We start from the raw sequence: 144,179 nt of genomic DNA, 5'->3' as shown, positions 1-144,179 counted from the left end.
CAAGCCGCAAGTAACATTCATACAGGAAGCCAGTTTTGCCAACCCAGTAAAGCAGGTAGTACACAATAAATAATGCAAAAATGGTTTCTGTGTGATACAAAAATCTTCGTGGCTTGCAAATTGAGATGCATTCTATACGATAGGCATTAAAACAAACAAAAGACTGAACTAGGGCTCAAAGGATTTTGCTGGCATATGGACCAGTGCATGAGTAAATAGTTAGACCAAACAAGTGCTCATTATAAATAAGACAACATATGTCAGCACGATATAAATATTAAATAATAATAATATAGGTGACAATGCAATGTTTAAATCAACAGAAACAGATGTGTAGGGGGAATTATACTTGGTGAGGAAAATCCATGCTCTACTGAAAATATGGAGCTGTGGAAGTCTATTTAATCCAACTGATTTTATCCAAAAGCAAGACTAAGTTCAGCCACAAGAAAAAGTATGGTCTTACTTCATCAACCAGGTCTCTCATAGGCAAACATCTCTCGGACGAAGTTTTATCGGCACTTTTTAACCCCAATAGATGAGGGGTTTGCCCTCTGCCTCCCGCGAACAGTTGATGACTATGTGGAGTGCTGATCTAGGTAAGCTTAATGCTGAATTTGGTGTCTTTAGTGACCAATTTCACATCATGCGCCTCTATGGCCCTAATGCCTATTGGGTGATATGGAGATTGATAGACACGTACACCAATAGAGGGCTAGCATATGGGTGGTGCAGTGGGAGGTCTGGTCACCGCCTCTCCCAAAATTCAGTGCGAGCCTTCCCTCAGTATAAAAGGACAGACCCAACAGAGAACACCTATTTGGCTGCAGTCTTGCTGCCATACCTATTGCTACTATGATGTGTATTATGTGATTTTGATAACCTTTATATTATTTTTAGCACTTTTTGGCACTCTTGCACTTTATTATTATTTACTCCTGACGAAGTTTCAAATTAAATGAAACGAAACATGTAGGGTTCTTGGTGTAGGGTTTATAATGTAAACAATGGGAGATTGATAGATTTGTCGTTTGACTAGCTACCTAGTATCTATCAACCCAATTGTAATCACGTCGTTCACTATTAGTAGTATTTGTATCCTATTAAATTTTAGCATAATGAATTAAAAGTTATATTTTATACCTATTTGCCCTCCTACAAGGTATTATCTGTGAAATATATAAATCAGGTGTGTTGTTCAATTTTGGTTCTAGTACAGGCGACCTGACGCCATTTACCTTTAAGAAGAGGAGCATAAGTGCAAACTAGGATACAGAACTATGTCAGGATTTCTTGACAGTATCCCTGATGTTTCGAATTTACTTGCTGAGGCAAGAGAGGTCTTTTCATGTGATGAAGTAAGCAACACTGTACCCACTACCACTCCTCCACCCAAATCTGATATTGATGAAGCTTTTAGACAGATTTTTAACCTATATAAGGATCATAACAGGAGTTGGTGGGAGGTCTCCAGCTTCAATAAATATATTAAAGATCAAATAACGTTCCGTGGCTTACGTAATCTAGTGGTCCCCCATGCACATACAGAGGATGAGACATTTATGAAGGGTTGGAATGCCCTTAAAACTAAACAGACTCTAGAGCTAATGACCTTCTTGCGAGACTATGAAGTCAAACACTTAGAAAAAATCAATGAGAAACTTGCGACTGAACATACCAAGGTGGTCAGTTTTAAGGAACACTCCGATTATAAAAGGCTAGAGGAGAAACTACAGAAAAAAGTAGAAAATCATAAGGAGACTATAAAAGTTAAGAAACATAAAAAATACGTTCGAGATTGTCGAGACTTTAAAAGTGGAAAGGTTTATAATTGGAAAAAGACCCCAGCAGGTGACCCTATACAGGAGAATCCAGGTTCCTCTGATTGTGAAACTGAAACTGAATCCGAGTCTGAATCTAATAAAGGTGCAAAATCAGGGGAGCAACCAGCAAAACCAAAAAGACCCCGGGGCAGAGGCAGGGGAAAACCTGGGGGACAAAATCCACAGAACCCAGGGACCCCCAGACTGTTGCGAAACCGGGACAGATGGGGATACAAAGCGTCCCATTGGAAGCGGAGGGAGGAGGAGTGGTAATCGATGTGGCTAATAAAATCGACACTATGCAGATTATCAATTTAACTGATTATGTGCTTGACCAAGCTGAGATATCTGTCCTGTCAAAAGGCCTTACGTTTGTCCCAACACCTGACTTTGATTTGTTCGAAACTGTAAAAGATGTAAATCTGTTCGCCAGAAAATTGGCGGTATATAAATTTATGAATTCCCCTACTATGCAACAGAAAAGAAGGGAAGAAACAGATGAGAATACTTTGTCCATTTTGAACGGGCTCATGGAGGAGAATAGAACTGGGGAAATACAGTTGGGGGCCCAAAGGAGTGACCTGACTACAAAAAGCAAGTTCTGTCCCAGTATTAGTGGGTATGCCACAATTCAGACTTTTGTTGACACAGTGGTGAGAGTTTTAGAAGAATTGTCAAGGGAGAAATTTAATAATAGACATAAAAATTTGAGTTTACATGAACAGACCGCCTTGAATAAATTGATGAAAAATGACAACTTGATTATCAAGAAATCTGATAAAGGGGGAAATGTTGTTATGATGTCCCGCGATGCATATATTAAGATTTGCACAACAATCTTGTCAGATGAAAAACAATACAGGAGATTGGAGAGCAATCCCACAGGTGTGTTTGTTCAGAAACTAGAAAAACTGTTAAAAGGGGCCAAAGCAAAAGGGGTCCTGGACAAAAATGACTTTGACTGTATTATCAATAAATCCCCGACTACGGCTACGTTCTATGCTCTCCCGAAAATACATAAAAATGCCTCTACACCACCGGGTCGACCTATTATATCAGGCAACAATTGCCTAACTGAACAGGCGAGCAGATATGTAGATTTTTTTCTGCGACCATTTGTTGAGAGCCTTCCTTCTTATCTCAGGGATACCATGGACCTCCTTAATAAATTACATGATGTACATACTACTGAGAACGTTTGGTTGGCCAGTCTCGATGTAGAATCTCTATATAATAACATCGGTCATGACTTGGGCCTGAGGGCCACCGAACATTTTCTTAAAACAAGAAGTGTCCATATGAAAGATCACACCTCCCTAATTCTGGAACTAATAGAATTTATTCTTACTCACAACTATTTTTTATTCCAGAATAAATATTATTTACAGGTGAGAGGATGCGCTATGGGGACGTCCTGTGCCCCCTCCTATGCAAATTTATTCCTGGGGTGGTGGGAGGATACCCTGGTATTTGGAGAGGAACTTGCTGTGTACACTTCCCATGTCATTTTTTGGGGTCGTTTCATAGACGATATCTTTATTCTGTGGGACGGCCCCAGAGATTTGTTTATTGATTTCGTTGATCAACTCAATTCTAACGAAATTGGGATGTTTTTCACATACGAGATTGATAGAAAGGTCATAAACTTTCTCGATGTGCAAGTGATCAAGAACGATCAAGGTGGACTGGATACTAAGATATATCGCAAACCAACAGCTACAAACTCACTATTAACATGGGAGAGTTATCATCCAGAACCACTCAAAAGAGGCATCCCTAAGGGGCAGTTCCTTAGAGCCCGTAGAAATTGTTCAAATCAGTCCGATTTTGAAGATGAATGTCAGACGTTGCATAAAAGATTTACAGAACGTGGGTATCCTAAAGCAGTGATATCTGATGCACATGAAAAGGCACAAAAAGTGGACAGGAAAGACCTATTGATCCCTAAGAACAGGGATCAAATTACAGGAGGGAACAAACCTAGATTGATCAGCACTTTTTCCAATCAGTCTAATAACATCAAGAGAATTATTGATAGACATTGGTCAATCTTAAAGTTGGACCCGCAATTAAACACGTACTTACCAAGGGCCCCTTTAATTACCTATAGAAGAGGAACAAACCTGAGTGATAGATTAACACACTCCTTTTTGCCAGTAAAGGGTGCTGGTGTAGAAACTAAAAAGACTTGGTTGGGTAGCCCTTTAAAAGGAATGTTTAAATGTGGCAGATGCAAAGCTTGCACGAATGTGTTGAAATGTAGGGACTTTGCTGCCCCTAAAGATGGACGTACATTCGAATTGTTTGACTTTTTTAATTGTGAGACTGAGGGCGTTGTGTATGCAATACAATGCCCCTGCCCCCTACTATATGTGGGTGAAACCACAAGAGCTGTTAAGACTAGAGTCTTGGAACATCTAGGTGATATCCACCATAAACGTAAAACATCTGTGGCTAAACATTTCACGGAAAAACATGGAGGTGATCCCAACTGTTTACGCTTCTGGGTAATACAGCAATGGAGGATGGGTCCAAGAGGTGGCAACCTGGATCAGAAATTGAGACAGTTGGAGGCCCGATGGATCTATAGATTGGGCACCCTTAGCCCAGGTGGTCTAAATGAGGGGTTTACGTTTGCCCCCTTTATTTAATAATGCCATTTAAATTGTCTTCCTCGCTTTGTTGCCCCTTGTGGTTTGGGTCATATTAATTTTGTGGTATTTTGAAACCTCTTTTGCCTCTCTGTATGGCTTGAGTTTATATGGGTAGTTCCTTGTGAGCAATTCTCTCTACCCTATTTTTTATGCACTATCCAGTCATGTGTCTAGAACTATTCTGCATAAGTGGGGGGTTAGGGGATTTTTACCATCTAGAAATGAGGATTGTAGGCCATATGGATAACATATTGGATATCTCCCTCTTCTATCAGTATACAGATGTTGTATTTTATAAAAGAATAAAAATACACGGATGGTGTTTATTATGTTTCTTAAAAATTAGGCATTATTATGTGCTTAAATCCTTCCATATTCCCCCTGTTTAGGTTATGTGGGTTATATACATATATTCATACGTTTATGGATGTGCCTACCACCTTTTAAAAATGAGATTGAGAATTGCTTGAAATAAGTTGGGCTCTTTTAAATTCCCTGTTGTATACTGGTTAATCAATCTCGCATGGGGTTTACAATATACTTACTTGTATTTATGCCGATTGAGGCTTTGTATAGGAGATGCTGCACACACGCTGTTGCCAGCGCTGTGTGTTTACATGGGCAGACCGTTACCCTAGCAACCAGGCACAGAGACGTACGCGGAAGCGTCCGCTCTGCAGGTGACGTCATTTAATTTATTCACTGCCCTGACTCGTCTGACAGGCTACGGTAGTGTTACGTACAGAGCGGCACCCCATTGGCTATTAGGGCAGGCTAATGCGCGCTGATAGGCGCACATAGCACACCCCCATGGAGCTTTTTAGCCAATCAGGACTTAGCATTTTCGGACGAAGTTTTATCGGCACTTTTTAACCCCAATAGATGAGGGGTTTGCCCTCTGCCTCCCACGAACAGTTGATGACTATGTGGAGCGCTGATCTAGGTAAGCTTAATGCTGAATTTGGTGTCTTTAGTGACCAATTTCACATCATGCGCCTCTATGGCCCTAATGCCTATTGGGTGATATGGAGATTGATAGACACGTACACCAATAGAGGGCTAGCATATGGGTGGTGCAGTGGGAGGTCTGGTCACCGCCTCTCCCAAAATTCAGTGCGAGCCTTCCCTCAGTATAAAAGGACAGACCCAACAGAGAACACCTATTTGGCTGCAGTCTTGCTGCCATACATATTGCTACTATGATGTGTATTATGTGATTTTGATAACCTTTATATTATTTTTAGCACTTTTTGGCACTCTTGCACTTTATTATTATTTACTCCTGACGAAGTTTCAAATTAAATGAAACGAAACATGTAGGGTTCTTGGTGTAGGGTTTATAATGTAAACAATGGGAGATTGATAGATTTGTCGTTTGACTAGCTACCTAGTATCTATCAACCCAATTGTAATCACGTCGTTCACTATTAGTAGTATTTGTATCCTATTAAATTTTAGCATAATGAATTAAAAGTTATATTTTATACCTATTTGCCCTCCTACAAGGTATTATCTGTGAAATAACATCTCAAAGAAGGCAGGTGTTCCAGATGTGCTGTTCATGCTTTTCTGCAGAATCACAAAGAAACAGGCAGTCCAAAGGACTGGAAACCTAGTGGTCAGCCATGGAAATGTAGTGCACATCATTGCTGATCTCCTCTTACAATCAAGTGTTCAGTGGCACAATTTGCTCAGACCTGGTAAAACCCAATGAGACACTAGCATATCCATCTACAGTCTAGAGAAACCTTGTCAGAAGTGGTTTTCATGGAAGACCAGTGTCTAAAACTCATAACTCTAATGGAACCAGGCAATTTGATTGAGCACAAAAATACAAGGACAATGAATCATGTTGGAGGTGCCTTGCTGACTTGGTGCCACATTTCTTTATATGAATATGAAGATTTGGTGAGAATTGTATGCTCATAAGTATAGGCATTAGGCAGATGCTTATCTACCAAGCAGTACCGTTAAGAGACATCTGATCAGACCCAAATCATTCTGCAGATGGACAGTGACCTCAAACTTACAGCCGAAGTCACAAAGACTTCAGATATAAAAATATGGAGCCCTGGGAGAGATATCATGGCCCCTACAGAGCACTGATGTCAATGCTGTTTGAGATTGCATGTACAGTAGTATTGGTATGCAAATTCAGGTCAACCATAGAATCAACCCTGAATTTCGGTCATTATGTTAAATTTGACTTGACCTCAGACTGGTCAGTTTGAAGCATTCTGCAAAGCTAGAACTTCTACTATGGATAAAGATAAACAAAATCCCCTCATTGGCAACGCTTTTGCTGAGTCATGTCCAATGAAAGGTTTTCTTAACCTTTCAAAGCTCACTACTAGGGTTGGGATGGATCAACAAAATCTTAACCCCTACCTGAAGGCTAACCTAATCCTCCCTTATCTAACATTAACACTTTCCTCACACTTAGCCTTAACCTTCTAATTTCAATATGAAGAAATTACCTCTCCTAGCCTACCCTATCCTACCTCTTATTGTCCCTAATCTTAACCATAATCTGTAACCTATAATTACTTTTCATCAATTTGATCCATGATTTACTCATTGCAAACTCTTGGAAGCAATTTACGATAATGTACTTGGGCACTGGCATTGGCTAGAGTACTAGCGTCCCAAACATGCATCCTCCTCTGAAAACCATCCGCTTTGGGTGTGTGATACCAAAATCATACAACCTCCACTGACTGAACCCATCCCATATGTGCCAAACTGACTGCTTTTTTGTGGATGGGTGCGAACTTTTAGTTTGCAACTCTATAAAAATCGTTTTACAAGGAATCCATGGTTAGAGACATATGGAGGCTGCCATGTTTATTTCCTTTTAAACAATACCAGTTGCCTGGCAGTCAGTAGTATCTGAATCACACACCTGAAACAAGTATGCGGTTCATCCTGTCAGATTTGTTATCAGAAACACCTGGTTTGTATGCTTGTTTGGGATTTAGAGTAGGTTCACACTTGTTTTAAAAACGTATCCGTGGCTCCTTTTTTTGGCCCGGATGAAAAACGGAGCCACAGATACCAATGTTAAAAATAGCAGCCCTCTTCACTCAATTTGAAACAGATCCGTGTGCATTCAGTGAGATCCGTGTTGAAAACCTGAATGGACGGTCCGGATTTGGAGGATTTTTATGGACCACGGGGACACGGAGGGGTAGAAAAAATCAATGGAAAAACGGATCCCCCTCTACACAGGTAGCTTTGGACACAGAAATGGATCTGTTTTCTGTGTCCTAGCCTGTGGGTGGGGAGGGGGCCGCCATGCTGGAGGGGGTAGCAGCCAGGATGGGGGCAGGGGGTAGTGGATAGGGGGGGGGGGTCGCCCCCCCCTCCCTCACCTGGGTCCCACGTCCCTGCTCCCCCTCCAGCTATTTGCACAAATGTTGTTAATGTAATGTATGCAGTGAGCGGGGAAGCTTACCTTCCTTCCTTCCTTCCTCCGCTCACCATGTGTCTTCCTGCAATGCCGCCCCCCCTCCCCCCCGAAGTATAGAGGGCGGCCTTGCAGGAAGTCAAGCGGCGAGCGGTGGAATGCAAAGAAGGAAGGTTAGCTTCCCAGCTCGCTGTCTACATTACATTATAACAACATTTGCGCAAATAGCTGGAGGGGGAGCAACCCCCCCCCCCTTCCCACCACCCACTGCCCTCCGTCCTGGCTGTTTCCCCTCTCACTTCTGGTTCCCTTTAAGACATCTGTTAGAATCAAATTCTAAAAATCCCAATTTAGAGATATTTTAAGTCCAGGTTGTGATATAAAAATAAAGTACAAAAGTTCAAGATGGCAAACTCTTATGCAAGGAACTATATTGCTAAACCTGCTGATACAAATGTGATGTCACAAGGGACAAATTATGAATTGTGGTTAACAAAAATAGTCAGTTAATAGCTGAAGATTAGAGAACATGCAACAAAAGAATTCACATAGAAATAGACTTCAAGGGCACTAAAACGTATTTCCCATGAATGCATATATAGAAGAATGTGAAGCATCCTGTCTATACAATTATAAAAGACAGATTCATTTGATTTTTCCCCCTAAAATCCCACAGACTGTAATTTTAACTAATAAATGAAAAAAAAATGTATAATGCTCTGAAACATGAGCGACACAAGAGGGTCTGACAGTAATTTTGTGATTTTTTTTTCCCCCATAAAAATATCAAATGCAGATGGCTGTATTTAAATGGCTTTTTTAAATGACTCTTAAACTTGTAATGCATATTACGAAAATGTAGACTTTATTTTATTTACATAAAACATGTTATATTCAAGCCCCTGTGTAACCAAAATTTTTACTAAAGATTACTAAAGGTGACATGGTTAGGTAAACCTGAAAATATAGTGCAACTTACTTAGCACTTCCCTCTGTACCTTTTTTTAATTACTTCCACTGTTGAGGAACAATCCAATGCTATAAACCCCAATGTGTCTGCAGTCAGATGGACTGCAGCTCATTTCTTTTTGATACCTGGTGTAATGATGGCTGTGACAAACACTCCTGATGCCAGTAAAGTGCAATAGGACATTGTTTTATTGCATGGGAGCTGACCAGAGATAAAGTGCAGCCTCAGACACTAGTGAGTTTAATTTTCAAGCCTAGATATTTGAAATGATATGGTATGCATGTTATTAATGCAAAGGTTTACATAATTACTATAATTATTTAGTATTTATATAGTGCAAACATCTTCCGCAGCACTGTACAGATATACATATATATTTCTTGTCAAATAACTGTCCCTCAAAGGGCTACTTTCATTTACCCCATATTGAAGGCGTATAGGCTCTGTTGAGTCTGTGTCCCCTTCAGAAATCTTTTCTGTACTTCCTATAGGCAGGTTTTCGGCGAGTCCATCTCCACACAGAAGATTCTTAGGATTACCTTTATTTTCAAAAGTCATCCTCAAATGCCAGTGGCACAGTCCAACTGCCCAAACAGTGTGCCATGAGAATGTTATAAAAGAATAAAGAAAATGTCAAGAAACCCCCAATAACAGATGCACTAGTCCAAAACCTAACAGTAAAAAGTTCAAGACTGTCAGGGTAATAATACCTTAAACATGGATATTATATTGGGCAGCACAGTGGCGTAGTGGTTAGCACTCTCACCTTACAGCGCTGGGTCCCTGGTTTGAATCCCAGCCAGGGCACTATCTGCACAGGGTTTGTGTGTCCTCCCCGTGTCTGCATGGGTTCCCTTTTAAGAACTCACATCCCACAACCTACATCCCAAAAAACATACAGATAAGTTAAAAGGCTTCCCCCTAAAAAATTACAACAAACATTTAGATTGTGAGATCCTTTGAGGGACAATTAGTGACAAGAATATATACTCTGTAAAGCTTTTCAGAAGATCTCAGTGCTATATACATACTAAATAATAATAATATTGCAAATTAATTGGGCATAAATATACATCTCATATGTAATTTTATTTTGTGTAATTTTATTCACCGTTTTACTTTTGTCACTGTCATTACCAATTCTGTATCTTGCATCGATTCTGTATTTTTTACCAATTCTGTATTTTATATATTTGGTGTATACCATTGTCTGCATTATTATGCACTCCATGTTTGTGTCTTACTTTGTACAGTGCCACGAAATATATTGTCGCTTTATAAATCAATAATAATAATAATATGTATGTGTATGCATACATTTTAAATTTCATGTTTTTTTACCTTTAAGTGTGCATTAAATATTTCCTGAATAACCTTAGAAGTGAACAGACAGATTTTTCTTGCAAACCGCGGCTGCTTTTTAACTTGATCATCTTTCTCACAGCTGGAAGCAGAACAAATCTCACAAAAACATCTTCATCCTTTTAAAACTCTACACATGTGGTGTACAACTGACATCCTTTTATTCATCCTGTTGAGCTCCTTCTAAAAGCAGTAACTATTAATCATATAGGAGCAGCATAGCCTGTATTGTAATGCTGTTCTTGATTATGGACGTAAACATGCATATCGCTAAACTCAATCTACTCTCTCAAGTACCATATGTCGCAAAAGATAAACTGACAATCTGATATTCTAGTCCCCATTGTCTTACATTCTTGCAAATGTTCAAACCGTGTACTCCATCAGAGTTGACCTTTCCCTTCATGCTATTTGTTTCACTAAAGAATCTTGCTGATTCCTAATGGCTGAAATACATTAGCAGTCTGTGTTTATGCAACCTGTAACTGAGTCTGAATATTCAAATCACAACCTATTATTCCCGTGCTCGGACAAATATTACTAACAGAAGATCTAAGCATCAAATTATTTAAGTATCATACCCATTTGAGCATTGCACAATTTTTTTAAAAAGATTTACATGGAAATAGATGTTTGCATATACTGGTAGATTTCAATATCACACTGGCCTTATGTAAGAAGGCAATGGTATACTAGTAGATGATAGTGAAAATGGCAGTTTCTGTTTTGTACTTATTTCAGCTATTAATTGACAGTTGCATAATAGTGTTTGTTTTTTTTTAAAGTGAAACCGCTTTTCAAAGCATATCAAATTGCATACATCTTAAACACCCCTTATATAAATGATCTTTACTCCAGCAATAGGTAATATCAATTAACAATACTGCTATTCTTATTTGATTCCTTGCACTTATATTGTAAGCTTAATGGGCCAGGAGTAATAGTGTGAGGCTAAGTTCACAGTGGGACGTTAAAGTCGCACGTTAAAACAAAAATTTAATGCAGAATAGCGCACTGCAATGAAAAATCAATGTGCCATTCACAGTGCACACATTGCGTTGGTGTCTAACGCTGCACATTAAGTGGAAGTACTGCATGCTGTTATACACATTATTAGCTGCGTTCGACTGTTTGCACATGCTCAGTAATGACTTGGAAGCATATTGTATCTGCTGTATGCAATGGGAAAGCTGCGTTGCGGCTTTTTTGGCATGTTGCATTGTAAGTTTGTGTTGCAACTTTAACATCGCATCAAAACGCACCATTCCACTGTGAATTTAGCCTCACTTTAAATTAAAGTTTGCATAGTTACCTCGTTTTTAAGCTCATGATATCCTGATAAGTGGATGGATGTTTTGTGAAACTCTTCAAAAAGATTGTCATTAGCTTATTGTACTTAGCACTGGGGAAATTTGGGCACAGGAAATATTGGCAAGTAGAATATCAGTAAAATTACCAATATTTTACTGTTTTACAATGGTAATTCTGATAGTAAAACACTGGTAAACGTTACCAATATTTTTGTATTGCTAAACCTAACCCTATTCTTATACAGAGCCCCACCTCTACCACTGCCTAACCACAACCAACCCCCTACCAATGCCTATTGCTAACCAATTTCCCCCACCAATATCTAACCCTAACTGTCCCCCTCACAATGCCCAACTATAACCACCACCCCCAACACCTAAACATACCAATTACCATACTGGAAACAAAAAATATTGGGCGCCGTGGAAATTTGAGCCCTCCATAGGTGCCCATGTTCACATCAGTAAAATAGGGAAATTTGGGCACCCACAGTGAAGTACCCGCTATTTATACCTGTGGTTTGCATAGTGGGTGTCTCAGCGCTATTTTATCTGGCGTCCCCAATTTGCCTATATTAACATGGGCCCTAGGGGCACCCAAATGTCCTGCTTCCACATTTAATCCCAATGTTGGGATACTGTTGTACAATTTATACTATTAGACACTTTTGAAGTCAGAAATGTATTATCTTGTGGATTGTCTGCCTCTGTGTTCCTTTGTTTATAATCTAATAAAATAATAATTAAAAAAAAAACAAGATAGCCTAGTGAAATGAAACCAAGCTACTTATGTTACGCACTACTTAAAATTGTATTTCAACACAGGACAAAACCAAAGTGAGTGCAGGACTGATCCATTATTTTAAATAGGCTGGTTCTCACATCCTACATTACTGTGCATGGCTGCAGTTGTGTGACTTTTTTAGCTGAAAGCTAATGAATCTCATCTGTGCAACAATGCACAGGCATAGTGTAAAGAAGCCCATTTGTATCAATCTAAAGGTTTGCAGCACAGTCAGAGTACTATCAGTACAGAGTTTTTATGTTCTCCCTGTGTCTGTATGGGTTTTCTTCGGGCACTCTGATTTCCTCCCACATCCCAAAAACCTACAGATAAATTAATTGCTTTCCCCTAAACTATGATAGACATATGAATATAATAGGGATTCAATTTGGATTCCATTGTTGCTACGTTCATTAGTATCACTATGTATTCCTGTGCTTCAGTCTAGAATAGTCCTACAATATATTCCTGGGTGTTATGTTTTTACGCCCTTAGGCAGGAATATGGAGAAAATGAGGGCAGCTCTCTGCTTTGAAGGTATAAGATTACAGAATAATTTTTTGCAAAGACTACTTCCCACCATCCCACCACCTGCCTGCCACAATTATAATGCATTTTCCACCAAAATTGAATTTTGATTGGTGGTTGGAAAATGCAGTTCTCTTTTTTATGTATTTATTTATTCACTTGGGAGAGGTAACAGTTACTTCCAAAACAATTTTGGTAACTATAGCATGTTTAAGGGCATTACAATGTGACAAAGGTGACCACCCATTGTCTTTATTGCAAATAAAAAAGCCAAGATTTCTAACCAATGTTTGGTTTTGGGGACAAAGTGTGACCAAATTAATCTACGTTTGGAAAGGACTTAACATAGTTCAGCCATTAATTTTAAAGCATATGTTTTATACATGCATAGCAGCCACAATGTTGTCAGTTTCAGGTAAAGGATAGCAACTTTATTGGATAGCATTAGTTATTTTTACCAACCTGACTTAGCTTTTAACTACTTGACTACTGAGGGTTTTTTTCCCCTTATGGACCAGAGCAATCTTCACATTTCAGCGCTCCTCCTATTCATGCGCCAATAACTTTATCACTAATTATCACAACTAAATTATCTATATCTTGGTTTTTGGCCACTAACTAGGCTTTTTTGAGTGGTACATTTTGCTAAGAAAAATTTTATTTTAAATGCAGTTTAACAGGAATATTAAGAGAAAAATGGAAAAATTCACGAGCTACTGTGGATAAAACCCACTTATTTTATTTGCCCATTTGTTCCAGTTATTAAAATATTTAAATCATGTCCTTAGTACAACATTTTATTTGGAAATAAAGGTGTATTTTTCTGTTTTGCGTCCGTCACTAATTATAAGCCCTTATTTGCAAAATAACAGTAATATACCCTCATGACATTTATATTACAAAAAAATTTGAGTGCCTAAGGAAACAATTTATGTATTTTATTTAAATGTCACCTTTTTTAATTTTTTGTACAAGTGATTTATTTTGGTAACTATGAGAGGGGAGGTAAGGGGGTGTATGCTATGTTGTATTTTATGTATTTTTATTAAATAGAATGTATGTATGTATGTATAGAATGTAAATAGAATGTATGTACAGTGTATTTTTACTATGTGGACATAGAGGTCCCCCACCTTTATCTTCTTGTGCGTACTGTTAGTACGGTAACAGGAAGTAATGTGTGTATGTTTTTACTTTCAGTTTGTCAATGACCAGGGCATCTCATTAATGCTGGTGATCATTGATCACAGGCACTTGATCAGAGAATGGGAACTGTGTTCCTCTTCACTGATCTGTGTATTAACAGGCAGCAACAAGAATGCATGCGGGAGTGTGCGCAAGCACGTGTGGCGGGTGATCGCGGCAGCAGTCGTATATCTATTGCCCCTGAGCAGGAACTGAAGTCCTGTGTGTGTAGATATACTGCTGCGAATGGCATATGTGGTTAAGTGTTGATGCTGATACTGTACCTAGCATTAGAATGCATCCTCCCCCCTCCAGACTCATATGAACAAGGAGCACTGGTTTTTCATCTTTTTTCACTTCCCTCTTTTAATGTAAGAGCCAGTTATGTGGCTGACATACTTATTTTTTCAGTAGTTTTTGCTGATTGCACCCAGTGAAATAAGTTAATTTATCTAGCCAAATACAGAAAAACTTGGCAAAAGATGAGGCATTGCCAACAACAATCTTTTTTTTTATTAGTATTATTTTAAGCAGCTGAAACCTTATTGGCCGCTCTATGACAAATGGTTCCCTTCTGTCCTAATTTTCCTTAGACTGAGCTTATAAAATTAGCCTCACTAATTTAAAGTGTTAATTCTGTCAGGCTTGCTGAAGTTTTCTTTGCAATCTCTCCAAGAAAGCCTAATATTAGCTATATTTTTAAGATTGTAATCGTACAATAAAATGATCAGTTTGATTCAATTATTGCACCTTTTGCAAATTTGAACTGTAAAGTTAAGAATGATAAAATAATCGTGATTATTTGCAATAACATACACCATTCTATTCTACTGGAGAGACAGAAAATGTTGGTCATATTGAATCTATGGTTTAAGTGAATCAAATAATTCAATAATTTAAGTGTTAAACTCTGATTATCAACAACATATGACATATAGACAATTAGCATTATTTAGAGGAAGTTGTAATGCCTCCTTTTACATTCCACTCCCCCCAAAGTGGGGTTTTTCTTTGTGTGTGTATTACTGGTATGTTTTTCCTTTGGAATTGTAGCATTTTTGTACTGTTGACTGTTACACTGTTCCCGGTTTCAAATGTCAGTTAAAAAAAAAAGTCATTAGGATTGCTACAAACATTGCCTTACAAATGGGGTATGTATACTATGTAAACACAATTTAAGTCAAGGTTGAAATAACAATTGATCAATGCATATTAAATATTCATAAACAATAAAATTGTTTTTGAAATATTGTCAGTATATGCAGGAACCAAGTCCGATGAAGGTTTATTAGCCAAAAGCTTACTTTTTATTTATCTCTAAGTAAGCCAATTAATGGTATCACCTTGATTCAAAACTTTTTTGCCAATAAATATTAGTTAAAACATCTTTTATTTTTCTTTTAATTTCTTTAATACTTTCATTAAAAACCTAATTTCAAAGAAACTGTCACTGCATATACAAATAACAATACAATAAAACAATTGACAAAATCACAAGCTTAACACTAACTAAATGACATAAGAAATGATAAAGTTTTATTTCATACCTATGTCTTATTGTGACTTGGTTTAAAAAAAAGTTTTTGTAAACGACTTTTATAACATGGGAAGCAAAAATTGGAAAATACATATTAAGAAATTTAATTATATACATACAATACATATATTTCTTGTATGGCACAACCATGATTATCATGTAAAATGATCTAGCAGATGTATTCGGCACACATTCCATGGGTTGTATTACCCAACATGCCTAGCTAGAGGATCATAATAACAGATACATAAATGGCATTCTTAAAATGAGGTCAGCAATGGCAACCTCCATATTTCTCTCAGTATAATTTTCTTTATCTGTCTGTTTATATTAAGCAGAAATGTTATTCTTAATTGACATGTCACATCTAGGATTTAACAACATAAACTGATTTGCTGAACTGCGTACATTCTTGAGTAAGAGGGAATTGATTTTTCCTATCCAAAGTCATACTCATATCACAGTTTAAAAAAATACCAGCATGACCTTACATTTCTGAAAGGCTTCCTTTTACAGTATGATAACCTTGATGTTCGTCTTTTAAGAAGAAACGAATAGATAGCATTTTGACAATCACATCTAATTCAACTTGATGTTTTCTTAATGCATGAAGTCTCACCCATGTACAAAACTGTATATTACTGTGAACTGACAAATTAATTAGAATGTTTACATTTATTTTGAAAACGACTTGTTATAATAGTACATTTACTATACAGGTTACCATCCATAGGTTTTAGACAAGAGACACAGAACATGTATATCGCACTGTTCTCCTGGTGGTCTCAAAGTGAAAGAGCTGCAGCCACTTAAGGCGTGCTCCACGGGCAACCTGGATCATTAGGGAGCCTTGCCCAAATACTCTTTACTGTTTTAAGCACTGGCTTAAGCTGGAACTCAAATCTTTTGTTAAAGGGCTCAAATCACACATCAAAGGCAACAGCCAGCATGCTATCCAGCTGACCTTAAAGACATTCTTGTCTGTTGATAAAGATACTGTTAAAAGTAATATATTATTATTATTATTATTATTATTATTATTATTGATTTATAAAGCGCCAACATATTCCGTGACGCTGTACAAAGTAAGAAACAAACATGGGGTACATAATAATACAGACAATGGTGTACACCAATATACAAGATACATAATTAGTGACAAAATACAAAGAATGATACAAAATACAAATTATAGAATTGGTAATGACAGTGATAAAATTAACATGATGAATAAAATGTATAATGGTTACCAAGACACAAAAGAGGGAGAGAGCCCTGCCCTTGCGAGCTTACAATCTAAAGGGAATGGGGGGGGGGGGGGGGGGACAGGAGAAGGGGTAGTATGCAGCAAATATATAGAGGATTTGTGTTTTAGGATACCTAGTAGGAGTGCAATTTGGTTTTAGTACAAGGGGAAGTGGCCTAAGGTAGAGCATATGCTTGTCGGAACAAGTGTGTTTTTAGAGAGCGTTTAAAGGTAACAAAGGTTGGCGACAGGGGCGTAGGGCCTGTGGTCGCAACGGTCGCCTCGGCGACCGGGCCCGGCTCCTGAAGAAGCGGGGGAGGGGCCCGGGGGGCCCATGTCCGTTTGGACTCGGAGATCCCTGCGTGCGTTATTGGGAGGGGGGAGCTGCAGCCGTGCGGAGGGCAGCCCGACCTCTCCCCGGGCCCCCCCCCCTCAGATGCAGAGTGCGCGGCGCACGGAAGCGCTGTAGGCAGAACTCACCTGCCTGCGTTCCAAGCGCCGCTGGTCTCCTCCCGCTCTGCATAGATCTGCTGTTACACACTGCTTCCGGCTAAACAGGAAGCAGTGTGTAACAACATCTATACAGAGCGGGAGGAGACCAGCGGCGCAGGGACGGAGGTGAGTTCCGCCTACAGCGCTTCCGTGCGCTGCGCACTCTGCATCTGAGGGGGAGAGGAAGGGAGGGAGAGGGCAGCTAGCGACCTACCTACCTACCTAACCTACCCTGGGGGGCCAGCTACCTACCTAACCTATCCTGGGGGGCAGCTACCTACCTAACCTACCCTGGGGGGCCAGCTACCTACCTAACCTATCCTGGGGGCCAGCTACCTACCTAACCTACCCTGGGGGGCCAGCTACCTACCTAACCTATCCTGGGGGGCCAGCTACCTACCTAACCTATCCTGGGGGGCCAGCTACCTACCTAACCTATCCTGGGGGGCCAGCTACCTACCTAACCTATCCTGGGGGGCCAGCTACCTACCTAACCTATCCTGGGGGGCCAGCTACCTACCTAACCTATCCTGGGGGGCCAGCTACCTACCTAACCTATCCTGGGGGGCCAGCTACCTACCTAACCTATCCTGGGGGGCCAGCTACCTACCTAACCTATCCTGGGGGGCCAGCTACCTACCTAACCTATCCTGGGGGGCCAGCTACCTACCTAACCTATCCTGGGGGGCCAGCTACCTACCTAACCTATCCTGGGGGCCAGCTACCTACCTAACCTATCCTGGGGGGCCAGCTACCTACCTAACCTATCCTGGGGGGCAGCTACCTACCTAACCTATCCTGGGGGGCCAGCTACCTACCTAACCTATCCTGGGGGGCCAGCTACCTACCTAACCTATCCTGGGGGGCCAGCTACCTACCTAACCTATCCTGGGGGCCAGCTACCTACCTAACCTATCCTGGGGGCCAGCTACCTACCTAACCTATCCTGGGGGGCCAGCTACCTACCTAACCTATCCTGGGGGGCCAGCTACCTACCTAACCTATCCTGGGGGGCCAGCTACCTACCTAACCTATCCTGGGGGGCCAGCTACCTACCTAACCTATCCTGGGGGGCCAGCTACCTACCTAACCTATCCTGGGGGGCCAGCTACCTACCTAACCTATCCTGGGGGGCAGCTACCTACCTAAGCTATCCTGGGGGGGCAGCTACCTAACCTATCCTGGGGGGGCAGCTACCTAACCTATCCTGGGGGGGCAGCTACCTACTTAACCTATCCTGGGGGGCCAGCTACCTACCTAACCTATCCTGGGGGGGCCAGCTACCTACCTAACCTATCCTGGGGGGCCAGCTACCTACCTAACCTATCCTGGGGGGCAGCTACCTACTCTAACCTATCCGGGGGGGCAGCTACCTACTCTAACCTATCCTGGGGGAAAGCTACCTAATCTATCCTGGGGGGCAGCTACCTAACCTATCCTGGGGGGCACCTACCTCATCTAACCTATACTGGGGGGCAGCTACCTAATCTAACCTATACTGGGGGGCACCTACCTATCTAACCTGGGGGCACTTAATTGTCTAACCTGTATTCGGGGCACCTAGCTAGCCTATACAGGTGGCAACTATACTGGCTACCTATATTGGAGGCACCTACCTAACTAACCTATACTGGGGGCACCTACCTATCTAACCTATGCTGGGGGCAACTATTCTGGCTACCTATATTAGAGGCACCCACCTAGCTAACCTGTACTGGCGGCGCCTGCCTATCTAACCTATACTGGGGGCAACTATACTGGCTACCTATGCTGGAGGCACCTACCTGGCTAACCTATACCGGGGGCAACTATAGTGGCGTACCTATGCCTGGCTACCTATACTGGGGGGACCTATAGCTGGCTATAGGGATTCGGATATGTGTGTGCGTCGGGTGTTGCCGGGGGAGGGGGGGCTGTTGTTGTCGTGGGGGGGGGGGGCCCACATCCAGATTCCGCATCGGGGCCCAGAGGTTTGTAGCTACGCCACTGGTTGGCGAGTGACGGATGTGTTGTGGGAGGGCATTCCAGAGGAGGGGTGAAGAGCGTCCGAAGTCTTGTAAACGTGAATGTGAGGAGTTGATTCTAGAGGAGGACAACAGAAGATCATGTGCCGATCTGAGATTGCGATTGGGTTTGTATCTGGAGATTAGTGAGGATATGTACCGGGGAGAGAGATTGTAGAGAGCTTTGTAGGTTAGGGTTAGGAGTTTGAACTGAATCCTCTGGTTAATTTGCAGCCAGTATTCAAACAAAACAACCAAGCAGGTAAAACAACCAAGACAACCAAAACAAAACAACCAAGCAGAATAAGAAGAAATTGCACGTGATCATGATTATGATGAGCAAGGTATATTGTTGACTAATAAATTTGTGCAGAAGGGTTATGAGAGGGGAAAGATAGAAAAGGTATGTGAGGAGTTTAGGAATAGGGTTGAGAGTGGGGTTCCTTGTGATGGAGACAGAGATGGAGGGATCAAGAAAAGGAGAAAAGAGATGGAGGTAAAGAGAGGACCGGCATTTGTTACAAAATATAGCAATAGGTTTGCCCAAATTAAGAAAATAATAATTAAAAACTGGCCCATAATCTTGCAGGACCCCTGGTTAGAAGATCTGAGAGAAAAACCTGATATAATTTTTAAAAAAGCCAGATCGATAAAGAATGTATTAGCACCGAGTAATGTCAGAGCCCCTCAGATAGAGAGAAAAAGGTTTTTTCCTGAACTTTTGGGTAATTTTAGATGTAACATCAGGAGATGTGGGTGTTGCTCATTTATGAAACATCGCACAACCACTTTTGATGATCATAGAGGTGAGAAAGTGAAGATAAAAGAGTTCATCAATTGTGGTTCATCATATGTGGTTTATTTGCTTTCTTGTGACTGTCCCATGTATTATGTGGGTAGGACCACTAGGCCTTTGAGACAAAGGTTTGGAGAGCACAAGAGGCTGATTCTGGAAGGTAGTGAAAAACACTCGGTACCAAGGCATTTCAGAGATAGCCATGAGAGCTCTATTAAGGGCCTAAAGATAATGGGACTCGAAATGATGCCTAGTAACATCAATAAAGGTTTGAGGTTTAGGAGGTTATGCGAAAGTGAGTCGTTTTGGATATTTAGATTAAACACCTTATCTCCGACAGGTTTAAATGAGGGCCTGGAGGTATCTACTTACATCTAAACATTGGTGATGGTCTTATGGATCTTTCATCACCCCCTCTTTCTTCTTGACCTTTGTTTTAGGTGGTCCTTCGTACCTGCAACTCAAAGGTGGAGGGTTACCCGCATAGATGCACACGGCTTCTCTCCTATTCGGGTAATACATGCATGTCACAGTCCTCCCTTCCACTCTTTTCCACCCACCTCTTTGTTTGGCTACCGTCAGCCAGTTTATGAAGGTTTTTTCCTTCCCCCCCCCCCTTCCCCCTCCTCTTTTTCTATGCCTTTCTCTGTTCCCTTCCACCCTTTTCCCCCCTTTCCCCCTTTTCCCCTTTTTCCCTCTTTCTTCCCCCCTCTTTTTCCTATTTTTTCCCATTTTTTCCTATTTTTTCTTATCCTTTCCTACTTTCTTTGGCTATAACATAGGTGGACTCATTTATTTAATTATTTATTAATTAATTTATTTTGCCCCATTGGGATACTAATAAGTCCCTTGAGAGGTAAAGATAATATAATGCATATATATTTTATAAATATATTTTTTATTGGTAGCACCGTACTGGCCTAAAGGTGAACAAGTGTTTAAAGTTTTAGGTACGCTATTTGGCTAAATGAGCTGTATATATGAATATATATTTATTGCCCTTTTGTGTATATAATTTAATATTGTCTATCATGTTGTATCTTTGTAACTGCATCAGGTGATGTAATAGTATAGATGTACACAAGATGGCAGTAGCGAGGGTTATCCTCGCATGTGTCAAATAAAAGTTTCCAAATTGTTATTAAATAGATATTAGGGTTTTTCCCCTTTTTATCACTAGATCTTTTATATATTTTATATGTTTTATAATTATTGTATATTTAGATCAACTTTCTTGGTGAATAGAACATTCACCTAGTTGCTTAGCAACGGCGGTGGCATAAAACAGCGCCGCTAGCACCATTACGTCATCTGACGAAGGCGCACGGCGTCAAAACGCGTAATGATGTAATTTGGCGCACCGATCGAGGAACCACCCACCCCCTGCCCAGACACCGCCGGCACACGGAGCACTAACCCTCGCTACTGGCCGCAGTGAGGTTGCAACGTGAGGTGACACTGCTATACGGAGGTTGGAGTCGGAATCCTTGGTGATCTCAGTTATATGCCTGAAAGTGATTTTATTCTGTAAGTAGATTTTATCTTGTTTGCGAAGTGATTAAAAAAGTTTAATGCACCAGAGAGCGCTCCCACTTTTTGCCTAATTTGCAGCCAGTGAAGAGCTTGACAAAGAGGGTCGGCAGAGGAAGAACGAGAAGAAAGATGAATGAGACGAGCAGCTGAGTTCAGTACTGACTGGAGCGGGGCCAGTTTGTTAGACGGTAGTCCACAAAGTAGTACGTTGCAGTAGTCCAGACGAGAAATTATGAGAGCATGTATTAACATTTTAGTTGTGTCTTGAGTGAGAAAGGGACGGATGCGAGATATGTTTTTGAGTTGGAGATGGCAGGAGCTGGTTATGGAGTGAACATGAGGAATAAAAGAGAGAGATGAGTCGAATATCACCCCCAAGCACCGAGCTTTGGGAACTGAAGTTATGGGAGTGTTATTAACATTTCTTGTTACTTCAGGCAGGGAGGTGGACAGAGACGGTGGAAAAATGATTAGTTCGGTTTTACTCATATTAAGTTTTAGGAAGCGAGAGGACATGAAGGAGGATATAGCAGACAAGCAGTCAGGAACACGTTTAAGGAGGGAGTTAAGGTCTGGGGCAGAGAGGTACAGTTGTGTATCGTCTGCATAGAGGTGGTATTGAAACCCGAATGAGTTGATTAAATCACCAAGACCATGCATGTAGATGGAAAAAAGGAGGGGACCAAGGACAGAGCCTTGGGGAACCCCGACAGACAAAGCATGAGAAGAAGAGATCTGATCTGAGTAGGAGACTGTGAAGGACCTTCCAGAGAGGTAGGAAGATAACCATGTGAGAGAATGGCCCTTTATTCCGACATTTGAAAGTATTTGTAGGAGTAAGGTGTGGTTGACAGTATCAAATACTGATGACAGGTCAAGAAGGATGAGTATGGAAAATTGACCTTTGGATTTGGCTGTAAGAAGGTCATTGGCCACTTTGGTAAGGGCTGTTTCCGTGGAGTGGTTAGAGCCAAAACCAGACTGGAACTGATCAAGTAGGGAGTTAGCAGATAAATAATGGCTTAATTCTGCATGTATATGGCGTTCAAGTAGTTTGGATGCAAATGGGAAAAGTGACACTGGGCGGTAGTTGGCAAGTGTGGTAGGATCTAGAGAAGGTTTTTTAAGTAGTGGTGTCACAACAGCTTTTTTGAGTGGGGACGGGAAGATGCCAGTAGAGAGGGAGAGGTTAAATAGCGTTGTTAGTGCAGGCAAGAGAGATGAGGATAGCTGCGGAATGAAATGGGAGGGAATAGGATCCAAAGAACAGGTGGTTAGATTAGCTTTGGCAATTATAGAGGAAAGAGAGTGTTCAGAGAGTGGAGAGAAGGCAGTTAGAGAACAGTCAATGAGAGGTGTGGAGGTGGAATTTATGTGAAGGCATTTAATGAACCAATAATTTTGCAACAGGATATTATTTATATCTGTGATGTCTTATCAGTTAGGCCTAGCTGTTTACTCATCTATACTCTTTTACAATTAAACAGGATCATGTATAGCATTAAGATATATCAGACATTTGTACAATTGTGGATATGCTCATTGTATATGTAGGATGTGGACACATCCACTGTTAGTTTAGGGATCCCTCTAGGAGATTAGCCTTGACGCCGACAGGGGGTTTAACTCACATGCCTGTTGGATATGTGGCACCAACAATCTTGTTTATTTTGGAATGTTGTGTTAGTCAATGGTGAACTGTGAGTTTTGAGCAATGTTGCTCTGTGCATTTGCCCTGCCTTGGGAGCTCCTCATACAGTATGATCGTTATCAGTCTGACTGGGCAACTAACAATTTTTTGCTTTCATTAGAGAACCTTGTCCAAAGGCTCCTTACTGTTTTACGTGCTGGCTTAAGCCAAGATTTGAACCCTTCTCAAAGGGCTTAAATCGCACATCAAAGGCAACAGCCTTATCAGAATGCTGTCCAGCTAACCCAAACACACATTCTAGTCTGCTGATAAAGATACTGTTCAAAATAATAGATTATTATTAAATCTATGCAAAGGCATTTCATGAACCATGCATTTTGCAACAGGAAGCAGTTCACAATTTGTCTACTACTCAGTAGTGCTCGGATACCCCCAATCACGGATTCGACTTATTCGATTGAAAAAAAATCCGGAAATGGCGTGATTAGTTTCCAGATTTGAGACGGACTCATGAATTCGACTTAGATTTTTTCCGTGAATGAGGCAATCACGGCTAACCACGGCCGTGATCACGGAATAGCGTTTAAAGGGAACCTTAACTGAGAGGGATATGGATGTTTCCTTTTAAACAATACCAGTTGCCTGGCAGTCCTGCTGATCCCTTTGGCTGCTGTAGTGGCTGACTCACAGACCTGAAACAAGCATGCAGCTAATCAACTCTGGCTTCAGTCAGACCACATGATCTGCATGCTTGTTCAGGGGCTGTGGCTGAAAGTATTAGAACACAGGATCAGCAGGAGAGTCAGGCAACTGGTATTAATTTAAAAGGGAAAATCCATATCCTTTTCAGTTTAGGTTCCCTCTAAGCTATTATTAAAGCCCCCATACATGCTACAATCCCCTAAATTGCATGGATTATAAAGGTGATAAGGGGCTACAACTTAAACAAAAAAATTTAACAAAAATTAGTGGACAGCGGTCTGCCTGCACTACTAGCATAGTACAATGTCACGGACTAAACTTAGTGACTGAACAGTGGCTGTGGCTGCAACTAACTAAAGTTGATCACTGGTTAATGAGCTGATTACAAGTGATATACAGTAAAATAATAAAGAGCACAAAAATTAGGGGACAGCGGTCTGCCTGCAGTGCACTAATAGAACAGTACAATGTCACTGACAAATCTTAGTGACTGACTAGTGGCAATGACTGCAACTAACTGAAGTTGATCACTGCCTGGCTTAGCTAGCTAACAAGTATACAGTAATAGAGCAGTAGATTCAGTGTGAAGTTGAACCTGCTGCACTAAGCACAACAAATCAGTACACTGTCACTGACTACTACACTGACTACAGCTAACTTAAGTTAATCACTCACTGGCTAGCTAAATACAAGTATACAGTCAGTAATAGAGCAGTAGTAAATAGAATCAGTGAACCTGCCTGCACAGCACTAAGACAGCAATCAGTACACATTCTCACTGACAACTACACTGACTACAACTAACTTTAGTAATCACTCACTACTAGCTAGCTGAATAAAAGTATCAAATACAGTATAAGAGCAATGTTAGGACTAAAAACGATATGATCTTAACACAAACGGCTTTAGCAACAAACGGCCTGGAGATGATCCTCTCAGTGCTACAGTCTAGCAAGGATGGAGCTTTTCATTATGGCCTTCGCTTTATATACAGGAGGGGAGGGCATAGCCTCCCCTCCTATGATTGGTTGCTAGGGTCTGGCTGGGGGGCCTCTGATTGGCCCAGGGACGTCATTTCCGCCCAATCACGACCTAACTAATCACGGCTTTCTACCGCGTTCACAAACGTGATCACTGAATATTTGTAATCATGGCTGCCTCATGGTTGAATACCGTGATTGAAAATCGATCACGGCTTCCAATTCGGCAGTTGAGTAGTGAAAATATGCTCGTGAATCACGGCTATTCCGTGATCACGGAAATTATCCGAGCACCACTGCTACTACTTAACAAAGTTGTACCTCATATGTTTATGAATATAAATCCCCTCTTAAATGTTTATCTCTGTGATATCTTATCAGGCATAGCTTTTTACTCATCTATACTCTTTTACATTTAAATGGGATGTAGAGTTTTTAGCTTTTGCGTTAAGATATAATTGTATAAATATTTGAAGTTGCTAATCTATGATATATTATAAATATATATCTGAATAATAATAATAATTACAGTTTTTGTATAGCGCTTTTCTCCTGTCAGACTCAAAGCACTTGTGAGGCAGCCACTAGAGTGCATTCACTAGGCAGCAGCAGTGTTGGGGAGTCTTGCCCAAAGAACTCTTTACTGAATAGGTGGCTTACTGAACAGGAAGAGCCAAGATTCAAATATTTATTGGCCAAGAGTCAAACCCTGGTCTCCTGTGTCAGAGGCAGAGCCCTTAACCTCCCCGGCGTTCAATTTTCCCAGGATTTCTTTGCAAAAAGTGATAACATTTATTTTTAAAACTTTTTTTTCCTGTAACTTGCCAAAATGTGTCAAGCAAGGGTCTAGTATACAGTACAGGAGAGTATTGATGTGTATGCACGTTTATACTGTTCACAGCATGTTTTTATGGATGGACATTTCTGTCCATACCGCTGGGGAGGTTAACTGAACAGCCTTTACTGAATTTACTAAACTTGCCCATCAAACCATCAGGTTCAGTCCTAAACAGTTCTCACAGTTTTGTTATAATGTTTAATATTTGCTACTTTAAAAACTAGTTTCAGAAATACACTTACTGGATTAAAAAAATGCCAAAATTACAATTCTTCATAAAACTGCCACATATAAAAGTAACTTTATGAAAAAATAAAAAAAGGCATTATCATTTGACAATTATCTGCAAGGGGAAAGACAAAAGCACCAAAGTGATGCAGTAAATTAGCAACTTATACAGGATCTTTACAGTTTCTCTCTTTTAGTGCACAAAACTACTGAAAGACAACACGATTTGATGAAAGGACATACTTTTTTTCTGGTAAAGCAAAATTGATATTTTTAGGCTTTAGGCGATTTCAAAATGGAGGTTACAATTACTCCAAATACCCATTTGTAACGGAGTTTATTTTTAATAGAAAAAAATAATGTAGACAAATATTTTCTACGTTTATTTTGTTATCAACAATTTAGTCTTTATGTGTTGATCACACCTGGAAATAAACCAGGAGCACAATATCAACTGACCCCCTGAATGACTTTTATAGAATATTATGATGTGTTAAAATGAGATTAATGGGTGTAAGTGTGTTGTAAATAAAGAAAATATATCCCATGGAGATAAGCTGACTGTGTGATATTTTATTGCTTGTGAACCTTGGTTAAATCTCAATGTCAGTCATTCGTCCTTGGAAAAATGAGATTAGTACTTGATTGCTGCAAAAACAAAACTGGAAAAGACAAAGGATTTTAGTGAAACTTCTATCAGCTATATAGTATCTTCCATGTGCAAAAAATGCTACATATAGTTAAAATGATCACAAATTGTGGCCTATACATATTACATACATAAAGTATATTACATCAGGTATAGTTACATCTGCATTCCTGTTTTTTTTATCTTGTTGCTATTTAGTGGGCAGAGTGATTTCCTAAAGTATATTTTCAGCTAATGAAGTGAAAGAAGGATAGCGTACATTTGTAAAGGAAGAATTAAAAGATGCTGAATATTTTTACAGGGTTGAGTGTCACTTAATCAATTGGCATTTAAAGAGACTCTGTAACAACAAAAAGATCCCCTGGGGGGTACTCACCTCGGGTGGGGGAAGCCTCAGGATCCTAATGAGGCTTCCCACGCCGTCCTCTGTCCCACGGGGGTCTCGCTGCAGCCCTCCGAACAGCCGGCGACTGTGCCGACTGTTCAATTCAATATTTACCTTTGCAGGCTCCAGCGGGGGCGCTGTGGCTGCTTTCGTTCCGAAGGAGGCGGAAATACCCGATCTCAGTCGGGTCCGCTCTACTGCGCAGGCGCCGGAGACTTGCGCCTGCGCAGTAGAGCGGACCCGACGGCGATCGGGTATTTCCGCCTCCTTCGGAGCGAAAGCAGCCAGAACGCCTGCGCAGGAGCCTGCAAAGGTAAATATTACGTCATCGCTGTACGGAGGGCTACAGCGAGACCCCCGATGGACGCAGGACGGCGTGGGAAGCCTCATTAGGATCCTGAGGCTTCCCCCACCCGAGGTGAGTACCCCCCAGGGGCCGTTTTTTCGTTACAGTTCCTCTTTAAGAGAACTACATAGGATTATACCTCTTGATTTTACACACAACATCCACCAATTTGCAGATGATTAGAACCACTTTTAAGAGAATGGTAATCTATGGCCTATATCAGTTTTTTTTTAAAGTGAATGATGCATCCTTCAGACAAGACTCTTCCTCAAAGGATTCCAATTTTTAGGTGCATGTGTCATTGTGACAATGTCTAAGAACTGTAGCTTCAGCTCCTTACGCAAGGGTTAATTATGTTCACTTTTGCTAAATAAGTAGTTTAAATTGGATCTCCATCCAAATATACAAGATCCTGCAGCATTGCTGTAAGCAAAAGTTATATTTACCTGTGGTGTTTTGTCCCTCAAAGCCGTCCCAAAGACCCCGCATTACTCCACTTCCGGCACCTGGCCCCGCCTCCCCTCTCTCTCTCCAGAGAAAAATTGCCAAGCTATTTACTTGGCTCATATTGTCTTCCTTTTACTGACTCAGCCTTTTATTTGGCTAACGTGTGCTTACCTCCCTGCTACTGGCCCATCTACTGCATGTCAACTGTGAGCCACCTGCCCAGACCCCAACTTCTCTACTGGTTAATCATTGTCAACCGTCTTGCATTACTTTCAGCTATTCTACCAGAACTTTTAACCTACAGTTCCAGTATCACACAAATAGGGCCCTTTTCCACTAGCAATCACAATCACAAATCACAAACGCCAGCGATTGCGATTTTTCATTAACTCTGTTATGCAATTGCAATTTTTTTATTTGCATTGCATTATCACTCTAAAAATCGCTGCAGAAAGTGATTGTGATTTGCGATTTACAAATCGAATCACTATAGTGGAAAATACTTCTCATGATTTCTATGATAAAGTAAAAACATTAGCAATGCTATAATCACCAGAGATTTTGCGATTTTGCGATTCAGCTGTGCAGTGGAAAAGGGTCCATACTGCAACTGTTGGCAGTTGTCCGGTCCACATCCAGGTAGATGAGGCATCTCCTTACCTGATCTGTGGAACAAGAAGATAATTTTGTCCCTTGTACTTTGCATGAGAGCCCTTATACATGTTTTTTATTATTGTAATTAGAGACTACTTGGTGTAAAATGAAAATTCTACCAATCTGCTTCTCAAAAAAAAGTTATAATGCTTGCTGTTTCTTTTCCTCTAACCCAGTCCCCGAGTTTCCATGTGCATCAGCTCCCAGCTCTGGCTCTCTATCTCGGACAGAGGGAGAGTCATGGCACTTTCCTGCAAGGAGGTGGGGTTATGCACCAGAAGCCATGAAACACTGGTCTCAAGTACTGAACTAGAGGAAAATGATTGGGCAGGTAGTAATAACTTTATCTGAGAAGAAGATCAGTAGAATGTTCATTTTACACTGAATAGTCTCTTTTAAGCTAAGTACCTACAGTAAAATCACGGTTAGATTAATCTGGGATCTCAGCTGACAAACAATCATTCCCTGATCCATCTGGCTGAACCTGCAGGTGTCGGTTGCTCCGCCATGAACAAACAATGGGCAAAACCCACAAAGTCACTGAGGATCAGAGCGATCCTCCACGATTCAATCCAACATGGTGGGCATACAAAAACTAATGAATGCTGTGGGTGGCATGCACGGTGAAACATCATTTAATACATTTTTGTTTAGCGATGTTGCGTTATATTGTGGAAACAAATGTCTGTCACAAAAAATCGTTCAGAAAAATCACATCGTGGGTATGGACATTAACCACTTAACGAGCAACGGAAAGGTTTCTGTCAGTTCATGGTGGGGGGCTCCGTGAACAGCCTGCGAGCCTTCGATCGTGGCTCGCAGGCTAAATGTAAACACCTGGGGACGTAAAGGAGATTGGCGATTCCCGGCCTCTGATTGGCCGGGGATCACCGCCATCTGATAGGCTGAAGCCTATCTGAGGCGGTACAGGACGGATCGCTGTCCTGTACCGCCTATATTACGAAGGGGAGGAAGGAAAGGAGAGGGAGGGGGGAATAGCGCTGCGGAGGGGGGCTTTGAGGTGCCCCCCCCCCTCTAGGCACAACATAGCGGTGGCAATCAGACCCCCCCAACAGGACATCCCCCTAGTGGGAAAAAAATGGGGGGAGTCTGATCGCCCTGTCTGCCACCTGATCTGTGCTGGGGGCTGAAGAGCCCACGCAGCACAGATCACAGAAAAATGGGCTGGTCCTTAAGTGGTTAAGTTGGTTAGGTAACAGTTTGTTGACTTTCTAGTCCTGTCATCACTTACGGTTGATGTTGTTTCTGGCTTTTGTTATTATATTTTAAATACAAAGATGCAATCTCTATACAGAGCACAGAAGGTCAATGTTAAAAAATAACCTCATCTATAAAATGATTATAGTGAAAGCTTGCTATCACAGAGGAGCTATATAAGTCGCATATCTATAAAGGTGATCACTGTACTCAGTCTCTGCCTGTTTTTAATGTGGCATTTATACATATTATTTCCAGACTTGGGAATTAATGTGAGGTCAGGCAACAGAGCTATAAAAAATGCAATCTACACCTTTTGCAAGGAACCAGAAAAAACAAAATAAAAAAAAAATCGAAGCGACTTTTATGTCAAGAGGCTATGAAAAGACAGGAAGGATTGAAAACTTCAAAGCAGAATTCAATATAATAACTGATAACTTTGTACCAATGTGGCTATTAAGCCAGGGAACAACATTTCACACTGTATTATTGTGATATTTGAACAAGCGCAATGTGTCAAGGAAAAGAAATAAAAATAGTGGCACTATGACTTAACAACATCTATAGAACAGGAACTAAATCCACATACCTTATCAATTTATAGAATTTTCAGTGTACAAGGGTTATGAAGAAAAACTATTTTAGGTTCATTATTAATTTTCAAATCAGAAGTCTCATACACACTAATAACCGTATCCAGTCTAGAACTAAGTCAGTCTGATTTATCTATTCAGACCCTTTAGCATAAATAAGAATTTTATGCAAGGGTTATTTCTTGTTTGGAGTGATCGGACAGCCACTTGGGGCCCCTCAAGTTCATATATGCACCTTGAAGAGTCCTGTTCCATAATAAATATAGACGGGGAAACCAGGGCAAAATACAAGACTTCCCTTTTCTCCACAGAATTAATATTTTCAGGATTATTTTGCACTAAAATGAAATCTACATCAGTTACAAGCTGGAGGTAGACAGAGGCACCCAAGGAAGAACAATAAAAAAAATTGTATAGTGTATCTAGTCAATGGTACAGTAAGACACTATTACCATGAGTAATACCAAGGATGTTCAAAAAATGATTCAAATTTATTATGCACAAATTTAAATTTGAATTATTTTTTGAACATCTTTGGGTGTACTCACCTCCTTGATGGTATGGACGAGCTCAGCTCGTCTATGACCGCCGGAGGGCGCCGCTCAGGCCCCGCTGGGCCGATTTTCATAATTTTTTTTTAAAACACGCAGCAAGCACTTTGCTTGCTGTGAGTTGGGGACGATTGCCCCCGATTACCGCCGATGCGCCGCTACCCGCCGCGTAACACACCGCCCCCCTCGAGACCCCTGCGCAGCCTGCCCAATCAGTGCCAGGCAGCGCTGAGGGGTGGATCGGGACTTCGTCTGATGTCACGACGTCGATGACGTCAATGACGTCATCGCGATCATCATCATGGTGACGCCGAAGCCCTAAAGAAAATCCCGTTCAGAACGGGATTTCCTTACGAGGGTACGCGCCGGCGGTGATCGTAAGGTACGGGCGGATGCCGCAGGGAGGGGGGCATCATGTAGCTAACGCTAGGCTAGCTACACGATTAAAAAAAAAATACAAAAAATAGTGCTGCGCATCCACCCTGGCTCAAACAATAGAACGCCAGGGTGGTTAAGGTGAGAGTGTCTTACCGTACCATTGACTAGATACACTACACAATTGTTTTGTTCTTCCTTGGGTGCCTCCAACAACCTCTAGCTTGTCTAGTGACAAGCTGGAGAGACTCACTTCATGGCCTCACCTAGAGTGAGACTGCCCCATTTTCCAGAGCAGCAACCACCGCAATTCTACCCCGAGTGGGGACGATACTTCCCCACCTGCATTCAAGACTGGTTGCTTCCTCAGCAACCCTGCCTTGTGAGTATATTTCTGCACCGTTCATCTTTATTCTTCCTTTATCATACGTTATTAGACCAGATTGGGCTCCCAGGGTCTCTGTGTTTTTTTCTTTTCTTTTTCAAGTCTGTATACATCAGTTACAGATCTGGCACCTCCATGTAGATAGTGGGCTTGATTGCCTACATACATACATCCGATTTTTTATATATAGATTTGTTCTTTTCTGTTTTAAAAGTTTTTGCAGCCCTCAGCAGGTTAATATGTGGGCATAGTGGGGTTGCTGGAAAGAAAGTATAGTGATTGCTGTCTAGTGCAGGAGCCTGCAGTGAGAACCTTATTTTAATAATCCCAGGATGTCCTGGATTTATTTGATTGTTTCACATGTAGAAATGTTTTTCAGCAGAGCAATTTAACATTTCAGTTACATTCCTACTAATTCAGCAATAACTTAATTTATGACTACTATGATTAAAGAAAATGGAATCCCAATCCAGGGTTTTTACCATAGTAGATTGAGGCAGTCCATTCCCCGCTTCCCCCCATTGACATCTTTCCCAGCATGCCTGTTGTTGAAAATGACTTAACCATGTTGTGTTGGCTTTTTGTGTCTGTGCCCATGGCTGAACAGATTCCCCATCATTTACACAGTCAGAACTGGAAGTGAGTCTGACAAAAGAAAATCGGTTGGCAATGAAAAGTACAATACGACTACGAAGTCTGTTTATTAGATTGATTTCCTAACTTACTGCTTGAAGATCCAAACACCTCCAGTGGACTTCCACTTGCCAATGACATCACTATGCATTTTGGCAAGTCCTTTGTCAACACCTGACAAAGGCACAGAGGCACTGAAATGCATAGTGATGTCACTGGAACACAGATGTCCACTGGAGGTGCTTGGATCTTCTCTTCCACCTGGACCACTAACGCTGCTGGCCAAAGCAGTTAGGACAGCTACCTCCTAAGGACCGATTGGTGGGCTTTCTGCCCTTTACAAGCAATTATACTACTGATTCTCAGTAAGTGTGGCTTTTATGCGTGTTTTCTATATTAAAGTGGTATAACACCACAGAGCGCTCCTCCTTTGCTTTTTTCCTTTAGCAATTAAATTACATAGCATTTAGCTTACCCCTCTGGGCCTTCTCCTCTATGTTCTATATGTTGTGTATATGCCTATTCTTTGTATATTCTACTGTATGTTTTACTGTACCATCACCGACTCTGTAGGTGCAAAAAATAATTTCTGATATAAGGCCTGTTGTATTTGGCCAAATAAATATGATTCAGAGGTAAAATAAAATCTGTATGGCATCGAGACTTGGGTTGTTTGAGTAGGGTTGGATTGCCACAAAATGTCAAATTAGGTTACTTTTTGGTTTTCCAGTAGGGTTTGTCTGAAGTGGTAAAGGGGGATGGATGCAAGCTCACTGGTCCTTTCTCTCATATTAAGGACGGAAGCAATTTTCACATTTCAATGGTTCTCCCATTCATTCGCCTATAACTTTATCCCTACTTACTGTATAACACTTAAATGGTCTATAATTTGTTTTTTAGCCACAAATTAGGCTTTTTGGGGTGATACTTGTTTTCCGTAATTACTTTATTTTCTATGCATTTTAAAGGGGAAAACAAGGAAACAATGAAAAAAATATTCTATTTTTCCATTACTTTTCCTGATAGTTTTAAAAGAAACAATACTACTGTAAATAAAACCCACACATTTAATTTGCCTGTTTGTCCTGCTTATTACAACATTTGAATTATGTCCCTAGTACAATGTATGATGACAATATCTTATTTGGAAATAAAGTTGTGTTTTTGTACTCAATCAATAATTACAAGCCCTTATTTGCAAAAATAACAGAAATATACACTCATGACATACACCGTAAAAATGATGCATCCCTAAGGTAACTATTTATGTATTTTTTAAATGCTGTCACTTTTTTTCACAAGTGTTTTATTTTGGTAGCTATGGGGAAGAGGGTTTACAATAGTAAATTTAGTTTTTAATGTATTTTTATTTTAATTTTACTTTTTGGTCACAAGGTGGCCGCTAAACATTATCATGGTTACCAGGAAGTGTTTGGTTAAGTTTTATGAGACAGGTACTCTAATTGGCTTAATGAACACATGTTCCCATTTGCCAATTAACAACTTTTAAGTCCCGCCATGAATAAGCACTCCTGCCACTGACAGGACACATATATACACCTTGATTGTCTTAACCACTTGAGGACCTAGGGCTTTCTACCCCTTAAGGACCGGCCACTTTTTTTCCATTCAGACCACTGCAGCTTTCACGGTTTATTGCTCGCTCATACAACCTACCACCTAAATGAATTTTGGCTCCTTTTCTTGTCACTAATAAAGCTTTCTTTTGGTGCTATTTGATTGCTCCTGCGATTTTTACTTTTTATTATATTCATCAAAAAAGACATGAATTTTGGCAAAAAAATGATTTTTTTAACTTTCTGTGCTGACATTTTTCAAATAAAGTAAAATTTCTGTATACATGCAGCGCGAAAAATGTGGACAAACATGTTTTTGATTAAAAAAAAACCCATTCAGTGTATATTTATTGGTTTGGGTAAAAGTTATAGCGTTTACAAACTATGGTGCAAAAAGTGAATTTTCCCATTTTCAAGCATCTCTGACTTTTCTGACCCCCTGTCATGTTTCATGAGGGGCTAGAATTCCAGGATAGTATAAATACCCCCCAAATGACCCCATTTTGGAAAGAAGACATCCCAAAGTATTCACTGAGAGGCATAGTGAGTTCATAGAAGATATTATTTTTTGTCACAAGTAAGCGGAAAATGACACTTTGTGAGGAAAAAAAAAAAAAAAAAAAGTTTCCATTTCTTCTAACTTGCGACAAAAAAAAAAATGAAATCTGCCACGGACTCACCATGCCCCTCTCTGAATACCTTGAAGGGTCTACTTTCCAAAATGGGGTCATTTGTGGGGTGTGTTTACTGTCCTGACATTTTGGGGGGTGCTAAATTGTAAGCACCCCTGTAAAGCCTAAAGGTGCTCATTGGACTTTGGACCCCTTAGCACAGTTAGGCTGCAAAAAAGTGCCACACATGTGGTATTGCCGTACTCAGGAGAAGTAGTATAATGTGTTTTGGGGTGTATTTTTACACATACCCATGCTGGGTGGGAGAAATATCTCTGTAAATGACAATTTGTTAATTTTTTTTACACACAATTGTCCATTTACAGAGATATTTCTCCCACTCAGCATGGGTATGTGTAAAAATACACCACAAAACACATTATACTACTTCTCCTGAGTACGGCGATACCACATGTGTGGCACTTTTTTGCACCCTAACTGCGCTAAAGGGCCCAAAGTCCAATGAGTACCTTTAGGATTTCACAGGTCATTTTGAGAAATTTCGTTTCAAGACTACTCCTCACGGTTTAGGGCCCCTAAAATGCCAGGGCAGTATAGGAACCCCACAAATGACCCCATTTTAGAAAGAAGACACCCCAAGGTATTCCGTTAGTAGTATGGCGAGTTCATAGAAGATTTTATTTTTTGTCACAAGTTAGCGGAAAATGACACTTTGTGAAAAAACACAATTAAAATCAATTTCCGCTAACTTTTGACAAAAAATAAAATCTTCTATGAACTCACCATACTCCTAACGGAATACCTTGGGGTGTCTTCTTTCTAAAATGGGGTCATTTGTGGGGTTCCTATACTGCCCTGGCATTTTAGGGGCCCTAAACCGTGAGGAGTAGTCTTGAAACGAAATTTCTCAAAATGACCTGTGAAATCCTATAGGTACTCATTGGACTTTGGGCCCTTTAGCGCAGTTAGGGTGCAAAAAAGTGCCACACATGTGGTATCGCCATACTCGGGAGAAGTAGTACAATGTGTTTTGGGGTGTATTTTTACACATACCCATGCTGGGTGGGAAAAATACCTCTGTAAATGGACAATTGTGTGTAAAAAAATCAAAAGATTGTCATTTACAGAGGTATTTCTCCCACCCAGCATGGGTATGTGTAAAAATACACCCCAAAACACATTGTACTACTTCTCCCGAGTACGGCGATACCACATGTGTGGCACTTTTTTGCACCCTAACTGCACTAAGAGGCCCAAAGTCCAATGAGTACCTTTAGGATTTCACAGGTCATTTTTGTTTCAAGACTACTCCTCACGGTTTAGGGCCCCTAAAATGCCAGGGCAGTATAGGAACCCCACTAATGACCCCATTTTAGAAAGAAGACACCCCAAGGTATTCCGTTAGGAGTATGGTGAGTTCATAGAAGTTTTTATTTTTTTGTCACAAGTTAGCGGAAATTGATTTTAATAGTTTTTTTTCACAAAGTGTCATTTTCCGCTAACTTGTGACAAAAAATAAAATCTTCTATGAACTCACCATACTCCGTACGGAATACCTTTGGGTGTCTTCTTTCTAGAATGGGGTCATTTGTGGGGTTCCTATACTGCCCTGGCATTTTAGGGGCCCTAAACCGTGAGGAGTAGTCTTGAAACCAAATGTCGCAAAATGACCTGTGAAATCCTAAAGGTACTCATTGGACTTTGGGCCCCTTAGCGTACTTAGGGTGTAAAAAAGTGCCACACATGTGGTACCGCTGTACTCAGGAGAAGTAGTATAATGCGTTTTGGGGTGTATTTTTACACATACCCATGCTAAGTGGGAGAAATATCTCTGTAAATGACAATTGTTTGATTTTTTTACACACAATTGTCCATTTACATAGAAATTTCTCCCACCCAGCATGGGTATGTGTAAAAATACACCCCAAAACACATTATACTACTTTTCCTGAGTACGGCAGTACCACATGTGTGACACTTTTTTGCAGCCTAGGTGCGCTAAGGGGCCCAACGTCCTATTCACAGGTCATTTTGAAGCATTTGTTTTCTAGACTACTCCTCGCGGTTTAGGGCCCCTAAAATGCCAGGGCAGTATAGGAACCCCACAAGTGACCCCATTTTAGAAAGAAGACACCCCAAGGTATTCCGTTAGGTGTATGGCGAGTTCATAGAAGATTTTATTTTTTGTCACAAGTTAGTGAAAAATGACACTTTGTGAAAAAAAACCAATAAAAATTAATTTCCGCTAACTTTTGACAAAAAATAAAATCTTCTATGAACTCGTCATACACCTAACATAATACCTTGGGGTGTCTTTTTTTCTAAAATGGGGTCACTTGTGGGGTTCCTATACCGCCCTGGCATTTTACAGGCCCAAAACCGTGAGTAGTCTGGAAACCAAATGTCTCAAAATGACTGTTCAGGGGTATAAGCATCTGCAAATTTTGATGACAGGTGGTCTATGAGGGGGCGAATTTTGTGGAACCGGTCATAAGCAGGGTGGCCTTTTAGATGACAGGTTGTATTGGGCCTGATCTGATGGATAGGAGTGCTAGGGGGGTGACAGGAGGTGATTGATGGGTGTCTCAGGGGGTGGTTAGAGGGGAAAATAGATGCAATCAATGCACTGGGGAGGTGATCGGAAGGGGGTCTGAGGGTTTGGCCGAGTGATCAGGAGCCCACATGGGGCAAATTGGGGCCTGATCTGATGGGTAGGTGTGCTAGGGGGTGACAGGAGGTGATTGATGGGTGTCTCAAGGTGTGATTAGAGGGGGGAATAGATGCAAGCAATGCACTGGCGAGGTGATCAGGGCTGGGGTCTGAGGGCATTCTGAGGGTGTGGGCGGGTGATTGAGTGCCCTAGGGGCAGATAGGGGTCTAATCTGATAGGTAGCAGTGACAGGGGGTGATTGATGGGTAATTAGTGGGTGTTTAGGGTAGAGAATAGATGGAAACACTGCGCTTGGGTGGTGATCTGATGTCGGATCTGCGGGCGATCTATTGGTGTGGGTGGGTGATCAGTTTGCCCGCAAGGGGCAGGTTAGGGGCTGATTGATGGGTGGCAGTGACAGCGGGTGATTGATGGGTGGCAGTGACAGGGGGTGATTGATGGGTGGCAGTGACAGGGGGTGATTGATGGGTGATTGATAGGTGATTGACAGGTAATCAGTGGGTTATTACAGGGGAGAACAGATGTAAATATTGCACTGGTGAATTGATAAGGGGGGGTCTGAGGGCAATCTGAGCGTGTAGGCGGGCGATTGGGTGCCCGCAAGGGGCAGATTAGGGTCTGATCTGATGGGTAACAGTGACAGGAGGTGATAGGGGGTGATTGATGGGTAATTAGTGGGTGTTTAGAGGAGAGAATAGATGGAAACACTGCGCTTGGGTGGTGATCTGATGTCGGATCTGCGGGCGATCTATTGGTGTGGGTGGGTGATCAGTTTGCCCGCAAGGGGCAGGTTAGGGGCTGATTGATGGGTGGCAGTGACAGCGGGTGATTGATGGGTGGCAGTGACAGGGGGTGATTGATGGGTGGCAGTGACAGGGGGTGATTGATGGGTGATTGATAGGTGATTGACAGGTAATCAGTGGGTTATTACAGGGGAGAACAGATGTAAATATTGCACTGGCGAATTGATAAGGGGGGGTCTGAGGGCAATCTGAGCGTGTAGGCGGGCGATTGGGTGCCCGCAAGGGGCAGATTAGGGTCTGATCTGATGGGTAACAGTGACAGGTGGTGATAGGGGGTGATTGATGGGTAATTAGTGGGTGTTTAGAGGAGAGAATAGATGGAAACACTGCGCTTGGGTGGTGATCTGATGTCGGATCTGCGGGCGATCTATTGGTGTGGGTGGGTGATCAGTTTGCCCGCAAGGGGCAGGTTAGGGGCTGATTGTTGGGTGGCAGTGACAGGGGGTGATTGATGGGTGATAGGTGATTGGCAGGTGATTGACAGGTGATCAGTGGGTTATTACAGGGAAGGACAGATGTAATTAATGCACTGGCGAATTGATAAGGGGGGGGGGGGGTCTGAGGGCAATCTGAGCGTGTGGGCGGGTGATTGGGTGCCCGCAAGGGGCAGATTAGGGTCTGATCTGATAGGTAACAGTGACAGGTGGTGATAGGGGGTGATTGATGGGTGATTGATGGGTAATTAGTGGGTGTTTAGAGAAGATAACAGATGTAAACGATACATTTGGGAGGTAATCTGACGGCGGGTTTGAGGGCGATCTAATGGTGTGGGTGGGTGATCAGATTGCCCGCAAGGGGCAGGTTAGGGGCTGATTGATGGGTGGCAGTGACAGGGGGTGACAGGGGGTGATTGATGGGTGATAGGTGATTGGCAGGTGATTGACAGGTGATCAGTGGGTTATTACAGGGAAGAACAGATGTAATTAATGCACTGGTGAATTGATAAGGGGGGGTCAGAGGGCAATCTGAGCGTGTGGGCGGGTGATTGGGTGCCCGCAAGGGGCAGATTAGGGTCTGATCTGATAGGTAAAAGTGACAGGTGGTGATAGGGGGTGATTGATGGGTGATTGATGGGTAATTAGTGGGTGTTTAGAGGAGAGAATAGATGTAAACAATGGATTTGGGAGGTGATCTGATGTCGGATCTGTGGGCGATCTATTGGTGTGGGGGGGTGATCAGATTGCCCGCAAGGGGCAGGTTAGGGGCTGATTGATGGGTTGCAGTGACGGGGTGATTGACGGGTGATTGACGGGTGATTGACGGGTGATTGACGGGTGATTGACGGGTGATTGACGGGTGATTGACGGGTGATTGACAGGTGATTGACAGGTGATCAGGGGGATAGATGCATACAGTAAACAGGGGGGGGGGGTGGTCTGGGGGGGGGTCTGGGGAGAATCTGAGGGGTGGGGGGTGATCAGGAGGGGGCAGGGAGCAGGGGGGGGGATAAAAAAAAAATAGCGTTGACAGATAGTGACAGGGAGTGATTGATGGGTGATTAGGGGGGTGATTGGGTGCAAACAGGGGTCTGGGGGGTGGGCAGGGGGGGGTCTGATGGGTGCTGTGGGCGATCTGGGGCAGGGGGGGGAGAAATCAGTGTGCTTGGGTGCAGACTAGGGTGGCTGCAGCCTGCCCTGGTGGTCCCTCGGACACTGGGACCACCAGGGCAGGAGGCAGCCTGTATAATACACTTTGTAAACATTACAAAGTGTATTATACACTTTGTATGCGGCGATCGCGGGGTTAACATCCCGCCGGCGCTTCCGTATAGCCGGCGGGATGTTGCGGCGAGCGGTGACAGGCGCCGGCGGAGGATCGCGTCACGGATGACGCGATCGCTCCGCCCATGCCCTTAAATGGACCGCCGCCTCTGTGGGTGAGCCGGTCCTTAAGGGCTCCATTTCCCGGCCGCCTCTGTGCATTAGGCGGTCGGGAAGTGGTTAAAGAGACTCAAACTGGATTCATATAAACATCCAGTTTGAGTTAAGAGGTGACATATTCTGTGTTTGATTTTTTTTTTCTTTGAATGGTGGAGATGGGGGGAGGAGGTTAGCAATAACTATAGTAAATGCAATCATGGGGTTGCTAAACTTATTTTCACAGCAAGTTGCATGATGGCTCAACCCAAACAGATTCAAGTATAGCATATTTGACTTTCATGTAATGCAAATATTTAAATTCTGAAAATTCCCGTAGACTGGAAATTCCAAATGTAAATCTCAATACTGATGGAAGAAGCCAACTGCAACTGATGCAATATGTATGTAGATTGAAATTTGACCAATCAAAATTGGTTAAAACTGCATTTGATTGGTCCATTTTAAATTTGCATAACATTTTTAACAGATTTGCATTAAGTAAAAAGAAATAGCAATTCATTAGTCATCCCTACTGATTAAAAAAGGATGAAGAAGGTAAATTAGTGGTACAAAAGATTCTTGGAGTATGATGATGTCAGATTAATATAACATTCTCCTAACATCCACTGATTCAGGAAGAACCAGCTATGGTAGCAACTAAAAAATAAGCCAATCAGTTAACAACCGTTAAAACAGGGGTGAAGGCACACAATGCATAAAAGATAGGTTAATAAGCTGTTAACCTTATAAACAGAGACGTAAACGTACCTCTCTTGAAGAATTTTAACCAGTTTATTGAAAAAAGTCTTTTATTCAAGCACATAAAATTGACAACGCGTTTCACGGGTGCTTGTCCGCTTCCTCGGGTTATTTAAAAAAACAGGTGCCTTTACTTATATGGGTGTGTAGCATGCATGAGTGCCTCTCTTTGAGACTGAGAGGTGCTCATGCTTGCTCTACACATGCTTGAATAAAATACCTTTTTTAATAAACAGAGAGGTGCTCATGCTTGCTACACAGCCATAGCAGTTAAGGCACCTGTTTTTTCACTGACCTAAAGAAGTGGGCAAGCACCTGCAAAACGCGTTGTCAATTTTATGTGCTTGAATAAAAGACCTTTTTCAATAAACTAGTCCAAATTCTTCAAGAGAGGTAAGATTACCTCACTGTTTATAAGGTTAACAGCTTATTAGCCTATCTTTTATGCATTGTGCGCCCCCACCGCTGTTTTAAGTGTTTTGTCATACCTCTTTTAGAGTTGATAGCTTTTTAGTTGTCCTAAGGAATTGCTGGAGTGCGACCACCCAGTTCCTGTCACAGACCTCGAAAAATGAGCGGGGACGGTTGATTTCCTGCCTGCTCTGACGGTGGTTGCAAGGATGTGCAACCCACTTTTGTGAGTACATACATCCATAGCAATTTGCTTTTCTGAATCTTACATGATTCTGCACCATTGGGCTCCTGATCTCCTTTTGTCTTTTAGATAAACCTGGGGTTGTTACAATCACAGGAACCATCGACATAAGCTAGTTAACCACTGTATCCACTATTTGCCACCTATCTGATCAAAAGCTAGTAGCCTTCATATGTAAGCATGGTGGTAATTCCTGGAGACATCCTTATTTAAGGTAAGTAGCAAAGGTGGATTTATTCTGTTCTGCTCTCTTCTGGGGCAGCATTAAACTACATACTCACCTCACAATGCAGTAAGATGGATTCAGCAACGTCTCCATGATAACAAGCACTCCCCCAAGCCATCTTTCCATCTTTTGGCCAGCGGGTATGCACGACGTCACGCGACGGGCAGGAATAAGACTTCAATCGATCATGGTTCTTTACATGGGAGATCCGATACGCCATGACAGTCATTATTGCTGCAGGACGCTAATTGACGTTTGCGTGATCATGTGCCTCTACCCATGTCGTAAGATCGTGGAGTTAACTGCTTGGCGCTCAAAAAAATCGCAAGTCAGGAAAATCATTGGAAAGATCGTGAGGTGGGTACAGGCTTTCACTAACACACACACACACACACACACACACACACACACACACACACACACACACACACACACACACACACACACACACACACACACACACACACACACACTATTAAACAGACTCTGAAGCCAATTAAAAAACGGGTTTTTACCTTTTATTTAGTTTAAGCATGTTGGTCCCTGCTAAAACGCCGCCATCCTGCAGCAGAACAAGGGGTTTATACCCCCCTAAACACAGGGCAAAATCCATGACTTTTTTGGTCGTAGATTTTGCTGCCCAGGGAGGAAGAGCTTTTAGCTGTAGCTCTGCCTTTATTTGCGTCAATCTGCTTGTGGATCTTAGCCTCTCCCCGCCCCTCTCAGTGAAGGAAGACTGAGAGGGGAGGGGAGAGGTGGTGATCAGCGGAGATTGATGTGACGAGAGGCAGAGCTACAGCCCTAAGCTCTGTCTCAATCAGGAAGCGCTCCCTGCAATTAGACCAGGGGATTTGGGGGGTATAGACCCCTAATTTTGCCATTGGATAGCAGCGTTCTAGCCGGGACCAACATGTTTAAGTTAAATAAAAGGTAAAAACCTGTTTTTAAAACGGCTTTAGTCTCTCTTTAAGCTTTGTTGGTAGGATTATTTTTCAATAACAGAATTTTCAACTGATGTAGTATTTCCATGGCTAGAGCTAAGCAGCTGACAGTCACTTAAAATCAATTTTCTTTTCTTATGCATTCCTGTATGAAATATTCACTCCAAATATATATCTTGAATATTTTGACATTCCTTTATGATGCATTTGATCAGAGGTAAAACATTGCTATGATGTGCTCGGTCAGATTTAATCATCTATTTTAGCAGCTATTTGTGCTTTTTAAATGAAGGCAAAACAACACATTTTAAATAAAAAGTGACAGTGGCTATTGCAATAGTTAAGTGGAAATTAAAAATGTTTTTTATTTTATTAATAACATTTTTTAAATATTTTATTTAGTTCTTATTTTATTTTTATTTTTATTTTATTTCGTGAGAATAATAATAATATTATTTGCCACTGATAACTTTTTAAAAGTCGCTAGTTTTCTGGCTGTCATGCTCATCTGACTTCTTTGTTATTTCACGAGTCACTGACCTAAATCTAGCTTACAGCTACAGAAATCTGAAAGAGGCAACATTATTATCATTCATATTATTGTTTATTACTAGAAAAATGTGTACCAATTGAACATGGTGTAGGTAAGGATGTAATTTACAGCAAAACAGATACCTTGGCACATTGCATGATTTACGCACAGGTGTTTGGGAAGGTTATTGTGGGGCAGAAGGCCACAATATGAATGAATGAATGGGGTAGCAGATCTTCAGCTGGGACCATTACTTCTCATTAGAAAAGTTATTATAAGAGGCCAATTGATTACATTGCAGCCACATACCGTTACTTTTAAAAAGAGCAAATGGTGCCAAGGTGGTGAAAAGATGTTTGAAACATGCCAAAAACAACAAAGACGGTCAAATGCACAGCAACAGACAACAGTAATAATTCAATAATACGCCATTTTATTAAACTATTAACCATTATAAACATTATTAACAGGGTGAAAATTCATAAGACCGCGTAAAAAATAAAGTGCCAGTGCATGTAGAATCAAAGTGCATATAGTACAAACCAGTGCAAAAGACAAGTGCATAAAAAAATATGTGCATGAAAGAAGCCTTGTGCAAAGTTTTGACAAGGCAAAGTTCTGTGCAGCAGCAAGGTAAAGTGACGGTGCAAAAAATGGTGCCTCTGTAATCTGTCATCACACCAACACTGTACAGCCTTCCAATATACCTTTGTTTCTGGCTCTATTTTTTGCACTGTCACTTTACCTTGCTGTTGCACAGTATTTTGGCTTGTCCAAACTTTGCATAAGACTTTTTACATGCACATGGTACTTTATTCCTACCTAACATGTGAATTGTTGCCCCATCGATACACGTTTTTATTGTTACCATTATGCAATCATTCTGACTATGGTTTAATAAAATGTATTATTATTGCATTATTACTGTGTGTGCAGTTCATTTGTCGTCCTTTGTTGTTTTTGGCATGTACATTCCGACCTATTCTGCACACTGTGTTATGTTTTTTGTTATGAACTAAAGGCTGTAACTGCGCTGTAACTGCATTGCATATTATTAGAGGTGATTCTCCAATCAGTGTTTTGTTCAGGTGTTTGAAAATAAACACCCCTGTTCTTCACAGAAGCCTATGGCATTTTCTACTTTCACTGTGACCAACACCATTTGGAGATCTACAAAGTGTTGGTTAGCCCTTTATAAATATGGGGACTATTATTTGTTGCTGATAATGATCAATAATAGTGGTGATTATTGGTAATTTGCAATAGTGGTACTCATGAATAAGAGCTGAATTTGATTTCCATTCATGTCAAGGACTATCAATTCCAGGTTGCATTCTGGGCTCTGGAGAGCATGTTCATTAGTCAAACAACAAAAAAGTAATGTGAAGACCCCCTCATGTGTGCAGAACTCTGTGCAAGCACCCCTCAACAGCTCTTTTGAGAGCTAATCTTGTTCTTGTGATCTATTTTTTTTGTGTGTAGCCCACTTGCATTATAATTATATACAGCCCTGTCAGTCAGTCGCAGCTGGCCTTTGGCCCCTTAATTCCACTGCCAGGCCCAGCACATTCAGTGACTACCTGTGTGTGTGACAGGCAGCTGCAAATTTGTAATCCCAATCACTGCACCTGTTCACTGTTTAGTCCACCTACCTACCTACCTACCTACCTACATGAGCGCATGCATTGTTAATACCACCAGTCATTGCCCCTGTTCACGGTATGTGTGTGTGTGTGTGTGTGTGTGTGTGTGTGTGTGTGTGTGTGTGTGTGTGTGTGTGTGTGTGACAGATGGACATTTGTACTACCCAGCAGCACTGCATATACCTACCTGTTGTTCAGTGCACCCACCTACCTACGTGAGCGCACGCAGTGTGTTATTTAATACCACCAGTCACTGTACCTGTTCACGGTACGTGTGTGTGACAGGTGCATATTTGTACTACCCAGCAGCACTGCATATACCTACCTACCTGTTGTTCAGTGCACCCACCTACCCACGTGAGCGCACACAGTGTGATATACCACTCCGTGCATACCTGTTCACTGCACCTGTGTAACCGTACATTGTATTAGTCAAGTCAATGCATACCTTTCACTTCATCTCCTCCAATATGGACAATACAAAAGGCAGGGCCAGAGGCAGGCCACCTGGCAGGTCTGTTCGAGGTCACGCTGTCGTGATTTTGTGCGGCCCTCAACCAAAGTACAGTGTTCAGTAGAAGGCATGTGCCATCAACCCCCAATATTGTCAGGACGTAGTTGACTATTTAACACTGAACACCTCATCTTTCTCAGCTTCCACACAGAAGCGTGATATATCTTCCTCCTCCTGCTTTGATTCTGGCTCCCCACTTAACACTCAGCCGGCCACCACCACTAAAGTGCCATCACCCCAGGTCTCAGCAGTGTGGAAATTTTTTGTGTGTCTGCCTCAGATGAGAGCAATGCCATCTGTACTCTCTGCCACCAAAAATTGAACCATGGAAAGACCAAGACCCGCGTAGGGACAACAACTACCTTACAAAGGCACATGATTACAGTGGGTATCGCGAAATTACGTTTGCCTTGCATGCAACCGTTTGTAAGCGTAGTTACATAATGTAATTTCGCGATAGTTCATATTACTGTAAGCGTTAATTTTTGCGTCGTTTTCGCGTTACGCATATAAAATTCGCCATGTAGTGATATTTCGCATCAAAATTCGCCATGCAGACGAAAACGCGAAAAAAAAATAAGCTAAATTTCGTGAAAATTAAGCGAACCCGAAATTACGTTATGGTTTAACGCGAAACTACGTTATGAACGAAACGTGAAATTACGCGTTGAAAATTACGCTTACGGTATTTTCAATTACGATTTTAATGGCAATTACGCTACCATAATTTCGCATCGTAATAGCAAATTTCGCATGCGTAATTATAGTAACGCTCAACACTAACTGCAGTGCAAGATACCAGGCCGCAATTTTTTCTCAAAAAAGGCGATACCTAAACTGTACCGTGATGTTGAAAGGCAAGTGGTGACATCTCTGGCATACAGCGTTGGGTCAAGGGTCCATCTGACCACGGATGCCTGGTCTGCAAAGCACGCTCAGGCCTGCCCGAAGACTAAGTCAGTCCCCACACACAGCATCTCTGCCTGAATGCCATGTGACTGCCTGCCTCGAGACTAAGTCAGTCCCCACACAGCATATCTGCCTGTAGGCCGCTTGACTGCCTCCGTCACCACCAACAGGGTCCACCAGGGCTCCAGACGAGTTCTTGAATTTATAAGGCCGCTGCTATCAGAGGCTGCTAAAATAATTTTTCTGGTGAGTCTACATGCCTGCCTAATTTTTCTGGCCGCACTGCGGCTGCAAAAACAAAAACAAAAGGCATGTACATGTGACAATTTCCCTTCGTGATCGTTACCTTGCCGCGGTGAAGGGGCTTGTGTATCACAATGAAGCAATGACCGCCGGCTATATGAGTGTCTCGAGGGGTGGCACACCAAAGATAATAAGGTCGTTGCTTCATTGTGGACAGACCAAATTCGATCAGCTGGACAATCACTGTTGTTCTGTCATTGAGCTACCTCAGCCTGGCGACCATATGGGCTTGAAACTGCTATCGCCTGCACTCTCGCCATGGTGCGCACCAGTCCAGCATGGCCGTCACTACACAAACAGCTGTTTGCAGTGCGTTACACAGTGAGTTTGGTGTGTCAGTGTGAAGCAGTACTCTAATTACACTCCCTGATTGATGTATACACATGCAAGATGTTTTAAAGCACTTTAGGCCTCCAATTTAGCTATGCAATGTGATTTCTGCCCTTAAAACGCTGCTTTGCGTCAAATCCAGATTTTTCCTCCGGGACTTTTGGCGTTTTTTGGCAATTTTTCCCCCACTCCTCCATGCAAAAACTCATATATTAGACCCCTTGAAACATCTTTTCCATCACTTTTGTGGCCAGCATAGGTGTTTCTAGTTTTTAAAGTTCGCCTCCCCATTGAAGTCTATTGCAGTTCGTGAACGTTCGCGTGAGCCGAACTTTTGCAGAAGTTCGCGATCCAGGTTCGCGAACCTAAAATTGGAGGTTTGGGCCATCTCAGAATCCACTGTGGCTCATTTATGGGATTGTCCCAGCAGCTAAATAGACATATTTAAACCCCCATGCCTCTATGTGTAGTTTTGTGAGTGGCTACTCTGCCCGAGCAGGTAATTGACAAACATTTAATTGGATTCTTGCTACCACTAATGGCCCTTACTTACATGAATGTTCCTACAATTTTTCTGCAGACCAGCAATTTTTGAAGTGATGAGCGATCGTTTCCGCATTCTCACAATGTGGGTACAGGCACGCGATTACGCAAATGACATTTGGCGATGCGCAGTGACAACAACCATCACAGTGGATTGGATATTTTAGATCACCGACGACTCCGCACAAAGTACCGTGTTCGCTTGAACTCTCGGGGAGGGCTCGTCATCAGGGGACATTGCTGGGATCCATCTTTCTGCGTCATGAGGGGTGTATTTTGCTTAAGATGGAGAAGAGATGTCCCTGCGCTTTCCTGGCCATGATTGGTGTACCAAGACAGCATGGGAGAGACAAGGTAGTATGGAGAAGGCTGCCCTACCTGCCAAACACACAAACATCAGAAACGTGCAGCCTTGTTTGGTCCAAAGGTCATTGTTCAGTTCAAAGTTGAAAACAATCTTAAAACCTAATCTTTTGTAAAAGTACTTGACTGTAACAAAATAGCTAGTCACATAAAAATGGTATTTTCATTTCTGAAATACAATGGTCAAAACCGTAAGAAAGAAAGACATGCTAAATGAATGTATGCATGTCAGATAAAAAAAATGTTATATTTATCAGATTAACAACTAAGTATATATTTTTTTACTTATATTTTTTACTGACTAAAAGATATGCATATTAATTTTATTTTGATTTTAATGTATTTTGCTATGACATCTTCAGGTTTAACTGAAACTGACATTTTACGTTTTAATACTGTGTGCCAAAGATAAACCCACAATGATCAATGTGGCTTCAAATCCACCAAGTCAAGAGACTTTTTTTTCCTGTAATATCAAACACTTGTTTATTGCAGTACTAATGATTTGTTTTTTTTGCTTACAGAACTTGCAAGTCAAGCCAACAAAAATGCACCCAAATAATTTTTAATATTTTATATAATCCTAATGAAAAAATTATAAAAAAAAAAGTATTCTGATCTGCATTTTTGGCACTACATTTAATAAATAAATTCCAAATATTTTAAAATATTGTACCTTTCATTTTAAATTGAATGCAAGGGTGGCAAGGAAACTGCATGGAGTTTTTATGCTCTCCCTGTGTTTGCATGGGTTTTTTCTGAGTACACCAGAATAAAATGGGGAAATAAATAGTAAGAAGGGAGGTGGACTGAGAGCCTATGTAGTTTGGCATGTCAAAAAAATCAGAATGATGATGACATACTCACAAACAAGGGTCACGACTGGTGACTATACCGAATTTGCTGGTACGGAGATCCAACCCGAAAAGTCACTCTCTGTCAAATTGGCAATGTGAAATTACCCTCCCCTCAGGGCAAAAAAAAATCTTGTGTGCTAACCAGAGGCATCAAAAGGACATAAGATCATTAAATACAATTTAAAAAGTAGGTAAACGTGGACTTACCTCCTCTATACCTCTCTGTGCCTCAAGTATCCCCCTCTGGGTCACTTTTTTTCCCCCATGCCTTCAGTGTCCCTCTCTGTCCCCTTGTGCCATCAGTGTAGCCTAGAAAAATGTAATTTTACTGGTTAAAAAACTTTTTTTCTTTACATTTTTTTAAATCAATTTTCTCAAGAACTACAAGGTCTTTTTGTAAAAAAAAATGTGCTTGTTCCCACAGAATCAAATTTTACAGGCCACTCATATCAGTGGATTGTTTATAAGTTGGGTGTTGGAAACTTCCTGTTGTAAATTTCCTTACTACACACCATGAATTAGTCATTGGGGGAGGTACGTCCATCTGTACCCCCTCTTTTTAGACTGTCTTTAATGATTTTATGTCCTTTTGGCACCTCTGGCTAGCACACAAGCTCTGGGTACTCCAGTTTCTCCGTACACCCTAAAATCATACTCATAATTTAACTGATTTTCCCCAAAATTGTTCTAAAACTACAACAAGCACATAACTGATTGGGTTAGGTATTAGATGCTAAGCTTCAGTGGGGGGCATTTAGGGACATGACTATGGACACTAAAGTGCTATATAAATTCATAATAACAATGCACAAAATATTCCTGGTACAGTAATCAGTTATTGTAACACTCGCATAATTAGTGAACTGTTTAGCATGTTTACACTTGAATTTCTTTTTTTAAAAATATGTTTGGAATTTAAATAATTTCTTCATTTAATCTTCTTTTATCACAGAATTAAAAGCAAGGTCAATAAGCAGATACTTTTCAAAACCCAACCACCATCGAGCGCAGAATACATTCATATACTGTAAACAATTAACTGTTCTGTATTGACTGCATCCATCTTCCAGTTTTACATGATTATTTCTAAAAGAGGGAAAGGAATCAGTTTGACACTATCTCTGCCAAAATCAGAAAGGTTAATTATTATTTTACAATACAAGTGCTGTAGTAAATGAAGAAGTGGCATCATTGCTTCCCATTCTTATTCATTACAGCTTTCTTGGAAAGCTTTGAAATGAGCATTTTCTGGCTGATAATCAGTCACTGCAGCAGAAGCAGCTTATGGCAGTAAAAAAAAAATCTCTTCTATGAGCCGCTTAGTCTAATGTTCATTGCAGTAAGGATATTGTTTAATATTTTAATGCTTATTATTTCAATTTTTGCACCACTTTCATCAACTGCTGTATTCAGAATAAGATTTCAGTTTGTGAAATAACAGGGATGAAAAAAAGCAGACATGGTCACTCTGAATAAATAAAAGATTGGTTGATGGATATAACATGTTGCATTCAACTATAAGAATTATAGGATAATTGCTGTAAAGTAAAAAAAAAAATGGCTGCAAAAACTGTTTTAGTTACATGTTTGTGAATTGGGCATTAAATCTTAAAGGGGAACTTCAGCCTAAACAAACATACTGTCATTAAGTTACATTAGTTATGTTAATTACAATAGATAGGCAATATCATTTTTTACCCACCCGGTTTTAAAAGAACAGGCACATTTTTGTGATTCATGGGGGCTGCCATCTTTGTCATGGGGGCAGCCATATTTTTGGTTGAAAGAAGGTGACAAAGAGCATAAGACACAGTTCCAACTGTCCTTTGTCCTGATAACCCCTCCCAGCTGCATGCGCTAGGCTTCAAATGTCAAATTCAAAATGTAAAAAAAAAAAAATTGCACCAAAACAGCAGAACGAGAACAACAACATCAGAAATCCCATCATGTTTTGCACAGAATCAGGGAAAAAAGCCCTGGCAGTTTTTTTCTGTGCAGCTAAAAGTGAGGCTTGTATAAGAGAAACAAAGTTCTGATGCTGTGAAACTGTTAAAGAAACACCAGGCCTTTTCAGTGCTGCTGAGTCGATTTTTAGGCTGGAGGTTCACTTTAAAGGAATACTATCGATTGAAACAACTTTTTTTTTAATACTCTATATTAGTGTACACATTACCACTAGTGCTAGGGGCACTTTTTTTATTCACCCAGGTCTCTCTCCCTCTATCCCTGCTCAAAAATTCATTTCTCACACAGCTCACAAATATATTTCACTGTGTCACTCACAGCATGCAGGAGACATGAGGAGAAATAGGTTGATCTGAGGTGGTAACAGGTAACTAAATGAGCTGTATTATTGCTCTAATATAACTAGCTATAACACTAGTCTGTGTTTACACTCAGACTGGTTGCCTGGCTGCCTGCTTGTGGTGGTTCACTCCAGGCTGCATCCACTTTACAAGCTGCTGAGAGGGACAGACCACTGTTTACAATTAGCATTATTAGTGTCTTTATCAGTCAAGAGAAGCAAAGATAATAAACACACATTGCTAGAATCTTTAACCCCTTACCACCATATCAATAAGATTCTTTCAGCAAGGTGATAATTAAACTATAAACTGAGGAGTTGATAGCAACTCCCCTGTGCAGATACATGGTCTAGCCCTCTGGGAGCCGTCAGTATTAGATACATTTTGTATCTAAAACTGACGGAGGATTTTACAGCTGAGAGGAACAGCTGTGTGAGGAATCAAATTGATCCTAGTACTTGTCCTAATGTGTGCTACAACATACAGCATTTAAAAATAAATGCATACATCGATAGTATTCCTTTAAGTCACAAAACAAACGCAACTCCTCTGGTGTAATAAAATAGGTAATGGCTGAGGTGTTGAAGCCAGAGCAAGGAGTGATGACCAACCACACCGCTTGGACAACTCCTGATTGCTTGCCGATTCAATATCCTCTCTCACAGGATGCCGACCTAGTACACCACTGTGGAAGTGCCTATGTCACAATGCATTTTGGGGGCCTCCCCGTTATCAGATCTTAAGTTCTTGTAGATCAAGAAACTTTGTTGGTGGTTTGGTCCATAAGATTAGAGGGTAATCTGTTAAAGTGGCGTAGCGAAGCCCCTCTTGCATTTTTCAAGTTATCTCTGTCCAAAATTATGAATAAAGGGCTCACCCCATCCTTTTCTAAGGCTGATGGGTGTAGGCCTGGGGCAAAGAACCTTATGGTGGAATCCTAGTAATAAATAAGGATAGACAAATATCCTCTGCCTTAGGTAGAGAGAAAATTAGACTTTTTTGACCTCCTATCTATTCATAATAACTGGTTAAGGTAAATCTCGAATTGTTTTTTCTTTGTTACAGCTGACACAAATCCTGCAATGCGTCTACTTTCTGATTTCTTTTATTTTTTATTTTTTTTACATTGAAACTTTTATTGATGGATATATACAGTGTGTATCAATAATCAAAGGTTTTTGTTTTTGGCATCAGTCATTATTAAAATACAAAAAAGATAGAATACAAAATTCAAGTCATTTTCATAACTACAGTTGCAATGGTATCCCTATAGTTCAGTGGTAGATAGCATAATAACGCATGACCTAAAAGTCCAAAAATTGTCCATGGGAGCTACAGAGGAAGAGAGACAGAGTGAGTGGGACCTTCTTAAGAAAATCTATCCGCCCAGGGTGACCAAATCTTGTTGAACTGATCCTCCTCATCATATAAAGAAGCCGTTATCATCTCCATCCAATAATATTCATTAATTTTATGTCTTAGGGCAATTCTTGACAAGGTAGGAGATTTCCATTCCTTTGCTATGATAGCTTTAGCTGCGTTACAGAAGTGTACTAACAATTTATTGCTATGTTTAGGGAGGAGAGGTTCAGAGTGACCAAACAGGGTCGACCCATGGATCAAGAACAACCTCTGTATCCAAAACTGTGGAAGCTAGACAGAAGCATGATTTCCAAAAATCTTGTACTACAGTACAGAACCACTAACAATGGGAGTGGTCAGCCTGCACCGCACAACCTCTAAAACAAAGATTTGTAGATGTGAGGCCTCTTCTGAAAAGGAGTGAGGGGGATCTATACCAATCATAAAGGATTTTGTACCCTCTTTTCCTGACTAGGCTGTTCCTGGAGGATTTAGCAAGATCCAAAAATAAGGCCTCCCAATTCTCCAGGGACCATACTTTCTAAAGTCTCTCCTGCCACTTGATCATGGCAGGGGAAATTTCTTCAAGATGTTGATACCAAATCTCATGATAAAACAGTGATATCATACCAGGAGTATGCTTATAGGAGTAGAACTCTCTAGCAATAGGGGGTGATGAGGTCTCAAAACCCTCCACTGTGCAGCCCTGAGCGAAATGCCTGACCTGAAGATATCTAAAAAAAAAAGTCTTGTGTCTGAAGATTGAATTTCCGCCCAAGGGACTATTAATTCCTCCAGGAGCAATATCTTTGGACGTAAAGGAACCCGAATTCAGCCAATTTAACAAAGGTTGGATTTCCAATCCAGGTGGGAAATCAAGGTTCAAAAGAATAGATTCATCCAGAGAGCGTCTATTGAGAAGCCCAAGTCTAGATTGTTGCGCTCTCCAGATAAATATAAAGATTCCAAGATTACAGCTATAGGTCTTGATTTGTTTAAAAAAGAGCGCTTAGTCCAAAGTAGGGATGACAAAGAGAAGGGGTGTATTAACACTGTACCCAGGGGGGCCGACCATTGTGCTAATTGAGCTAGTCAAGAGGCATAGAAATATTTGAGTAACATAGGGGCACCCAGTCCTCCCTGGGCTTTACCTCTAGCTAAATATTGATAACTTACTCTAGGGCAGCGATGGCGAACCTATGGCGCGCGTGCCAGACCCGACATGCGTAGCCGAATCTGCTTGCACGCCATCGCTGCTGCGCTATGTCCCGTCCGATTGCAGGAACTGGCAGCGGCGTCTAATAGACGCCACACCAGTTCATAGCCCGCAGCCCCACTTCAGCCTGCATAGTCTTCCGGCAGGCAGAGCACAGAGCAGGGCTACGGGAAGATGGCGTCCGAAGCCCTGTATTGGAGACTATTTGTGTCTCCAGTATAGGGTTTTGGGCGCCATCTTCCCATAGCCCTGCTCTGTGCTCTGCCTGCCGGAAGATCAATCGTGCTATTCTCCTAATATTGTCAGTGGTCTGTCGCCCCATTAGAAATCCCGTTTGATCCGGGTGGATTACTTTTGGCAATAAAGTATTTAATCTATCGGCCAATATTTTTGAGAATATTTTAATGTCCAAATGTATTTGTCCCTCCCTGGTTTAGGTATGACTGCCACTGAGGCCTGAAGAAACTCAGACAATTAATCTTCTGATCCCAATAGTAATTTGTTAAATAGGGAGGTTAACACCGGCACTACGTGAGATTTGAATGTTTTATAAAAAAGGGCTGTATAGCCGTCCAGACCGGGGGCTTTACCGTTCTTCAAAGATGAGATAGTAAGCTCAACTTCCTTGGGAGAGATGGGAGCATTTAATTTAGATTTATCCTCCTGGGAGAAGGAGGGTATCTGAATTTTATCCAAATATTGAAGAATGGACGGGGCCGTCACCAAGGACTTATCTGTAGTAGTACCATTATATAGATTCGTATAGTATTGTGAGAAAAGGTCTACTATGTGGGAGGGATCATAAGACATCTTCTCATGCTGGTCTCTAATGGGGTGTATTCTATTCCGGGCCAACCTCTGGGATTGTTTGCGTGCTAATAGGGTATCAGACTTATTAGCTTTGTCATAGAATTTTTGGTTTGTGAGTCTTAGGGAGAGTTCAGCCCTCTTAAAGAGGATAGCATGAAGCTCTTGCTGTAAAACCAGAAGTTGGTCCAGAACGTCCTGTCCCCCAGAGTGTGCATGTTGTGCTTCTAAATTTCTAATTTGTAATTGAAGTTTTTTAATTCTAAGCTCATTAGCTTTTTTCCTCTGGGAGGAAATTTTAATTAGGACACCTCTGACTGTAGCCTTCAGAGCTGCCCAATGTATATTTCTAGAAGTGTCATTCGGGGAGTTATGGGAGAGATATTGTTTAAGAGATTCAGAGACCTCTGCCTGTACTTCATGATCTTTCAGTAAATATTCATTCAGTCTCCACTGATATCGCGTAGATATTAGGGCACTGACCGAGGCATGGTCAGACCAAGAGATTTCCGACATGTCTATTGTACCAGACCTTTACAGAAGGGTCGCGTCCACGAAAATAAAATCTATTTCTGGAGTATAAGCCATGTGGATGCGAAAAGAAGGAGTGCCCTCTTTCTCCCGGGTGTGATGCCCGCCATAAATTGCCCGATATACATTGACCTCCTGTAAAAAAAAAATAAGGGTTCTACTAGGAGCTCTGCGCAAAGTCGAGTTAGCAGGAGGTGTGTCCAAAACTGTATCAAAATCTCCCGCTAAAAGGAGTTTACCTTCTCTATGCAGAGCAATTTTGGATTCTAGAGTGTCTAAAAAGCACTTTAACCCTTCCGAGGGAGCGTATACACTTACAAAGGTACATATGCATTTAGATATTGAAGTAATAACAATTAGGAATCTTCCCTCTGGATCTCTGATTACTTTAGAGACTTCTAATGTAATATTTTTCTTAAAAAGCATGGCCACACCATATTTCTTAGATGGGACTGAGGCATAAAAAGTACGGGGAAAAAGCCTTATGCCAAAATTTCGGTTCAGAGCCTTTCTTAAAATGGGTTCTACTGGAGAAAAAGTATATCTGTTTCCTGGCTTTTATAAAAATTGCTCACCATTCTTCCTTTTTGAGGTGTGTTCAGCCCTTTAACATTGTGAGTAACAATTTTAAGATCAATAGGGACCGAGTTCATAGAAGAGTTCTGAGGGTCGTCGGATATCAGGGACTGGCTCATATTAAATATGAAGTGGTCGTGCTTTCATATTTTAAGGACACCATAGGGTTAAATACTAATAAAATCACCATAAGGATAACAATAATAAAGACTGAATACCAGCAAAATAACACATTTTGGTACTTATATGCATGTATAACCTGTAACCAAGTGAGTATAACACAAATGAACAGGAACGGGTTAACCATAAGTAGTAACTCTGCTGTAAGGTACTTGGCAAGGTAGGGAATCATATTTCTGACTCCCCTAATAATCTTCAAGTCGGCTGTGTGAGTGATATATGCAGCTTCAGGGGGGGGGGGGCGTTATGCCTCAGATGCCAAATCCGAGTGATGCAGGCCTCAGGTCCAACCGAGGCCTATCGTGGTGAAGAATAGGTAGGCAGATTGTCATTTTGACCGGCAAGTGGAGCAAAATAAAAGAATATGCAAAGTTAGTGCCGAGATGACAGTCAGAACAATGCATTGCTCAGTATTCGGTGCTGACTGATTGGTCATGCTGGTTCACATTTTCTGGATCTCACCTTTGTCCATGTGACATGAGGAGAAGCCACCCAACCTTAGGGAGTAGTTGCAGGTGATGTTTGTTTCTCGGGGGTCTCAATGCCCAGCTTGTCAAGTGTGTCCTGTATCATATGTGGACCATAAACCACAAGCTGGCGGCCATTATTCAGCACAATGAGCTTGAAAGGGAACCCCCATCTATACTTGATCTTGTTGCATATTAATAAAGAGGTCAGGGGCTTCATTTCCTTTCTTCTTTTTAGGGTGATCTGGGATAAATCAGGAAAAAAAGTGATGTTATCATCTCCAAAGGTGAGGTCAGGTGAATTACGGGTTTGGGATAAAATGGCTTTTCAGGTACTGTAATAATGAAACCGCAGTATTATATCGTGCGGTGGCTCATCGTCCCGTGGCTTGGCTCTGAGTGCTCTGTGAGCTCGATCCATGCGTAGCTCTGCAGGAGGGAGATCGGGTAACAAAGAGGCAAAGAGGGATTCAAGGTAGGGAGTGAGTTCTGTAATCGACTCCGGGACCCCTCTTACTCTGAGGTTGTTCCTCCTGTCCCTATTCTCCTGGTCCTCCTGACCATCTTTGAGAGCCTGTACGTCAGTGCGGATCTCGGCTAAGTCCTGGTCTGTCTGTGTACAGAAGGCCTTAGCCTCATCCACCTCCTCCTCTAGCTCATGCAGTCTCTCGCCCTAATGCTGAAATCTCCCCTCTAATTTCCTTGATCACACTAGTATTAGATGTCTTTACCAGTTTCTCGATGTCCTGATAGAGCTGCTTCAGGTCTGCTTTGGTCGCGGTGCCTGCAGTGGGAGAGGCTTTGTTCTGAGGCTGAGTTGTATCACTGGATGGGCGGGCGCCATCTTGGATGTTCTCCGTCTTATTCTATTGGGCAAACATTTCAGGGATTCCGGGGTCAGAATCGGCTCCAGGTTTCTTAGGGCCCATCTCGGAGGTGCGGAAGAGCTGTTCTGTAGGAAGGAGGCGGTTTTAGCAAGGTAAGAGAGCTCGGTAAGGCCTGTACGATCGGAGCTAACCCTCCATGCGTCCTCTCAGCGGCGTGTCCAGGCTCCGCCCCCTCTACTTTCTGCTTTCATGGAAGCAAACATAGGGTTAACATCCTGTGTTTACAAATTAGCTGCTCTGCCGAGGCAGCCAGCTGACTCAGCTGAAAGATCAAATTACAACTTGTGATTGGTTACAGATGAGAGAGAATTAGTCAGGCTAAACTCTCTAAATACACACAAGGTGAATTTCTCTCTGTTTTCTTTCTGTCCTGTGCAAGAGTTCAGGTCCACTTTAAAATGCACAGCTGTGGGCGTTTTCCGAGCAGCTTTAAAAGTCTTCAGCTAGTCTGCATAACAACACATAATAAAAACTATAACGACAAGTTCAAAGCATACAATAATGCTGATAATTGTTTAATAAACTGCATATGATTATACATGTGCTAAGGTGTAAAATGGCAATTATAAGAGGCTGTATTAAGATGCAAAGTAACCGGTGTGATTGAACTGTCATGGAAGCTCTGAGTTCAGTCCCAGGGACTTAATGAATAATTATGTATACACTGCCCTGAAATTAATATGCAGCAAATGGCTGGAAGAATAGCAGACTTCACACGAGCTTAATAACAGAGGCATCTTGCTTCTTCACAGATTAAAGTAACCCCTTCACTATTGCTAGTATTTCATAATGAGGAGAAGGAATCTGGAATTTTGCAGTATTTGCATTCAGCTGTTAGAAGCCGTATAACTGCTTTGCGTAGTAACAAATGTTGCACTGCTTATGGGGACAGAAAAGCCTTTCTTTTGGTCACACATTTTAAAAATCTAGTGGGGAAAAAAAGTAGTTAAAACCTAATGAATATTAGGAAAAGGATTGGTGGCTCAGCAGCCACAAATCAGGCAGTGGCTACCAAGCTGGGGGTGGGCCGCTGCAATGCAAATGGGCGTGGCCAGAGCCTCCGTGCCAATTTTGGAAAAAAATTGCCATGGTCCATTCTGTGAGATAGGCGGAGCGATCACCTGCCTGGAGGGAGGATGCCAGAACAGGTAAGTAACAGGTAAGTTAACCCTGTGACCCCTCCATCCTCCACTATTAAGACAGAGCCTGTCATGACACGCTCTATCAGTTTTAGCTTAGGTACTCTTTAAATGGAATCTGAAGTGAGAGAGATATGGAAGCTGCCATATTAACTTGATTTTAAACAATGCACATTGTCTGGCTATCATGTTGATCCTCCACCTTTAATACTTTTAGCCATAGACCCAGAACAGGCATGCAGCAAATAAGGTGTTTCTGACATAAATAGTCAGATCTGGCAAGATTATCTTCATGCTTGTTTCTGGAGTGATTAAGACACTACTACAGCCATGCTGACCAGCAGGGCTGCCAGGCAGCTGGGATTGTTTAAAAGGAAATAAACATGGCAGCCTCCAGATATTTCACACTTCAGGTTCCCTTTAAGTCTTCAGCGGTCAGCAAGGGTGAGAAGTACATCATCTGGCCATCAGTAGACCTCTTACACTGCAGTGGAGTTGGTGAGTATTTTCTAATTTCTGCTGATGGAGTTTTTTTTAAATATATTTGCAAGAGTTCTGCTTAGCATTTAATGCATATGAATAGTTAATGGATTTAATTTTTTTTATTCTTATTTAAGACAACTCAATCTCACCATTACAGAAATATTTTCCGCATTACTAAATATAACACACAATAAACGCAGCTATAACCATGTTAATATGGCTTTTAATGTGGACTTTAAAAAACGATTAAGTCTTATCAAATTAATCAATACATTAGGGCATTGGAATTGATGGAACAATCTGTCACATTTGACTTTAGGGATCTATTAACAGAGTGTTCATTGACTGCAATACTTAATGATTAAAGGTCTGAATGCACAAATGTAGATCTCTATACAATGTGTAACTGCTGACCTAGATTAATTTGTCTTCTGTCAAAACAATCTAGGCCATACTATATTATCGCAAGGCAAATGTAATATGTCAGTCACATTCATTTTTACACTTAGATTGTTTTTTTTATAGCCTTTCATTGTTATCCTTCAAATATCTTAGCCATAGTAGAGCACTGCATAATGAGCCGGATATTAAATGAAGGGTATTTAAGTATTTTAAATGAAAGAACCAAAGCATAAATTAATACCTTTAGCAGCTTTTATCCCATTTCTGTCAGTTTCTGCCAGATTGCCTGAAAAGTAACAGATGGAAAGTTCTATAAAAATGGTAATATTCAGCAATCAATGCATAATATGGGTGCAATTGCTTGGTAAACACTAGTAATGGTGACTGATGAGCAAAAACTTCTCCTAATATGCTATTTATCCTTGTGCGGAGATAAGATAATAAGAAATAATCAAAACAATTCCAGCTATTACATGAGGAGAGGTACAAGAAACGCATTGCACTAATTTGGAGTATGTGAATAAAATTTTTGTTGTTGAAAAAATCAACTTTACCTTGTCTTGGCATTTTAACCTTTTTAACAAATATTTTACACTACTGGCGTCTCTGTACTACTGCATACAATTTGAGTCCACCCCTGGTGGAGGGGATTTGGCCCCTTTTTCTTCTGAACTACAGAGAGCCACTTCTTAATCCTGAGTTGGGACAGGTCTAAATCTCCCCACCTGCCTACATAGTGGTTACCTGGATGGTAACCCAGACTTGTGAGTATAATCTTACAATCATTTCTCACCTACTTAACCCAGTACATACTGCACCATATCGGGCTCTCGGTGTCTCCCTTCCTTAATTTTGTCTTACAAGAAGGTGTTGAAATACATTTTAAAAAATGTTAATTCCCCCTTCCTGATCATATTTATTTATTATTTATTATATTTATAAAGCGCCAGCATATTACGCAGCGCTGAACATTAATTTAGGTTACAGACAATATTTAGGGGTGACATACAGCAATATGACTATACAGGAATACAAGAAAGACCAGATCACACAGCACAGTATGAGTACAAGGTAATGCTTAGTCAGTCACTGGATGGAGCATGGAGATTAGGCAAGTTAGGTTCACTCAGATGCATAGTATGGGTTCACAGTAATGGAGGTGCAAGATCAGGTAGGACACAAAAGGAGGAGGACCCTGCCCAAAGGCTTACAATCTAGAGATTGTAGAGATATAATTTATGTATTTAAGTACTTATATAGCGCTGACATATTCCGCAGTGCTGTACAAAGTATATTGTCTTGTCACTAAATGTCCCTCAGAGGGGCTCACTATCTAGTCCCTACCATAGTCATATGTCTATGTATGTATTGTGTAGTGCATGTATCATAGTTTAGGGCCAATTTAGAGGGAAGCCAATTAACTTATCTGTATGTTTTTGGGATGTGGGAGGAAACCAGACTGCCCGCAGGAAACGCACACGGGAGAACATACGAACTCCTTGCAGATGTTGACCTGGCTGGGATTTGAACCGGGGACCCAGCGCTGCAAGGTGAGAGCGCTAACCCCTACGCCACCGTGCTGCCCATATAATGCCTGGTACACACCATGTGATTCCCCATCAGATATTTCCAATCTTTTTCTGATTGATCTTGTATAGATGTGATCGAAAAATCGATCAGGAAGAACGATCAGAAAACAGATCGGACCTGTCGGAAATAATTGATTTGACCCGTCTATCTAATAACAATAACAATAACAATAACAATAATATTTATATAGCGCTTTTCTCCCTGGGGACTCAAAGCGCTGTGACCCTGCATTATGCAGTCTCAAAGGCTAGGGAAAAGAGGTGAGTTTTTAGCCTTTTTTTAAAGCTGTCCAGAGAAGGAGCCTCTCGTACTGATTGTGGAAGGGAGTTCCATAGAGTAGGGGCTGCATAGGAAAAGGCCCGAGCACCAAATGTTAAGTGTATCCTGGGAAATAGGATAGGTCCTAATAGGACATTGGATGGTGTGTACCAGACATAAGTAACTTTATTTAGACACCAAGAATGTTTTTTGTTGTATATAACCCACTCAATCAAGTTTAAATACACTAAAACACAATACAGTAAAATAAACTCACAGTTTGTATGAAGATAAATAGTTAGGGAAACCTTATAGGGGCATTGAATGTCTGAAAATACTACCTTCGTTTACTGACTGTAATTATGCAACATGCATATAATATAATTAATGATTAATTAATTATATTAAACAACCTATTAAAAAAAATCTAAATCAGTAATAAGATAATTGAAAATCCACAATCTAGAAATGTATTTTAAGGAATCATGAAGAAGTGTAGACTGGCACACTTACTGTATATTCAAAAAATATAGCTTACAACCAATGATGCTGTAAATGTTTGTTTTTGAAGCTTTTTCTTTCTTGAATAGCAGATTTTCCTGTTTAGGCCTGCTGAAGAATTGCTAACTGCTAAACTCTTGTTTAAAAAAAAAAATCACGTCATGTCGATGTGAAATTTGTATCGGTGCTGATTAATTACTTAAAGGGACACTTAAGTCAAACAAAAAAAATGAGTTTTACTCACCTGGGGCTTCCAATAGCCCACTGCAGCTGTCCGGTGCCCTCGCCATCTCCCTCCGATCCTCCTGGCCCCGCCGGCAGCCACTTCCTGTTTTGGTGACAGGAGCTGACAGGCTGGGGACGCAAGTGATTCTTTGCGTTCCTGGCCACAATAGTGCCATCTATGCTGCTATAGCATATATCATATACCATATAGCAGCATAGAGGGTGCTAATGTGTCTGGGAACGCGAAGAATCACTCGCGTCCCCAGCCTGTCAGCTCCTGTCACCAAAACAGGAAGTGGCTGCCGGCGGGGCCAGGAGGATCGGAGGGAGACGGCGAGGGCACCGGACAGCTGCAGGTAGCTATTGGAAGCCCTAGGTGAGTAAAACTCATTTTTTTTGATTGACTTTAGTGTCCCTTTAAGCCTTTGGACGTAGCTGCTACCTCCAAAAGGCTGCCACTTGCTGCTGATCACGTGCACCTATGCATGTTCTCGACGCCCGCATTAGCCCGGAGACCAATGAAAGGGAACCCATTCATTGATCTAAGTCCCCATTAGAAAGATAGCTCGCTTCTATGAGAAGCCACAATCTTTCTAAGTTACACAGACACGCTTCACTTCCTGTAAGCGTAAATAGTACGCTTATAGGATGTCTAGGAAAAAAAATTAGCCCATCTTGTGGCCAAATAGTAAAATTACACCTACATACATTTTTGTAATACATAGACCCACACTTACATCTAAAATGTACTTTCTACTTCCCACACTCTCCCAAACATACACAATAACAACTTTTAATAAAAAAAAAATTACAGTAAAAAAAGACAAAAATTGTTAACTTAGAGTCTGAACTTTTTTAATATGCATGTCAAGAGGGTACATTACTACTATTTTTTAAGCTATGAGCTTGTAAATAGTGATGGACAAAAAAAACTTTATTTCCAAATGAAATATTGGTACCATACAATGTGATAGGGACATAATTTAACCATTTCACCTTATAGACGAGAGGAATTTTCACCTATCAGCACTCCTCCTATTAATTCCCCAATAACTTTATCGCTACTTATCACAACAAAATGATCTATACTTTGTTTTTTTCTGCCACCAATTAGGCTTTCTTTGGGTGAAACATTATGCTAAGAATGATTTTATTTTAAATGCAATTTTATGGGAATAATAAGAAAAAAATGGGGAAAAAATCATTTTTCAGTTTTCAGCCATTATAGTTTTAAAATAATTCATGCTACCATAATTAAAATCCACACATTTTATTTGGTCATTTGTCCCGGTTATTGCATTAAAATTATTTCCCTAGTACAATGTATTGTGGCAATATTTTATTTGGTCACATTTTTTCAGTTTTACATCCATCCCTCATTTTAAGCCCATTATTTAATAATTATATGCCCTCTTGTCATAGATATTGTTTTTTTCCCCCTTAAAGTCAGTAGGTATGTTTTACTATTTGGCCAAAAGATGTCCCCACTGAGCAAAAAACCTATTAGCACACTATGTACGCTAATAGGATACAATGTATCACTACATTGTAACTAGGGGAAGTGACATAGGCTTCCATCGGAAGCCTCCGAACACAGTGGCGGCGGGGAGTTTATGAATGGAAACATTGTTTCCATTCATAAGTTTAATGATCGGCAGCGGAAACCGGCAGAAATCAGCGGCGGGAGACTGTATGTAAAGAGTAAACACTGTTTTTGAACAAAAACAGTGTTTATTCTCGGCGGACATGCTCGGATTTGCACAGCCAATCCCCCCTGCTAGCAGCAGCAGCACGATTGCGGGAATCTGCCCACAGGATCGCCTGCAGACACCCCCCCCCCCAAACTGCAGGGACATGAATAGCGCATCCCTGCGGCTCTAGCTGCTGCGGACGTGAACCTCACGTCCGCGCCGCTGAAATGGTTAAATGGTGTAATAGCTGGGACAAATGGGCAAATAAAATACATGAGTTTTAATTATAGTAGCATGTATTATTTTAAAACTATAACTGAACTTAGAAATAATGAGTTTTTTACATTTTTTTTATTAATTTTCCAGTTAAAATGCATTTAGAATAAAATAAATCTTAGCAAAATGTACCACCCAAAGAAAGCCTAAACACAAGATATAGATCATTTCATTGTGATAAGTAGTGATAAAGTTATTGGCAAATGAATGGGAGGTGAAAGGTGCTCGGATGCATAAGGTGAAAAAACACTGAAGGCTGAAGAGATTAAATAAGCAAGAACATCCACATAAGTAATAGTATTTGCATACGTATTTTAGTAGTGTTGATGCATAAACACTCTCAGGGCCCTGGCACATCAGGGAGCGTTTAGCAGGTCATTTTCATAAAAAAAAAACACTTCCATTGACTTGCATTGAAATGGCAGTAAAATTGTGGCAAAATTGCCACAACTGCGATTTAAAAAAAAAAAATCAGGTTGTGGCAATTTTGCAGCCATTCTACTGAGATTTTAATGCACATCAATGGAAGTGGGTATTTTTAAATAAAAATGACCCGATAAAAGCTCTCCGGTTTGCCAGGGCCCTCACATGGAGTTGGAAATAAAAAAAATGATAAAAACCGTGATTTGCACAAACTTTTACAGCAACACTTCCTATGTTGACAGATGCAATCTCTACAGTGTAGGCACTGCAACACAACAGGGGGTAAAGTTGCATCCTGCATACCGCATGCAATGTGATGTGAAGCATACAGTACATAAAAAGTATGCTTCACTGCAACTGTTAATGTGTTCATTGTGTGTTACCACATAGCATGCCTCATGTTATTCTGATGGATTCCCTTGCACTGCACAGCTAACATGCCAATGTGAACATACCATTATAATGTAATTTCATTGCATCAGCAATGCAATTATATTGTGCGACCAAATGTACCACAATACTCCAGTGCGAAAGTAGTCTCAAGAGAGTCTTAACACTCAGTTTGCCATAATAAAATTATATTTGTGTGTGATTGTGCACAACCCCAACTGATAGATCTGTAGTCACAATAGGTGAGCCAGAAAACCCCATGTTAAACTTAGTAAACTGGCCATCCCCAGGAATTCCTTCCTACCTGTAAAAAATGTGGGCAAGACCAAGATAAACATGAAAGGTTCTCTTCCTGGTTGATTGGCAGTGAGCCAGCAGATCTTGTTCTGTTTAATATTTTCATAACCAAAGCTAAAGTGGATAACGTGGTGTAGAATTTGCTCCTAGACAGCTCTTCCCCATTATGCGCTAAATCGGTATTCACAAACTCACTGCTTTTATTATAATTTAGGCTGAAATGCTGCTTTCCCAGTTTGGTGAAGTTGAGAGGGGTTCCTTTGGACCTCTTACCAGTTCAAGAATGGTTTGCCCTATCCTCTTCTGTATTAAATATGCTCAACTACAAGGGTAATTTTAAGGGAGGAATCGCAGTATTGTATGACAGACTACTGGCTTGCCCATCTTCCCCTCTAATAAGATACGCCCAAAGTTGGTCTCAAGACTTACAATTAACAATTTCGGTTGAACAATTAGTTTCCTCAGGTTGCACCACTCTTAAATTTTCAAAATGCAATGCACACTGGGAAACAATGAGAAAAGTACTATATAGGTGGTATATTACCCCTAGGAGGGTTGCATACTTTGCTAAGGATACTTCCCCGCTCTGCTGGAAATGTGGCACAGCAGTAGGAACCTATTACCACATGTTTTGGGAATGCCCTATAGTCACCAAACTTTGGCAAAAAGTTGATAGACTAATTAACACTTTAATAGACCAGCAATATCAGTTAACCCCTCAACTGGCACTATTATTGCTCGACATAGATAAACTTCCAGTCCCAACGCAGCCTATAGTTTGTCATACGTTGCTAGCGGCTCTCCACTTGATAACTTCAAACTGGAAATCTAGTGAAGACTTTGACATTTCCTATCTATTGGCTCTAGTCAAGAAAAATATAAATATGGAGATCAAGATTAGGAATAGGCTTGCCATTAATAGTAAATACTTTATTCTGCCTGAAAATTGGACCTCTGCTTATGCTGCTTACACAGCTTAACAACAAATAGGAAAAAAAAAAGTGGGTCTAAACTACTATACCTCCTCATTTGGATACCTATCATAAGAGTATATCTGATGTTAACTATAACCACCTTGTTTAGTTATTGACAGTTTGTTTCCCCCTTACCCTAGAGAGTTTAAACCTTTTTCAGTGTTCATATTCAGCTACATATCTGCTCATATTAGAAGAGCTTCGTTTAGGAAGAGTTTTTCGAGAGGTTCCGAGTTACACCTCTCACCTGCCAACCTGTTATATGATACTCTCAGTCTTGATTGCAGTAACTGCTGTCCAGGGCTCCTCTCCTAGGTCCAACTGACAGGACAGCGTTGGTTAGTTTTCCTTTTCTACCAATTCTCTGTCAGCCTATAATAGGTTATGAGTGACAGTGATGGGTAGGATAATAATCCTCTGAATAGACTTAGTACGGATAAGCATTTAGACTTGGTTGGTCTGCCTTTACCTGTACAACAATCACATATTTTTTATATATTTTAATTGCAATGCTTTGTATGTTCTATACTTTCTGCTGTATCTGATGATCGGTTATTTTTGAATTGTTACCGCATTGTACTCTTTACTTTTTCAAAAATGCAATAAAATTGGATTATAATGAAAAAAGAATGGTTTGCCCTGTGCACATAACAGAGGCATCTGCAACACGGACACTAAATATAGACCCATAAAATCCATGGGGGGTGGGGAGGCGGACACTTGGATGGAAAATAGGTTCTCCTTTATGCACAGAAGGCAGGAACTATATGCAGGCCTAACAGAGACCTTATTAGTTCACTGAGCATTTCAGTTCATTGGACAGAAGATCCAGCTCTGCAGCAAAACATCTGATCTCTCCACTATCAGTATTATTTAAAGCAAATCCACGTGTTCTTCTCTATCTCTACCAAACTGCCTATGTCAGTTGCTTCAGCCACAATGGGTACATTTGATGACATGGGGAAGATCCATGATTTTCCTTCACTACTGTCTCTATCAGTTGGCACTTTGCCAACTGATAAAAAAAATGTAAGAGCTTTAAATGGAAATTCTTTGTTGCCAACACATATATTGAAACGTGCAGGCTGTTACAAGTTGAGTAGGAGCTCCTTCCCCATGATGGGGACAATTACTTTACCCAGTCCACCTATCCCACTGCTGAGAGAGATTAACTCTTTGTGGTCAGCAATGCAACTACAGTTTGGCAGTACCTTCCTGTTAATTGTGCAATAATGCATTTCACCCTTCTGCTCACCCTCCCTATTGTGTTAGTAAAAACCATATGTACCTTTCACTGCCCTACCTGCAGTAGAAAAAGTAAATTATCACCAATGTATTTATAAAGACGCTGGGGAGGGTGTAAGAAGGGCTAATTGCTTTATAAATACTGAATGGGGAGGAACTATATAGGAAGTGATGAAGAGACTCTGCAGAGCTGTAATGTCCTGGCCACAACGAGTTAAAATTCATTGCATAGGGAAGAGGTGGGCAGGGTCAGGGGATCAGTCAGGGGGAGGGTTTTAGTTGGCTGCTATTCAGTCTAAGCAGGCAGCATCTGACATTAGGATGGGAGACAGTTTTGCAAACTCAACCAGTCAGGTAATTTAAACTGGATAATACAAAAGTGGTATAAAACATTGTGTATTGCAAAAGTGTATATCACACTATAGGCACTATAAAATTAAAAAAAAAAATCACAACTGAACCCGTTCCTTAATTATAGCCTTATCAACAGTCTCGAAGCATAGACATGTGGGTGTAATATAAAAAGTGAAATGCAGACAAACTACTTGAGTTAATTTTTCAGAGATACAAACAAAGTTTTCATCATGTACAAAATATACAATACAGTTTCTTATTACATAGTTTTGTAGTTAAATATTAGATTATTGTATAAACTGTTATAGGTTAAAACTCCTTGAAAGCACATTGAAAACAACTAAAAATAATTGTCTAAACTATGGGCCTGAACCAATACACTTTTTCTCCTAAATTTTCTCCTAGATGATAATTTCCACATTTAAAATAAAGTGCCTTTTAAGCCACTAGCAGCAAGAAGATACTGAGAATAATTTTGACAGTACTTTATCACCTACTTTTTGGCACTTTTTAAATGCAGAGTGTCAAGGATCACAAGGGCAGATCCGTGATTGGGAGTCAGGAACTCGGTCTCGCTGTCACTCTGTGCATGGATTCCCCTACGTGGTTTTCACAATCTATGAACCGACTAGCCGAGATGAGCATTCTGACTCCAAAGGATTCACCACACACTTACAATTCAAATGCTTGCCACCACATGCTAATAATGGAGCACGACCGTAACTTAGCAGTATGCAGGGATCGGCGCTAGATCTTTCTATCTGTGCCCGATTCAAGCATACGGGTTGTAGATGCAAAATACTATCAAGCACAAGATAACGCTTTCGGAGGAGCAAGTACGACTGTGTATGTTCAGGAACAGGTCATAACCGTTAAAATTAGATCTTTCTATCTGTGCCCGATTCAAGCATACGGGTTGTAGATGCAAAATACTATCAAGCACAAGGTAACGCTTTCGGAGGAGCAAGTGCGATTGTGTATGTTCAGGAACAGGTCATAACCGTTAAAATTATTTTTAAATGTTTTAATAACAAAAATGCATTACACACATACACATAAACTAACATATAAACACAAAGCTTAAAATAAAAGGGAATAACTGTGAAAGGTTTACTTAGCTTAGCAGTCCTTGTGGGATTGAATTAAATAAAGTCCAGTTCAAATGCAGGCATTGGTTTCAGAGTCCTTGAAACAAACCAAATTATGGAGGTCCATGTGCTCTGATCTCCTGGAGGGCACGTGTGTGAAGATACTAGTTGATGGAATTTGGGAGAGAAAGATGGTCGCTGAGGGACCACACTTTTATAGAATCTCACATGGCGGGATGTCTGTTCCTAAAAACTGGGTGTGTATACCCCCTGGTGAGTGAGGTAGGCTAACCCTGTTGCAAGCAAAAAATGACACCATTTACCAATAACCTTCGATATTTCTGGATAGATTGGCCCACAGCAAATTTCGAGGGCAGATTTGTAACCTGCGGCCAATGCTCAATCAAATGAACCTAATTAGCAGTAGGTTAACATGTGTGGTCCGCAAATGCTGAATAACTTGGTTTCCATAGCCGCTAGAATGCTATAAGTAAACCTAGTTATTATTCTAATTTCACCAAGCATTGCTTATTAGTAGGAGGGCTTTTCAGTTGCTTTAATCCCCATATATATTCCTAGTGGTTCGGGTCACTCCGAGCTGCTTGGTTACTCTGTTGTACTGATCCAAGCCCTATCCCATACAGCCATATCAATCTCTGCCATGTACTGATAAGGACCAAAAGTCCTAAACAGGCTGCCAACATGTGGGGATGATGTGGCTGTGTAATATTTAAAGCTATAGGCTTGCTATACACCAGCAATTCTGGATGCTAGTTTGCCTTACAGGAGTGAAAATAGATAATTTGCATATTCAGTAGTGGTGTACTGTGGGTAACCACAAACGTTCACTTATAGCTGAATGATTGCAAGTTTCCTTCTGTTTTAAGAAGGCAGATTTGACCAAGCATTGCTTATTCGTAGGAGGGCTTTTTTCTATCTTTTATCCCCCTATACATGCCTAGTGGTTTGGGTCACCACGAGTTGCTTGGTTACTATATTATTCTAATGTTTAGAAACCGGAAAATATGTTTGTTTTTTGTCTGTGATAACTTCTTCTCTAGATATGAATAACTGTGATTTCCCTATTGCCTAATTCCATGTTTTGGAGGGAAGTTTTTAAACTGCAGTTGGGAACAGGCTCTTGTTACCGATGAAAAGAACATTTGGCATAACAGGTATTTGTGAAGTGGGTGAAGGAACTCTGCTCTCATTCAGAGTGGGTGATGGGGAGAAAGCAAAATAAAAAAAAAGAGACCTCTAAGTACATTTAAAAGTGAAACTGACAGTCTGCTGTGCTGGACGATACGAAATCGATTTTGCACACAATTTTTTGTATTATTCATGACACAGAGTGCAAAAGTTATTTTACACAGAAGATGAAAAATGACCTTATCATTTAGGAGAAAAAGTGAATTTGATCTGGACCTATATGTAGAAATCCAGAGTTGTCTGAAAATAAATAATTTATCAACATTTTACTATGTATAGCACATGACTCAACTTACAAACAAATTCAACTTGAAAACAAGATCTTGGAACAGAGCCTGTTTGTTTTTAGGGGACCACCTGTACAGAGATCTCAAAATGTCAGTGAGCATGGTGGCATCGTTAGCACTGGCTGAGTAGGTAACTGTCAAGTGGCGTAACAACAAGTCATGGAGCCCCCCAACAAAACTTTGATAGGGCCCCCCAATGTAACACCCCTTGCCTTGCCCCCCCCCCCCCCTTGGTGACATTCACAGTCCAGAGGCCAAGGGGCCATCAAACAAGTGTGGCCATCACTTTCTTTCACAAGTGTAGCTACAAAAAAACAATTGATATGGCGGATAGTCCCTTGTATCAGAGGAAGGGGAGGTTAGTAATAGGAGGCCCCCTGTGGTTACAGCGGCTACTCCCCTACAGTTACACCCCTGCTGCCCTGCTGATAAATGCCAACCATGACATGTGCAGTTTACGGTACTTTATCTTTTTTACCCTTTTGCGTTTCAAGATTTTTTCAAGTAAACAGAGAGTTTCAGTGGATACAAACGTAATATACATTCCATGCAGTACTATTTGAGTCTGAGACACCTACTGCCAGTAGCTGAAATTTGCTTGTCCAGTAAGTGCAGCCAATATACTTAATTGAACATGTAAACAGACCAAACAGCATTAATTAAGCTGAAAAACTGTCTAATTCACATCACAAAACTAAATTCTGCTTAGATTTATTTTGTAGGACAACAGCCATCAGCTCCTGACAGATATGCATTAATCCTCTTCAATGAACAGATCCTTGTTGGATCATCAGGGACAGTATAATGTGCTAAAATAACACTGCAATGTTTTGTGCTTTTAATTGAATTTCACCTAAGCACCAAGATAAAAAAAAAAGACTTCACAATATTGATTTTAATCTTGTTAAGTTGCAGTCCAGCATGCCTGAATTACCAGTTTATCAGCATCTTTTGTTTGCCACTTCCTTTCAGTCTTGTTGATGTTGTTTCTAATGCGTTCATGTACACACTGTTCATTTGTTGGAACAAAAACTTATTTTTCTTTTAAATGTCTCAGGAGATTTCTGCGTTTTGTTCCTCATACAGAAATCTGCTTTGTGAATCGCCATTTGTTATCAGGGAAACTACAGCTGCTCAATTTATTTCTTTTTTTTCCTTGTTGTTTTGTTATTCTGTTAGTAAAGTAGAAGAGAAAAAATAATAATTTTGTTAGGGATGGCTTGTAATTGCCTTACTAATGTTGTTATTATAACTGTACCTAGTAATAGTAAATTGGTGGCTGTACCAATCGGGGCACTGTAAAGGTGGCCATACATCTAGCGATTTTGCATCAGGCTAAGTTCACAGTGGGACGTTAAAGTCGCGTGTTAAAACAGCATTTAACGCAGAATAACTCACTGCAATGAAAAATCAATGCCCTGTTCACAGTGCACACGTTGCGTTGGTGTCTAACGCTGCACGTTAAGTAAAAGTACTGCATGCAGTGCGTTATACACGTTATTAGCTGCGTTGGACTGTTTGCACATGCTCAGTAATGACTTGGAAGCATACTTTTCATTGCCTGTATTTTTTACTGTATCTGCTGTATGCGGCGGTAACGCTGCGTTGCCACTTTTTGGGCGCGTTGCGTTGTAAGCTTGCGGTGCGACTTTAACGTGGCATCAAAACGCAACGTCCCACTGTGAATCTAGCCTGAAGCTACTAAGCGATCAGCTTTATTGGGTGATCAACTACGGTGTGGTTGATCGAAAGTTGATCGACTAGTGAACCACACAAAACAAGTGATATCATATGAGATTCATCTTCATAAATCAATCTGAACGATGTTGTGCCTCCAAGCTCTGGATCCAAAAATTATTCTTTCTTGATCAAAATCATGTGAACAGTAGCTGATTCCTGAAGGATTGACCGATATATTCCATTCTGGTCAATCAACAAATCAACATGATCCACCCAGATATCCGTCTTACTTACTGGAACACACATGATACTCTCTCGATTCAATAAAATTATTGAATTGATTGGTCGACTAGGCAGCCTAATTGGTAGATGTATGGCCACCGTAAGATTTTGGAAGGTAATAAGTCAAAGTTAAACCTGGCTGTCCGAATCTAAGGGTGCTTACATACACACAAAGATCATAACCCGCAGAGATCAGGACTCAATCCCTCTGGTATCATTTGGGGCTTGGCCTACAGCCTAGCAATGTATTCTGTTACTATTTAGAGGAGGAGGGATGAAAGTGCAGCATGCGACAAAGCAGCTTCTGTCGGGTGGGATAAGGAAGGCAACAGTGCGCTTGCCCAAAATAGTCAAACACCCACATATTTGAATGGGAAGCATGTGTGGTAAATTTGGTGTTATCTCTCTCACACTCTTTCATACTGGTCATTGGAAGTTCAACATGGCACCACATAGAGTTTTTGCTTTACATAAAGATGGTCTGGGCTAAAAGAAGCACACGCCATTAACTGAAAATGAGCTGAAGCATGGTGGCCTAGACCATAAAGCAGTTTAACAGGACAGGTGCCACACAGAACAGGCCTCGCCATGGTCAACCAAAGAGGTTGAGTGCACATGCTCAGTGTCCTATCCAGAGGTTTGATTTTGCAAGTAGATGTATGAGTGCTGGCAGCATTGCTGCAGAGGCTGAATTTGGTCGGTTCTCAGACCATACACGGCAAACTGCATCAAATTGGTCTGCAAAGCTGTCATCCCAGAATAAAGCCTCTTCTAAAGATGATGAAAGCCAGCAAACAGTTTGCTGAAGGCTAGCAGACCAAGGACATGGATTACTGGAACAGTGTCCTGTGGTCTGATGAGACCAAGATAAACATATTTTCCTCAGATGGTGTCTGGAAGCTACAGTTCATTGAGGGAACCATCAAAGTCAACATGTATTGCGACATAATGAGGCAGAGCAGGGCACTATTACACTGTAATAACGACCCCAAATACACCTCCAAGACAACCGCTGCCTTGCTAAAGAAATTGAGTAAAGGTGCTGGACTGACCAAGTATGTCCCCAGTAGGGCTGAGCTCTCGGATTCCGAATTTCGAGTTTGCCATCGGAATTTGGCAGTTCCGAGTAAGCACTCGAAACTCGAAAATTCTGCAATTCCGAGTACCGAATTCGTGTTTACATTGAAGTCAATTGTGCTAAATTCCGTGGTGAATTGTGAAGCCAGCTTACATGCTATCATCACCAAATTTGGCATGTATATTAAGCAGATGAGTAGGAACATGGTAAAAAAAAAATTTGTGAAAAGAGCTTATAGTTTTTGAAATAAACGATTTTAAAGTTTCATAGGAAAAATGATTTTTAAACTGTGTAAAATGACACTGCTGCAGAGCAGGTTACTGCATTCCGAGTTCTGTATACATATTGTATACATTTCATGAAAACAAACAGAGTGGGGTCCCCCCTCCCAAGCCTCCTTAATCCCTTGTCCCCCATGCAGGCTTGGATAGCCAGAATGCGGAGTCCCGGCCACGTGGGGCTTCACACCCTGAGCTATACCAGCCCGCATGGTCCATGGTATGGGGGGGCTCTGGAGGAGAGGGGCGGCCAACCTCCCCCTCTCCCCCAGAGCCCTTGTCCAATCCATGGACAAGGGGCTCTTCCCCACCTCCGGTGCCCCAGGAGGAGGTGGGGGCCGCCGACGTCCTGGGGGGTTCATGGTGCCATCCGGGGTTCCCCTTTAACAAGCGGACCCCGGAAGCCGCCCCCTCCCCAGGAGAAATGAGTATAGGGGTACACGGTACCCCTTACCCATTTCAGCAGAGTTAAAAAAAGAAATAAAAACACGACAACGAAAAAAGTCCTTTATTGTTCTAAATTAACCAGGGATACTTACCTTGGGATAATCTCACGCCAGTAACCTCAGGAGTGGTCCCACGCCAGTATCCTCTTAGGACATCTCACCTCCCTCCCACACTGACGAACTCCCACCACTGAATGGTCACAGTCAGCCTCTGCATCTGTATAGCAGAGGCTGAGAACACGAAAATTTTGCCTTTAAAACAAGAAATTTCGGCAAACAGTGATGCAATCAAAATGGCCACTGGGAAATCCCCGATCGCTGGAGGCCACACTAGAGTGGCGAAACCAGTGATTTTTCACATAGATGGTGGGTCCAGGTGACCAGAGCAGGAGGTGCCCTAATCCCCTGGACCCACCCATTCATGTGAAATAACGCGTATTCTGACACTCTGAAGGTGGCCTCCGGGGAACGGGGATTTCCCAGCAGCCATTTCGGTTTGCCGAAAATTCTTGTTTTAGCAAACAATTTTCGTGTTTCTAGTTTATGCAATACAGATTGCAGAGGCTGTCTACAGCCATTCATCCCCAGGAGTTCTGCAGGATCGGCAGGTGCGCGGGACCTCCTAAGAGAATAGAGGGGGGCACAGCGTAGGAAGGTGGGAAAGTGGGCACAGAGCGGCGGTGAGGGGGGGAAGCCTCCCCTCCCTCACCTAGGGCTCCCCCCCCCTTGCGCACTCCCCCCCCCACCTCCAGAATTCCAGCTAGCCAGCGGAACGGCTTACCGAGAGCGATAGCTCTGTGTGCCGCTGGTCTGGTATTCTGCACTGACACTGTCCAATCACGCTCTCGCAGTACTTCCTGTGAGAGCGTAATTGGACAATGCAATGCAGGAGACCAGACCAGCAGCGGCACACAGAGCTCTTCTCTCGGTAAGTGATTCCCGCTCGCTGCCGCTGCAATTTTGGAGGGGGAGCACGGAATGTTGACCCTAGGTGAGGGAGGGGGGAAGGCTTCCACTCCTCCCCGCCACTCTGTGCCCACTGCCCCCCTTCCAGCATGGGGGCCCCCACTAACTGGTGACCTGCCTACCTAAACTGGGGACACCTATAGACCTGGGTATATCTATATTGGGGACACGTATATACCTGCCTACCTAAACTTGGAAACTTGGCAGCGAGCGGGAATCACTTACCGAGAGAAGAGCTCTGTGTGCCGCTACTGGTCTGGTCTCCTGCATTGCATTGTCCAATTACGCTCTCACAGGAAGTACTGCGAGAGCGTGATTGGACAGTGTCAGTGCAGAATACCAGACCAGCGGCACACAGAGCTATCGCTCTCGGTAAGCCGTTCCGCTGGCTAGCTGGAATTCTGGAGGTGGGGGGGAGTGTGCAAGGGGGGGCCCTAGGTGAGGGAGGGGAGGCTTCCCCCCTCCCCGCCGCTCTGTGCCCACTTTCCCACCTTCCTGCGCTGTGCCCCCCTCTATGCTCTTAGGAGGTCCCACGCACCTGCCGATCCTGCAGAATTCCCCTGGGGATGAATGGCTGTAGACAGCCTCTGCAATCTGTATTGCATAAGCTAGAAACACGAAAATTGTTTGCTAAAACAAGAATTTTCGGCAAACAGTGTCATAAACAAAATGGCTGCTGGGGAATCCCCGTTCCCCGGAGGCCACCTCAGAGTGTCAGAATACGCGTTATTTCACATGAATGGGTGGGTCCAGGGGATTAGGGCACCTCCTGCTCTGGTCACCTGGACCCACCATCTATGTGAAAAATCACTGGTTTCGCCACTCTAGTGTGGCCTCCAGCGATCGGGGATTTCCCAGTGGCCATTTTGATTGCATCACTGTTTGCCGAAATTTCTTGTTTTAAAGGCAAAATTTTCGTGTTCTCAGCCTCTGCTATACAGATGCAGAGGCTGACTGTGAACTTTCAGTGGTGGGAGTTCGTCAGTGTGGGAGGGAGGTGGGATGTCATAAGAGGATACTGGCGTGGGACCACTCCTGAGGTTACTGGCGTGAGATTATTGCAAGGTAAGTATCCCTGGTTAATTTAGAACAATAAAGGACTTTTTTCCTTGTTGTGTTTTTATTTCTTTTTTTAACTCTGCTGAAATGGGTAAGGGGTACCGTGTACCCCTATACTCATTTCTCCTGGGGAGGGGGCAGCTTCCGGGGTCCGCTTGTTAAAGGGGAACCCCGGATGGCACCATGAACCCCCCAGGACGTCGGCGGCCCCCACCTCCTCCTGGGGCACCATGGATTGGACAAGGGCTCTGGGGGAGAGGGGGAGGTTGGCCGCCCCTCTCCTCCAGAGCCCCCCCATAGCATGGACCATGCGGGCTGGTATAGCTCAGGGTGTGAAGCCCCACGTGGCCGGGACTCCGCATTCTGGCTATCCCAGCCTGCATGGGGGACAAGGGGTTAAGGAGGCTTGGGAGGGGGGACCCCACGCTGTCTGTTTTCATGAAATGTATACAATATGTATACAGAACTCGGAATGCAGTAACCTGCTCTTCAGCAGTGTCATTTTACACAGTTTAAAAAACATTTTTCTTATGAAATTTTGAAATCGATTTGCTCAAAAACTATAAGCTCTTTTCACAAAAAATTTTTTTTACCATGTTCCTACTCATCTGCTTAACATACATGCCAAATTTGGTGATGATAGCATGTACGGGGGCTTTAAAATTAACCGCAGAAGTTAACACTATTTAATTCAATAGAAATGCACTCGGAACACGAAAATTCGGAACACGAAACTCGGTTTTCGCATGCGGTACACGAAATTTCGACGAAATCGGAATTTAGCTGTTCCGATCAGCCCTAGTCCCCAGCCCTAAACCCCATTTAGCATCTGTGGGGCATCCTCAAATGGAAAGTAGAGGAAGTCAAGGTCTCTAACATCCACCAGCTTCGTGATATCATCATTGATGAGTGGAAGAGGATTCCAGTGGGCAACCTGTAAAGCTCTAGTGAACTCCATGCACAAGAGAGTTAAGGCAGTGCTGGAAAAGAATGGTGGGCACACAAAATATTGACACTTTGGGAACAATTTTACAAATGTTTTACTTACGAGTGTACTCACTTTTGTTGCCAGTGGTTTAGACATTAAAGGTTGCTTGTTGAGTTATTTTGATGAGACAGCAAATTAACACTGTTATTCAAGCTGTACACTGACTACTTTACATATTTAAGGTTCATATCTTCAATGCTGCCTGTCATATACAAATATATAATATAATATTTTCAAAAATGTAAGAGTTGTACTCACTTTTGAGAGGTACTATATACAGTACTAGTGACCTTAGCCCTTTAAAAAACAGGCTAGGTCCATTGCCGCTGCCAGCGCACGTGCGCCTGGCCGGCCGCCCCTTGGCTGTCCTGCTCCCTGTCCAAAGCACAAACGCAGGGACACACACACACACGGACACGAGATGCAGAGACACAGGGGTTTTATTATAGAGGAAGGATACCAATTCCCTTTACCTCGTGTGTCCCCCAATTATCCCTCAAGAATGTAAACTCAAAGGCATGGGGCTCTCTTCTCTTTTTAGTTTGTCCCATCTGGTTAAATATTTCATAAATGTTCTATACTGCTGTGTTTTATATTTTGCAGTTGTTTGTCTATATCATTTCTTTATATTATATACTATGTATTTTTATATTGCTACAAAAGACATTGGTTCTATAAAAATAATAACAATCTTTGACTATTATTATATACAGATATGTCCTTGATAGAGGCAGAGTAAGCAAACTAACCTTCTCTTTTGTGTAAAACACTATTCACAAGAGGATGACAAATTAAGCATTCTTCTTGCTGCATATTTTCTGCATGTGCTGCCAAATATGGTGTGTTAGTCTGGATTGGCTCTTTTGTAGGTAGTGATAGTGTTTCTGCACTTTGAAGATAAAACCGTAGCAGTAACATATTGCTACATTACAGCAGTGCGAATGCAACTAATATGCTCAAGATGGTTTAATTATTTAAAAGCAAAAAGAAGTTAAGATGTTCTATTTTTGGATTCTTGTTTTATCTCTATCAATACAGTTAGTTTTCTGGATTATACTGGTTTCATGTGTTTTTTTTTTCCTTCTTAGAAAATGTGGTTTGTTTTCCCCATGTTTCATAGAGAGAACAGACTGAATTAATCTTAGCTGACAATCTGCAACAGGCAGTATCTCAGGCCGGTTCTCAAATCATCAGCTCAATGTGCACTCTAGATTCAAAGGCAATGTCATGTGATTTAAAGGATTTAAAGGAATAAATACACTTATACTGCCAGAAGACAGATTTTCTCATAATCCAGCAAAAAAACGTTTTTAAATGTCTGTATTACCTTTGAGTATACATACATACTGCTTATGTTAAAGGCAGCTGAGTACCCAGAATTAAAATATATTAAATGTACCTCCCTATAAAGGTTATAGAGTGTGCCATTGGGGAGGAGGGCAGTGGTTGTGGTGAGCCTCATTACCTACGGAGTGCTGCACCTTTGGCCCGCCATCAATATGAGATCCGCCATCTTCCCCAGGACAGACTGCAACTGTGCAACATTTTAAAGCTCCCAGCAAAGTCATGCAACTACTGCAAAGCATGTTGGGATATATTGTTCCGGGATGCAAGTACATAAACCCCTCCCCCCACAATGGCGCACTATTACAAACCTCCCTTATGAGGAGTTGCCTTTAAAGGGGGTTGTAACATTCAAAAATAAATAATTGCGTAATAGTAAGTGCCCCAAATATATATGAATATATGTACACCCCTTTTTATTTCTAAAACAAGTTCCTATATGTCCACTTGTTTTTTTTTTTTTTACCTGGTCTGTGTGCCTTTGTTGAAAAGGATTGTAGGAGGTTGTTTTTGTTTTAGCTACCATACTTGTCTCAAAATGCAAATAATAGAAACTTCCCATTTTAGATATGATAAAGGCATGACGGTAACTGGAGCCCCCTCTCTCTTTGAAGAGTCTACACAGAGATGTAAGCCTGTCATCTAGGTGATGTTTGCTGTGGGAGGGACAGTAATCTGTAAAAAAAACAACAACAAAAAAAACATAAAATTAACACTGAGCTGGGTAAAAAAAAAAAAAAAAAGATGGAAACCAGCAAAAATATTATTTTCTTTTTTCATGTCACATTTCTCTAACATCTGATAGTGAACACTAAAAACAACAGAATAGGTAAGCTGAATAAATAATGTCTTATTCGATTATTCATTTTAATGTTTTCAGTTAAAATGGAGTTTCATCCCACTTTAAAGGAAACCTGCAATGGTGCTCGGATACCCCCCGATCACGGATTCGACTATTCAGCTGAGATTGAAAAAAAATCCAGAAACAGCGTGATTCATTTCCAGATTTGAGATGGACTCAAGAAATTCGACTAGGATTTTTCCCATGAATGAGGCAATCACGGTTAAACACGGCCGATCACGGAATAGCGTTTAACCTATTATTAACCTCTTGAGCATTACGCCGCTCAGGAGGTGTTGTTATTTTTTGCCTGTTTTTTTTAATAATTGTCCCTAATGGCTATAAACCTTCTAGCTAGCCTAGTGCTAGCTAGAAGAAGTGTCCGGCACCCTTTGATTGCCACCGCTCCCCCGTTAATACATTACTCAGCCTGGATCCAGCGATCGGCGCAGCCTTCCCGGACAGCTCCGGTCTTCACTATGGGGAGGATCACAGATGATGTCATGACATCACCGATGTCATGACGTCATGCGCAAACCTGATCCTCCCCATAGAGAGACCGGAGCTGTGCTGGGGAGGCTGCGCGATTGCTGGATCCAGGGGGGGTAACGTATAAACCGGGGAATCGTGGGGGATCGCAGGGGATCGGAAGGTGCCGGAGACTCTTACTAGCTAGCCTAGTGCTAGCTAGTGAATTTACAGCCATTGGATCAATTTTTTGCTGCACGGGGGACTCCTGGGGCCACAGAGCGGTATGCCCGACACAGTGTCGGGCATACGGCTAAGGAGGTTAAAGGCCCCATACATGCTACAATCCTCCAAATTACATGGATTATAAAGGTGATAAGGGGCTACAACTTAAACAAAAAAAATTTCAAAAAGAACTTTTAATTTGTGAGAAAATGGATTTTAAAGTTAACTCAACACTTGGGGCTATTAACTGGTTTAAACAGGGAAATACACTTTAAGCAATTGCAGAGGTGATGGCGAGTCCCAATGGCACCTGGCGGTGGTGGTACCACTGGAGGATTATGAGTGGGCGACGCCACAAAAACACCCAGATAGGTTTTTGTAAATGTTTTTTTTCTTTTTTTCTTGCATCGATAGCAATGACATGGCAGCAAAATTGTCCTGTAATTAGCCCAAAAATGGTAGCATCCGTGGACCCTGGTGGTGGGTACACAGACTGCTTTTGTCGCTAAATATGACATGAGAGGCGGCAACAAGAGGACTAAGCAGCACTCTGCGGCAGCACAGAAGAAGAGTATGGCACCTCACTGGTGGCACCACAGCATGATAAATCAGCCCAAAAATGTTAGCATCCGTGGACCCTGGTGGTGGGTACACAGACTGCTTTTGTCGATAACTACGACATGAGAAGCGGCAGCAGGAGGACTAAGCAGTACTCTGCGGCAACACAGAGAAAGAGTATGGCCCCTCAGTGGTGGCACCACAGCAAGATAAATCAGCCCAAAAATTGTAGCATACGACTGCTGTTGTCGTTCAATACGACATAAGAGGCGGCAGCAGAACGACTAAGCAGCACTCTGCGCCAGCACAGAAGAAGAGTATGGCACCTCACTGGTGGCACCACAGCACAATAAATGATCAGCCCAAAAATTGTAGCATCCGTGGACCATGGTGGTGGGCACACAGACTTAAGTAGTTAAACACAACATCAGTAGCAGCAGGAGGAGGAGGACTTAGCAGCAGCACAGAAAGGCATGGCCCCTCATTGGCACACAGCACGAAAATTGCGCCCAAAAATTGTAAGCATCCGTGGACCCTGGCAGTAGGAACACAGACGTAAGTATTAGATGCCAACATCAGCAGCAGCAGGAGGAGGAAAAAGGACTCAGCAGCAACACAGAAACGCATGGCCCCTCATTGGTGGCAACACAGCACAAGAAGTGTGCCCAAAAATTGAAAGTATCCGTGGACCCTGACAGTAGGAACACAGACTTTAGTACTTAAACAGAACATACAACATGTTTTCCGGAGCCTGAGGCACATAAAGACAGTCCTGATCATCATCATCATCACGTTCATCATAACTCTTCTCCTGACCCCCCACCTCTGCCGCCGCAACATCCCCAGACACAGACTCCTCATCGTCGTCAAAATAAACTTGGGATACTGGCCCGAGCCCAACCTCCTCTCCTAATCAGGCCCCTTCATCACCTCAATGGCAGCCATCAATACTCGCCCAGATGTCGCACTGAGGGACACAACGCTGTCGTCTGGGGAGGGCTGCTGACCACTGGCTGCTGGGGTGGATGTCACAACTTGCGTGGGGCGTTGGCTGCAGCTGCTGCTGCTGGGAGTGCTACTCACAGTGGAGGTCTGTAAGAAACTCATGATGGGCTTCTCCTCCATCATCATGTCCATCAATGCCTGTGAGTCAAGGTCCTGAACGACCAAGGTGCTGAAAATGGGTGAAACTGGTGTCGGTTAACCCGGCCCAGGCTGTGCTGTGGAAAGACGCCTCTCTGCTGTACCCCCTACAGCTGAGCGCCCTCTCCCTGGCCATGGACCAGTCCCAGAACTGACGGAGGCAATGGCACTCCCTCTCCTGCAACACCCACAACCCCTGCCAGACATGTTGTATACTATGCACAAGATTCCAAGGTGGAGAAAGTGTGCTGCTTTTTACAGTCAATATGTATGTGGGCCTGGGGACAGATTGACTAAAACAGGGGGCTTTTATTGATTTTTAAAAAAAGAACAAAAAAAATGTGCAGATGGTGCAATTCACAAATACTGAATACAGTAATAGAACACGAAAATCACTGGACAGCACAGCAGTCTACTAGCACAGTACTATGTCACTGACTAAACTTAGTGACTGAAAAGTGGTAGTGACTGCAACTAACTGAAGTTGATCACTGGGGCTATGAGCTGAATACAAGTGTCAGATACAGTAAAATATAGAACACAAAAATTAGTGGACAGCGGTCTGCCTGCACTACTAGAACAGTACAATGTCACTGACTAGACTTAGTGAATGACAAGTGGCAGTGACTGCAACTAACTGAAGTTGATCACTGGCTAATGAGCTGAATACAAGTGATATATAGTAAAATAATAAAAAGCACAAAAATTAGAGAACAGTACATTGTCACTGACTAAACTTAGTGACTGAACAGTGGCAGTGACTGCAAGTACTAACTGAAGTTGATCACTGGCTAGTGAGCTGAATACAAGTGATACAGTAAAATAATAAAGAGCACAATATTTAATGGACAGTGGTCTGCCTGCAATACTATAACAGTCTCACTGACTAAACTTAGTGACTGAACAGTGGCAGTGAATGCAACTAACTGAAGTTGATCACTGGCTATGAGCTGAATACAAGTGTCAGAAACAGTAAAATGGGGAGGAGATAGGAAGATGCAATAGTCGGCACTGCTGGCAATTGTGTTTATTTTCAGTGAATGGTACACATAAAACAGTTCATGTGGAACAAAAATTCAACATACCGTGCTATTTTCTAGTGAATATTTAACCTACCTGGCGGTAAGCCCGAGCTGAGCTTGGGCTATGCCGCCGAAAGGCACCGCTCAGGCCCCGCTGGGCCGATTTGCATAATTTTTTTTTTTTGCTGCACGCAGCTAGCACTTTGCTAGCTGCGTGCAGTGCCCGATCGCCGCCGCTACCCGCCAATCCGCCGCGCCGCAGCCGCCCCCCCCCCCCCCCAGACCCCGTGCGCTGCCTGGCCAATCAGTGCCAGGCAGCTCTATGGGGTGGATCGGAATCCCCTTTGACGTCACGACGTCGATGACGTCAGTGACGTCATCCCGCCCCGTTGCCATGGCGACGGGGGAAGCCCTCCAGGAGATCCCGTTCAAAGAACGGGATCTCCTGATCGCCGATCGCTGGAGGCGATCGGAGGGGCTGGGGGGATGCCGCTGAGCAGCGGCTATCATGTAGCGAGACTTTGTCTCGCTACATGAAAAAACAAAACAAAAAATTTAAAAAAAAAGATTTGCTGCCCCCTGGCGATTTTTTAGCAAACCGCCAGGAGGTTTAAGGGGCAAAGGGTAAAATACTAACCAATGCCAAAAAATGTTAAGGTGTCATTGTCATGTGAGTTAAAAATGCACATAAAAAATGGGCATAGTTAGGAGGGGAGTATGGAAGTGGTTTCATTAATTATTTGAAATATTCTCGGACTAATATTCTGATATTTAAAAGATACAAAAATTAAAAGTAGATATAAACATATCTGCATCTTTTTCAGATTTTTTATGAGGCTTATTGGAGGAAGGGAGGGAAGTGAGGATGGGAAGGGATGGGAAATGAGGGACGGGAGGGTGGAAAACTGAGAATAGGGACAAAGGGGAAGGGAACGTTGATCTGAAAAAAGGATGATAAATAGGAAGGTAGGAGCCCACCCAGCACTCCACATGACGCTATACCGATAGGATATTTAAGGGTCCAAGAAACATGAGAGGTCAGTATGATCATTTAGGCCTAATGGGCCCATGGCATCAGTCTTTAAAATAAGGAGCGCCTTTTCTCTTTTAAGTTTTTTCTCTCGATCCCCTCCTCTTCTCATTGAAGGGACATGGAGGATTCCTGCAAAAGTTAATACAGTGGGATCACTGTTGTGTGTATCTCTAATATGTTTAATCAATCTTGGTGATCCATGTCCCGATTTTATTGAATTAAAGGGTTCTCGAAAACGTCTATTCATCGACCTTGTAGTTTCTCCCACGTAAAATCGTTTGCATGGGCACCATATTGCATAAACGACGTATTTCGTCTGACACGTAAAAAAAGTGTTCGCTTTGCGTCGTAGCGGTCCCAATTGGAAACTAGTCCCGACGTTCATTTGATTGCACGAAATACAGTGGCCACATTTACGATTTCCGTAGGATTTAAATTGTTCCAACCAAGTCTTCTTCTGTGGGGTATTAAATTCACTTCTGCTAATCAAGGAACCTATCGTGGGGGCACGTCTAAAAGAAAAGAGGGGGGCCTCTGCTACTATAGGTTTCAGAATAGGATCTCTTAGGAGGATATCCCAATTTTTAATCACTGTAGACTTGATGTGGTTTGCCATGACTGTATAGTCAAAGGATAATGGTACTTTCTTCGACATTGTATTAATTCTCTTTTTTGTGTTCATTATCAGTGGCTTCCTATCCTGAGAGCTGGCTTTTTTAAAGGCCTGCTGGATTAAATCCTCCTCATATCCTCTTGCTAGCAATCTTCCGCCCAGCTCCTCAGACTGCAGAAAATCGTTGTCGAGTGCGTTGTTACGGCGTAGTCGGAGGAACTGGGCATATGGAAGGGTACAGGTGATGTGTTCAGGGTGGAAACTGGTGCTATGAAGTAGCGCATTGGATGCTGTTGCTTTACGAAAGCCCATTGGGTTTAGGCATCCATCTTTAATCACCAGTTCCAGATCCAAAAATGCCATTCTATCATGTGCTATATTGGCTGTAAAGGCCATATTGGCTTCATTAGCATTGATATAATGCATAAATTTGTCAAAGGTGGCACAAGTCCCAGACCAAAACACCAGCACATCATCCACATATCTGGACCACGCCCCGAGTTGGCTTCTAAAGGGATTGGTAGGGGAGTGTATGTATTCCTCCTCCCACCATGCAAGGAATAGATTGGCATAGGTACAGGAGACTGCTGTCCCCATGGCAGTACCTGAGGTCTGCCAGTACCACTTTCCATCAAAGACAAAAGAATTATGAGTCAATACAAACTCTAAGCATTCACAGATGAAATTTTTGAAATTTTCATTTTTATCTGTGCGATCTAGAAACCTGCTAGTCGCGGCGATACCTAGATTATGGGGGATCCTACTATATAAGCTTTCCACGTCAATAGCTGCTATTAGATCGCCCTCTCGCCAGGGATAGTCCTCCACTCCCCTTAGGGCATCCATGGTGTCTACTAAATGGGAGGGGACTTGGCTGAGCAGTGGTCTCAGGACGTGGTCCAGATACTTGGACAGCCTCTCCGTGACCGATCCCATCCCAGATACGATGGGGCGGCCTGGAGGATTGGTCTGGGACTTGTGCACCTTCGGTATATGATACCAAATGGGCTTAATGGGAAAATTAGGAATTAGATCACTAGCTAATTTTGATGAAATAACTCCCTGCTCGGCCCCTTTTCTTAGTAAGGATCTAAGTTGGTTCTGATATTTGATTGTGGGATCAATGGGTAGGTGTTGATAAATTGCAGTATCCTGCAATTGTCTCAATGCCTCCTTCTGGTATTGTTCTACTGACATCACCACAATTGCTCCTCCCTTGTCTGCTCGACGTATCTGTAGATCTGTACGGTTTTGCAACCATTTTAAAGCTCTTGTTTCTTTAGTGGATAAGTTGTTATCGGCTTTGGGGTAGATTTCTGCCCTGAGGTCTCTTTCTATGATTTTCTGAAAAATGTCCAAGCTTGATCCTGCTTGGACAGGGAAAGGTGCTATCGACTTGCAGGGTTTAAAACTAATTTCTGTCTTTTGTTCTTCTTCTATTCCTTGTTCCTCTAGTTCCCTTAGGATCTCTAGATTTTGTTGATCTTGATTGGTCCATTTGATTTTCGGGCTGAATCCCAGGGGGCCAACCTTGGCGTTTCCCCAGCACATAGTGTCGGGTTGCTTATCTTCTTCAAAAAGTGTAATCTGATGTTCAAGTGTCGGATATTTTTGTACAGATCCACTTTAAATTTTGCGAAGTCGAAGTCAGTGGATAGGCTACAGTTCAAACCTTTTCGTAATAAAGCCTCTACTCCATCCGGGAATGATACCTCTGATAAATTAAAAACTTTTATGGATTGATCCTCTATTCTAGTAGGTATGCTTAGTTTCTCCTTCGCTTCGAATTTTTGGGATATCTCCTGTCCTCCACTGTAAATGCCTCCCCTTTCTTTTTTGCCTTGGATTTGCCTCTTCCCCTCCTCATGCTCCGCCTAAAGGGCGAGAACGCTGGTCAGGGTTCGGTTTCCCACTTGGAATTTCCGGGTGGATATTATCTTTTTTATTCTCCTCTTCACTGGAATCTGTGTCTGTTGTCCAGTGTCCTTTCCCCTTTCTTGGGGTTCTCAGTTTTCCTGCTCTTTGCCAAGAGAAGTATTTTTTCTGATGATAGTCGTCCTTATCTCTTTGGAACTTCCGCAGTTTCCGTTCTTTGATCGTGTCTTGGACAACTGTCAATTTCTGGTCTATTTTTTTCAGCATCTTGGAATACTGGGTGCGCTCCACTAATTCCTGGTAGCGGAGTTTAGTAGTCTCAATTTCCTTGAGTGTCTTAGTATGCTCTTGTTTGGTACGTTCTAGCACGATATCTTGTAGCTTCACTGCTAGTTCAAGATACGCTGTTTTCCATTTTTTTGACAAACTCCTCATCATCCTGATATTCGAAAGGTTCAACGTATATTCTAAAACCTCGCGCCGTGATTTGGTCATCTTTGTATTGTTGTAAAGTTGTTAAAGTCCAGAATAATTTAACTTCTTTTTCTCTCAGCCTCTCTAAACTTGTTTCGGCAACCCTTGCACCCACCGTTTTGCTAGAAACTGATGACGTGGCTCGATTCCTAAAGAAATCTTTTATGTCGCTTCTGCCATTAGCTATTGCTAATCCCTATAATTCATCTGCACTATCTGTGCTGTCTTCGTCTGATTCTGTGTGATGATCAAGGTCCCAAGTTGCAGTAGTGGACATACTGTGTGCTCTGACTGAGCAATAGTACACAACGGTATTGGAATGAGGAGGGGAAGAGAGGGAAGGGGTCGGCACTACAGTACACTCTGCATGGGGAGGGATCTTGGCAGGATAAACAGCCTCCTTTCACATAGCTGGTGTGCTCTGACTTGATGGGTACAGATTCCGTGAGGAGGAGATAGGAAGATGCAATAGTCGGCACTGCTGGCAATTGTGTTTATTTTCAGTGAATGGTACACATAAAACAGTTCATGTGGAACAAAAATTCAACAGCTCACAGCCTCCAATAGCACGGTATGTTGAATTTTTGTTCCACATGAACTGTTTTATGTGTACCATTCACTGAAAATATACACAATTGCAAGCAGTGCCGACTATTGCATCTTCCTATCTCCTCCTCACGGAATCTGTACCCATCAAGTCAGAGCACGCTAGCTATGTGAAAGGAGGCGGTTTATCCTGCCAAGATCCCTCCCCATGCAGAGTGTGCTGTAGTGCCGACCCCTTCCCTCTCTTCCCCTCCTCATTCCAGAAACAGTAAAAGATAGAGCACAAAAATTAGTGGACAGCGATCTGCCTGCAGTGCACTAATAGAACAGTACAACGTCCCTGACTAAACTTAGTGACTGAACAACAGTGGCAGTGACTGGCAACTAACTGAAGTTGATCAGTGACTGGCTGGCTTAGCTAGCTAACAACTATACAATAATAGAGCAGTGGAATCAGTGTGAAGTTGAACCTGCCTGCACTAAGTGCAGCAATCAGTACACTGTCACTGACTACACTGACTACAGCTAACTGAAGTTAATCACTCACTGGCTAGCTAAATACAAGGATATACAGTCACTAATAGAGCAGTAGAATCAGTGAAACTGGCTGCTTGCACTAAGCACAGCAATCAGTATTCAGTACACTCTCTCACTGAATTACACTGACTACAACTAACTTAACCACTTAACATCTCAGTCGTTTTCAGCTTATGCATCCGAGCAATGTTCACCTCCCATTCATTAGCCTATAACTTTATCACTACTTATCACAATGAACTGATCTATATCTTGTTTTTTCCGCCACCAATTAGGCTTTCTTTGGGGAGTACATTTTGCTAAGAGCCACTTTACTGTAAATGCATTTTAACAGGAAGAATAAGAAAAAAAAATGAAAAAATTCATTATTTGTCAGTTTTCGGCCATTATAGTTTTAAAGAGTAACTGTCAGGCTGCAGAAGCTAATTTAAACCTCTATTCTCCTGTGTTAAACAGTTTAGAAGGAAGCCCAAAAGCCATTAGTGAAGATAAAAATCTCAGTTACCTTTGATGTGTGCTTATCAGCAAGTCTGTTATAGACCCATAAGGACGCAAGCCGCATACTAAACTGCAAAGCATTCTGGGGCCCTCCCCTCGGCTGCTAATGAGATGTTACAGAAGCTTGTAATCAGTCCAGCGTGTAGCACTGATAAATCTCGGGGCAGAGTACTCTGCAGGAGTCAGCTATTGTTCCTAGCCACATGGCTCATTAATATTCACTGCACACTGTGTTGTTCAAGTAGGAGCTTATCTGTGATCAGGAAGCAGGCAGGACATGACGACACATTTGACAGAAAAACATGGAGCCTGCCATGAGCTGTCAGGAGCATCTATCTCTGCATATACTATATACAAATTCTGTGAAGTACAAACGTGGACAGTGAAATGCATATGTAATGTAAGTACAGCCAATCTTTAGCTATTGATATATGTGTTTATTTTCTCTGAGACCTTATACCTAACAGCTCCTCTTTAAAATAATACATGCCTCCATAATTAAAACCCACGTATTGTTATTGCCCATTTGTCACGATTATTTCACCATTTAAATTATGTCCCTATCACAATGTATCGCGACAATATTTTATTTGGAAATAAAAGAGCATTTTTTCCATTTTGCATACATCACTATTTACAAGCTTATAAAAAAAAAAAAATAGAGAGAAATATTTCATCTTTACATAGATATTTAAAAAGTTTAGACCCTTAGGTAAATATTTATGTGTTTTTTTTTTATAGTAATGTTTTTTTTGTTTTTTTTTATTAAACATTTTATGTGGGCATTTTTGGGAGGGTGGGATATAAAAGTGTTTTATTTGGAGAAATATTGGTGTATTGTAATGTTTTTGGGCATTTACTTGTAGTTTTACTTTTTGGCCACAAGATGGCAATCTCGATTTTTTTTACATGACGTCACTCTAAGCCAGCCTTTCTCAACCTTTTTACCCTGGAGGAACCCTGTAAATAACTTTTGGATCTCAAGGAACCCCTGCAAACAATTGTTTGGTCTCGAGTAACCCCTACATTTATTTTTCAGGAGGCATGGTCTTTAAGTAGGTTAGGCTACTAATTTCACTATCTCCTATTACACTGCCACTCATTATACTGTCTCCTGACCCCCCAATTTAGTGCTTCTTGTTACAGTACCACCTATTATAGTGTGCTCTATTATACTTCCCCCACGATGGGGTAAAATGCCAAGGAACCCCTGCAGAGTACTCAAGGAACCCTGGCGTTCCAGGGAACCCTGGTTGAGAAAGCCTGCTCTAAGCATACAATGTACGCTTAGAGGGACACAGCTTCAGAAAGAGCGAAGCTTCCAAGAGAAGCTGTCGCTTTTTCAGCGGGGGAGAGGAATCAATGATCGGGCTCCATAGCCCGATACATTGATTCCGTGGCTACCGACTCCGCAGCCGGGAGTGCGCGTGCACGCGCGCGATCGGCCGCGGGAGCGCGCGGGAGCGCACCTCTCCTCCTTGACGTTTTTATACGTCAAGGAGGACAAAGTGGTTAAAGAGAACCCGAGGTGGGATTTACTTATGCTAGTGGGGCACAGAGGCTTTTTGTGCACACTACACCAGCCTCTGTTGCCCCATGGTGTGCCTCCAAGACCCCCCTGCATGCCGCTATACCCCCTGCAGTGCTAGCGACATGCAGCGTGTCGCCAGCACAATGTTTACCTCTCGCCTGTCTGTTAGCGCCGCTCCCCCGCCTCCTCCATATCGGCGCTACCCGCCCGCGTCACTTCCATCCAATCAGCGGGAGGGAAGGGACGCGGGCGGGTAGCGCCGATATGGAAGAGGGGGTGGAGCGGCGCTAACAGACAGGCGAGAGGTAAACATTGTGCTGGCGACACGTTGCGTGTTGCCAGCACTGCGGGGGGTATAGCGATGCACAAGGGGGTCTTGGAGGCACACCATGGGGCAACAGAGGCTGGTGTTAGTGTGCACAACCAGCCTCTGTGCCCCACTAGCATAAGTAAATCCCACCTTGGGTTCTCTTTAAGTAATCACTCACTGGCTAGCTAAATACAAGTATACAGTCAGTAATAGAGCACTAAGAGCAGTAGTAGATAGAATCAGTGAACCTGCCTGCACTGCACTAAGCACAGCAATCACTACACTCTCTCACTGAACTACACTGACTACAACTAACTTTAATAATCACTCACTGGCTAGCTAGCTGAATACAAGTATATCCTACAGTATAAGAGCAATGTTAGGAGTAAAAACGCTATGTTTTTGGGAGAAAAAAATGCGCTTGGCAACAAATGGCCTGGAGATGATCCTCTCAGTGTCACAGTCTAGCAAGGATGAAGCTTTTTAAGATGTCCGCCACTTTATATACAGGAGGGCAGGGCATAGCCTCCCCTCCTATGATCGGTTGCTAGGGCCTGGATGGAGGGGCCTCCGATTGGCCTAGAGACGTAATTTCCACCCAATCATGACCTATCTAATCACGGCTCTCTACCCCGATCACGAGCATGATCACGGCCTGAATATTTGTAATCACGGCTGTCTCGTGGCTGATTTCCGTGATCCAGAATTGATCACGGTGTCAAATACCGTAAATGTACATGAATCATGGCTATTCAGTGATCACGGAAAATATCTGCCCATCACCAGTGGTGCTCAGCAGAGCTCGAATATTCGAGTAGCTCGAATATTCGAGCTCTTTCTCAGCTATTCGAGCTCGGTATTCGAGCTCCGAATAGCTAGAGCTATTCGAATGGGGTATTCGAGTACACTCGAATAGCCCATTCACTATTCGAGCTATTCGAGCAAAACGGCGCTATTCGAGCTCGGTACCGAGCTCGAATAGCGTCATAGCCCAGATTGATGTCCTTAGAGCCAATCAGAGGGCTCCCAGGCCCTCTGACGGCAGCCAATCACAGAGGGGGACCCTGGCCAGCCCCTACCCTATAAATAGCGGCCGCCATGTTAGGTTTCTCCGTGCTTGCCTGGCTGAGACTTGTACAGAGAGAGAGTTGCTCCTTTGTGCTTTGGCTTAGCAAGAGCTCTATTGTGTTCATTTACCTAGCGTTTTTGCTCACATACACCTCCTATATACACCTATATTGTTGTTAGTTAGATAGACATTGTATTTTAGTTAGTAGCTTTTGTGTTACATAGACAGAGACACAGCTGCTGCAGGCTTACACAGCTTTAGGCCTCAGGGCCTGCCTGTGTGGGCAGCTGTTCTCTCTCCTGTCCTCTGTTAGTTTATTTCTCTCATCTATACCAGTATTTCTGCTGCTGTCCTTTACTACTGATTGATTCTGTATTTAGTATTGTAGTTAGGCTAGGACACTCACTGTCTCTGTTCATAGGCTAAGGCTAAGGCTACTAGCTAGCTCCTGCGTGTGTGCACTCACTGTCTGAGTACACACTACACACACTCTATTTCCTTCTGATTAGTGATTGATTATTGTAATTAGTTAGTTACTTACTGTTACTACTTGTTATACTCTTACTGTACTAGGAGTCTAGGACACTCAGTCACTGTTCATCGGCTACTAGCTCCTGCGTGTGTGCACTCACTGTCTGTGTACACACTACACACACTCTATTTCCTTCTGATTACTGATTGATTATTGTAATTAGTTAGTTACTTACTGTTACTACTTGTTACTCTTACTGTACTAGGAGTCTAGGACACTCAGTCACTGTTCATCGGCTACTAGCTCCTGCGTGTGTGCACTCACTGTCTGTGTACACACTACACACACTCTATTTCCTTCTGATTACTGATTGATTATTGTAATTAGTTAGTTACTTACTGTTACTACTTGTTACTCTTACTGTACTAGGAGTCTAGGACACTCAGTCACTGTTCATCGGCTACTAGCTCCTGCGTGTGTGCACTCACTGTCTGAGTACACACTACACACACTCTATTTCCTTCTGATTACTGATTGATTATTGTAATTAGTTAGTTACTTACTGTTACTACTTGTTACTCTTACTGTACTAGGAGTCTAGGACACTCAGTCACTGTTCATAGGCTACTAGCTCCTGCGTGTGTGCACTCACTGTCTGAGTACACACTACACACACTCTATTTCCTTCTGATTACTGATTGATTATTTTAATTAGTTAGTTACTTACTGTTACTACTTGTTACTCTTACTGTACTAGGAGTCTAGGACACTCAGTCACTGTTCATCGGCTACTAGCTCCTGCGTGTGTGCACTCACTGTCTGAGTACACACTACACACACTCTATTTCCTTCTGATTACTGATTGATTATTGTAATTAGTTAGTTACTTACTGTTACTACTTGTTACTCTTACTGTACTAGGAGTCTAGGACACTTAGTCACTGTTCATCGGCTACTAGCTCCTGCGTGTGTGCACTCACTGTCTGAGTACACACTACACACACTCTATTTCCTTCTGATTACTGATTGATTATTGTAATTAGTTAGTTACTTACTGTTACTACTTGTTACTCTTACTGTACTAGGAGTCTAGGACACTCAGTCACTGTTCATAGGCTACTAGCTCCTGCGTGTGTGCACTCACTGTCTGAGTACACACTACACACACTCTATTTCCTTCTGATTACTGATTGATTATTGTAATTAGTTAGTTACTTACTGTTACTACTTGTTACTCTTACTGTACTAGGAGTCTAGGACACTCAGTCACTGTTCATCGGCTACTAGCTCCTGCGTGTGTGCACTCACTGTCTGAGTACACACTACACACACTCTATTTCCTTCTGATTACTGATTGATTATTGTAATTAGTTAGTTACTTACTGTTACTACTTGTTACTCTTACTGTACTAGGAGTCTAGGACACTCAGTCACTGTTCATCGGCTACTAGCTCCTGCGTGTGTGCACTCACTGTCTGTGTACACACAACACACACTCTATTTCCTTCTGATTACTGATTGATTATTGTAACTGCTAGTTGTACTTCCTGACTGTTACTACTTACTTACTGTACTAGGGACACTCACTCAGTCACCTCACCCACCAACCCACTCCATTAAAGTACCCCACTTTTCACCCGCCCTTTTAAAAAACTTTTGTCTATACGCCCAAAACATCGAAGATGTCTGGAAGTGGCAGCCAGCGCGGTTTGGGCAAGGGGAAGGGCAGCAAGGGAATCAGGAGGAGAGGGAGCAGCATTGTGGCAGGCCGCGGCCGCGCCACCATGCACAGTTCCGCAGCAGCAGCAGCAGCGTCAGTGGCTAACATTCCTCCCATAGCCACTGGCCGTGGACGCCTTGGGCGCCGCCCAGCAGGAGCATCTGCAACTCACGCTGCAGAGACACAGCAGCAGCAGCAGCGTGTAGCACCTGCTCCGATTTTCCTCCAGCCGGGTCGGAAACGTCCCATTGAGGAAAAGGATGCAGACACTGTGGTGCAACTCATGACGGAGGATGAGCAGCCCGCCATCAGCTCTGCATCCGAGGCCTCCACCCTCACCACCACCACCACCACCCCTGTTCGCAGCAGCCGCCCAGCAGGGCCTGGAGAGGAGGCCAGTTCACCGTCAGTCGCCGACCTGTCATTCAGCACTCTTTTGACCCCAGGCATGATGAGTCAATTGTCTGCTGTTGTTGGCGATTTGGAGGAGGAGATGCTGATGGGCACTTTGGGGGATGAGGGATTGGACAGCAAGACTGTGGCGACAGTCAAGCAGCCCATCCATGCATCAGGAGAGGAGTTTGGGGGGTCATCATCCCAGCAGGACATGTTTCAGGAGGGGGAGGATGATGGTGATGACCCGGTGACAGACAGAGACTGGGTGCCACCACCTCCAGGGGATGTCGTCCTCAGCAGCTCGGAGGAGGAGGAGGATGCGCTTGTGGGCCTTGCAAGGAGGCGCATCATTGCAAGCATTGGCAGCAGTAGGCAGGTCCCACAGCCTGCTGGTGTCTCAGGCTCAGCAGCAGCAGCAGCAGCATCTGCCAGTACCACCACCAGCCGCACCCAAGCCCCCCCCCCCAACCACCACAGGGAGACAGGCAGCAGCGCTTCCATGCCGTAGGGGGATGTTTTTGTCACCAATCTGGCGATTTTTCACGATGCCCACTGTGTACAGCAAGTACGCCACTTGCAACCACTGCCAGCGGAAGTTGAGCAGAGGTGCAGACCCCTTAAAGTTCAGCACCAGCTCGCTCATAAACCACCTTGCTGCGAAACATTTCCACCAGCATGAGGAGTTCCAGAGGCTGAAGGCATCTGGTGCTGGCAGTGGCACCACACCCATCACTGCACAGCCTTCAGCAGCAGCAGCAGCAGCAACAGCAGCCACCCGCCCTCCTGCTCCTCCAGCAGCACCAGCAGGAGTGCGGAAACGCACTGCTCCTCCCCCCTCTGCAACTCCAGCCGCCGACACTGAGGCCTGTTCTGGCAGCCAGTCCTCAGTGGCCTCCTCCGCTGTGTCTGCTGATTCCCGTGCAAGCAAAAGGCCACGCCAGAGCCTTTTGAGCGAGTCCTTCCAGGGGGTGGTTAGGGCTCTGCCTCCCAGCAGCCGTCGCGTGCGGCAGCTGAACGGCTTGCTGGCACGGGCCATGTGCTCCCAACTCCTGCCGTACACGCTCGTGCAGGAGGGGAGCGACATTCGTGCGCTGCTTGCTTGCGCAGCCCCAGACTGGCAGCTCCCCAGCAGACACTTCTTTGCCCGCAAGGCCATTCCTGCACTGCACCGCTTTGTGATGGCCAATGTGGAGCGAGGGCTGGAGCACGCGGTTGGTGAAAGGGTCCACGTCACCATGGACTCCTGGAGCAGCCGCTTCGGGACAGGCCGCTACCTGTCCTTCACTGTCCACTGGGTCAGCTTGGTGGAAGGGGGTGAGGATGGGAGAGCAGCAGCGGGCACAGCAGCAGCAGCAACACAGTGGGTGGTGCCACCCTGCAGGGTCAGGGGAACTGCAGCAGGTTCCTCCGATCCTCTGCCATCCTCCGGCACACCTGGCTAAACCCCCCGCCTCAGCAGCAGCGTGAAGGCCCGCCACTGCCAAGCGCTGCTGCACTTGGTCAGCCTTGGGAAGACCAAGCTGACGGCAACCCATGTGTTGGCCAAACTCCAGGAGCAGGAGAGGATTTGGCTGACCCCCAGAGGCCTCAGAGTCGGAGAGGTGGTGGCCGACAATGGGGCCAATCTGGTTGCCGCAATAGACAGGGGAAGCCTGACCCACATCCCCTGTCTTGCCCACGTGCTGAACCTGGTGGTGCAGAAGTTCCTGCGCACCTACCAGGGGATGGGCGAACTGCTGGAAACGGCAAGGAACGTTGTGCGTCACTTCCGGCGCTCGGCTGCAGCCTGTGCGAGCCTGGAAGACGTGCAAAAGGAGCTGGATCTGCCACGCCATCGGCTGATCATTGACGTTCCGACTCGCTGGAACTCCACCCTGGCGATGTTGGAGCGTCTGGTTGAACAGAAGCACGCTGTCAACCAGTACCTTGCCCTGGCCACTGTTTCCGCCGCTCAGAGAAGGGACAAGACCAGCAACATCCCGTCCATCGTCCCCGATGATGACTGGAGGCACATGCAGCAGGTGTGCTTAGTGCTGGCTCCCTTTCTGCAGGCCACCAACATGGTGAGCAGGGACCATGCTATGGTCTGCGAGTGGGTGCCCCTGGTTTGTCTGCTGAACAGGGCCCTTGATGCTTTGCTGGAACAGGGAGAGGCAGCCTTGGACCAGCAGGAGCGGCAAGCAGCTGCACAGTCCACCTCTGAGGGGGAGGAGGAGGAGGACTTGGTGGAGGTCCCTGACCTTGCTGCTGATGAGGGGGAGCAGCACAGTGCAGCTGAGTTGGTGCGGGGGTGGAGAGAGGATGAGGCTGACGAGGCAGAGGAGGAGGATGAGGACAGCAGCACTGCCGTCGATGTGCCAGCAGACGTGGCCCGCCTCTTCCCAATGGCAGCGCACATGGTGACGTGCCTGCGCAGGGACCCCAGGGTGATCCAGATGAAGCAGAGGGAGGACATCTGGATCAGCATGATGTTGGACCCACGCCTCAAGGGGAAGTTGAGCCAGTTCCTGCCGCCTGCAGGAGGAGACCCAGCGCAACAAATAAGGAGCTTGCAGCAGGCCCTTGTTGAGCGCTTGGAGGAAGCCTTCCCCCAGCCTTCCACCCCCACTGTCCAGCAGCCAGCACAGAGGCAGCAGCAGGTGCCTGCATCCAGCAGCAGCAAGCGCCCCACAGACCTGCTGTCTCTCAGCCACGAGCTCTACAGGACTGTAGAGGCTCCGGCAGCAGTGACTAGAGAGGAGGTGCATGCAGCAGCATCCTCCTCCGGTCACAGCCAGCGCCTGACCCGCATGGTGGCTGACTACATGGGGTCCTACAGCGGGCTTGACAGCGATGCCCCTGTTGATCCCATGGAGTATTGGGTCAAGCGCATGGAGATCTGGAGCGAGCTGGCGCAGTACGCCCTGGAAGTGCTGTCCTGCCCCCCTTCCAGCGTGCTGTCCGAGCGCTGCTTCAGTGCAGCTGGTGGCGTGGTCACCGAGAAACGCTCACGTCTGTCTCACAAGTCTGTGGACAGACTGACGTTTCTCAAGATGAACCAGGCGTGGGTGGAAGGCGAGTTCCTGGCCCCTGTTGTCGGCGAGAGGGGGACATGAACTGGCTAAGAACCATCGTTAATGTGCCTTACCACCCTTTACCACCTCCTGGCTCCTGCTCACTAAGCCAGCCTGGTTCACTCTTTGACTATTACGTCGCCTGCAGCCACACATTTTACACCTACAGTGGGCTGCTGTGTGCTGCTGCTGCTGTCTGTCTGTGTTTCCCACTGCCAGGGTACACAGAATTACCTTCTGCTGCCACACTGCCACCAGCTATTACGTCAAACAATAGCTGCTCACATAATTACTCCTCCATTCCTCCTCCTGCTGCTGCTGCTGCTGTCTGTCTGTGTTTCCCACCACCAGGGTACACAGATTTACCTTCTGCTGCCACTCTGCCACCAGCTATTACGTCAAACAATAGCTATATATCTGTGTAATTGGTTGTTAAACCAAAACCAAAAAACCATTAAAAAAAAAAAGGTTTAATTTTTCTGAGGTGCCCGGGTTGAAAACTGTGTTGTCCCAGTTGTGTATTGGACACAATGTGGGCTGCACGACCGCTGTCTGGGACCTCCTGTTGTGTTTATTTACGGCCTGGTATCACCGCTAGGTACCAGGGCTATTATGTCACGCTGCCTACCTGCTGCCACACTCACACTACTCCTCCATTCCTCCTGCTGCTGCTTTCTGTCTGTGTTTCCCACTGCTAGGGTACACAGAATTACCTTCTGCTGCCACACTGCCATCAGCTATTACGTCAAACAATAGCTGCTCACAACAATACTCCTCCATTCCTCCTGCTGCTGCTGCTGTCTGTCTGTGTTTCCCACCGCCAGGGTACACAGATTTACCTTCTGCTGCCACTCTGCCACCAGCTATTATTACGTCAAACAATAGCTATATATCTGTGTAATTGGTTGTAAAACCAAAACTACAAAACCATTACAAAAAAAGGTTTAATTTTTCTGAGGTGCCCGGGTTGAAAACTGTGTTGTCCCAGTTGTGTATTGGACACAATGTGGGCTGCACGACCGCTGTCTGGGACCTCCTGTTGTGTTTATTTACGGCCTGGTATCACCGCTAGGTACCAGGGCTATTATGTCACGCTGCCTACCTGCTGCCACACTCACACTACTCCTCCATTCCTCCTGCTGCTGCTGTCTGTCTGTGTTTCCCACTGCCAGGGTACACAGAATTACCTTCTGCTGCCACACTGCCACCAGCTATTACGTCAAACAATAGCTGCTCACATAATTACTCCTCCATTCCTCCTCCTGCTGCTGCTGCTGTCTGTCTGTGTTTCCCACCGCCAGGGTACACAGATTTACCTTCTGCTGCCACTCTGCCACCAGCTATTACATCAAACAATAGCTATATATCTGTGTAATTGGTTGTTAAACCAAAACCAAAAAACCATTAAAAAAAAAAGGTTTAATTTTTCTGAGGTGCCCGGGTTGAAAACTGTGTTGTCCCAGTTGTGTATTGGACACAATGTGGGCTGCACGACCGCTGTCTGGGACCTCCTGTTGTGTTTATTTACAGCCCTGGTATCACCGCTAGGTACCAGGGCTATTATGTCACGCTGCCTGCCTCATTGACTGCATGCTGCCACACACTCATCCTCCTCCTCCTGCTGCTGAATTTACCTCCTGCTGTCTGTGTGTTTCCACTGCCAGGGAGCACATACAATGGCGCTTCCAACATGCGTGCGCCACCAGCTATTTGTTGTTACGCTCAAAAATAGCTGCATTTCTTTAAAAAAAAAAAATGAAAAGAGAGATAAGTGAAGAAGAAGACGATATAGAAGAAGATGAAGAAGAAGAAGAAGAAGAAGAAGAAGAAGAAGATGAAGAAGATGAAGAAGATGAAGATGAAGAAGAAGATGAAGAAGATGATGAAGAAGAAGAAGATGAAGAAGATGATGAAGAAGAAGAAGATGAAGAAGATGAAGAAGATGAAGATGAAGAAGAAGATGAAGAAGATGATGAAGAAGAAGAAGATGAAGAAGATGAAGATGAAGAAGATGAAGAAGAAGAAGATGAAGAAGATGAAGAAGATGAAGAAGAAGATGAAGAAGATGAAGATGAAGAAGATGAAGAAGATGAAGATGAAGAAGATGAAGAAGAAGATGAAGAAGATGAAGAAGAAGAAGAAGAAGAAGATATAGAAGAAGATATAGAAGAAGAAGAAGAAGATATAGAAGATAAAGAAGAAGAAGAAGAAGAAGTATATACAGTACTGAACAAAATTCTGGACACAACTTCTCTTTTCACCTTTTTTTTTTAAAGGAACATCCCCACATAATCACTTGCTGTTGTTACTTGGAAAAAAAGATGTTTCTTGCATCATTCACCCTCAAAACAAGTGTTGGGAAGCTATTTAAGGCCTATTCGAATAGTCAGCTCGAATAATGAGCTCGAATACCGACTCGAATAGTGAGCTCGAAGTCCGAGGTCGAATCGAATAGTAAAATTTATTCGACTCGAATATTCGACTGACCTCGAATAATTTACTATTCGAATTCGACCAAACTCGAATTTTAAAAAGGGGTATTTGAGCACCACTACCCATCACTGGAAACCTGTAATGAAATAGAAAGAAAAAAAAGAGTTGAACTTACCTGGGGCTTCTATCATTCCCCTGCAGATGTCTTGTGCCAGCGCTGGCACAAAACAATCCTTTGGTCACTCGCCGCAGCTCACTTTTGGGTTCGTAGTCAGTGGGCCAATATACCTTTGCAGCCCTGGCCGCGCGCTCCCGCTCATGTCGCTGGGAGTGCACTGTGCCTGCGGCAACGGGAATGAGGATATGCGCGGCCAGGGTCGTGTAGATGCAGTGGTCATCGACTTGTATGTTGGCGAAACTGAAAGTGAACCATGGCAGGGGGCCAGAGGATCATTTTGTCCTGGCGTGGGCACAGGACATCTGCAGAGGGCTGATAAAAGTTTGATTTTTTTTTTTCACTTTATTACAAGTTTCCTATAATATCTGCAGACAGTGCTAAATAGATGTATATGAGTAATATAAAAATCATGGCATTTTTGAAACTGACTAGCTAATCAGCTACTACTTTACGAGACAAACGTCCTGCTGAATTGTTTTTTTAGTGGTTGCTAAGGTGGTCTCAGCACTTTTCTTTATAGCCAAGTCTGCTGTTCAAATTTAGATGCACACGGCTGAGATACATTTTAACAAAATGATTCTATCTATTAAAAAGTAATTCCTATAGAAACTGATTGTTTGAGTCTTCAATCATTTTTTGGGCATTCAATGTAACCAATTAATTATGGGTGAAAACTTCTCATCATTAAAAACTGAAACATATATTTTAATTATTTTTATGTCTCTTGTGTGAATGATTCATTTCATCAAAACAAGACACTTGATGATCGTGCTGGAACTGATCATTTCAGGGAAAAAAAACACAATAAAGTAGCACACAAACGTACCACATTTTCTTGATAAAACATTACGAAAATACTGGCAATCATTTAGAAAGTAGAAATAAATTATATTTGGTCCATCAAAACAGGTTTTATTTAATGACAGCAAAGGAGAGGCCATTTAGGCCCTTTTTACACTAATGCTGCTTTCACAATGGAACGTTAAAGTCCCACGTTACAGCAGCCTGTAACGCAGCCCAACTCACTGGAATGAAAAATCAATGGGCTGGTTCACAGTGTAGACGTTGTGTACAGAGTATAGCGCAGTATAACGCAGCACGTTAAATGAAAGTGCAGCGTGCTGTGAGTTATACTTGTATGTAGCTGTTTTTTTTTTTTTTTTTAAATGTGCCGCATGCGCCGTTTTCGTTCGATATGTATGCGTCAAAAAGTATGCATCAAGTACGCATCAAGAGACGCATAACGCAGTGCAATGTAATGTCCAACTTCAAAGCTAACATGCGTTGTGTTAGGGGCACGTTATGCGACCTTAACGTCGCATCTTGGTGTGAAAGAACCCTTAATGCATTGCATTGAGTTGCATTGTGTTGTATCCCATTTTCTAAAATGGGACGCAACTCAACACAACTCAATGCAGCGCATTCAGTGTACATAGGGCCTAAATACCTGTAGGTTTGTATCTATCAGATAGTCCGCTCTACATATACAGTATGTTTTGATTAAAGCTTAGAGTGCTGATCCCTTTTACAGAACGTAAGGTTTTGCAAAAGATAAATGTAATGTTTACTGTAAAATCATTTTGCATAAAAATGCAAGCATATTCCTACCTAATAACAATCCTATCATCAAACTCACCTGACCTTTCCATCATATTAGCCTAAACTAATACTAATCTGGTTAAAGAGAAACCGTAACCAAGAACTGAACTTCATCTCAATCAGTAGCTGATACCACCTTTCCCATGAGAAATCTTTTCCTTTTCTCAAACGGATCATCAGGGGGCTCTGTATGGCTGATATTGGAGTGAAACTGATCCCACAGTGTGATGTCAGGAGCATCCCGGGGCATCCTCCAGCCCCTGGCAACTTCGGCACAGGGCGGCTGCCAGGGGCTGGAGGAGGCCCCGGGTAAGTTGCAGCTTGCATCTTTCCTTTATGGATGGATGAACTGAGTGGGATATAGAGGCTGCCATATTTACTTCCTTTTAAACAATACGAGTTACCTGACATTCTACTGATTTTTTTGGTCAGTAGTGTTTGAATCACACACCCGAAACAGCTGAAATGCATGCTTGTTCAGGATCTATGGCTAAAAGTATTAGAGGCAGATGATCAGCAGAACAGCCAACCAATGTGCATTGTTGAAAAGGAAATAAATAGGGCAATCTTTATATTCCCTTCACTTTAGTTGTCCTTTAATTAAAAGGTATTAGAAATGTTGGTACTTTTTACGCCAGTGTGCAGCCAGGAATGCTTTTCTAGACACAGGATTTAAAGTCTTTCATTGCAAGCAAAAAGTACACTATATGGTATATTGATTTTTGTTTTCCTTGTAAGACTGGGAAAATAACCTTTCTGAGTGTTTCATTTATTATATGGCTAGGAACTATAAACATCTAGGTAGATATTTGGAGGTGAAAATTGTGCTTTCGAAGGCTGAGTTGTTTGTAGACAATCTCATTTTACTACTTCCATTCATACCAGAAAAAACATTTGAACATAAGTAGACATAAACAGAGTTGAAGACACAATGAATGGTGTATGGCAAAAATCCTTGCAGGTTATATGAGCCTGAAAGTCGTTTAAAAAAATCCGACGTGTGTACGAGCCTTAATGTACCGGGAGACATCTCAGAACTCACTCCAACCTGAATTATTGCAAATACTTTGTTTTAATAAAGCAAACTTTTGATTAAAATGGAACTTAAAGTGTACCAGAGCTGAATGAATAAAAAGATTTATACATACCTGGGGCTTCCTCCAGCCCCATCCGCTCTGAATATTCCCACTCCGCCGTTCTCCGCTGCCCGCAGCTTTGGGAACCGGTTCCCTGCACTTCTGTCAGTCGGAGCCAGTCTAACGTAAGAGAAGTGCACTGTTTGTGTATCTCTCCAGCAGCCGCTGGAGAGATACCTAGAGGGTGCACTTCTCCTGCGTAGCTGGCCGCGGCTGACATCCGTGACGAGACCAGGTTTCCGAAGCTGCGGGCAGCGGAGAACGGCGGCGTGGGAATATTCAGAGCGGATGGGGCTGGAGGAAGCCCCAGGTATGTATAAAATCTTTTTCATTATTCAGCTCTGAGTTCCTTTAAGCCTGGTACACACATAAGAGGAATTTCGCCTCATATGGTCGGGGGACTGCTTTGTCTGCTGTAACCAAGCTCGGTCAATGTCCTGGTTCCAGCACTGTGAACCCCATTGAATTTATGGCACCCTCATAAGGCATCAGGAGCACTTGTGTCCCTGAACACTCCTGAAGACAACTGGCTCCATACTGCCCATAAACAACCATGCACTCAAGCATGCTCGCGCATACGCAGTACAGAGCTACCCATCTTCGGGAGCACTCAGGGACACAAGTGCTCCCAAAGCCTTCTGCGGGCTCACAGAGTTTTATTTGATCAGCTGGTTGCATAGCTCTAATGGGGTGACATTGCTGGAACCAGAACACAAGGGAGGAACAGGGTGATTCTTTAAGATCCAGAGCCTTCTCTTTCCATAGGTAAGTATTTGACTTTTTATATACCAATAAATGAAATTAGTAAAGTGCCATCTTTCCGATAATGCCCTGTAACTCCCATCTTTCTTCATTATTAATCACCAGCACAGAGCAGGAAGCATTGCAGCTATTGAGTAATTGTAAATAGGAATCAGGAAACTAACACAACCAAAAAGCATTTTTGCACTAATTTTACTTTGGGGTAATTGTTTTTTCTCTTTTCATAAAGCTATAGAAGCCGAACTAGTGTTTGTGAATATCATTCTAACATATAAGTATTGAATATATAGATCTAAACTGCGGGGGTGGCTTGTAAGAAAAGTATAATTTTACTTTAAATCAATTGTAAAATTTGACTAATTCCAGCTGTTTGAATATTGTCTAGTGTCTTTGAACAAAATTAGCACATTGGTATTGACCTCATAAAATAGGCAATGCTATATTTTGCAACCCAGCAGGAATAAAGCAGAACAATGTGGTAGAACAAGCTGTTATCCAACAGCCTGCTTATAATTGCATAGTTTACTGTAAAAAATAAATAAAATAAAAGGGTTGTGGCCAAGGGGGTGTTGATATTTTAACATCAATTAATTACTTCAGCCTTTTCATTCAATGCTTTAAAAGCCTGTGAGTAAAGGTCAAAGAACAGAGCTCCGATTGTAAAAGTCAGAGCAACATTTAATGCTTATTAAAGCAAACCTGAAAATAAATGTATGGAATGATTAATTGTGTGCATAGTAGTAATGATAAACAGAACTTTCCTGGAGTCTCATGTTTAAGAGCTGCAATGTTAGGTGTAAACTGTAAACAGTGGCTAGCCATGTCAGTGTGACATAAAATCTGGTTCATTCATCCCACACACAGAGAAAAAATACACTTTTGAACTTTTCAGCACTATCCTGTTATCAGGAATGTTCGTTCAGCCAGCTATACGTATTTTGGTTTATACAGTATTCAATTTTCAGGAGAGCTGCTGCTGTTGCAGTGTTCCTCCCACTGCAAATGTAAAGCAGTGGTTTATTAACCCTTGCAACGACAATACTAAAAAAAGGACACAGGCAAGTTCTTTGTAGAATTGGTGCAACATGTACAGTACATGTTTATCTCATCATTCCACATGTCACTTCAGGTTTGCATTAAGGAATCAGGAAATGGGGGTGCTAATGGACTATTTGGGCGCCCCATAAGTGCTAATGCAAATTATCAGCTATTGGGTGCCAAAGAAGACATTTGGGCACCCGATAAATAGCGGATGACAAATCCGTGCATCCAAAATTTTTCATTTTGAGAATGAGTGTTGTGAAAAATATCCTTTAGAATTTCATTTTGACAGTTTTTTATAAATTATCGTTTTAGCATGTAAGATCATTAGGGCACTTATGGCGGCAGAACGCCGAAGCGCAAGTTTCTGGGTCTCGGCAGGCCGCTGACATCACTGGAGCGAAGCATGGAGCTCAGCTCCCATTGGATAGGCGGAGGATGCACTCTCAGTATGCGCTCCACCACTGTAAACATTAGCCATGTGTGTGTGTTGCGTGTCAGCTGACCTACTGACACACTGTAATGTCATTGGTTACTTTCGATTCTTTTGCTTTCTGATTGGTTAGTCCTTGTATTTAATTCAGGTGAGCGCCGCCAGTTATCACCCGTGATAGCATTAGCTTTTGGCTTGTTGCTGGGTATGCGCTCACAAACTATTTGATTCCTGTTGCTGACCCTGCCTTGCATTTTTTATCACGCTTAACTCTAGATTGATTCCCCGTTGCAGACTCTGCCTTGTATCTTGACCACGCTCCATTGGATTACCTGTTGCCGACTCTGCTGTTGTACCTGGACCTCGTTTGTCTGCCGCCTGAATCGACCTCTGCTTGGATAAGGATTTGAAAGAATGTTGCCTGGACAACAAAGTGCTGTGTATGGGTACACAGCACTTTGGTTTTATGGGATGGGTACAGGGCTAATATATGGTACATTTTGTAATAATTTGTAATAAAGTGTAATATTTAACTCCTTGGCTCCCCATATTTTTCTAATATGTCTGTAATTTGATGGGTGAGACTTGTGGCTTTGTGGTAGATATCCCATCATTAATTTATTTATTGTAGTTCTGTGTTAGGTAGGAGTTTTGTGCAGGTATTACAGGCTGGGCTATAGGTCAGTCATATGGACATACAGCCTGACCTAAAGTCATTGACCAGACAAGCCTGACAGTATCACGGGCCATATTCCCCATTCAAAAAGGGAGACTAACGGGGGTCTCCACAATGGAGGAATTACAACTTCAATTACTGATCCTCACAGGGCCTGTAAATACACTTACGGAACAAGTATCTGCTCAACAGGTGCAACTGACTCAATTGACCAATGCCGCTTCTCGTGTTGAACTTCTTGTTTCTCCTTCTGAACATTCTGTACCTTCTCCAGCTCCTCCTCTTAGAGCACCTACGGACCCTAAAATGCCTCTTCCAGAGAAATTTTCTGGCGCTAGATCTCAATTCAGTAATTTCATGAATAACTGTCTGTCATATTTCAAGGTCCGTTCTCAAACTCTGGTTCAGAATTCAGGTGATGGGCAGTCTCAACTAATTGCAATGATTCAGCTCAAAATGGACCAATTTCTGTTTGGACTATCTGATATTGTTAATGATATTCTTATCAGCCATCCAGTACCTTCCTCTCTAGAAGAAGCTATTACTTTGGCAATCTGGGTTGACAGGCGATTCAGACAACAACGCCAGGGACAGTCTTACATATCAATTCCTGCAACTGTTCCTTCCAAATGCACTTTTAATCCTATGGGAGAAAAGCGCTTTACAAATGTTATTGTATTGTATTATTGTTATTGTATTGTATTCCAATAGTAATGATATCACAACAACTACTGAGGAACCAATGCAGCTGGGGTTATCAAAGCTCTCCTTGGCAGAGAAAAAACAGAGAAAAGTTGAAAGATTATGTTTCTATTGTAAGGAACCTGGACACATTGTTCAATCATGCCCTAATAAAATTAAGAAGTCGGAAAACTCCAACACATAACTGGGGTGGAGAGAACACAGTTAGGTAATCAGAGTTTCTCTCCAGAAAATACCCTCATCATGCTACCCGTCTCCATTCTCCAAGGAGAATTTGTGTATAATTGCCAGGCCTTAATTGATTGTGGGGTGGTAGGCAATTTCATGGACATTTCCCTAGCAGAGACGTAAATCATTCACACAACTTCAGTGTCTGAATCGTTACGCATCGCTGCGGTTAATGATACGGTGTTACAGGAGGATCAGAGGTTAAGATTAACTACTGAAGTCACCTTGCAGGTAGGGGTTCTGCATTTTGGAAGTCATGAAGTTTTGTTGTTTGAATTTACCTTCTTGTCCAGTTATTCTTGGGTTACTATGGTTGAAAAAACATAACCCAGTGTTTGATTGGCAGTCTGGTTAGTTGATTCGCTGGTCTGTTCAGTGTAATAATGAGGGTTTACAAAAAGTTGTGTTAAGTTGTACCAAACTCATTGACACAATAAAAATTATCTCATGTTTATTAAGAATTCGCAGATGCGTTTTCTCCAAAAGCAGCTGATGTGTTACCACCTCATAGACTGTATGATTGTGCTATTGATCTTCTCTCTGATAGTATGCCTCCTCGTGGCCGGCTGTACAGTCTGACCAGGCCAGAGGAGAAGGCCATGAGGGAGTATATCCAGGAAAGTTTATAGAAGGGGTTTACCAGAACCTCTTCCTCACCAGCTGGTGCGGGGTTCGTTTTTGTAGAGAAAAAAGATGGTAGTTTAAGACCTTGTATTGATTATAGAGGATTGAATAAGGTTACTGTTAAAAATCGTTATCCATTACCTAAGATCGATGACTTGTTCTCACAGGTTGTCTGGGCTAAGATTGTCTCCTTATTAGATCTTAGAGGTGCTTATAACCTTATTTGCATTAAAGAAAACGATGAATGGAAAACTGCCTTTATTACTAAAGATGGTCATTATGAGTATCTGGTTATGCCTTTCAGGCTGTGTAACGCCCCTGCAGTATGTCAACAATTTGTGAATTATATATTTTGTGAGTTCCTTGGCAAATGTATGGTTGTATATCTTGATGATATCTCGATCTTTTCTTCTTCCTTGTCTGAACACCATGACCATGTGAAAAAAGTGTTAATCAAGTTGAGAGAAAATCGACTATATGCTAAGTTGGGGAAATGTATATTTGAGGTAAAATAAGTCACATTTCTGGGTTACATAATCTTTGATAGTGGGTTGACCATGGATCAGGAGAAAGTCAAACCTGTTTTAGAATGGCCTCAGCCTAACAGTCCTATGCTGGGAATACATGGTACGTTTTTGAGCCATTAAGATGGCTCGATTGATAATTTCCAACATGTCCGATCTCCCGCCGGATTGATTCCACGCTCGATTTCGCATAGGGAATAAAGGGAAAAGAAAAGAAAAATTAGCGAAAGATAAGCAAATCGACCATGGAATTCAGCGCGAAAAGTGTACGGTGTATTCCCAGCATTAGAGCCTTGCAACGATTTTTGGGGTTTGCCAATTTTTACAGGAAATGTATTAATAATTTATCTGGCAAAGTTACTCCGCTTACGGATCTCACTAAAAAAGGGGCAGATCTGTCCAATTGGAGCTCTAAGGCTGTTACGGCTTTTCAAGGGTTAAAACAGGCCTTCTGTTCTGCTCTGGTTTTGGTTCCCCCAGATATTAAAAAAGCCTTTGTTGTCGAGGTAGATGCATCAGAGGTGGGAGTTGGGGCAGTCTTGTCTCTGCTTTCTGGCAGCCCTAAGCAACTACACCCCTGTGCATTTCTCTCTAGGAAATTCTCTATCGCAGAAAGAATTTATGATATTGGGAATGGAGAACTATTAGCTATTAAATTAGCTCCAGAAGAATGGAGACATTGGTTGCAAAAATTCTGTGACAATTTATACTGAGCATATGAACCTTGAATACACTGAAATTGCTAAACGACTGAATTCTCGACAAGCCCAATTCTCTAGGTTTCATTTCTGCATCACTTATAAACCTGGTTCAAAAAATGTTAAGGCTGATGCCTTATCAAGATGTTTTTTGAAAGAAAATGCTAACATGGATCCCGTATCCATAATTTCTAAGAAATGCATTATCTCTGCTTGTAAATTGTCTCCTGACTTTTCCAACCAGTTGCTCAAAATTCAAGACCAGACTCCTCGGAATAAACCTCCTGGGAAACTGTTTATTCCTTGTCACCTGTGAGGAGTAGTCTTTAAACAATTTCATGCAGATAAATCTGCAGGTCACCCTGGGATTAAAAAAGACTATTGAGCTTCCCAGGAGGTATGTTTGGTGGCCCTCTCTCAGTAAGGATGTTGATGTTTTTGTGAAATCATGTTCTGTTTGTCCCCAAAGTAAGGTGGCACGTACTGCACCCTTGTTGCCTTTGCCTATTCCTGAAAAGCCCTGGTCTCATGTATCCATGGATTTTGTGGTTGATCTTCCAGTTTCCCAGGGTAAAACTGTTGTTTGGGTAGTGGTGGACAGATTTAGTAAGATGTCACACTTTGTATCCCTTCCTAAACTTCCTTCAGCTAAGGAATTAGCCCAGATTTTCATTGAGAATATTTTCAAAATCCATGGTGTTCCTGAAAACATTGTTTCTGATAGAGGGGTTCAATTTGTTTCCCAGTTCTGGCATGCTTTTTGTGACGAATTGGGAGTTTCTTTGTCATTTTCGTCTGGATTTCATCCTGAGTCCAATGGACAAACTGAAAGAATGAACCAGTCATTGGAACAGTATTTGAGATGTTTTGTTTCAGATTGTCAAGAAGATTGGGTTCAGTTTTTGCCGTTTGCTGAATTTGCTATGAACAATGAGATTAATAGTTCTACTAAAATGTCTCCTTTCCAGATCATCTATGGTCCTAACTCTACATTCAATGCACTTTCTGGTATTTCCAATGTTCCTGAGTTAGAGGGATGGTCCTCAAGGTGTAACTAAATTTAGGAACAAGTACAGAACAACATTAGCAATGCTATACCCAGAAATTGTTCTCTGATATGCACCAAACTGTTGAGGATAATGCCTGGAGATTTAGTTTGGGTCTCTACCCATCACATTCCTTTACGCCAGCCTTCTGCCAAGCTGGGACCCAAGTTCATTGGTCCATATCCTGTGGTGGAAAAGATTAACCGGGTAACTTATAAAGTCAAATTGCCCACATCCATTAGAGGGGTTAACTCTTTTCATGTTTTTCTGTTAAAATCCGCAGTTAATTACAATACTTTGGCACCCACCCCCTCCACCTGTGGAAGTTGATGGTGAACAAGAATTTGAGGTTGAGAGAATTCTAGATTCTCGTATTGTGAAAAATTCATTACAATTCTTAATTGACTGGAAAGGATAAGGACAAAAAGAGAGATCTTGGGTTCCTGCTAAACAGGTTCATGCTGATTTAGCAATAAGGGAGTTTTATGAGAAAAATCCTGGGAAACCAGGGCATTCATGGCGGCGGAACGCCGAGACCCAGGCTGGGGCGCAAGCTTCCGGGTCTCGGCAGGCCGCTGAGGTCACTGGAGTGCAGCATGGTGCTCAGCTCCCATTGGATAGGCGGCGGACGCGCTTTCAGTACATGCTCAGCCGCTGTAAACGCCGTGTGTGTGTGAGCTGACCTGCTAACATGCTGGAATGTCATTGGTTACTTTCGATTCTTATGCTTTCTGATTGGTTAGTCCTTGTATTTAACTTAGGTGAGCGCCCCTAGTTATCGCCTGTGATAGCATTAGCGTTTGGCTTGTTGCTGGGTATGTACTCACAACGACCGTAAATATATTTTCATTGTTTTAGATATTTTGCAAATGAATTACCGTTATTTTAACATAATTATTATTCTATCTCAGATAAAAAATAAGAAACTATAAAAATATTATTATAGACAATAAAATTTCGTCTATACCATGCGCCCTTATTCCCTGGCGCCCTTATTTGATGTATGCCTGCATTAATCAGTCTAAATTAATCTGTCATTGTCACTGCAGTAAAATTAAATAAAATACTAACTCCAAGATCTGTTTGGATAAAAATAATTAACTTTAGAAACCTATTTTAGTGGTTTACAAAGTATACCACTGTATACTTATAATTCCATAGTTCTTAAAAAGGCAAATGCAGTTTCAAAAACTTCTTTAGAGATAGCAATAAAAGTAGTCAGTGATCATGCCAAAGTATAGCATTACTGATTTTTAATATATAATGACATTATCATAGGGCAGCAGCTGTATTCTGTTTACATGAAACAGTGGGACAGCTGACAACTACATGAAAATGGAGCAATAGCTTGTTTCTCACTGAATATGCAGTTTCACTTTAAATACACTCACACAGTTATTTATGTATAGAAGAAGCCCATTAACCGATTACTTTTTTTTTTATGCATTCGAAACTCTACAAGACTATTTCCATATGTCAAAAACAACATGATATCTAATGCATTCATCATTTGGAACAAAACAGAGCTTCGGAGTGTATTACATTCCATTCTCTCGAAATAATACTTGTAACCTATTCATGCTCCATTTACAGCAGTGAGAATTTCTATTGTTACATTTTCCTCCCTCTCTGTTACATATCAAGCTATACAAAATGTGTACAGCAAACATACTTCTGCTCATGACACAATGAATGTTTGAAACATTTTTATTTTTGTACCAAAAGAGCTACATTGCCCTGAGCAAAATGCAAAAATATTACAGCATTGCTCAGATTTCTTTGGTCCAGATAAGGTTGCTAGCTTTTGTATAAATAATACAATTTGACCCGAGGCCGAGATGCAAAGCTATTATTAAACTGGAATTTAAATTCCAATCACACACAGAGTACAGTTGATTTTGAAAGCTATAATGTTCTTCTTAGAGACAACTTGATTTATGCACCTGAAGATTGAAAACAAATGGCTTTCTGTTTATTCAAATAATACACTCCAAAACTCTCAAGCCAAGAAAGAGGTTTTATAAAGTCTCATAAACACTTTTTGGTGGAAAAGTTGATGACAGATTTATCTGCTCTTTCTCTCAGACCCCAACATTAATAGTTTGAGAAAGGGGTCACATCAATAATTTTTGAAGCCTTCACGGTAGAGCAAGCGTTGTTACATTTTACGGCAATATTTATCCTGGGGAATTTGCTTTTTGTTTACCAGAAATATTTAACCTCTTTGTGATGGTCTTTTTGGAAATTAAGATAATCAGTTGTCTGGCTGTTTAGAACAGGGCTTCCAAACCCCGTTCTCATGCACCACCAACCGTGCATGTTTTGCGGAAAACCACAAACATTTGCAGGTGAGGTAGTAAGTGCCTCAGCAGTGCTGATTAACTACCTCTGTAGTCCACAAAACATGCACTGCTGGTGGTACTTGAGGACAAGGTTGAAAAGCTCTGGTTTAGAGGCTTCTAGATCCAGACAATTTTATTGAGTTCTGGCCTGTGACTATAATGACCACTAATTACAAAAACAAAAAAATTTAGCTCAAGGAGCATACCTCAACTTGCAGTGCTCAAGAAAAGCTTGGAATAAGTACAGGGGGTAGATTTATGGTGGAATCTGAAAGCCCTCTGTCATACGCAAGTGCCAGATGAAGAGAGGGTGGCTTGACACCTTAAAATTCACAGAGACAACAAATAGCACAATAGTCATAAATATAAAGAAATTTATAGATAATGAAAATGGTATTCACAAAGGTAAGGTGCAAAGGGGGTAACCAACCACTTGGTGAAGGTGGAGATTCACAAACCCAACTCCACTCGGGTGTCCAGAAAGAGCTGGGCTCGGTTGCTCTCACACCTAGCACAACCGGTGCTAGGTGTGGCAAAGCCACATGGGACCAATATCACCCCTCTAAAGTAGAGTGAGAAACACAAAGGGGGTAAGAGGTACCCAGAAGTGTATAAAATTAAGTTAAAAACAACTAAAATAAAAAAGGAGAGGTGGCTTACCCAGTGCTGGGCGTAATGGAAAAAGCTACGCTTACCGATCATTACGCGTAATTTTACGCTATTACGCATTATGGAATTACGCTTACGGCGTAGACATTCAATTTCGGTACATGCCTGTAATTACGCATAGCCCTTACGCAATTACGCGTAAGAATACCGTAACTCAGGTTGTTACGTTACAGGCTTACGCGTAAAATCCTACTAGCAATTAATGCGTAAGGTCATGCTGCCAAGCGGAAAAGTTGACGCATGGATCAATGTTAGGTAGCCGCCGACTTTAAGGGTTAATAGCAAAGCCCCCTTAATTGCTAAGAGCCTCAAATTTGGAGAATATATTAAGGAGATCAGAAGGAATAAGAGGAAATTTTTTTTTTCAAAAAGACCTTATAGTTTTTGAGAAAATCGATGTTAAAGTTTCAAAGGAAAAATATATACATTTAAAAACCCGCCGACTTTAACGGTTAATAGCAAAGCCTGCTTAAAATTTAGGAACACCAAATTCACAGGGTAAATTAAGGGGATCAGTGGGAATAAGAGGAAAAATTTTTTTTTCGAAAAGACCTTATAGTTTTTGAGAAAATCGATTTTTAAGTTTCAAGGGCAAAAATGTCTTTTAAATGCGGAAAATGTCAGTTTTTTTTGCACAGGTAACAATAGTGTTTTATTTTCATAGATTCCCCCAAGTGGGAAGAGTTTTACTTACTTCGTTCTGAGTGTGGGAAATATTTAAAAAAAAACGACGTGGGGTCCCCCCTCCCAGACCTCTTTAACCCCTTGTCCCCCATGCAGACTGGGATAGCCAGAATGCGGAGCACCGGCCGCGTGGGGCTCCGCACCCGGACTATACCAGCCCGCATGGTCCATGGATTGGGGGGTCTCGGAAGGGGAGGGGCAGCCAAGCTTTCCCCTCCCCCTCCGAGCCCTTGTCCAATCCAAGGACAAGGGGCTCTTCTCCACCTCCGATGGGCGGTGGAGGTGGAGGCCACGATTTCCTGGGGGGGGGGTTCATGGTGGCATCTGGGAGTCCCCTTTAAAAAGTGATCCCCCAGATGCCCACCCCCCCTCCCAGGAGAAATGAGTATAGAGGTACTTGTACCCCTTACCCATTTCCTTTAAGAGTTAAAAGCAAATAAACACACAAACACATAGAAAAAGTATTTCAATTGAACAAAAAACATAACCACGAAAAAAGTCCTTTAATATTCTTAATTAACCATTAATACTTACCTGTCCCTTAAAAGCCAGTTCCCACGCAATATCCTCGGAAATATACTAAACAGTTACAATGTAACAAAGTTGTTACAATGTAACAACTTTGTTACTTTGTAACACCACCGCACCCGACGTCACTCGCCGCTCACCCGCCGGCCGCCTCAAACACTCTAAGTCCCCGCCGGCTCCCGCCGTCCACTCCGCCCACACCTGTCACCCATATACATGCTGGCACCCATCAGAAGGAACCCTATTGGTCTGGGGGACTCCCAGATGCCACCATGAACCCCCCCCCCCCCCCCCAGGAAATTGCGGCCTCCACCTCCACCGCCCATCGGAGGTGGAGAAGAGCCCCTTGTCCTTGGATTGGACAAGGGCTCGGAGGGGGAGGGGAAAGCTTGGCTGCCCCTCCCCTTCCGAGACCCCCCAATTCATGGACCATGCGGGCTGGTATTGTCAGGGTGTGGAGCCCCACGCGGCCGGTGCTCCGCATTCTGGCTATCCCAGTCTGCATGGGGGACAAGGGGTTAAAGAGGTCTGGGAGGGGGGACCCCACGTCGTTTTTTTAAAAATATTTCCCACACTCAGAACGAAGTAAGTAAAACTCTTCCCACTTGGGGGAATCTATGAAAATAAAACACTATTGTTACCTGTGCAAAAAAAACTGACATTTTCCGCATTTAAAAGACATTTTTGCCCTTGAAACTTAAAAATCGATTTTCTCAAAAACTAGAAGGTCTTTTTTAAAAAAAAATTTTCCTCTTATTCCCACTGATCCCCTTAATATACCCTGTGAATTTGGTGTTCCTAAATTTTAAGCAGGCTTTGCTATTAACCGTTAAAGTCGGCGGGTTTTTAAATGTATATATTTTTCCTGTGAAACTTTAACATCGATTTTCTCAAAAACTATAAGGTCTTTTTGAAAAAAAAAATTTTCCTCTTATTCCTTCTGATCTCCTTAATATATTCTCCAAATTTGAGGCTCTTAGCACTTAAGGGGGCTTTGCTATTAACCCTTAAAGTCGGCGGCTATTTTATATTATACGGGAGCGTAATATTACGCGATTACGGCAGACTGTGTAATTTCAGTGGGAGTTTACTGTCTTACGCGTAATTTGTTACGCGTAATAACGTAACCTACGGTCTACGCGTAATTAATTACGCGTAATACCGTAACCTTACACGTAACGCTTACGGTGCATTTGTAGTGAATTACGATGCGTAATTACGCTAATGCGTAATTTCGGCCCAGCACTGGGCTTACCTCAAAAATATGACAACTTCATATAACAATGAGATTTACTATGCACTGGCAACATGTTTTGTGGGTCTAAGCCCACTACCTCAGGCCAATTGTAGTGTCTTAAATCATGAAATATAAGGAGCTCAGTGTTTGAGAACAAATAATGTACAAACGTATAAAACATATAAATATAAAGATTTATAATAAAATATACAGTATATCTGTAAATCAAGCTTATAGGAATCGCGTGAGAAAACGCGGAAAAGCCGCCGCGTGTGCTCAGAACAAGGCGGCTGATTCCGCATCCAACGGTTTGCACGCGTAGGCCTACATCTGCCAGTATGGCTGAACGCGGAGAAACTGCCGCATGCCTTGATAGCGGTGCAGCTGGCTCTGCGCCCAGAGCGGCGGGTGGTACGCAAGACATGTCTGGTGTGGCTGGGACTGATAGTCCACACAGGTTCAGAAGGGCGCGCGCTGAGAGGCAGAACTTTTATGACAGCCAGAAGGGAGTCAGCTGACCAAGCCGGTCAGCTGACGATTGTACCAGTTCCCATCGGTCCAGCACTTAGGGGAGGCGCTGGAGAGCGCTGGGCTATATATACTGGGTGCTGGTCATTCGCTGGTTGTCTGCCGTTACGATCACTACGTGGAAGCACTCAGACCTTATTGTCAGAATCTGTGTTATCATTCTGTTATACTTCAGACTAGTTCCAGGGTGTTGATGATCAAGGACCTCACACCCAAGATTAGGGACTTGTGTTATAATTCTGTTATACCTCAGACTAGTTCCAGGGTGTTGATGATCAAGGACCTCACACCCAAGATTAGGGACTTGTGTTAGCAATCAAGGACCTCACACCCAAGACTAGGCATTGTTTATTATCTGTTATGACTTTCTGCTTTTCTGACCACTCTTCTGTTCACTGATTTGGTACTTCGCTATATCTGATACTCTGTTGCCAAACCCTGCTTGCCTTAGGATTACCGAATCAGCCTCCTGTCTTTGTACTTTGTATGTCCGTGTGTTGCCGACCTGACTTATCCAACCTTGAGAGCTATCTCCTCAGTTAAGAGATAGTTCACAGATCAGTCAGTGACATCCTCCTATTGGTGTCACTCACGCTCTGGTCCTTCCTCTCCCAGTCTGACTCCTCCCTGCGGGAGATTCTCAGGCTGCTGAAAGGTACTCATTCTCTAGTGCAGTATTCCTTACTGCCTTTGTACCTGTCCTCCTGATATTGTTCTCAAAGTATTACTGTTGCACCAAACACTCATATCTCTCAGGTGTCCAGAGGTTAGTAATATATCTGATTATCGGTGATACTGCAGATCATCAATAATCAGGTATATATCTGTAGTTTTGGTGATACTGCATATTACCAATAATCAGATCCTCTCTGTGTTACACCGATCATTACAAACCGCATATAAATATATAGTGCACAAAGCGGGAATACTGGCCTTTGCACTGTTAAGCTGCTAGATACTGATGAGCGAAAATGCAAATATTCTTTTAATTTTTGTGAAAAGAATGTCAAATTAGAATATTGAGCGAAAATACCATCGAAAATAAGTTGTTTTTGCGTTTTTCGCAAATTTTCATGGTAAAAATATAAATGTCTTGCTTTTTTGTGAAAACCGCAAAAACTCGAAAACACAAGCTATTTTCTCAAAAACAAAAATAGCATTTTCGATGGGAAAACGACTGATGAAAATGTGGTGCTGCAAAAAAAGGATGCCTTGGAAAGAAGAGTGCTGTCATAGGCACCCATTGTAAAAGCTGTGATTTCCGGCAATGTGAGGAAATTTGGGCACTCAGAGTCTATAAACTAAGCAAATTGCGGCATTACATCATGTAGTTTTCATGTTATGTTATGTTAACAGAATAATGATGACTAGTTCCTCTCACTACATGATTCCATTAATCTTTGTTACAGCTTTCATTGTTCCAGGAGAAATACACTATATCACTTCCAGACTTTTGTGCCTTTTACTGACCCACCAAACTCTAGTAAGACTTGTGTCACATGAGGAATTCTTTGGTTATTTCCTGATTGGTGACACATGGCATCACTCCATTGCATATCAGAATGAAGTACCGCCTTTCACTACTATTAAAGAGGACATTTTGACTTTAATTTGAACCAAAATAAGAAAAGAAAAATTAACAATCGCCATAAACCCAGACTGATGCTATATACCGTCTTTTTCGGCATATAAGACGCTCCGGCATATAAGACGCACCTTGGTTTAGAGGGCAAAAATAAGGGAAAAAAAAATAAACTAAACCTAGGTGCGTCTACATTGCCGGGGCGTCTTATGGACCTTTTACCCCCTAAAACTGCCTCTAAGCTACTCTATCTACACTACACTAATCCCTGCTGCCCTAACAACTAAACTACACAGCAATACAATACACTACACTACCACAACACATTAATACACTTCACTACACTATGCTACACTACACTACCACAACACTAACACAACACACCACTGCAATACCCTTCACTACACTATACTACACTACAATGCACTGACACAACACACAGCTTCACTACACTACACTGTACTATACTAACACTAAGCTGCACTACAATGACATTAATACTACACCTGTTCCTGCCGCCATGCTCCTCTTCCCCTCGCTTCAGCCGCGATCCTCTTCACCTCCTCAGGCGCAGTTCTCGGATGCCACCTCCGCCGCCAGGTCCTCCTCTCCTGTGAAGGGGAAACGAAAACATTAGTGGCATTGTCCCCCTCTCCTGCCGCGATCCGCTCGACGCTGCCACTCCCGGAAAGCCGCCGCCGCCCCCTCCGCCGCTACACGCCGAGCGTCCATCCTCTTGCCCTCCTACTTCCTGTTTACATCACGTGCAGCCGCGTCATGCGTAGCCCGAGCGCAACGCGGCTGGGGCTACGCATGACGCGGCTGCACGTGATGTAAACAGGAAGTAGGAGGGCAAGAGGATGGACGCTCGGCGTGTAGCGGCGGAGGGGGCGGCGGCGGCTTCCCGTGAGTGGCAGCACCGAGCCGATCGCGGCAGGAGAGGGGGACAATGCCACTAATGTTTTCTTTTCCCCTTCACAGGAGCGGAGGACCTGGCGGCGGAGGTGGCATCCGAGAACTGCGCCTGAGGAGGTGAAGAGGATCGCGGCTGAAGCGAGGGGAAGAGGAGCATGGCGGCAAGATGGGTAAGCGCTTCCCTGCGCACTCTGCAACATTTTTTTGGGTGCATTTGGCATATAAGACGCACCTAATTTTTCCCCCCTGTTTTGGGGAAGAAAAAGTGCGTCTTATATGCCGAAAAATACGGTAAGTCTTTTTGGAATTTCGTGTTATGTTATTAGAAGATATCTTTACTTTTCTATCTGAAGCCAGCTAAGAATTTCCAAGACTAAAAGTACCGTAAGCTCAGATTGATTTTTCCTTTCAGGCTTAGCAATTGTACTCTCTGTACTCTGTTAGGACAGTTGCTATAAGAGTGGCCAGAAATTCCCACCGCACTGCAGGACAGGGCAAGAGGGCTTCTTACTCATTTTCAACATCTGGTGTAATCCACTGAGTGGCATCAAACATTGATACTCCCACATACCATTTCTATTATAAGCACAGGGCAACGTCCATGTTTTGTATGCCTGTAAAAACAAAATGATCAAGCAGAAAAAAATATTTGCCATTAATCCGTGCCAAGCTTTTGAGCCAATCTGAAAACACTGATTTTCTAATCACGCCTAGCGGTTTTTTTTGTAGCGTTTTTTATATTTTGTTACAGTACAGCTGTATCTGAACAGCTACTGTAACAAAAATGCTTGGGAAACCTCTCTGATCTAGCATTTTTCAGAGCAGTTTTCCACTTTCCTATACTTTACATTGAGGCAGAAACGCCTCAGAAATCTCAAAAATGTCCGACAGAAAGCATTCTAAAAAAACTCTAAAACTCTCAGAACCGCTCTTGGTGTGCACCAGCCCTTAGTTTGTTTGTTTTTTTCTCAGAAGCAAAATCTGTCTTTGAGAATCTGCTATAGAACAAAGTGATAAATTAACAAAAAACTACTATAAAGTCATATGCTTAAAGTGAATGGGAACCGCATTTTAAAAAAAATGAAGCAAATACTTACCTAAGGAGAGGGAAGGCTCTGGGTCATATAGAGCCTTCTGTCTCCTCTCTCGGTGCTCTCTATCCTGTGCTGGCTCCCCCCCGTTTCAATCCCCCGCCGAAAGGGTATTTGGAAGTCTTCGGGAGCCGTGTCCTCCCGAAGACGTGCGGCTCCATACTGCACAGGCGTGAGCGTGCAATGGAGCGTGCTTGCGCAGGTGCAGTACAGGGCCGTCCTTCTTCAGGAGCACTCAGGCTCCCTGAAGACTTCTGAAGCCTCCTTCGGCCGGGTAAAGCAGTATTTGACTAAATTAGTCAAATACTGCTACTGGGCGAGCCAGCACTGGAAAGAGGGGACCAGGAGAGGAGCGGGAAGGCTCTATAGGACCCAGAGCCTTCCCTCTCCTTGGGTAAGTATCTATCTCATTTTTTTAAAATGCGGTTCCCATTCACTTTAATGTACTAAAGCATTACTGAATTTAGCACAAATGGCATGCAGTGTTTTATTTCAATACCTAACAGCGTACTACTTGAGCTATAATAGATTTAGTGTATTACCTTTTGTTGCATCAGTTAGTCAAGTAATTATAGGAGTGAAGTATTAGGTGTAGTACTATAGGTGTGTAAAGGTATTGTGGTGGTGGGCGAGCTCAGCTACTCACTGCATGCTATGACCCCCTCCCCCACTCCCACACCATGGGCCACATGGGCCAGCTTTCTCCGTCTATGTTTGTGCATTCCGCTGTAAGTCAGAAAATGCATATGCACCCAAATAAATTGAAAAAGTGGGCATGCCTTGCATAATAAATAACCTTGAGGTATATTTTGGAGGGTGTAAGTGAGTACACACACACACACACACACACACACACAGATTTACTCACACATACACACACACGCACACTCACACATGTTTTTGTTGTACTGACGGGAGATAAAAACTAGCTAGCAATACCCCAAATACAACAGAGAACTTAAAGAGACTCTGTAACAAAATTTTCATCCTTATTTCTTCTATCCTATAAGTTCCTATACCTGTTATCTCTGTTATATGATCTAATCTTCTCTCCTCTGTCGGGTCTGTCGGGCTCAGGCAGTCAAGCTGGAATGTGCTGTGTTGCTTGTGATTGGATAGAAGCTATACACACCCTCTCTGGGCCCCCTGCACACTCTGTATGACTCACACACTGAGCTACTCTCAGGGTATCACTTGCTGTGTCTTTTGTTTGTAAACACTGCATAAAAATGGCAATTACAAGCCAGGATTGGGAGAGGCAGAAACAGCACCGAGGGGCCCAGGAGAACATAATGAATAGAATGGTATGCTTTTTATTGTAAGAATTTTAGAGTACAGATTCTCTTTAAGCATCTGGATGTCATCAGCAGTTCAGTCCAATTTAATTTACATCAGTATTCATAAACCAGTACCACTGTGCTGTTCTGGCTGAAACAACACACAGAACCAATATTAATGTTATACTATGATTTTGGGCTCAGTGTCCTAATGAACAATAATTATCAACTACTAGTAAATTTCTGATTTTCCTCGCCAGACCAGCATGAGAGGGTTACTTTGGGAGAATCGCACAATCATTATTATTACTGGGCTTGGTTAATGTGTTTCTTCCTTTGAGACTAAATCACATCCATTATTTAGAATAATTGTTAAGCTTGAATACTATGCAAGGCCTGCATTTCTCATATTAGACTGCCCAGCATGGAGCGCGGATTGTAAGTATATGCTTTGCAGAATTGAATAATTTTACATGTTATTATGAAAAATGAAACTACACACGCAACCTGCATAAAGAAAGATCACCTTCCTTTTTTGTTCTGACTTTTAAAGCTGAAACAACTTATAGCAAAAAAAGAGAAGAATTCAAAGGAAACCTGAACCAAGTAAAAGTATTTAAAATAAACACATGAGGTACCTGCAAATTAATATTTCATATTTGCCTTGCAGTCAGTTCCTCTCAGAAGCTCACCATTTTCTTCTTATAACGATTTCTTCCATTTCTGACAAGATTTTGTCGGAACTGAAATAAATCGGTTGCTGTCAGTTATATATCAGTTGCTGTCATTTCTAACTGAAAGGACAACTGATGAGCAAGGTAATGTCCATATTTCCCTATGGCTCACGTGGGCGTTAATACAGTTTAACGGTGAGGTGACCAGGAAGCTGTTATGGGGTAACGACCATTTTCAAAATGGAGAACAGAGAATTCCATTGACCATAGTGGACAAACAGGATGCAGGAGAGGAGAAAGATTCATGAGTAGACTACACAGGAGGTAAGTATGATGTGTGTACTTATTTTGACTTTTCATCTTCAGTTTAGGTTTGTTTTAATGACATGCATGCTTTGGCTTAGCAATAGGGGATGCAGCGGTAGTGACTGCACCAGGGCCCTTCGACCAGGGGGGCCCAGTAGGGGCCCTCCATCAGCTTTATTAGCTATGTATTGGTGCTAAGCTGGTAATGATCACCTCATATTTGTGCTTTAATTAGTTGTAACCATTAATAGACTGTTCTCCTCCCCAGCTTACACCTCTCTGATACTGCAGCTGTCTTTGGCAGGTTTTGGTTCTCTAAACCAATTGTTATGTATAGAGTGCTTGAGGGGCCCAATGGAAAACTCGCACTGGGGCTCAGAGCTCCTAATCTACGCTACTGAATGCATGCAAGGTGTTTGGGAACACTGTAAATAATATTATTGATTAAAAGAAAAAAATGGGTTTTCTCACTTGTACTCATCACACAACCCCTTATAAAATCTAACTAATCTAATTGGAAAAACACTTCTTCAACATATGCTAACCTTTTGGGGACCGATGTAGTTTGAATCTACATCCAGGAGGTGGTGCTGCCGCCCTGACTGGACGTTGATTCAACATCTGCGCTAAAGAACCATCCCGACGCAATCGTGCGCACCGGAGAGGGGAGATTAAGCTGTCATATGACAGCTGACATCTACCCTCAGTGATCAGCAGCCATCGCATATGGCTGCTGATCACGTGATCACTATGATAACCGGTGGATCGTAGTGATCACTTACAGAGCTGCGGCGGTGGTGGGAGGAAGGAAGAGGATCCACTCACCTTCCTGCCGTTCCCCCGAAGATCGGCGCTCCCCTCCGCTCTGGCCGGCCTCCCTGCTGTATTGACGGCAAGTGCCAGGTCCCGGCTTGATGATGTCATCAAGCCGCGACCTGGGACTTAGCATCAGTACGAGTCGGGAAGCCAGCGAGAGCGGAGGGGTCCACAGCAGCTCATCGCTGGAGCCTGGGAGGTGAGTAAAGGCTGCCATCAATACGGGGAATGCCTGGCCACCCAGGGGGACCAAAGCTAAGTTCCCACACTAGGAATCCCGCATGTAAACTACCTGGTCCTTAAGGGGGGGTAGGCAGCCGGTCCCGAAGGGGTTAAATAAAGTGTTATATTATGTAGTGTAAATATATGAACGCTCATTTCAACATTCATTTTCCATGGTGATAGCATTTGTAATGCTCGGAATACACAATGAGATTTATCAGCAGATTTACTGTCCGATCGATTTTCCAATCGATCTTCCGATCAATCTGATCGATTTCAGTGCACTTCTATGAGAAATCGATCAATAAAATGCCTTTTAAGCAACAAGTAACTAAGCAAGAAAATACTTCTAATACTATTTTGACAGTACTTTTTCACCAACTTTTTCAATTGCTGCTGACAAATTATTTAACCTTTTCGCAGCCTAACCCGAGTTGTCTCATTTTAGATAACTTTTGGCAGGGCAGCTAAAGTCGGTTGCCTGATGCAGCCATGAAGAGTGGGCAGCAGGGAGCTGTCATATTTACCTATCTGGACATCTGGATCAGCTTTCTTCTCTCATTGTCAACCTCGTGCCAGCTCTGCACTCCAAACATCCTCTTCTGGGTCCCAATCACATAATATGACATGTTATCAGAGCCCAGAGAATGGTGTAATTGTTACTCTTCCACTGAGTGGCACTGTAATGCTGACACCATCCTCTGGGCCCCATTCACATGTCATATCATTCATATCATGTGATCGGGACCCAGAAGACATGTCAGGACTGCAATGATGCCGCAGGTGGGGGAGAGCAGAAAACGACAATCCAGCCATCTGGGCAGGTAACTATGACAGCTTCCTGCTGCTCTCTGCATAGCCTGCAATAGCACACTTCCCCAGCACCAAGAAAAATGTGGCCCTGCAGCCATATACTGTTTTACTATGTGTGGCTGCTAAAAGGTTAAACCAACAGGTGAAAACTTAGGAGAAAAAGCAAATTGAATAAGGGCCTATAAGTATTAAAGTGACCAGAGCACCAGAATTTATTTTCTTGAAAATGAACCTCCCATGAAAGAGCTTTGTAATGGTGTGTGCCATGGGAGGTTGGGGGGGAGGGGGGGGGGGGGGGGGTTTGAGCCTCACCACTTACCTGTAGGGTGTTGTTATACTGCCCCCCCCCCCCCCCCGGCCCGTACAGGATGCACCAGGTTGTTGTTGTTTTTTTTATAGATATACATATGCACAGTGGGAGCTGCTGGTTGTTTGACAGTTGGAAACAACTGTTATTTCCCACAATTCAACAAGGCTCACAGACAGCAAACTGCCAGGACCTAGATCATGACATCACGCTGTGGGATTGGTTTCACCACAATATCAGCTATACAGACCCCCCTGATGATCTATTTAAGAAAAGGTAAATATTTTTCTAGTGGAAAAGGGTATCATCTACTGATTGGGATGAAGTTCAATCCTTGCTTGTAGTACCTCTTTAACCACTTGAGGACCCACCCTTTACCCCCCCTTAAGGACCAGCGCTGTGCTGAGTGATCTGTGCTGGGTGGGCCCCCAGCACAGATCATGTAGCAGGAAGAGAGATCAGATCACCCCCCTTTTTTCCCCACTAGGGGGATGATGTGCTGGGGGGGTCCGATCTCTCATGCCTGCATGTGGCTGGCGGGGGGGGCAGCTCAAAGCCCCCCTCCGCGGCGAAATTCCCCCCTCCCTCTCCTACCTGCTCCCCCCCGGAGATCAGGGCTGCACAGGACGCTATCCGTCCTGTGCAGCCAGTGACGGGACGTCCCCTGTCACATGGCGGCGATCCCCGGCCGCTGATTGGCCTGGGATCGCCGATCTGCCTTATGGCGCTGCTGCGCAGCAGCGCCGTACAAATGTAAACAAAGCGGATTATTTCCGCTTGTGTTTACATTTAGCCTGCGAGCCGCCATCAGCGGCCCGCAGGCTATTCACGGAGCCCCCCGCCGTGAATTGACAGGAAGCAGCCGCTCGCCCGAGCGGCTGCTTCCTGATTAATCAGCCTGCAGCTGGCGACGCAATACTGCATCGCTGGTCCTGCAGCTGCCACTTTGCCGACGCGCGGTATGAGTGCGCGGTCGGCAAGTGGTTAATTTGGTTCTATACAAGGCTACATACATTTTGCCTAAATTTGCACCAACTACAAAAATTAGCATTATTTTACATGGGGTAAAACAGTGCAAACTACATCAAGTATACTATAGACACCACCACCACAGAAATCTGGTTAGTTAAATCTACTAGCTTCCAATTAATTAGCCAGCAACTGGTTAATTAACCAGCAGCTAGTGGCCTTGGTTTGGTAGATTCCATTCCCTTCCTTGGTCAGTGAAGATTTACATTTAGAAGAATTCCCTGTTGTAGAATACATGGGACCCATCCAACAGAATCACACTCGCTAACATTTATTTTTTATAATAATTTTAAACAATCTCAACATCATCAATTACTGGTTATTACTATAATGTAAATAAGAATACAAATAAGACAAAATAATGCTGCCTCCTTCATTTACTAATCCTGTAATCAGTTTAATCAACAAATGTTGAAGCAAATTGATGACATGTAAAGAATACATCTAATGAACTCATTGATATGATGAAGGTGGATCTTGGCTTTGAGCTCTTCGGAGCCTCAGGGGCATGCGATGTATTACTAAACCATGCATTACAAGCCCATCTGTCACCGCACAGCAAAAATATTCATACACCGCTCTTCATACAACTTAGCAGGAGATGAGTAATTATTGCTTAAAATAACACATTTCTATAAACTGCTGCAGGTCTTGCGCCTTTGTCCAGAACCTCTACAAGTATAACTTTGAACAACTTAGGAAAATGTTATATAAGAATGAGGTCACTAAATATTTTCTACTTGCCATGCTATGCTTTATAAATGCTTGATTAATTGTGGCTGATCAAAAGAGCCATCAATTCATGGGTAACCTTCACTCAACAATTCCAGGCACTTTAAAAAAAATGCATAGAGGAAAATATTGCATTTAGATTTTTTTAAAATAGGACTGAACTGTATTATTAAGTGAACATAGGACATAGAAGAGAAGAAAATAGCTGGAAACAAAGTAGGGATCGGCGCATGCGCGCCATGACTCGTTACCACAGTTGCGTGATCCTGCTGGCCACGGGAGCGCGTTCCAGGATGCTCCCCGTGGGGCCAGTGCTTGAGAGCCAATGCAGCTTGAAAAAGGACCACGAGTCCGAAACAGAGCATGTCCCAGTTAATGGCTACCTCTCTGTTGAAACTTAAATAAAGACCTATACTTACCTATGTGCTAGAGAATCCTTTGATTTAAAGGGAACCCAAGGTGGTGATCTAAACTAAACATTAAAAAAACAGTGCTACCTGATCTGCGGGGGGGGGGGGGGGGTTTGGGCTGGGTGGATCAGGTAGCTGCAAACCCCCCCACCCTGCACCACTCCAGTGCCCCGCAGTGTGAGGATACATTGGGGTGAGGATGATATGTACGGTAATATGCAGAATATAGCCGCCGTATGGTATCGCACCGAAGCCATATTTTTTCATTTTCCTATCTGCTGTCTAATTCAGGTGTGTATGCCTGCTACTAGCAAGTCTGGCTTTGGGGGAAGCTACTAATTGTATATAGTACATTTGTGAACAGGAGAGCAGGAACTTCTGAATGGATTTGCTAATGTGTCAATAGACCTATGTTTGCATTAAATTCCTCTGGAAGTTGGATGCTGCGAATTGAATCTCCTGTAGTACATTTGCATTTGAGGGAGGACAATAGCAGACAATCTCGGAGGTGATTGTGTGTGTCTGTTTACAGGCAATTACAGGCAAACTGCTACCTGTAACCAAAATGCAATCTTTTGATGTATGGACTAGACCTGTCAAACTGTAGACGTCTGCCTGTGGGAATGGGATTTTGACCGAACACAGGACTGCTTTGAAGTCTGCTAGGTGTGACAGGAAAAGACTTGAAATTCGCATATGACAAGCGTTCTGTGATGTCACAATCTAGGAGATTGCATTAGTTCCTGGGGGCTGGACATTAAATGCCCCAGGGGACACTTCGGACTATTTAAGTTGGTCCAGGACAGTCACAGGGATCTTCTCCTGGAGGTAGCGCATAGCTAGGGATGATCTCGACTCCTGGTCGAAAAAACGGCGTCCTCCCGTCAAACAACGTTCTAACCTACGCTGGTAACGTTCTTTTTCCTCCGTTTATTTTATGCAACTGTCCTTGTGTGTAACTTTGGTTTTTAACTCTGTAATGTTTATTTTGTTTTTGTAATCTTTTGCATATATTATTTTCTGCATTGTTCCACTTTTTTCCTGGAATATTAAATTGTTATTTAATAAGCTTGACTTCTGCTGTACTAAACTAACACGCATAGCCTAGAAGAGACTGAAGTGCAACTGTGTATAAGTCCATGCCTAAGTGTATGTTTGAGCAACCCTACAGTATGAGATTGTGATTGCATTGTGTGTGGGGCGTTTGTCATACGTTGGCCTAAAGTGCGCAGCTGATCCAACGTACGAAAATGCCAGTGCGAGTAGCTCGACAGCAGAGTGGCTAACAGTAACGTTCGGGACGACTGTTAGTGGTTTTGCTTCACTACAGTGTAAGATTGCAATTGTGCGTGTGCGTGTGTGGCGTTCCCGTATTCGGCCTAAGCGCAAAGCTGACCCGAATACGAAAACACGGATTGCATGAGCACTCGACCACAGAGTGGACGTTTCTAGCAACAGCTAGTGGTGGCAGTAAGGAGCGTTTGAGGGGTCCCAGCCTTGTCTGTAGCTTGAATAAGGCTGTTCCCCGCTTGATCTGGTCAAACCCACAGTCGGGAACCGTATACGCAGGCGTGCCGCGGGCCGGTTACTGACATAATTGGCTGGCAGTGGTGGGATCGTTTAGTACATTAGTACGCAGTTTAGCTCGCTATTCTGAGTACTAAAGGCTGGAAGCTTGCTAGAAGCGACTAGCCTACAGAAGTCTACTCAGTGCAGAATCTATATACTTTTTTTTCCTCAAAGATACACACTTGGTATTTTGCTTCCCCTCCCCCTTTTTCTTTTTATTTTTGCAACACGATGGCTCAGAAAGCATCCAGCTATGCAAGGCAAAGCGAAGAGATACTACTCAACCTGTGTGAGCACAAAGGTATCGAGACGGCGAGCGGCCAGACTAAGGAGCAGTTAGTTCATGCCCTCGAGGAGTATGATGAGGCAGAGCAAGCCCGTGCTCCAACGCCAGCGGATGCAGCTCACGACAAGCCAGATGAGGAATCGCTCACGCCGCAGAATGCGAGTGGAGACGATGTCCTGGATGATCCACCGAGCAGGGAGATGCCATCTCTGGAAGCTGATCTACAGCTACTGAACTTGGCTGATCCTGAACTGCGCCTAAAGCTGATCGTACTGAACCGACAGGCAGAGGAGGGAAGAGCTGAACGGCGACACCAGGCCAAGAGGGAAAGACGCCATGCTGAGAGTGAAAGACTCCAGGCCAAGAGGGAACAAGCTGCACTGCGAGAGGGAAAGTGCTGAACGGCAACACCAGCTGGAGCTGGCTAAACTTCAGCAGCAGAACCGGTCTGCTGGACCCGCAGAACGTGAAGGGGAACGAGTCCACAGAATCCCCCTGGATAAGTTCCCTGCTATGGACAAAGATTCTGACATAGACACTTTCTTACAGGGGTTTGAAAGGACCTGTCATCAGTATGGGGTGCCCCGTGAGCAGTGGGCAAGATACCTCACACCAGGGCTGAGAGGCAAGGCCCTGGAGGCGTTTGTGAGTCTCCACCAGGAGGAAGAAACAGACTTTGAGGCAATTAAAAAGCCATCATTGTGCGATACCACCTCACGCCAGAGGTGTATTGCAAACGTTTCAGGACAGTGCAGCGAGGTCCTAATGACAGTTACCTGGATCATGCGTGCAACCTGCGCACTGCCTTCCAGCAGTGGCTAAAAGGACTGTCAGTTGAAAGCTTGGATGCCCTGCATGAACTGATGATAAAGGACCAGTCCCTCCACACTTGTCCTGTTGATGTCCGACTGTTTGTGGTGGATCGAGAACCAAAGACAGTGGATAAGGCTGCGGAAATGGCCGATTCCTACACGGCCCATAGAGCACCGAGTCCCGGAGGACTACTCCATCCAGCTGGAGGGGAGAACAGATTGCTAAACCTGTTTCACCCAGCACCCAGAGGAGGCAAGCACTGCTGTCTACTGGATTCAAGCAACCAACCACTGACACTTGGAAATGCTTTGTATGTGACAGGGTGCGTCATATCAGCACAACTTGCTCAGAGAGGAAGAGGGAGGCCCCAAAATCCAGTGAGGCCTCAAACCTCAGTGAAGTCCCAACTGCTTTGTGTGCTACCAGGAATGCCACTGGCTATGCAGAGAATCTGCAGCTTGTCACAGTTGGGAGTACAGTTGCCACTGGGCTGAGAGACACTGGAGCAGAATTGAATCTCATACATCCTCAGCTTGTGAACCCGGAGCAGTACATAACTGGGAAAATAATTGCTGTCAGAGGGGTTGGGAGTGTCACCCCAGCCATACCCACCGCCTTGGTCCACCTGGATTGGGGGGCCGGCAGCGGACTGAAAGAAGTTGGGGTAACTGACAAAATCCCCACCAACGTTTTGCTGGGTACTGACCTGGGACGGTTAGTAGCCCGGTATGAGCCTAACCCAACCCCCGTGGAGCCTGCATCCCCAGCAGAAGTTCAGGACTCTGGCAAGGTACTGTTTGATAACTCTGTGCAAGTGGGGGGTGCTGGTGGGCCTCCCGGGGCTACGGACTGTATACTAGGAGCCAGCCCTAGTGATTCTCCAGTGCCTAGGCCTGGAGTGGGACATGTTGATACAGAGAATGCAGAAACTGATGATGTCATTTATGATGCATGGACTATCGAGGCGATCGATGCAGGAACTGTTGATGCTACTTGTGAAGTGCTGAGTAGCACTGTGTATAATGCGGCAGATAATGTTGATGTGGAATGTGATGTTCTAAATGTCAATATGTGTAATGCGGATAATGTTGATATCATGTATGTTGTGCTACATAATGATGCTTGTCCTGTGGACACTCCGTCGGCTGCAGGAGTAACCAGCAGTGGTCGCTGGGCTGCAGCAGGTGGACTGTCCACTGAAGGGGCAGACGGCACCAGGCCAGATCTTACCCCTTCAGTTGGTTTTAAGACCAAATGTGACGTGATTTATGATGTGTGTAATGTGAGCACTCCCTCAGCTGCAGTGGTAACCCGCAGTGCTAGCGGGTCTACAGCAGAGGGACTGTCCACCGAAGTAGCAAATGTTGCTGGGTCAGCCACATCCACTTCGGAACCTGGCCCTGAGGGCCCAGGAGCCTCTCCGTCTGCAGCCTTCCTGGAATGTGTGACAGGCAGCACTGAGCTCTCTGGGGCTGTTCGATTTGACAGCAGCCTGGAACAGCTCAGGGGTCTGGCCAGTAGGTCACCAGCTGGGAGGGGCGGGCTGAGAGGGTTCTGGGAAGTTATTCCCTCGGAGCTGTCCGAAGTGGAGGAGGCAGACCGGCAGATAATCGTTCCCCAAAGGGACCGAGAGATAGCTCCTGCCACTATAGAGAAAGTGCGGTTAGTGACGGTCGGAACCCGTCCCCAGCTGCAGCACTGTCTCTATGGTCGCGAATTCACGGTCGTCACTGACCCTCATTCCCCTGGTTGGTTACGTCAGGTTGCCAGGGGCAACGACACATTGCAGCAACCTGACCTAGCTTTCAAGTCGTGTAGCTTGGAGTTAACTGCCAGGTGGGGAATCCTCGAGAGGATGCTAAGGGGTTACCCCCCCAGGTCCGGCCGGCAATGTAGGCGCTGGCAAGGTGATTCATGGGAGTCACCTCCCAGCACCATTGTAAAAAAGGGAGGTGTTAGGATATATTGGGGTGAGGATGATATGTACGGTAATATGCAGAATATAGCCGCCATATGGTATAGCACCGAAGCCATATTTTTTCATTTTCCTGTCTGCTGTCTAATTCAGATGTGTATGCCTGCTACAAGCAAGTCTGGCTTTGGGGGAAGCTACTAATTGTATATAGTACATTTGTGAACAGGAGAGCAGGAACTTCTGAATGGATTTGCTATTGTGTCAATAGACCTATGTTTGCATTAAATTCCTCTGGAAGTTGGATGCTGCTAATTGAATCTCCTGTAGTACATTTGCATTTGAGGGAGGACAATAGCAGACAATCTCGGAGGTGATTGTCTGTGTTTACAGGCAATAACAGGCAAACTGCTACCTGTAACCAAAATGCAATCTTTTGATGTATGGACTAGACCTGTCAAACTGTAGACGTCTGCCTGTGGGAATGGGATTTTGACCGAACACAGGACTGCTTTGAAGTATGCTAGGTGTGACAGGAAAGGCCTTGAAATTCGCATATGACAAGTGTTCTGTGATGTCACAATCTAGGAGATTGCATTAGTTCCTGGGGGCTGGACATTAAATGCCCCAGGGGACACTTCGGACTATTTAAGTTGGTCCAGGACAGTTACGGGGATCTTCTCCTGGAGGTAGCGCATAGCTAGGGATGATCTCGACTCCTGGTCGAAAAAACGGCGTCCTCCCGTCAAACAACGTTCTAACCTACGCTGGTAACGTTCTTTTTTCCCCCGTTTATTTTACGCAACTGTCCTTGTGTGTAACTTTGGTTTTTAACTCTGTAATGTTTATTTTGTTTTTTGTAATCTTTTGTATATATTATTTTCTGCATTGTTCCACTTTTTTCCTGGAATATTAAATTGTTATTTAATAAGCTTGACTTCTTCTGTACTAAACTAACACTCATAGCCTAGAAGAGAATGAAGTGCAACTGTGTATAAGTCCATGCCTAAGTGTATGTTTGAGCAACCCTACCGTATGAGATTGTGATTGCATTGTGTGTGGGGCGTTTGTCATACGTTGGCCTAAAGCACGCAGCTGACCCAACGTACGAAAACGCCAGTGCGAATAGCTCGACAGCAGAGCGGCTAACAGTATCGTTCGGAACGACTGTTAGTAGTTTTGCTTCACTACAGTGTAAGATTGCAATTGTGCGTGTGCGTGCGTGGCATTCCCGTATTCGGCCTAAGCGCAAAGCTGACCCGAATACGAAAACGCGGATTGCATGAGCACTCGACCGCAGAGTGGACGTTTCTAGCAACAGCTAGTGGTGGCAGTAAGGAGCGTTTGAGGGGTCCCAGCCTTGTCTGTAGTTTCAGTTTTGTGACCCCTAGGGTCATGACACTGGAAGAGCTGTTCTGTGTGTCTCACACAGAGCAGAGTGCAGGGGTTGGGTGAGTGGCAAGGGGAGTGGTTATGGAGAGGAAGAGCTGCCCAAAGGCAGCTGTGGAAGGCATGCAGGAACGTTCCCAGTGGTTGTTTAGCAGGGATTACCTCTCCTCCATTCCCCTCAATGTTGTCAAAAAGCTGTAAGTCGGCAAATTCAGTGGTTAAAGTGCAGAGGTGGCAGGGCAGAGAGCAGCACAGGGGCAGGGGCACAGAGGCATGTCGTGCTGCAGGGAACATGCCCCCGTGTCCCATCTGCCCCCCTCCCCGCACGGCCTTGGGTACTCATTAAGATACTGTTGGGTTGCAGGGACCTTTCTGCCTAGCACATGTGTATCCTGATTTGGGTGCTGATCCTTCCCTGCTTAACCTCCTTGCCGGTTATCCCGAGCTCAGCTCGGGGTAACCTGCGCAGGAGGATATCTCAGGCCCCGCTGGGCCGATTTGCATAATTTTTTTTTTGTTACAAGCAGCTAGCACTTTGCTAGCTGCTTGTAACTTCCGATCGCCGCCGCTCGCCGCCAATCCGCCGCAATCCACCGCGCCGAGTCGCTCCCCCCGCCTCAGAGCCCTGCGCTGCCTGGCCAATCAGTGCCAGGCAGCGTTGAGGGGCGGATCGGGATTCCCTATGACGTCCCGACGTCCATGGCGTCGGTGACGTCATCCCGCCCCGTCGCCATGGCGACCGGGGAAGCCCTGCAGGAACTCCCGTTCTCAACGGGATTCCCTGCATACTCTGATCGCCGAAGGCGATCGGAGTGGGTGGGGGGATGCCGCCGCTTAGCGGCTATCATGTAGCGAGCCCTTGGCTCGCTACATGATTTAAAAAAAAAAAAAAATTAAAAAAATGTGCGGCGCTGCCTCCTTGCCGGATTTTTTAGACCGGCAAGGAGGTTAAAGGGGAACTGAAGAGAGAGGTATATGGAGGCTGTCATGTTTATTTACTTTTAATCAATACCAGTTGCCTGGCAGCCCTGCTGGTCTATGTCTCTGCAGTAGTATCTGTTTAAAACCAGAAACAAGCATGCAGCCAGTCTTGTCAGATCAGACTTATAAGTCTGAACCACTGAAACACCTGATCTGCTGCATGCTTGTTCAGGGGCTATGGCTAATAGTATTAGAGGCAGAGGATCAGCAGGGCTGCCAGGCAACTGGTATTGTCTAAAAGGAAATAAACATGACAGCCTCCATATACCTCTCTCTTCAGTTCCCCTTTAACACTCAAGCCCAACAAAATACCCAAGCCAAAACCAACCAATAAACTGTTAACCTTTTAGGGCTAATTTCCACTGGCAATTGCCTAATGCAAACGCAAAGCGATTGCAATTATGCAATTATCTTTAAACATTGAAGTGCAATCACACTTAAAATTGCTCCAAAAATTGATTGTGCTTCTCAAAAAAAAAAAAGAATTTTGAAAATGGAAAATACTTTCCACGATTCCTATTTTAAAGTAGCAACCCTAACGATTTAAAAATCACTAGCGTTTTGCGATTTGAATCAAATAGCACTCAAAAAAGAGCCCTTAAAGCACTTCCTTGAAAAGCATGTCTACAAAGATGCTGGCCCCAGTGGATGTTCTGGACATTATTATTGGTTTCCCTTTTATAAGCTGTAACCAGGCATGTCTACCCCCCTTTTCATGAGCCACCCTCCATACTTATAAACTCAAACACTTAAATGATCTAAGGATACTTGACTAGTATCTTTAGCCGCTTCCGGACCAGCGCGGTTGAAATCTACGTCCTGCTTGTGGCTGCGTGGCTCTGACGTAGATTTCTATATGAAAGCAAAGCTATGTGAGCAGGTCAGGAGCCGCTTTCATTGGCTCCTGACCCTGTCATCACTGTAAGCCAATGAAAGCGGCTCCTGACCAGCTAACAGCGCTCTGCCATCATAAGGACATCAGAGAGATGGACCTGCAGCGATGGTAGAGCGGGGCGACAGGTGGGAGTGATGGGTCTGTGTGGCAATTCGTCGGTAAGTGTCGGTTTTGCGCTACCAGCATTCTCTGTTCCTTAAAGGGACTCAGAGCCCAGTAAAAGGTACAAATTTATACATACATGGGGCTTCCTGCAGCCCCATCCGCTCCAATCGCTCCCACGCCGCCGTCCTCCGATGTCTGCAGCGCCGGTACCGGGTCCCTGCACTTCTGTCAGTCGGCTCCAGTCTACACAGGAGAAGTGAACTCTTTGCGTATCCCTCCAACAGCTGCTGCAGATACGTAGAGGGTGCACTTCTCATACATCAGACTGGCTCTGACTGACGTAAGTGCGGGGACCCGGTACCGGCGCTGCAGAAGGCTGAGGACGGCGGCATGGGAGTGATCAGAGCGGATGGGGCTGGAGGAAGCCCCAGGTATGTATACATTTTTTCAGTTTACTGAGCTCTGGTACACTTTAAGGGGGCAGAGACTGCTGGTACGGAAGTAGTTAAACGCCATCCTTTTTTTCCTTGACAGCTGGATTATACTGCATTGGTTTTACATAGCCTCCCATTTAACTGGCTCGTAATAAACAGAAAGGCATAATCCATAGCCATAATTGTTTTAATGTTAAGTAAAACAAGGCATTTTTTATTAGCACATTTTCACTCACTTTATATCATTTACGACGGCTTTTGTAAGTTCTTCTTTATTTTTAGATTTTTTACATGAACAAGAAACTTCAGCACTAATGTAAGAATAAGGGGGAAAAAAGGCTAGTGCATAATATATTTCAGAATTTTGCTTATATAGGAAAGTTTTGAGAAATTGCATGCATTTCAGGATTTCTATCTTTCATAGGTGGAAATACTGTATGTCAGCAGATGTCAAAAAGCAACAGCATCCAGTTTATCAAATGCAGTGTAATAGAAGAATAAATATATCAGCCGTCACAGGAAGAATGCCGGGGAAGTGGCAGTTTATTTGCAGACTGCAAACAGTATTTGTGATTTAAAGGGTGTTTTTTCCCATTCTTATTTTTTTATGTATTTAGTAATACATATGTACTTTTAATTGAGCATCATTAAAGGACACCAGAGGCGAAAATAAACTAATGAAATAAACAATTGTATCTATCTTCTTTCTCCTAAAAATGACGTTTTGAGATATTGAACAGTTTTATTTTATGTTTAAATCTACTTTTTAAGTTTTAACTGTTTTATTGTTTTTGCTCAATGACACATTCATTCAAGAATGCCAGAGCTAACATCTATGAACTATTTAACTTTTTTATCTCTTTCCTGCTCTCAGAAGCCATTTTCTGCTAGGAAAGTGTTTTATAGTTGGAATTTCTTATCAGTGAGGGTCACACACTAGTCACTTGAGTCAGGACTGAGCCAGCCACTTACATACCTGATATTTAACTCTTTCAGGCAGAGAAAGAAAAAAAGGAACACAGCATAGTTATTTGTGTGCTTGGAACTGTACATACCCATGCCTATGTCACCTCGGCTATCCTTTAAAGTGTACCTGAGATGGGGTTTAATGGTGTATTTATACTTACCTGGGGCTTCCTCCAGCCACAATGAGGTGTGTGGGGTCCCTCCCTTTGTTCTCTTGAAATCTTCAACGGTAATCTAGCCAGTCATGCCCAGTCTTGCGTTAATGCACATGCACAACCCAGCCGAGCACACACCCACACCGCACTCCTGTGTTCTATTACCTACACCTATTACCAAAAAATTGATGACGTGTGCGGAAGAGTATTTCTAAAATATGCTTCTGTGAATATGCGATGCAGATAACTGCGGGGGGGGGGGGGGGGGTTTAAAATGTACGCACATTACCATAGACCAGTCGTGCTCAAATGTACCCAAATTCGATTCGAGTACATTCGAATTTGGATCCGGGTCAAATTCCGATTCAGCTGTGATCATGACTAAAAAATTCGATTCGAATTTGAGTCGTGATCAGTAATTGAATTCGAGTAATAGTCGTGATCACGAATTCGGATGGCCTTAAAGCAATTTTTTTTCAAGGGAAATCACAATTAAATAGGTGTGTAATTTTAAAAAAAATTGATGGAAAACTCTTCTCCTCCTTCTCCTTCTTCTTTTCTTTTTTTTATTTTGTGTGTTCATATTCTTCCTCTTGTACCCAACTTAATGTTTTTTTCCTTACAGAACTCAACTGCTGTTATGCAGCAGTGCATAATTCTGTGGACCCTAGCGGTGGGAACTCAGACAGCAGGAGGTTAAATGCAGCAGCAGGAGGAGTAGTGATGTGTGGCAGCAGGCAATGTAATAGGCCATGGCACCTAGCGTTGGTACCACGACTGTAATAATAAACACCATACAGCAGGAGGTTCCGGACAGCAGTCGTGAAGCCCACATTGTGCCCAATACTCAACTCGGACAGCACAGTTTTAAAGCCAGACACCTCAGAAATATATATATATTTTTACAACAAAAATGTAGCTATTGCAGTGGCGTAAAAGCTAGTGGCGCATGGCAGCGTGACGTTTGGCAGCAAGCAATGTAACGGGTCATTGGTACCACGGCTGTAATAATAAACACCATACAGCAGGAGGTTCTGGACAGCAGTCGTGAAGCCCACATTGTGTCCAATACACAACTGGGACAGCACAATTTTCAACCCAGACACCTCAGAATTTATTTATTTTTTACCAAAAAATGTAGCTATTGTAGTGGCATAATAGCTAGTGGCGCATGGCAGCAGCGCATAAATCTGTGGACCCTGGTGGTGGGAACACAGACAGCAGGAGGTTAAATAAAGCAGCAGCAGCAGGAGGAGGAGTTGCGTTTGGCAGCAGGCAATGTAACGGGCCATGGTACCTAGCGGTGGTACCACAGCACCTACAGAAAAAACAGGCCAAATTAGCAGGGGACTGAGGGTTGATGTTGTGAAAAAATAATTCCCAGGCACCTCATGTCCTCCTCTCGCCGACAACAGGTACCTTGAATGTGCCTTCAACCCAGGCCTGGTTGATCTTCAAAAATGTGAATCTGTCCACGGACTCTGGGGACAGACGAGAGCGCTTCTCCATGGCCACGCCACCGGCCACACTGAAGCACCTCTCGGACAGCACGCTGGAAGGGGGGCAAGACAGGACTTCCAGGGCGTACTGCGCCAGCTCACTCCAGATCTGCAAGCACTCGACCCAGTACTCCAAAGGGTCCACGGGCTCCTCGCCGGTGTCAAACCCACTGAAGGACCCCATGTATTTAGCCACCATCCGGGTCAAGCGGTGGCTTTGACTTAAAGAGGAGGATGCTGCTGCACGCACCTCCTCTCTCGGCTGCTCTACCGTCATGTAGAGTGCCTTTGTCAAGGACAGCAGGTCTCCTGGGCGCCTGATGCTGGCTTCAGGCACTGGCTGCTGTGCTGGCTGGACAGGTACAGAGGGGGTGGAAGGCTGGGGGAAGGCTTCCTCCAATCGCCAAACAAGGATCTGCTGCAACTCCCTTGTTCGCTGCTCAGGGTCTCCAGCAGGCAGGAACTGAGCCACCTTCCCCTTAAGCCGTGGGTCCAGGATCATGCTGATGCAGGCGTCCTCCCGAGCCTGCATCTGTTTAACCTTGGGGTCTGTGCGCAGGCACCGCAGCATGAGTGCTGCCATGGGGAACAGGGTGGACCGTCCAGCAGAGACATCAGGGTCAGTGGCCTGAAGTTCGCTGTCCTCCTCTGGCCCCTGAGCCTTTTCCTCCTCTCTTCACCCTCGCACCACTGCAGCAGCGCTCCGCTGTTCCCCCTCAACAGCAACGTCCAGGACCTCCAACTCCTCTTCCTGTAACAACTCTAAATCCTGTGCAGACGTGGACTGCTCTTCCAGCTGGATCAGGGCCTCCTCTCACACATCAAGCAGATCACAAAGTGCCCTATCCAGCAGACAAACAAAGGGCACCCACTGGCTGAGGGATGCCCATTCCTCGCTGACCAGGTTGGTTCCCTGCAGGAAGGGAGCCAACACCAAGCAGACCTGCTGCATCTGCCCCCACTGTGCGTTGGAGAGGAGCTGGAGTTTGGTGGTGCCGGCGAGAGTGCTCCCAACGATGTGGCGGTTGACAACCCCTTCTCTGCTCAACCAGGCACTCCAACATCGCCAGGGTGGAATTCCAGCGAGTTGGCACATCGATGACAAGGCGGTGTCGTGGCAGGCCCTCAAGCTGCTGCATGTTGGCCAGGTTTGCTGCGGCAGCAGCTGACCGGCGGAAACCGCGCACAATTTTCCGAGCCGCTTCCAACAGATTGTCCATCCCCTGATAGGTGTGCAGGAACTTCTGCACCACCAGGTTTAGGACGTGGGCAAAGCAGGGGATGTGGGTCAAGTGTCCCCTGGTGATGGCAGCCAGCAGGTTGGCCACGTTGTCGGACACCACCAATCCGACTCTGAGGCCTCTGGGGGTCAGCCACGTCTTCTCCTGCTCCCTCAGGTAGCGGAGCATGTTGGCTGCCGTGAGACTGTTCTTCCCCAGGCTTCTCATTTCTAGCAGCGCTTGGCAATGGCGGGCCTTCACGCTGCTGTTGAGGCGGGGTCATTTAGCGGTGGGAGCTGCTGCTTCTTTCCTGACCCCGCGTGGTGACACCACATAGTGGACAACTGGTGCCGCTGATGCGCCCGAGGATGGACCTGCTTCTTTTTCGCTGGTGCATTTCACCAGGCTGACCCAGTGGGCCGTGAAGGACAGGTAGCAGTCTGTCCCAAAACGGCTGTTCCATGAATCCATGGTGACGTGGAGCTGCTCACTCACAGCGTGATCGAGCGATCAGGCCACGTTCGCCATAGCAAAGCAGTGCAGTGCTGGGATCGCCGTGCGGGAGAAGTAGTGGCAGCTTGGGATTTGCCACTCCGGGATCTCGTACTGTAGGAGCGTTCTCATGTCACTCCCCTCCTGCACAAAGGAGCATGGTAGGAGCTGGGAGCACATGGCCCGGAAAAGCAACCCGTTCAGCACCCGGATGCGCCTGTTGGTGGGAGGCAGAACATTGGTCACACCGGGAAAGGACTCTCTGAGTAGGCTCTGGCGGCATTTACCTGCACAGGAGGATGAGGAGGCGACTGTGGATGGAGCAGATGAGGCCACTGAAGACTGGCTGCCTGGGGGGAGCAGTGAGTTTCTGTGCTCCTGCTGCTGATGCTGGATGAGCAGGAGGGTGGGATGCTGCTGCTGAAGTCTGTGCAGTGGCTGTCTGGCTCTTACCACTGCCTGCGCCACTGTCCTTCAGCTTCAGAAACTCACTGTAGTCCTGAAAATGTTTGGTCTCCAAGTGGGTCTGCAGGCACGAGGTACCCAACTTGTTCAGATCGTGACCTCTGCTCATGGTGGCTCTGCAACTGTGGCAAATGGCATGGGTCTTGTCATCAACGCACACAGAGAAGTACCGCCAGACTGGGGATTTTACTTGCCCTTCAAGCTTGAGGACTGGGGAGGTTTTTTGCCTTTCACACCCTGTGCTGGCCGCCATGCTGCTGCCGCGCCTCTGTGCCAGAGACGCTTCCTCCTCCGATGACGAGCTGCCTTCAACCAACTGTGCTGGTTGTGGCACACAGGGACGATCCAGCACCTCATCATCATCATCTCCTCTGAGCCCTCAACCAACTCCTCTGCCCCAACATCCCCTACATCAGGCCCCTCCTCCTCCTCATGAAATTTTGGTTGTTGTGCGCTAACAACAAACTCCTCCACCTCATACTCCTCCTCCTTCTCCTTGTATGCCCCCATCATCTCCTCCTCAAACTGTTCCACAACATCCCTCAAAACGCTTGCGGTCCCTGGGGTGATGAGCGAGCTCAGTGAGGGCAGGCTGGTCGCTGAGGTCGAAATGACCTCAGGTCGAAGTGCGGACCGGAGTGCAGGTGGTGGTGGCACTGGTCCCGCTGGTGCTGGAGGTCTGGCTGGAAATGGTGGCTTGCTGCTCCGCCATCATTTCCACGACAGCCTGTGCCTGACTCTCCGCAATGGGCCGGGGGCAACGACCCGTCTTAAAGATGGGTGCAACACGCTGCTGCTGTGCCTCTGCTCCCTCCTCCACAACTCTGCGGTCAGTGGCTGGCGGTGGACCAGTCACAGACCTGCTGGTGCTGCCAGTGGCTGCAGCAATGGCGCTGCCTCTCCTGGTGGTGCCTCTGCCAATAAATATATATATATATATATATATATATATATATATATATATATATATATATATATATATATATATATATATACATATATATATATAGTGAAAAGGATGTAAACTTTAATAAAGAGTCTGGGTTGGTGGTGACTGGTGGTGAGTGACAAAAAAAAGAAAGGTTTTTTTTTTCTTCTTAAATAGTAGTAGTACTAACAGTAGTGTAGCACAGTAGTCGATAACTAACTCGTGTAACAGAAAGTGACAACTAAAAGTCTGGCAATCAATAGGGTCAGGCAGATGACAGTCACAGATCACAACAGATGCTGGCCTGGCCTGTGAAGTAACTAGTACACAGTAGTGAAGCCTGCGGCACTAAAACTCACAGACTATAGCAGTACAAATTAAGTAAACTAGTACATAGGTAACAACTAACTATAATCCCTAGTAGTAGTGTAGTAGTCGATAACTAACTCGTGTGACAGTCAGACAGTGACAATAAAAGTCTTTGACACACGGACGCAATCAATAGGGTCGGGCAGAGGACAGTTACAGATCACAACAGATGCGGGCATGGCCAAGTGGCCTGTGAAGTAACTATTACACAGTAGTAGTGAAGCCTGCGGCACTAATTAAACTCACAGACTATAGCAGTACAAATTAAGTAAACTAGTACGTAGGTAACAACTAACTATAATCCCTAGTAGTAGTGTCGTAGTCGATAACTAACTCGTGTGACAGTCAGACAGTGACCATAAAAGCCTGTCACATATGGATGCAATCAATAGAGTCGGGCAGATGACAGTCCCAGATCACAATAGATGCTGGCCTGGTCTAGTGGTCTGTGAAGTAACTATTACACAGTAGTTGTGATAGTGAAGCCTGCGGCACTAAATAAACTCACAGACTAGCAGTACAAATTAAGTAAACAAGTACGTAGATAACACAACTACTACTAACTATAATCCCTAGCAGTAGTGTATACAGTAGTCCATAACTAACTCATGTGACAGACAGTGAGTGACAATAAAAGTCTGTCACACACGGACAGAATCAATAGGGTTGGGCAGATGACACGCAACCATTCACAGATCACAACAGATGCTGGCCTGTAAAGTAACTAACACAGTACTGAAGCTAATAAACTCACAGACTAACGGTACAAATTAACTAAACTAGTACTAGTACACAATTAACTATAATCCCTAACCTACCTAAGCTAGTAGGCTAAGGCTATCTAGGCTAGCAGGCCCTAACCTGCACACAGACCTAACACTAGCCTAGCACAGTATACAGTACACTACACTAATTGACTAAACTATAACAATCAAATCACTAGCTATCTATAAATGAGTACAATAAAGGTGTTTAGGAGGTAAAACACTGTGTTAAACAGTTGAAAAGCACTTGCTAAGACACACATCAGTACTAGAGATGCTTTCAGTACCGCAGAGTCACAAGCAAGGACGCGCTCCCTAAGATGGCCGCCGCCTTATATAGAGGAGGGGAGGGCCAGACTCCCCTTCTCTGATTGGTTGCTAGGGCCTCGGCTGTGGGCCTTCTGACGTCATCCCCTGGATACCGAAGCTGAATTTGTGATCACTCATTAACACCCGTGATCACGGCCGAATTCGAGAGTGACTATTCGGGTACATTCTAATTCGGGAGCAGTATCGCTCTTCGAATTCAAATTCTTCAATCATGAAAATCTAACGGTGATCATGGGTAAATTCAAATTTGCGATCTCTGGTGAACAACCCTGCCGTAGACATACCGGACTTCCGGCCCGATGCAGATTGCCGCAGGATCCGCGCAGTAACATAGGTATTGAAGGGCATATCTTGCCACAAGGTGGGAAGTGTGAACTCATAGATTAACATTAGGCTGTGGTGCACAGTGGTAAATTTAACACACTGCACTGCCTCAGTGTGAAATTAAATTTTTAACTTGCATTCACTTTCTAGTAAGCGCTGAAAGTGTTAAGCCTCGATCTTTCCTGTAGAGGCAGAGAGCCAAAGCACTCTGATACACAGCTGCTGATAAGAGCTACTGTAATTGGACACTCTGATGTAGCTAAACAAACACAGAGCACAGTGCAATGAATTTCTACAGCAACTATTTGTGGAGTAAAGACTATATAATAACAATAAAAATGTGTGCTTATGTTTACACAATATATACTCTACCAAACAAACGTTTTAGAACACTCAAAATTTTCCTTTTTTAAGCTTTTCAAGCTATGTAATTATAATGGCACAAAGGAAAATGGTTGACTGCCTGAGGCTGGAAAAAATGTTGTCAGAAATAAAAAATAGTGTTAACTGTAGAGTTATACAAAAACAACTTTGTGCAAGGAACCACTTATTGGTTAAAAATTGTCTGCAGCATTATAAGTAACTTAAGCCATGAAAGTTGATGCAACAAATTCAACAGGTGGTCCAACTTTTTCAGTACATACTGTACACACTTTGTCTGTATTAAAGCAGTGTTGAAACAAACTGTGCTACTATATACTCAGAAGTATTATTTAATCAGCATGGCTGTCATAATGGCAAAAGAAGGATTAAGACAAATTAAGACAGACAGACTCTTAGAGCACTTAAAAAAGAAAGATTTTCCCTCAGAGAAAGTGGAAAGAGAGACACATTCAAAGCTACAACGGAATCTAAAACCAGTTGGAGTGAACACCTTACATGGAAGGTGACTTCTAGGACAACAGCTTCAAGTGCACCTCCACCCTGGTCAAAGTAAGCAAGTCTTGCTTTTATCTGTGAAGCGGAGACTTCAAGCTGAAGGAGTGATATATTTAACATTAGTAAGAAAACCACTGCTTAAGGTGAACCTGAAGTAACTTCTAGACTAGTTAATAAAACATGTCCCCAGGGAGCTTGTTAAATGTTCTCCTTAACCCCCTTAGTTGTATTCCTATATGAATAAACCTACAGCTGGTATACCATGGTAAAAATCCAGAGGTGACAGGTTCAGGAAAGGACACACAGGCCTATGTCTAGAGCAGCTGCCACTCAAGAGGGTAGCTAGACATGTAAAAGGGGTTTGTTAAGCTTGGGGGTGTAATCTCCACAGTCAGCATACAACACATAAGCTGACGTGAAGGAGGTACACACACCAGCACAAGGGATCAGGATATCCCCAGTTTAGTGGAGGAGAGGACTGACTCCAATAGGAGATTGTGGTGCACAGAGCCGGTGCAGATCTGAACAGCCACAAACACTTTCGTAATAACGTCTCAGCGCAAAGTAGCGCTGAGCGCATAAACCAGGACTGAGGAGATCAGGACAGGTAGACAGAATGAACGCTTGCTAGCTAGCGATTACTTAGCGACAGCAAGCGTCCAAAACCAGACAGACTGGAATGAGGCAGCCAATGCGTTGCGGCGATGGCGTGCCTCACAAAGACAGGACAGGAGAGACAGGAAATAGCAGGATCGAGATAGATGAACGTAACACAGATAAATATACAATAAGTATGTTTTCCTAGCGTATTACAATTACAGCTATCAATGAAACTATTCGTAACGTCTGACTAACATATGTATATATTGGCAATGAACCGATATATGACATAAGCAGGAACTCTGACTAAGACTGAAGTAATACAGGGAACAGGACTCAGAAGGATTCGCTATCTCTTCGCAGAGATGAACGCAATCCACAAACAGGACCAGGAACAGGATTCAGAAGGATTCGTTATCTCTTCGCAGAGATGAACGCAATCCACAAACAGGACCAGGAACAGGATAACTAGCTCAGCACGGGTGTTCACGATACGCGCAAACTACCAAAACGTGCTGGAAAACTGACTAACTGAACACAGGAAATAAACAGTTCGTGTACGTATATATCAGCGACACTGATATATTAACGTAACACGAATACAAGGAAAATAACAAAATGCGCAAGTATGCGTATATATTGGCGATGAACCAATATATGACACAAGACAAGCAAGTAGCAACTTCTAGAACAAGAGCAGAACTAGGAGGACTCGCTGACCCCTTCGCAGGAGTCAGCGCAGTCCACACGGACCAGGAACGAGGTGGGGCACGAGCAGAGTAACAGATAGAGTCTGAAACTATGGTAGCCCATGAGGCATTGCAGGAAGCAGTTCTTTATACTGAGGTCATCCAATGGGAGCAGACCTGCAGACTCCCACACAAGTGAATGGTAATTAATCACAGGCTGATAGCAGGAAAAGGCAGACAATGATATGCAGCCTGCAGGAAAGGGACTGCCCCTCCACTGCAGCAGACAATGTTTGTTTACACAAAAGCATATTAAACTGTCATTAACTTCAGAGCGACTGCAGATGGAATCAGCAACTAGTTTAAGTGCAAACCAAACTATGCAAGCAAATGCATGTAATGACATTAGAACTGTTTGGTTTGCAATACCACTGCAGTCAGCAGTAAACGCTGCAGAAGCGATCATAACAGTACCCCCTCCCTTAAACGCGGCCTCTGGACGCCTATGAAAACTGACATATTTCTCCTGAACCACCCAAACCAAAAAATCAGAAGTGGGAAATCCAGCAAACTGATCTGACTGAAAATTCATGAAGGTCGGATCCGTCCGACAAAACCAAATTCCCAAATCAGTCTCACCAAAACTAGACCAATTGGAACCAGAACCTACCGAACCATGCCCGTCAGCACTACAAGCCTCAGTGTGATACCCATCAGAACCACGACTTCCAGAGAAAAGCCCCCAGAAACTCTCTGAGCGATACCCACCGCCTTCCCGGGACTGTCCAAGAACGCCAAAGCCTTTGCAATGCCCACCGGAACTGTCCCCACCAACACAAAACCCACCGTTGAACCAGTCCAAGGTACCAGGACAAGTTTCCTTAGAGATCTCCCAGAACACTTGGAAGCTCCAAAGAGATCCCCACAGGTCAGAACGCCCCTTAGGCTCACATGGAGAACTATCAAGAACCCCTATGGAACCCAGGGCAACTCTAGAGTCAGGGTCACAAGGACAAACATCAAGATCAGGGTTTTTAGGGACCAGAACCATCTCTGGGCATGCAGGCCAACCGGCAACATCAGAACATGTCTCCACTAGGGAAGCGTGTGAGCACGCCAACACAGACACACTTGGGCACTCTGGCATACGAAGCACATCTGGGCACACCGGCACAAGAGAGACTTCTGGGCATGTCAAGGAACTGCAAACCTCAAAGTCAGTCAAGGTAAGACCGAAACCAGGACTGGGCAAAAAAAAATCATCATGACTAGACTTCACAGTTACTGGATTCTCACTAAAAAATGCAGGATCAGACTTAGATGTCTCTGATTCCAGCAAAGTTATTAACAAATCATGTTCAGGGGCATTTACAAGACAGGACAAATCTTCTGATGTATGCACCGAACTAGACAGGGTTCCCATAACTTCTTCTGGACTAGACAGAGACTCATCAAATACACTGGATTGGAGCTCATGAAGGGCTGCAAAACAAGTCAGTAGTGCAGCAATCCCCACTGAACTAGGCAAAACTGAGTAACTCACTGGACAGGAAGGGGACTCAGGAACTTCTGCCACACCGGCCAGAGAACCAGAATTTTCCAGGATACAGGGCTGGGTTTCAGAAACACTCATTAACCCGGACTGAAATTCTGAGATTTCTATTATTTTTTCCAGCGAGTCAGAATTATCCATGTTACAGGGCAAGACTTTTGAAACATTCAGAGGACAGGGCTGGAGTTCCTCGGCTGTTACAACACTGGAGAGGGACTCAACAACATTGGTTAAATCAGACTGTGTACAGGGCAAGGTATCTAACACACTT

The 144,179-nt window shown here is 43.3% G+C and overlaps 1 long non-coding RNA gene across 2 annotated transcripts; it reads right to left on the bottom strand.

Moving 5' to 3' along the window:
- Positions 1-26,581: 26,581 nt before the first annotated feature.
- Positions 26,582-122,246, bottom strand: LOC137534111 (uncharacterized). Of its 2 annotated transcripts, none has more exons than XR_011024315.1 (7): positions 122,134-122,246; positions 78,133-78,341; positions 70,480-70,717; positions 58,979-59,023; positions 48,589-48,690; positions 28,409-28,520; positions 26,582-26,690 (listed from the first exon to the last, which is right to left on the bottom strand). It is a non-coding gene; the product is annotated as an uncharacterized lncRNA (long non-coding RNA). The 2 variants fall into 2 exon arrangements; XR_011024314.1 differs by lacking the exon at positions 122,134-122,246 and adding an exon at positions 119,622-119,918.
- Between the last annotated feature and the right edge of the window lie 21,933 nt (positions 122,247-144,179).

This window comes from Hyperolius riggenbachi, chromosome 10 (assembly GCF_040937935.1).
Source record: "Hyperolius riggenbachi isolate aHypRig1 chromosome 10, aHypRig1.pri, whole genome shotgun sequence".
Taxonomy (NCBI): Eukaryota; Metazoa; Chordata; class Amphibia; order Anura; family Hyperoliidae; genus Hyperolius; species Hyperolius riggenbachi.
Note: the sequence above shows the minus strand (reverse complement) of the source record. Positions and strands in the feature narration are given on the sequence as shown.